Source organism: Kogia breviceps, chromosome 1, assembly GCF_026419965.1.
Source record: "Kogia breviceps isolate mKogBre1 chromosome 1, mKogBre1 haplotype 1, whole genome shotgun sequence".
Taxonomy (NCBI): Eukaryota; Metazoa; Chordata; class Mammalia; order Artiodactyla; family Physeteridae; genus Kogia; species Kogia breviceps.
In genome coordinates this window covers 89328068-89449757 of record NC_081310.1, presented here as the reverse complement: position 1 = coordinate 89449757, position 121690 = coordinate 89328068, and the positions used below count along the sequence as shown (strand labels likewise).

Genomic DNA, 121690 nt, shown 5'->3' with positions numbered 1-121690 from the left:
TTAAGCCACTAATTTTGGGATGGTTTATTATGCAGCAATAGATGGCCAGTACAGGTGTCTGTTACTAAGCATCCAGTTATATCTAGTAAATTGTAGAAAGGGAGGATGACATTGTGTTACATGGATTTCTGAAAGTCATTGATGCTCTCTCGACAGCTTTGTGTACAAGTTGAAGAACTGATGATGGAATGAAGATAATGTGTTATAGGTATGTAACACATTATCTTCTCACCTATAGGTAAAGATGCTGAATAATGGATGAAGTCCTTGATGAACATGTGGTAGAAAAGAGGAATGAGAATGGGTTCTGAAACAGGGAGATTTGGTGCAATTGCCGTTCTAAAACTGAACCTTGGGCAAGTTACCTAACTTCTCAGAGTCTTTGTTTCTGTACCTGTGAAATAGGATTATATTGTCTATTTTATGCTATTACTATCAGGATTAACTGACATAATATGTACAAAAATATGCTATGCAATGCCTGGCACATGGTAGGTGTTCATTATATGTTGATCCCTTTCTACTTGAGTTCACTCTGCTCACCATGCAGCATTTCACTGAAGAATTCACTGGGACCTTGGCCTTGGGATCATGGAACAGCAACTCCAGGGTTAGGAAAACTGGGAAAATTGGGTCTATGATTGCAGGGTTAGGGATCTGTAAACCAACTCCAGCGATAGGACAGAATTTCTGAATTGATCTGTCTTCAGGGTTCTTTCATATGTGCTTTCATTGATTGTTGTAACACATTGTGCACTGGCTTAGTCTTTGGAATACTCTTCCTCTCTCACTTGTCAAAATAACCTGCTCTTACTCCCATTTCCTAGGATCCTGCTGAAGTACCTCTTTGTCTTACAAATTGCTCTTAAAATATGAATTCCATCCAGAAGTAGAGTCAGTAACCTGTCTCTGACATAACCCAAGACATACAAAGGAAGATATCCCTTTTGTGAGAAAATAATGATCTTGCTTTTGGGTCAAGGATGTTGTCAACCCAGGCAAAGGCAATGTTTCATCACTCAGATGGTATGGTCTCAAAAAATGAAGAAGAGAATCCAGTAGGGCACTACATTTAGGACATTTCTAAAACAAGGTACCAGAGGAACTCCTGGGCAATTCGAAGTGCACCACAACTACCAGTGAGTCGCCTACCTCAGTCTAGTACCCATTTGAACTCTGCTGGCCACCAGGATAGTTTGTGATAGCAAGAAATGATCACTATGGTACACTGGAAAAAAAGGTTAGTTAACCTCAAAACATAAAATGGTGGAAGAAGAAAAAAGGTAGAAGCTCTCTCAGGACAGGGAATGAGAATAGTCCTTAGGTGACTATTCCCTACAGTCCCTTTGAGAAGGGAATTCATCCATTACAAAGGTCCTCAAAATATTCATGATACACGGGAGACTGGGGAATACATTATCAACAACCTATTTCTTCCCATTTTTATTTTATTTTTTTCCTGATCCACTTGCTGATTTTCAGGCTGATCTTGGATTATAAGTCTTTGGTTTCCTTTTGTTGGTTTTGTTTTTGAATTTCCATTTGTTGAGCAACTTTAATGCATCAGACGCTGTGCTAGGTACCTATTCTTCTATATGATCCTCCAAATTACCCTACAATGGAGATACTGTTTTCCCTACTTTATAAATGATTTGACTTGGAAAGATTTGAAAGCAGTTCTGCCTGACTGTGAGGATTTTGTTCATTCACTGCACCATGGTGGTGGTGGGCAGGACAGCTGCAAGGCCTTTAACTCAAGAATGATTTCACTAATCTTTGGGAGAACAAGTCTCTTCACCAATTAGATTCTGGTTATACTTCCTCATGTAGTACTTTAATTACAAAGTGGTTTCTTTTCATTACCAGAACTGCTCAAATTCTGCTCTGATTGGGAGCTAATTTGTTTACTCTCATTAATTTTATCTGGTTGAAGTCTTCCTTCCCCTGTTTTTTAAAAAAAGACAGTATTTCTCTATCAAATCATAGAGCAATTATTTTGGTGGGCTTTTCATATAAATGTTGTGCTCATTTTGTCTTTCATAAATTATAGTTCTGGATTTTTTTCTGACTAATATTTTCTATGAAGAACAGGTTGGGCTTAGGTAAAATATTCCATCATTAACCATGCTATCATGTGTTGGAAAAATCTGTCAAGAATAGATTTAAGATAGCTTATAAATGTAATTGATCTTGTTTTGGTCTTTGTCCATAAAAACTAGTAATGGACTGGTGTATCAGTCAGGGCTTGCAAGGAAAGAGAGGTCCATACAAACTGAATAACTAAAGAGAAATTAAGAAAGGAACTATATACAAAGGTATGGGCAAGGTTGAGGAAAACCAACAAGGGTTGGTATAGTACCTTGGAAACATTGCAACTCACAAGCCTGAATGATCAAAGGAAGTGAGGGCTTACTGGAATTCGAAGAGTACAGCTATATGGAGAGGGGTGCCTGACATTAGATATAGCCTTTGTTTAGGGAATGAAACCAACCCATGGTGGCCAGGCTGGGAAGAAACTAGGGGGACAGATAGTCTAACCTTTCTATCTTCTCATCCTCTCATCTCCTGCTAGTGCCTCCCATTGGCTGAACTCCTCTAGAAGTGAGAGGGAAAGGGAGCTTGTTGATGCAGCCCATACAGTTCAGCCTTCTGGCAGCACAGAGCAGTGGGCAGAAGTGTGGAGAGGGGATGGAGAAGGCCAAACAGAAGACATTCAACACAGCTGGGATGCAAGATCTGATAACTAATGTTCATGTTCAACCTGAACTTTCGACCACAGCAAATAGTCATGAGAACAGTCTCCTAACAGATGAGATAATAATTTCAGTCTTTAAAAAATGAGACTGTGTTCTGCTTCTGCTTCCTCCAACCTTTCTTCTTAATTTGTTTCTTAACGATTTGAAACAATTTGTGCATGTTCTAGCTGCATATACCCCTATTATGAAAAGTATAAAAATAACTATTTCTATGCTGGTGATATAATTTTATTGTCACTAACCAGAAATGGCCTCTCTATCTTACTGGAAAACAGAGTGGCTTGAATTCAGCTTTTCTAAATCCCAAATCATCACTTTTGGCAGATAGTATATTCAATCTCAATGCCTTATATCTAATGTTTGTATATCGCTAGCCAACTTTCTCAGCTACTTAAGGGTCATTTTGCAACCGTTTTTCTCCGGTGGTTTCACTAGAAAATTATGCTACTTAGAAGTAGATATTTCTTGGCTGCATTACTGATATTTGTTTCTGGGGCCCAGGAGATTGGCAAAATCTATTTTTGGGGGGTGGGGGGGGGTACACAGGCCTCTCACTGCTGTGGCCTCTCCTGTGGTGGAGCACAGGCTCCGGACGCGCAGGCTCAGCGGCCATGGCTCAGGGGCCCTGCCGCTCCACGGCCTGTGGGATCTTCCTGGACCGGGGCACAAACCCGTGTCCCCTGCATCGGCAGGTGGATTCTCAACCACTGCGCCACCAGGGAACCCCAGGAAAATCTATTTTGAAAATGCTTTCAGATACAAGGTGTAGCATCCATGCCTGTTCAGTAAATTCTGGTTGAATGAAAGAGTGAGGTAATTAACTTTGTAACTTTGATTTTCTTCTTTCTTTCCCTCAACTGTTTTTAGGAAACAGTTTTTAGAAACCATTTTGAGGGAAATTTTAGTCTTGCTGGTAGATCCTTCACTGAAAATCCCCACATGGAGGTTGGGGTAGCCAGCTATTTGGGTCTTGGTTAGGTGTCTTCATTTACTTTAAAGGAAGTGAAATATTTCCTGCCCTGTTGATTGTTAAGGTGTATGGGACTCTCCTTCATTAGCATTACAGATTTCATGCAGCTCATACTCTTGTCAAATGTTAAAATTTGGACATTTCTGTTGCCCAGTGCCTAACAAGAGCTTAATTAGATGGGTAAGCAGTTCTGATCGACAGCTAAAGAATATACAGTTCTTTCATTATTCTAGATCAACACTGTCCAGTAGAACTTTCTGCAGTGATGGAAATGTTCTATCATTGTGCTGTACAATGTAGTAGTGACTAACCATGTGTGGCTATTAAAATTTAAAATAACGGCTGTCAAGACTGAAGAATGGCATTTAAAATTTTTAATTTAATTTCAATTAATTTAAATTTAAAATCAACTATACTTCGGGAATTCCTTGGCAGTCCACTGGTTAGGACTCTGCGTGCTTTCACTGCTGAGGGTGTGGGTTCAATCCCTGGTTGGGGAACTAAGTTCCTGCAAACCGCGCGGTGTGGTCAAAATAAATAAATAAATAAATAAATAAAAGAAAATAAACTATACTTCGATTTAAAAAAATACCTTAAGGGGAACAACATAAAATTAAAACTGAAAAAAAAAGAATTTACAATGTGCCAGGCTCTGCTTTATCTCAATTAATCCTCATAATAATCCTCTGAAAGAAGTACTACAATCAGCATTTACAAATAATTTGTTTTTCACTAATCATGGCTAAAATTGACAAGAGTAAAATTACACCAAATGTTTTGAGTAACTGATTTCAGAAATGATTTTAGCACTTCTTAAATGCTTTGCTGCTCAGTTTTTGCTTTCTTTCTATTTCAACTTCCAGATATATTTTTTGAGAAAATCAAAAAATTCAAAATAAACTTAATGACCCACTAAAATAAATAAATAAACAAACAAATAATTCAATCTATTTATTTATTTATTTAAATAGCCATTTAGGCCAGGGGCTACCATCTTGGGCAGCACCACTCTACATATTCTAGATTTTATCCCCGGGTCAAGTCTGACTATGCTTTGGCTTTCAAAAGAATAGCATTTATCGAATTACAAATTTATATTTTGTCATTTATGGTGGTTTTAAAACATGTTTTCATATTCTTGGACATTCCTCCAAGAACATGGATACGAATTACCCTTCCCTTGAATGTGGGCCAGCTTTGGTGACTTGCTTCTGGCAAATAGAATGTGGAAGAACTGATACTACATGACTTTTGAGGCTGGTTTATGATAGGTGATACACCCTGCCTGGCTCTCTCCTTCTCAGCCTGAGCTCCCACATAAGGATTCTGGCTGCTCTCATGCTACCATCCTGAAGTCACATGGAGAGACCACCTACAGGTATCTGAAGAGGACCAGCTATTCCAGCCCCCAGCTTAGAGAACTGCTTAGCCGACTCTAGTCAGTCCCCAGTGAGATAGGAATAAATGATCACTATCGTTTTAAGTCACTATTTTGAGGTTGTTGTGCAGCAAGAGATAACTAGAACAGTCTTGGTAGGAAATAGTGCAACAGAAAACAGTTCTGTTAAGCTCCTTACACAATTCATTGTTGGGTTGTTTTGAGGACAAAGTCTACGACATCAATTTCTCACGGATTTTTTTTTTCTCGTGGATCTTAATAGTAGGAAGAGCTGCACCTTCTTGAACAGCTAAAATCTTTTATTTTAATACCTTTTTGCCTTGGTTGCTAGGAAACTCAAAGCTGAATTCATGCTCCACCTTTGTAACTAAATAGGACTGTACTTTTCCATTGGCCTCATCCTAATATTCCCTTACCTTTTTTTCTTTTTAAAACCCCAATGCAGTATATACATTATCAAACCACTTCAAAAAAATGAGTGTTAGTAATGTTGGGCCTTTGCTGAATCAATGTGAGCTACAAGATCATCCAGTAGATTGATAATGATGGCTGGGAGAGTGCTGGAATTGTGTGACTCTTAATTGGCCTTATTTTCAGGAAAGAAATAAGGTCCTGAGAAGTAAAGTAACTTCTAGCTCTGAGGGATACAGAGCTAGTGAGTAGCAAAATTTCAGCCCAGGTGAAGGTGCATCTTACTGTCCATTCTCCCACATGGCACCCAGTGGTCAGACGTTGGTTCTTTACTCTGGGGATGGGATAGTGGTACAAAGATAAGTAAGACCTTGCTCAGGGGTTGACTCTCAAGATTTGCCTGGTGGGGATAGTACATGTGTTTAAACATAAAGTGATACACAGTTGGGGACTTCCCTGGTGGTCCAGTGGTTAGGACTGCACTTCCACTGTAGGTGGCACAGGTTCGATCTCTGACTGAGGAATTAAGATCATGCAAGCCAGTGGTGCAGCCAAAATAAATAACTAAATAAAATAAAGTAAAAAACAGTTGATCCTTGAACAACTGGGGATTAGGGTTGCAGGCTCTCTGCACAGCAAAAAAATCCACTTATAATTTACAGTCAGCCCTCCACATACACAGTCCCTTATATCCACAGTTCCACATTCATGTATTCAACCAACTGTGGATCGTGTAGTACTGTAGTATTTACCGTTGAAAAAAATTCACATACAAGTGGACCCATGCAGTTCAAACCCATGTTGTTCAAGGGTCAGCTATACATCATAAAAGAGGTACAAATTAAACTTTGTAAATGTTCAGAGGAATGAGACATCACTTCCAAGTGGAGGTTCATAGAAGGTGTCACAAAAGAGTGATACTAAGCTAGGCCTGGAGAGACGGATGTGATTCATATGTGCAGATATTGGAGCGAGGATGGTGTGGAAGATGGAGCAGTCTAGCAGCAGTGAGTTCAATGCTGGGAATTCTAGTCTCTGTGGCATTTGGTGGGGAAGATATTTTTGGAAGGGGGCTGTGACACATCTCAAATTATACTATGTGAGTACTTGCTTTCTCTTCTATTTGTGGTACCAGCCCTGTCCAGGGGCATGTGACCTGTACATGTGGATGGGATCAACTCAGGAAGGGAGACTAATGCTGATGTAAGTTTCCACATAGCTGATTGCTTAGAAAACTCAACACTTGGGACTATGTTCTGAGGTAACTGCTTAAATAAAAGCTTTTAACAACAAATTGCTTTTAGACTTCAGTATGGAAGAGAAAATACTGGAAGAGATTCTACAGCACTGCTCAGCCCTGCAGGCAGGGGCATTTCAGGACACTTGGGAGGAACCCAGAAATATGCTCAGCTTCTTCTTAGACTGCCTTACATTTCTTGCAGCCTTGTACGATCATAGGAGCCTGGTATTCTGTGGACAGTAAGCCCGGCAAAGCTACAGAGTGGATCTCTGTAGGGACAGAGCTGCAGTTCTTTCCAGAGTTTGGTTGATTTGTTACAATTAGTAACAGGCGGCTCTCCTGAAATTCCACAATTGCCTCTTGAAATAGGAAAATCCCAGGTGACATGGGTAGGAAATTGCTAATGGGGTGAAAACTTTTCCAGAACATTAAAACAAGATCCTGCTACTTGCCTGTAAGTGAAAGTTTAAACAAACCTCTTTTCTTTTTTTTTTTTTAAATTTATTTATTTATTTTTGGCTGTGTTGGGTCTTCATTGCTGTGCGCGGGCTTTCTTTAGTTGTGGCGAGCGAGGGCTACTCTTTGTTGTTTCGGTGGCTTCTCTTGTTGTGGAGCATGGGCACTAGGTGCATGGGCTTCAGTAGTTGTGGCTCACGGGCTTCAGTAGTTGTGTCTCACGGGCTCTAGAGTGCAGGCTCAGTAGTTGTGGCTCATGGGGCTAGTTGCTCCGCAGCTTGTGGGATCTTCCCAGGCCAGGGCTCGAACCCGCATCCCCTGCATTGGCAGGCAGATTCTTAACCATTGTGCCACCAGGGAAGCCCCAAACCTCTTTTTTGATTAGGAAAACCAAAGTCAATATCTGATTACAGCAAAATTCAATGCCATTCTGCTGGATTCTTCTGGGTCTATAAAACCCCAAAAGGACAGCAGCCCAGGTGGATGACTCACAAGTGTTCTGACTCAGATTCCAGGTTCTTGGGGTGCTTTCCATAAAATGCTTCCAAAGTGTTAATCCACCAATAATCATAGTTGCTGTATTGACTTTGCACAAAACTGTACAGCCTATAAATCATTTTCATATATGGTATCTCATCTAATCCTCCCCAAAACTCGATGAGGTGTATAACACTCTTCTACTTTTGCAGAAGAGAAAACTGAGGCCCAGGTAACTTAAGCAAATTATCCTAAATCTCAGGGTGAACATGTATCAGTGGAAAGGTTTACATCCGGTCTTAGGAATCTAAGACTATTTGTGCGTTTGAGCAAAAAGGTCCGAGGATGAGAGACAAGGTTGGGAACTGTAGTTGGAAGAGTGGATACAGAGGTCCCTTGGGCCAACATCTGATCATCTAGGGATATGCTGTCCCCAGACAGGGACAAACTTTTGCCAGCCTTCTCTCTGCCTGGGAAGGTAATCAGTTAGTGTTAGAGACCCCCTAGATCTGGAAGTGACCAAAGTTATGATGTAGTTCAGATCCCTCGCCCAGAGAAGTTCAGTGTCTCGCAAAGACTTACACAGATAACTGGTGACAAAGCTGGGATTGCTACCCAGTTTTCTGGATCTTACAGGAATTTCTCCTGCTACAACTGAATGCTTTTCCTCCTACATGCTCTCTCCTTTTCACTAGGTAGAAATGTGTTTACAATGAAAGATGATTGGGCACTCCTTAGATAACTGAGCTAATATTAACAATTGTTACTATTCATTCAACACCAGCGATGTGCCAGGTTCTGTGCTAGACCTTTCACATACATTATTTTGAGCCTTCACGAGAATGCTGCAAAGCATATATTATTATCTCTGTGAAGAGACGGAGACCAAGGTTGAGGATGGATTTGCCAAGGCAATACTGAGTTGACGTTCTTCCCATTGTGCAATGCACGGAGTAAGAGTTTCTCTCTTGTCCTAAGAAACAGAAATGTCTGAACGTTTTAATACGGTCAAGTATTGTTTTTGGAAAATCATTAAAATTCAAATTGTGTTTATTCCTAGAACGATATCTGATTAAAAAGTTAGATAAGGGAGATGAATCAGTTATCACTTTTAAACAGAGTTCTTAGAAGTCTTGATTAATAAGGTTTTTTTTATTGTGAAGGAAAACCAACATTTTAAAAAAGCTGTAATTCAAGTCATATGCTTAAGTAATTTTTTAAGAAGAGAGGCAGGGTCTTTTTAAACCCCTATTCATCTAGAGTGCTAGGGACAGAGCTGTAGAGGTTCTTTTGTATTAATTAGTTCCTCCCTCAAATTATCATACCTTTAGGAGTGCTAAGCATATTCATCATTTGTACCTCAGTTAGAGTTACTTTGATACAACTGCATTCCTCTTAGCATCTGTGATATGCCTTCCAAATTTTGTTTTAAAAAAGCATTTTTTAAAAAACTTGGAACACTTTGAGGAAATGGAGAAATCTGAGTGCCATACCTCCAAGGAAGGATTTGGACCACAGATGGGCAGTGTGGAATTGCTTGGTACTTGAAAACCAGCAGGGGAGGTCGCCAGAAAATGGGAAAACAGAACTGACGGGGAGTTGGGAAAGTGTCAGTGTGAAATTTCTCAATTTCCACTTTTTCCCTGACCCCTAATGGCTATTCCTGGCCAGTATGCTGCCAAATACTGATACAACATAGGTGGCTAATTACTGCCTTAAAGTTCTGATCTTCATCAGGCAGTGCACAGAGGTGTCATGATGTGTCTTTCAGTGTGATTCCAAACACTATATTTCTGTCATTTGACTCTGTTCCTTTTCACATGGGTCCTCTGCTTCCACCTATACAATCCAGAATGGTCACATCTTGGATTGCTCTCACAGAACTGGTGTAAGAGCCTTCTTCCCTGAAATAGCAGGTGCCGCAGCTTCAGGGCCATTGTGATGATGCCCCTTAATCTGCTGTCACAACTTTTTACTTGGTTTCTGGTCCTTTGACTTGTATTGCCTGACCCTAGTGCCTGTGGGTTTCCAGATTCCTAACTGCTCGCTTGGTTTTTAACCTACATACTTAATCTTGACTCCTGATATGCATCTGATTCCTGACTGTTCATTTGGCTTGAGTCCTATTGGCTTTTCCCATCCCAAGCCCCTAGCTGTGATTCTGAGATTTGTTTTCTGCCTGGCTTCCCACCCTGGCTCTGGGATCTGATAATCCTCATCAGCACTAGTTCTGACTCAGTAGGGAGATTCAATCTCATTGAGCAGCCAGGTAAACAAGAGGACGGTGGAAGGAGTTGATAATCTCGCACCATCATCCAGCATCTGGCACGAATCTCATGGTCTTTCTGATCATGGGGTTGCTTTTACATGTTATAAGAGTTCAAAGAATGCTTGAACAGAAGAAATCTGTTGTAATCAAGGGGCAATAATTGTTATTCTTTCCAGTTGTTGAGTTAGCTATGCTTCTATAAATTGTAACATACTGTTGCAAGTTTTATTGAGTTCCTACGGTGTCCTGAAATTAGGGTCAGTCCACATCTCCAAGGAAGACCAGATCCATTCCTGTGTTGCAGGGTATTTGATAGAGTTCATGGGTGATCATTTCTACTGCTCCTCCCTCATTCTAAAAGTGAACAAAAGTCAGTTTCCCCACAGAGCCTAGTTTTTTTTTTTTTTTTTTTTTTTTTTTTTTTTTTTGAGGTACGCGGGCCTCTCACTGTTGCGGCCTCTCCCGCTGCGGAGCACAGGCTCTGGACGCGCAGGCCCAGCGGCCATGGCTCAAGGGCCCAGCCGCTCGGCGGCATGTGGGATCTTCCCGGACCAGGGCACGAACCCATGTCCCCTGCATTGGCAGGCGGACTCTCAACCACTGCGCCACCAGGAAAGCCCAGAGCCTAGATTTTTGAGATAACTTTACCTGTGTAAAATCCCAACTTATCTCAATAGGATGTTATTAAAGGAAGGAGAATTTCCCATCCAAGATAACTAACCCAAATCAAGGTCCTTGGGTGGGAAACAAAACTTAATATCTGATCCCAACAAAGCTCTGGTATTTTGTCTTGCAGGTTTATTGAGAGTATATAACCATGGGTAATTTCTTGGGCAAATGAACTCAAGATTAATTTCTCACCGTTTTCTGGAAATACATTGAAACATTTGCAAATGAAGGTATGATGGGCTCTCAAATAGGAATTCTTTTAGATTACTGTTCTTAAGAATTCACGTTAAGCTTATTTCTAAATTTATAACTGATTATGACAGATAAGTTGATGAGTCAATGTCATCTCTTAGAGTTCATGATAATTTTAAGGGCATGTTATCAACCATATTTCTAACCAAAGTCAAGCAATTTTGGGTATGGCTCTTAAACTAGTTTTCCACAATGTCATACTTTACCCTGTACTTGTAGCTGCTTTTTGAGCTGTAGGGTTTGGTGGGGCTGGGAATGCTGACCTCAGGAAGGATTTGGTACAGTGCTTGGCAATCCCATGACACATCAGTTGTCCTTTCCCGTCATCTATCTGGCATTGAGTGAATCAAAAACAGAGCATTATTCCTGGTTTATGTTGAAATTCTCTGTTGTCCTTTGAAATCCCAAGTAAAGATTTCCTCCTATTGTGTAACTCAAGAGGTTTGATAAAGTATTATGTTTGGCATTCTGTTTCTGGAAATCTTTCTTTACAGAGGCCACCTATAGGTGTTCTAGAGTTGCTTGAATGACAATTAGTGCCAGATGATGCAGTAGAGGCCACAAGCCAAGTCCATGTAGCAATAAAACACATCCTATAGGAACAGAGACAGAGATAAGCAGGGGCCATTCTAAGAGGGATGCAGCAAGAACTCAAAGGATCTATCACTCAGACAAGCAAGGTAGTGGAGAGCAGAATAGGAACACCAAGAAAACAGTCTCTGATAAACCAGTGCAGTAATTGGAAGTGTTTCTGGTGATGTGAAGGAGGACTCTGGAGGCCTCCAGGGTGAGATAAGTCAAGCAATCAGCATGTCAAGGTAATTTGTTAGCAGTTCAGGCTTTGGGCCAAGGTGTGTAAACCTGCCCGCTATGACGTATGAAGCCTGCTAACCTGAGGAGACTTGGCTGTAGAAAGACAATAGAAAAGTGGAGCCTGCTTGGAACTGACAAGAGGGGCCACTTGTACCTGTTAATGTAACATCTGTCCCAGTGAAGGCAGATCCTGATTACAAACCACTGATATAGTTAGAGGGGTAGGCATGGCCTCCATAAGGACAGAAGGGTTCCCACATTTCCCTGATTGCTGAGTAGTTTTTATGGACTGATGCTCTCAAAAAGCTGCAAAATGGGAATAAAGACTTTAGTGATGGTTCCTCAATATACGCCAAACAGACATTAGCTGTAACTGTTGGAACTCACACCAACTGTACACAGCCCTCACCATCTCGCTAAGCCCACACAGATTATATACTGCTGACCCCATTGTTAATATCACACCTGACTCTACGTTTCTCACTGACCTACTAAGCTCACACCAGCCACACACACCCTTCACCATCTCAGTGATTTGACATCCACCCTACACTGCGCTCAGATGAGATCACACAAACAGCTCGCTGACTTCACACAGATTATACACTGCTGTGAAAGGTCTTCCTTTTTGCCCACTCAATACCTATTTTCCCATTTTTTTCCAAGAAATAAACCCGGGTTTTATTCAAGGTGGTGCTGTGTGCAGCTAGGAGACCACATTTCTCAGCCTCCCTTGCAGTTACATTTGATTACATAACTGAGTCTGACCAGGGAGACTTAAACAAAACTTGTTGGGTAGGACTCCTGGCAAGGCTTCTTGAAAGGAGATAGAATGCTGGGGTATAATCTTTTGCCCTTAGTCTTTATACTTTTTCCCCCAGTTTTGAAAACAGATATGATGGTCAGATCTCATCAGTTGTCTTGTGACTTTGAGAATAGAAACCACCTAATGAGAAAGTTTGTTTGTAAGTTAGAGGATACCTGGGTCCTTGATAACTTTGGGAAACTACAGTATCATCTCTGGCCTTCTATCTTTTTTTTTTTTTTTTTTTTGTGGTATGCGGGCCTCTCACTGTTGTGGCCTCTCCCGTTGCGGAGCACAGGCTCCGGACGCAGGCTCAGCGGCCATGGCTCACGGGCCCAGCCGCTCCGCGGCATGTGGGATCTTCCCGGACCGGGGCACGAACCCGTATCCCCTGCATCGGCAGGCGGATTCTCAACCACTGCGCCACCAGGGAAGCCCTGGCCTTCTATCTTTTAATTTCTTTTATGTGAGAACGTGAACCCTTAGTTTCGCATAAGCCACTGTATCTGGGTCTCTGTTACTTCGGATGAAGGCGGTTCTTACTGACACAACCCCTCACCATTCTTCTGGGCTCAAGCTGACTATGCATATACTTACCGTCCCCCTTGGTCAATGTGTACTGTGTATATTATCATTTGACTATGATGCATACATGGAACAGCTGTCTTTTTTTTTAATGCCTAGATGACTCTCTGCATTTTCCTTTTGACTTGTCCAGTAGCATAAAGCAGAATGGACCAGAATCTCTGAGGTACATATATCTCATTCTATAAATCTTAATGGAGAGAGGCTAAACCAGTACAACACAGTTGTACTAACACCAATAGTTAGGTGGTGCAGAGAGATTTGAGATCAATGGCTCTTCCTGCTCTGAGTCAGCACCAAATCATGTCATAGCGTTACTTCTGCATCACAGAGGGTAGGGTGGTGTCCTCAAGGGCAAACTTTATGATTTCCTAGCGTAAAGCTGAGTCACACCCACTACACTTATCAAAGGGCAATATTGGGGAAAAAAAGCACATTAATTTCTTTACCTTGCCTTGTCCCTTTCCCCCTAAAAAACCCGAAGAAGCAAAACTCAAGATAGGGAGATCACAAGTGGAAAGCAGGAAGGAGAAAGATGGGCCTGTACCAGTGCAGCCCAATAAAGGGATACCATGTGAATGGTGCCCCCTGCAGGGGTGCAAAACAGTGGCCCTGGCTCATTCCCAACTCTGCCGTCTCAGCGGCTATCAGAGTCCTTGGGGATTGGCTGTGGTGAAACTCTTGCTGTGGTTCCGTTCCTCCTTTTTCTTTGGCAAAAGCCCCTTTCCCCAGGCTTTTGCATGGTGGAGCAGGGGGAGGGGTCCTCTGAGAGGACAAGTATTCAGGTGAATGAATTTTCCACCAAGGACTCTTCAGGCTGTAAAGAGTAAGATTGAGGAGGGTGGGATTAAAATCTCTAGACAGGAAGTGGTTACCTTGGTGTAACAATGTTACACCTTTGCCTGTTCCATCAGAACTAGGAATAATGACTTAAAACTTTAAAGCAGTATGCGTAGTATAAAAGTGAAAAGAGATTATTTTAAACAAGTAGTTATTGAGGGTCTGGAGTCTACACTTCTAGGCCTCTGTTCTTAACTAGTCAGGTACCCAGAAGGACTAGAGGATGTACCTACAAGACCGCTTTCATGAGACTCTTGACAACTGGCTGTGACTGGCAGGTGGGAGGGAGCCTAGGACTGTTTGGAAGCCTCAAGGTCATCCCTCAGATTTAGGGGTCGGGGTAGTCGCATTTCTGAATCATGGTGACCCCCTCATTTTGCTCTTTATAGATTCCACTGGGGCTGGCATTCACACAGTCATTTCTTAGAAAAGTAACCCTTTTTTTTTTTTTGCGGCACGGGGGCCTCTCACTGTTGTGGCCTCTCCCGTTGCGGAGCACAGGCTCCGGACGCGCAGGCTCAGCGGCCATGGCTCACGGGCCCAGCCGCTCCGCGGCATGTGGGATCTTCCCGGACCGGGGCACGAACCCGTGTCCCCTGCAGACTCTCAACCACTGCGCCACCAGGAAAACCCCATGTTAATTTTTTGATGATGATTTCCTATCTCCTCAGCCTCAGGAGTCCTACTTTCTGCCCACCCTGACCATCTCAACCTCTGGATATTATTTTCATGTTAATGACACATAACAAAGAAGGTGTTGCTTCAGGCTTTCATTCTTTCCAATCTGTCCCTGTTGTTACTTGTTGGTAGGGACAAGTACTTATCCCATCAGAGCTTCTGTTTCCTCACCCGTAAAATGAAGATAAAAACATGCCCCAAGGACAAGTAACTCACTTGGGATTACTTGGGATTGACATATACACACTGCTATATTTAGACTAGATAACCAACAAGAACCTACTGTATAGCACATGGAACTCGCTCAATATTCTGTAATAACCTAAATAGGAAAAGAACTTGAAAAATAATAGATACATGTATAACTGGATCACTTTGCTTTACACCTGAAATGAACACAACCTTGTTAATCAACTATACTCCAATATAAAATAAAAATTAAAAAAAGAAAAAGAAGACACAATCTAATCAGTGGCAGAGTCCAGGCCTGCACCCAGGCCTCCTGATCCTCCTCCTCTTGTCTTTTCCCATGACAACAGTAACTCCCAGCTTGTTGTGAAAATCAGATTAGGTGATGTGCTGAAAGGCATTTTATGCTCCGAGAAGTGACATGAAGAGCTCTGTGATTATTATTAGGGATTTGATCTCCCTAACAATCCTAGTGACAGAGTGAGGCCCTTGCTCTTAGAGAAAATTACTTTCCTTCACTGTTTTGTTTCTCCCACAAACTCAGGGGAATGGGTTTTAAGCTTTTTTAAAGAGTCAGCTAATACTTATGAGGTTTTAAACTACAGTTGATGAAGCTTCCATTGGCTCTTCCCAGTGTCCGAGTCCTCTCTGCTCTCACTCTAAGCTAGATTAGCTCTCCCCTCTGCCTCTAGAGACCATGATCATAATGTCATCCCTTTAAGGTATACTATCTAAAAGGGGTATGTGTGTGTGTGTCTCCCTGCCAAGAGTCACAAGGATCCCTCCTGTGTCCCTATTTTACATCTATGTGACTCAGAGCCAAGCTCAGATTTTGTACAGCTCAGAGTTCTGTACAAATAAACCCCCCCCAGTGAGAAAGATCCTGAAGAAAGAACATTATTTGTTTCAGAATTTTTTTAAAAAATGTATTTATTTATTTTTGGCTGCATTGGGTCTTCGCTGCTGTGCACAGGCTTTCTCTAGTTATGGCCAGTGAGAGTTACTCTTTGTTGCAGTGCACGGGCTTCTCGTCGCCGTGGCTTCTCTTGTTGCAGAGCACGGGGCTCAAGGCACGCAGGCTTCAATAGTGGCAGCACGTGGGCTCAGTAGTTGTGGCCCGCGGGCTCTAGAGCACAGGCTCAGTAGCTGTGGTGCACAGGCTTAGTTGCTCAGCAGCACGTGGGATCTTCCTGGACCAGGGCTTGAACCCATGTCCCCTGCATTGGCAGGTGGATTCTTAACCACTGAGCCACCAGGGAAGTCCCAGAAAGAACATTTTGAGGAGACAGAGGCAAAGATGATCTTAGAGCAGGAGCAGGGTTCCTTTGGTGGGACTTTGTTAAGAACCAGTCTTTGGAGGGAGATAAAGGAGATACAAAGATGGAATCATTTTTGTCCCTGAAGGGATTAACACTGGCCATGGTGGTGGGGACTTTAGTCCTAACATCCCAGACTGACCGACGCTGATGTAGGAGACACATGGCAGTGTTTCCAGCTGTGGTCCTGGGCCCTGGTCCTCCCAGAGGACCGGGTCCTTCTGGTGCTGCTGGAAACGCCTCCTCCCACTTCTGTCTCAGGGTCTGGTGCCATCCCACTGGCATCCACACTGAGGGGCTGGCTCTTCCTTTTCTGTATCTGACCCAAGAATACTTCAGAGGGTCTTAGTGAGTTCTTGAGAGGAATCAGCTTCTTTAAGAGGGTTTGGTCACCAGAAATAATAGAAATGTAGGATTTTGAAAACCAAAGAGGGTCTCAGAAAGCTTACAATTCAAGGCTCTTGTTTTATAGGTGAGGATACTGAGACCCAGAGAGGTTAAGTGATTTGTTTAAGCTTTTATAGCACAATAGTCTCTGTGTTAGGATGATAATGCAGGTTTCTTGATTTCTAATTAAATGCTCTTTTCTACTGAATCTTTTGTAATCAGGAAGAAGACACTCTTTTGATAAATAACAATAGGAGGGTTAGGGCAGATTCAAGAATTACTTGATTTATTATCTGGCAGTTTTAGCCATTCTAAGAGAAAATGGCTCTGAATTAAATTTAAGAAACTATCAGGGTCACAAAAATGCATAAATAAGCAATAATGTCCCTGTCCACACTTCCAAGTGCTCTTTGTTTCTCTTTGTTTATTGGCCCAACTTCTAGTGTCTTCTATCCTAATAAACTAAAGGGTGCAGGAGGTACTGAGAGGAACCCACATAGCATGTTTATCTTTTTAAAAATGTGTTATGTTTTTGTTCACTAACATGGGATTTATGAAAGCCCAGAAAGGAAGACAATAGGAAGGGCACGTTTCCTTCATCTTGATCTCCCTTGCGACCCAGGAATGTGGGCCTGGGCTTATTTCCAAGGTTATGTTGTAACCAAGAACTGGAAATGGAAAACTTAGCAATGAAGTTCAGCAGTTTTCTTCTTCTGTTTTTAAATAAAATATACTTCAAAATGTGATTTAAATAAATTCACCTAGCATGTAAAGTTATAAAATAGTGTATGTTCTCACCCAGTGATGTGTTAGAGCTGACCCCTACTAGCTCATGAGAATGGATTGTTATTCAGGAATTATTGTAAGCCTGTTGTGAAGTCATTGGCAACTTGAAATCCGTCACGATGGGAATATTTACACCAAGGAGATCAGCAAATTCTATAAATCAGGGCGTTTTTTTTTTTTTTTAAATCAGAGAGCCACTTTGCTAGCACAACAATAGCACATGAGAAGTTCCACTATTCAGAAGTAATCATTGTTAGTTTTCTTATATAAAACATCCAAAAAATGATTATTCATATGCTAGCACATATGCATGTATTATTTGAATTCATTTATAGAATGAAAATAATATTTTATGAAATTTTCTTGAGATTTTTCATATCAACACATAGATCTAACAACTCACTATTTTAAATTATAATATGTTATTATATGGCTGTACCATAGTTTATTTAACCAATCTCCTTTTTTTTGTTTTGTAAGTTATTTTTATTGAAGTATAGTTGTTTTATAATGTTGTGTTAATTTCTGCTGTACAGCAAAGTGATTCAGTTATACATATATATACATTCTTTTTTATATTCTTTAACCAGTCTCATAATGATGGGTGTCCTTGTTTTGTTTTCTCCAAAAGTAGACCCTGAGACACGAGGTTAGGTGCAGATGATTTATTTGTCAGGTGACTGAGGAAGCGCATGTGAGACAGTAGGCAAAGTGGGACAGGGAAAAACACATTCTATCAAGAGTACAAACTATGGACATGATCTGTGGCTGTGATGTTGACTTTCACCACCTCGCAGAGGTAGTGGTTGTCAGGTTTCTCCACCATAAAGTTACTCTCCCCACCCTGCCTCCACACTTGCACACTTTTTGCAGCCCACACTTAAGTTGTGGGGGTTACCCTCCCCCTCCTTGCTTACTCCCCCCTCCTTGAGGGTGGAGTATGTATATAAAATGATTTGGAATTCTTCGGCATGAGATCTTGGTTTCTTCCTGCATATTTAATTACTCAATCATTTACTTATCTCAATATGGGACTCATAGATATTTATTTTATACTTTGGACTATAATCCAATGTTAGTTTATTTTGTTGGCCAAATCGTTACAGCTTTCAGTTGGCTCCTGTGTCCCTTTGATATACCCCTATCATTGTGGGTTATTGTTTATTGATTTTGAGCACTTCCTTAGTTTCTGGTTTCCATTGGTTTTCTTTCTTTTTTTTTATTGCCTGCGTTGGGCTTCGTTGCTGTGCGCGGGCTTTCTCTAGTTGCGGCAAGAGGGGGCTACTCTTCGTTGCGCTGAGCGGGCTTCTCATTGTGGTGGCTTCTCTTGTTGCAGAGCACGGGCTCTAGGCACGCAGGCTTCAGTAGTTGTGGCATGAGGGCTCAGTAGTTGTGGCTCACGGGATCTAGAGTACAGGCTCAGTAGTTGTGGAGCACGGGCGTAGTTGCTCCGCGGCATGTGGGATCTTCCCGGACCAGGGCTCAAACCCATGTCCCCTGCATTGGCAGGCGGATTCTTAACCACTGCACCATCAGGGAACTCCTTTCCTTGGTTTTTAAGGAATAGAAGCTTCCTCCATTTACCTCAAGTTTTGAGTGGGGAGATTACATTTTATGGCAGGAAGTACATAAAGATTTACTCTCCTTTTCCTAATCTAATGAAATGTGATAGTTAGTTTTGCCTGACTTCTGAAACCACTGGGGTCAACACCCTACCCTGCCATGTCCCCCTTTAAAAGATTCTTCATTAGTAATTGTTAATTGAGGCTTCCAGTCTTTGCCTTTGGTCTTTTTTTTCTAACCAAGGCTAAATTTTTTAAAAACGTATGGCTTATGCTTTTCTGTTTCTGTAACTATTTCAGTGAGGATGTAGACCTAAGTTGATCTTGGCGTTATGTGTACTTGTGTGTACGGTGTGTAGGTGGAGGGTGAGGGGGTGGTCTCAGTTCCTGTTCCACAGCTGTGTACAAATAGTGTTGTATCCTGTCCCTGAAGCCAAGATTTGGGCAACTAAGATAACCACAAACCCTTATTATCTTGTACTCTGACTTTTCTTCTTCTTTTTATCTTGTCCCTTCAGACTTCCTTTGCTTTTTTTTGTCGTTCAACTGTGCATTTTAAAGTATGTTTGTTATATTTTACCCAGAATTTCTAAAGCTTTTATATTTAAAGCTTTTTAAGTCTGTTATGTTGCCAGAAATGGAAGTCCTACTCTTTACTTCCTCTTTTTTTAATCTTTTTTTTTATTTTGAGAAATTAAAACCATTTAAAACTACAAGGTATTATTTCAAATATATCTTAATTTTCTCCCAGAAATGGAAATTCTTTCATTTATTCCATGAATATTTATGTGCAAGACACTGTCCTAAGAATTTGGGATAAATCAGTGAAGAAAACAAAAATCTCTCTCCCCATGGAGCTTACATTCTAGTGGGAGATGAAGGCAATGAATAATAAACATAATATACAATGATATTGCCTGATATTTAGAAGGGGATAGTGCTCTGAAAAAAACAAAACAAAGCAAAACAAAACAAAAAACCTAAAACAACTAGAGCAGGGCTTGGAAATTAAGAGTGTAGGAAGTTAGACTTTTTTTTTTGTCCTTTATCGTAAGGTGGTTCTAGCAAGCCCCACTGAAAAGATGACATTTGAAGGAGTCTTGAAGGAGATGAGGAGCTGGCCCGGTAGAATTCTGTGGGAAGAGCATTTCAGGCAGAGGGAACAGCCAAGGCAAAGGTCTTAAGGTGGGAGTGTGACTGATGGGTTTGAGGAAAAGCAAGAAAGCCTGTGTGGCTGGAGCCAAGTGCATAAGGGGGACCGTGTGTGAGATGAGGTTCAAGTAGAGGAGAGGGGTAGGTTGTGGATGGACTTACTGGTCATTTGAAGAACTTTGTTTTTTCTCTGAGTTAACATGGGGTCCATTGAAGGTGGTTCTTCCCCCACTCCCCAAATTAATACAAAGAACTTTTTGTTTTCCAACCATTTGAGAGTAAGTTGCCAACGTAAAGCCCTATTACCTGCTCCCCCCATTCTTTAATGTATAATTCCTACAAACAAGGACATTCTCCTCTATAACTATACAGCCATCAAAACCAAGAAACTAGCATTGATACTGTACAGCCATTCTATCCTCAGGCCTTCTTCAAATTTCACCAATTGTTCCAAATATGTCCTTTTTATAGCAAAAGGATCCAGTCTAGATCTCACATCACTTTTAACTGTCAGGTCACTTTAGTCTGCTTTAGTCTGAAAGAGTTCTTTGCACTTACTTGACTTTCATGTGGTTGGCACCTTTGCAGATTACAAGCTAATTACTTCATAGAATGTCCTCCTACTGGGTTTTGTTACTTGTTTCCTCATGATTAGAATTAGATTTTTTTTTTTGGCAATAATATCACCGAATAGGCGTTTTTTTCCCCTCACTTCATGTAGTCACAAGTACACAATTTGAATTTGTCCATTACTAGTGCTGAAGACTTTGATCACTTAACTAATATGATGTCAACCAGGTATCTCCCCTATAAAGTTACTGACAGTCTTTGTAATTATTATAGTAAGTATTTTGGGGAGAGGTCACTTAAGACTATGTGAATATCTTTTTCCTAATCAAATGTTCACTGACTAGTTTTATTCTTTTTTTTCCCCAAATAGTTTATATATCTGAATATAAATATTACTTACAGCAAAGATGAGCTGGTTTCAACATCAGTTCTACCCACCCACCCCCACCTTCTAAAATGTACTCTTTGAGAAATCTTGTTCACATAAATAGATGAGCTCAGAACAAGTTTTATACTTGCATGTTGGCTTAATCCTTTGAACTCCTTCCAAGCTATATGCTAATCACAAATTCTCTATCATAAAAATTACACACAATGCTCTATCAGCTGATTATATTATCCTTAAGTTTGTTGAAAACAAAAAAAAATTTTAAACCTACCTTGCAAAGGGATTTGTTTCTTCATTTTCAATTTCTCTGAATTACACAGGAAAGACTTATTAAGACTTATCAATGACACTTCATTTTGTCTATTGCCTTTTAGAAGTATCTTTTTTACTTGATATACTTAGAAAGGTTTAGAATATTTTTAATATTAATTTTAATTTTATAATATTTTGATAACATACATTTATGATGCACTTTTGGGGGGGTAAAAGATATTGGCTCTGGAAATTTAACTCAGTCAATTTATGGAAATGATCCACCATCAAACCTAATGATGGTGGGCTACTAATTATCAAGCCAGAACAACAGGCGTAAATAACCGCCTGAGCAAACTGAGACATATGTTTATATTATCTCATGAACAGAGCCATGATCCATTGTCAAACTATTCAGCCGAATCAACTTCTTTTCTGTCAGAAAAAGTATGACTTCATATTCAATCCAAATAAACATGCTATTATGTATCCCCATGACAACCAGCTCACTTCTAAATGCAGCGACTAGCTGGGGATAAGATGATCCCATTTCCTCACACATCAATTTAAAAAGATAAAGTCTTAACTCCCTTGATTTTACAATATTTACAATTTAAATAGCAACATCCAATACTCCCTGCAAGTCAGAAGTCCATATTTTGCAACCAAAACTTGTTTATTAATAAAATCATGTTCTCAAGCTAAAGCAAATTTTAAAGCATGGATAAAAAAATACATAAAACAATTTCTGTGTAGTCATTGTAACAATCAGGACCAGTTACATAATTTGCAGGGCCCAGTGCAAAGTGAAAATGTGGGGCCCTTTGTTCAAAAAATTAAATATTTCAAGATGGGACCATCAGAGCCTTAAAGCCAGCACTGGCTCTCATAAAATAGGGCCCTTCTAAGGGCAGGTTACAGACCCAGCAAGCTGGCTGGGACAATAGTTTTGTTCATAGAGACCCTTATGTCCCTAGTATAAGCTGAATCAATGTGAATAAAAGTTTCTAAATTTAAAAAATAATATCACTGTTCACCCTGTGCATGCATTTTCTTCTCCATAAAAGTGGACACAATTTATTAACTGAAAACACCTATGGATTTTCCTATCTGAAAGGCATGGGAAATCTGTCTATCACAATCTTTACCATAATCTGGTGAACAATTTCTCAGTGCCTTAGTTTCCTCATCTGTAAAATGAGGATAATGTACCTACCCTGAATTGTGAAGACTAATTGTGTTAATATGGGAATGCACTTAGAACAGTGTATGGCATATAGTAGAACTGTAGCTATAGTAGAACAGAGTTGCAGAACTGTTTTCTATTAGCACTATTATTATTATTACTATTATTATTTAGTAATTTCATTCACTATACAAATTACAATAATGTCAGAATAGGAATTGATTTAATGACAGTGACAGACTTGGTACGTAAAATCTTTCTACCTATCAAAGGTGAACCAGGTATTATAACCTTTTCCACATTTATGTAAGCTTTTCTATTTTTCAGTAGAAAGATAGTGACCTAATGAGCAATGCTAATTCTTATGATGCTCTCCAATTAGCAATGCTAATTCTTAGGATGCTCTCCAAGCCAAGCATGTTTAAATGTTAAGCTTAGTGATAATTTTACCAGTGCCCTTAGCTTCCTTCACAAAAAATTAACTGATTTAATTTTAAAGTCTGAACGTTCTGTAAATTATTATTGCACATTGCATTAGAGATATTTTTCATACTATTGTTTAACAATTTTTTTATGATGATCACAACGCAGAATTGTTTTTAGAAAGAAATTCATGGTATATGTAAGATTTATTATGTTTAGTTTTGGTGTTTTGCTTTTAGTTCATCTTTGGTAGTTCTTGGAATGTTCATTGAAAAACTTCTGTTGTGTTTTGTCAGAGCTTTGGTCTCTTATAGAAACCCCCAAACTGTTGGTTTAATATGTCCAAGGAAATCTTCAGTCTACTTTCTTCAACACTCTGATTCTTCCTTAGCCACAGACTGGCAAATTTTAAAAAAATTAAATGATACAGATTTCTTTTACTAGAAAGCAACAGTACAATTCAAAATGGAAATCACATTTGTATAAAACACATCTGTATTATTTTCCTAGGGGTGCTGTAACAAAGTACCATGACCTGGAGGGCTTAAAACAACAGAAATTTATTGTCTAACAGTTCTGGAGGCTAGAAATCTGAAGTCAAGGTGTCAGCAGGGCTATGCTTCCTCTGAAACCTGCAAGGGAATCCTTTGCCTCTTCCCAGGTTTGGTGATTTGCCAGCAGTCCTTGGTGTTCCTTAGTTTGCAGCTGCATCCCTCCAATCTCTGTGTTTTGTCACAAGGCGTCCTCCCCATGTGTCTCTGTCTTCACATTGCCATCTTCCTATAAGGACACCAGTCGTATTGAATGGGGGCTCCTTCTACTTCAGTATGATCCCATCCTAATGTAATGAATTATATCTGCAACAACCCTATTTCCCAATGAAATCACATTCTGAGATACTGAGGTGTTAGGACTTCAATATTTGTCTTTTAGAGGGACACAATTCAACCCATCACAACATCCAATTAAAATTTTTTTATATCAAAGGGTGAAATTTTACTTCAGAGTTTAAATAATATTAATTTATTCAGATATTGGAAAATTTGCATCACAAGATTTTCCATTAGAACATACAAGTAAATAAATATACAACCAAATTCTAATTGTATATGTCAATACAATGTACCTTTTGTTTATGAGTAATTATATATTTTCATGGAATACATCTAACTACTACTTAGATTTATATTTCCTAAGACTATTATAAAAACCACTAAGAAATAAATTATGGAAAGAATCTTGTGATGTAGATTACTCAAATCAGTAAGGTTCAGATTAAAATGATGTAGAGTGAATATGATTATCCATTTTAATAAAAATTATATATAATAAATTATAAAAATCAAATAACATATCAGTTGTGCTCATTCTTGTTACTTAATTTGTAATAATCTAATGTAGTGTGAAGGTAAAATTTTATGAGACAATGCAGTAAAAGGCATGGTATTTCTTCTGCAAATATGTGTGAACACATGTATCAGATTCTGGGGTTTGGCTTTTGGAGGTAAGTTTATTAATATCAGAAATCATTCCATTAACTTTATTAGACATCATGACTAAACTTTGTGCATACATGTGAAGAAGGAGAAAGACATATACCTTAAAAGTCAATCAGTCTGTGCTTTTCATTTGTAAATGTGAAACAGCAGGTAGGAAAAGACAGCCTATGAGATGCTTCAAGAACAAATGTGTGCTCAGAGGGCTCAGTTCCAGGAAAGACTCACATGGAAGTTGAGGATTTGCAAGTCGATTCCCTTGGAAAGTCTTTGTGCATCCAAATATCTGTGAGTGTAACTGCTTGGCGAAGCTTATGTCACATGGGGAGCCTTAGCAGCAAAAGATCTGGGAAATGTAGCTTTTAGCTTTCCAAGTAGGATAGGTTAGGAAGGTAAGCTAGGATGTGGGTCTTGAGTGAACCGAACTAGTTTACAAAATGTGCCACTGTGGCCTTCAGTAGAAATTACCAACAGTGTTGCCCTGAACTTCATGCTGAACAGACTTAACACTAAATCTGTGTGTGCGTGTGTGTGTGTGTGTGTGTGTTATATTTAACATTGTGGTCTGAGACTCTCCTGGAAACTGTAGTAGCTGGCCCACAGGTATGTAGTCCTGTCCCTGTGAAGAGAGGTAAGATGATTCTTGAGTCCTGTAGCCAGAGATGAAGTGACTTTATTGGTGAGTGCAGACTAACTCATAAAACTATAAAGAACAATGCCTGCAAAGGAAGAACCTGGAAAGAACCTAGATAACTTTTTCTATGAGTGCTTTATCAGATTTCATCCAACGTCTCATGTTAGTTATTTTTATTCCCTTACATCTGTTTCATTACTGTTTATGGTAGCAAACAAAAACAAAACATAAAGCAAAAAGTCTGTAAATTTACATGAAGGGGGAATAGCAAATAAATGGAGCAGAACTGTTGAGAGACATTGATTCTGTACCAAATCAGGTGAGAAGCCCAAGAGACTGAGTAGGTCTTTGAAGATGTGAAAATAAAATAATCCCCTAAGGAAAAGTAGAAATAAGAGGAATCCCCTGTGGAAGGAACATAGAAAATGGACCCAGTGTGGCTAACAGGGACCCAAAGTAAAATGGAGCCAGGCAGTCATGACAGATCTGGGGTTCAATCACATACTTTGTGTTCTTAGAAAAACCACAGACAAATGACTATAAGGACTTCTGATTCCGCTAAGGGTCCTACCTGGAAAAGCCCCCAGCGAGAAGCTCCAGTGACAGCCTATCACAGAAGACTTGCAGCACTTGCAGTCAGGCTGCAAGGGCCATCCAGTCCCCTTTGCAAGTCCCCCAACTGTGACTTCTGCAGGTTTTGCTTCTAAAAATCCCTCACCTCTTTCACCCTCCAGGGATGTATGTTGGGTACATATCCCCAGTTTGCAAACCTTGCAAACAATAAACCTTGTCTTTTACTTTACGACAACCCTGACTCTTTTCTGGGTTTTATTTATGATTTAGGACAACAAAGAACAGATGAAACAAGCTGAATCCATAGAGCTCATGAGAGGGATGTAAGAGCTGTTGGGACCTTAGGGTCCTCAATTATAAAGGAAGAGCTTTGGGCAAGGTGGTTGCACAACAAGGGTACTTTCAAGTCTGCTATTCATCAGTGAACATTCCCAAGGAGGTCCCAGCATCACCGTTCCTGGCTCCTGGCCTGAATATGGACAGGGTTTCTGCCCTTCCAGGTCCTCCCAGTAGGACAGGGGAAGGGCAATAGCACTGGACCAGTGAGGAACACCAGGCTGTGTGGTTTCAGACAAGTCACCCAATATCTCTGAGGTGTCGGGGCTGGATAACCTCTAAAGTTCTTTCTAGCTCTGTTGTTCAATTGTGTTTCCCCCCGAAGCATGGGTTCTCTGTTCAGGTTGTTCCCTGGAGACCTAGGAGTGGAGAAATGGAGAGCAGGATGGGAACTCAGGCCATAATATGGAGACAGAGACATCTTTTCATCCCATCCCAATACATTTCGCCTCCCTTGACTTAGAATCTGTACCTCTTGGAACAGGAACTTGGCAGTCACAGGAATCTCTAATATGTAACCCACGTAGGCTTCCCTGTTGGGGATGATTTTCCTTCCTTTTCTGATAAAGCTTTGAATCTTGGCCCTATAATCCAGTTTTGAAACATTCTTTGCACTAGTACTCATTCCCTTCCACCCCTCTGCAGGGTCTGTATCCAGGTTGCCCCTGTCATGGCCTTGGTGAAGGGAGGCATGTCTATTCCATAAAATGGAAGTGAAGACTTTATTCCTTTTGGCTCAATTTTTCCCTCCCTGGGCTTCCAAGAGAGGCCACGTGGGCAGAGTGTAGCTGAGCCTGGGAAGACACAACTGGCTTCCCCTAATTACCCAGGTTTCCAATCATTTTCTCAGAGTTGGAACTCCAGCACAATGTAACCCTAATCGATGTCCCTTTTTTGGAATGATTCTGCTACCTTTAGCCCTGGAGCCCTTACTCCTGGCCCCGAGGGGGCGAGTCTGGGAAATCATTCACACACCAGCATTGATGACCCCCGATGCTGTGGATATAAGCCCAGAAAGGAGTAGGTCTTGAGAGGTGGCATCTGAGTCATCGAGGCACTGGACATCAGCCTCCCACATCCTCTTCATGGATGTGTCCTCAAGACCCGATTGTACTCAGCCGGCACAGTGAGCAGACATGTTGAAGCTGTTGCCGTGTTTCCTGGTGCTCATCAACCCTCAGTGTTCTTTGCTCAGGAAGGTAGAGTTTGGTGAAGGCTGTGCCTGTGGTCTGGCCTGAGGGAACGGAGGTTGTGCAAAGCAGGTCCAGGGAACTCAGCATGGAGGAGGGTTAAGGGAGAGAGTGAGATATGTGGTCTCCTAATTTTATAGAGAAGTGAGAGAAGAGATCTTTGTGTTCCAGGTTGTCTAACTTCTTTCCTCTATCTCCTTTTCTCTCCAACAGACAGGGGAAGGGTAGCCTTTGTGTTCCCCATCGAGTCACATGATTCCTTTGCTGCACTGGAGGTGGAGCTCATCAAGGCCTGGCACACAGTATGTGATAGATTCTATGCTAACCTCACCCATGATATAATCTCTAGGCATATAACAACCTGGAGCAAGAAAATGAGGTCCTCCTCTTTAAAGAAAAGATTGAAGTGTGTAGTGGGTTTGTGGGTGGTTCTGATACATTTTTCAAGATCCCGTAGAGCTCTCCTGGTCCAAAGCACCTCTATGTGGGCCGGGAGTCTGCCCCAGGGATTGCAGAGCTCTGGGAGGATGGGAATCCCACAGTGAGGAGGAGACTGGAGAAGGAAGGGATTCTCTATGGGGACAAAGGCAAGCATTTCCAGGGGCAGGAGCAGGATTCCTTTGGCGGTAACTTTGATAAGAATCCGTCCTTGGTGGGAGACGTTGGAGATGTGAACTTGTGGGACTGTGCTGTCACCAGTTGAGATTAACAGTGTCTATCATGGTGAGACTTTCTGTCCTAATGTCCTGACCTTGGAGGCCACCAATGGCTGAGGTGCATGGCGAAGTGTTCACCAAGCTCCGGGTGTGGCCCCAAAGTTCTTTCTGATCCTTTCAGTGTTCAGGTCCTGAAGGGCAAACCTCAGAGATTAAACCGCTCTCTCCCCATGTGTCAGGCTCTTCAGTATTTGTTTGCTGCACGTTTTGGAACCTTGCCTAAGCTCTGTTGGGACTTCTCTCCCTCCCCCCATGGCCCCACGGCTTGTGGGATCTTAATTCCCCGACCAGGGGTTGAACCCACTCCCTTAGCAGTGAAAGCGCAGAGTTCTAACCGCTGGACCGCCGGGGAATTCCCCCATCCCTCTTCAATGCACCATCACCTGATGGGAGTGTTTGTTAGTAGGCAGCCTATTGAAGCAGTAATCACTGGGGATCAGAACTGAGGAAGATTTTGAGCTTAGAGGTACCTTAGAGACCACATGGAATCATGGTTTTTAAACATTTTTTGGGAAAACTTGAGACCAAATAAAACTTTATGGCAACACACCCCCCTCAAAACAAAACAAAACAAAACAAAACAAAACAACAAACAAAAACTGGTAGAAGCAATGGATATCTTTCTAAGCTGTTTAAATCTTCACTATTTTTTGGAAGGTGTTAGCTGTGAGTGAAATCCCTAATTCTTTCCCAGAGACCTTCTTTCCAAGTAACACAATTTGAAAAGTGATGCTTTACACCAAAGCCCTTATGGCACAGAGATTGAGGACCTAGAGAGGAAAGGAATGGCTGCAAAAGTAATAGTCTAGCTCAGAGTGGAAATGAAATGCAGGTCTTCTGATTCCCTACATAGTGGATGTATTCTGGCTTTGGACCCAACCCTTTTCTTCCCAAAACTAATCCTCCACTCCACATCCAAGGGTGGGTTTTGGCAACTGTGTTTCCATTATGTGCTCTTAAATCACTGACTACACTTGATTTGGACCAATGGTGATCTCCTGACCCAAACTGGACTAGGTGGATTATTCCTCTATTCATACTTTTGAATTAAGAGTGAGAGATTCTCCTTCACTTTGAGCAGAGTTAAAAGGTGGAGAGAGAGAATTTCCTGGATTCCTGGTTCTTGTTCCTGATAAACGTGCTTTCAGTAAATCCTTTCAGATTCATGCTACCTGCTACTGGAAAAGTCTTTACTGAAGACCCCTACACAGTTTCTTCATAATTTTCTATCATCAAGAGACTTAAATTAGCAGGTTTCAGGTGAACAGCTGTTTGTTGTTGATTTCCAGGAGCCCAAACTTTTTTTTTTACCTGTATAGAGTTTCTACATTGTCAGAATTTGGTTTAAGTATTTGGCCCAATCTTAAAAATAGAAAATGCCATATAAATGATCTCATATGATATTCAATCTCTCTATGATTATTTCTCAATGTTGACATTTATGCTGTAATACAATATATCATGGAGAAAATTTGTTCTTTAGAATTATATCCTAAAAAGTAAGGATTATGGGGGGAAATATGGTTTAGGGCATAACATCAAAAACTTATGCAATGATGTAATTGGCTCAATGTCAAAAACAGTGACTATTCCAATAAAACTATTATCATTCATATATCAAGTTACAATAACCAAATAGTGGACTTTACCTTAAAAAAACCCAGATAAATCTAACTTGATAGAAAGGTGTATAAGTAAAGGTTGAGTAGTGGAGATATAGGCAAAATGCACCAAGATGAGAGACAGCACAAAAGGTACTTCTAAGACAGAGCACATGCCCAGGTGGACCGAGGAAGAATATTTGGTTCTGTATTCCTCCAGTTTGTTGTATTCCCTTGTTTTGGTGTACTTTGTGATAGCTGCTGCTACTTGGTGGTGGAAAATAGTAACTGGCTGAGTAAAAACAATGATGCAACATCTATATTACACTGATATCATTCCCTCACTTATCAGTCACACCTGAATTAGTTCTTGTCCCAAAGCAACATCTGTAGCTGAACAGAGTGTACTAAAGACCAGAGGTGGTGGTGCTGGAATTTCTGTATTCAAGGGGCTTAGGAGTGGCAGTCTGGTTGAAAAGGGGTACTAGGAGGTACTATATTGAAGCTACATTTGAATAGCAAGCATATTTTATTATTTATTTTTTACCTAAGTCGCATCATCCCCTCCAAAGTTGGCTCTGGCTTTGTTAGTTACATAAGCAAATGATGTGGCAGAAAGAATGCTGTTCAGAGATGGCCTGGAGCATCGAAAGCTGATGAAGTGATTTTTTAAAAAGATTTATTTAGTTTTGGCTGTGTTGAGTCTTTGCTGCTGCTCACGGGCTTTCTCTAGTTGCGGCGAGTGGGGGCTACTCTGTTGTGGTGCGCGGGCTTCTCATTGCCGTGGCTTCTCTTGTTGCAGAGCACAGGCTCTAGGCACGTGGGCTTCAGTAGTTGTGGCATGTGGGCCCAGTAGTTGTGGCTCGCTGGCTCAGTAGTCGTGGCTCACTGGCTGTAGAGCACAGGCTCAGTAATTGTGGCACATGACCTTAGTTGCTCCGTGGCATGTGGGATCTTCCTGGACCAGGGATCGAACCCATGTCCCCTGCATTGGCAGGCCAATTCTTAACCACTGCACCACCAGGGAAGTCCCGAAGTGATTTCTTAAGTAGTGTATTTGGCCCCACGGGCTGAGATTCAGAAGCATCAACAACCATTTCAGTTCAGAGATCTGCTTAGGGTGATAACCAAGATGAAACAAAAGGGAGGACAGGAGAGAGAACTTTCCCAAGTGTACTTTACCAGCCTGAACAGTTCTTCAGGAAGAGGCCATGGCAGCAGCTTCTGGGGCTCAGAACCAAACATTCCTGCCCTGAATGTACTTCTGAGGCTGTGCCATTAGGTGGGAGCTCCCAGGGGGTGGCAGAAACAGGAGATGTCAAAAACATAAGGCTCAAAGGGATGGATGGGAATCAAGAGTATTTGATTACACAGAAAGAAAAAGGAAGATGTGTCAAAAGAGACATGGTGATGGGCATTGCCAACATCCTAGATTACAAAACTGTTCAGAAGGTTTCCAGTGTCCCCAGTGCTGCTCTCAGAGTGAGTAGCAGTAGAATTCTCTCCCAGCAGGGGTAAATCCAGGGACTTCAGATTAATCACTCGAGGGACTGCTCCCAAATGAGTTTATATATTGACTCAGGACAATCGACATCAGTTCACTGGTGTCTTGTGAAACCAAACCAAAATTTTCTTCAACTATTTCCATTCTCTCAACCATTACAGAGTTTCTGTTATTGCCTTTGGCAACATTGAGCCCTGGGTTTGGAGAAAATAATTTTGTCTGGGATATCTGATTTAGTAGCTGTGGTAGTAGCTTGTTTTCTACATTTTGTAGGTGGGAGTCAATGCTGTGGTAACCTTGTGTGCTCTGTCGAACTCTTTGAACTGTGTAAAGAAAGAGCTTATTCAAATTTGCAGGGCTTGTAGGAGCCATGCTCCTCTTGGTGGAAGAAGCCCAGGCTGCAGATGCTGAGGGAATGTGACTCTGCAGTGTGACGCTGGCTGAGACAAAGCAGAATTAGAAGTTGGGGAGAATGAATTGAAAGTCTAATTTCTTTGGATTTTTAACCCACAAGGTGAGAAAATTTGACTTTGGACTTTACTTATGAGGGAATATAATTTTTGGACTTTAATCTCTCCCTGGAAATTTAATGAGGAAGAGTTTTGTATTTAGATTTGGGGCATTATATGCTGTGGGCAATTATTACTGAAACACATTAATACTGTCATTGAATTTCATTGCAGAACTTTTGACAGAACCATATTTGTATGATATGACTAGAAATAATTTGAACTGGGAACAGTAAGGAGTTAATTTTAGACTTGGTTGTAGCATGGCCTCAGAGTTAATTTAATTATTCTATTATTCTGACTATTATTCTGCCAGCAGTCATAGGATAATTTATAAAGGAGCACTGGGGATAGTTACATCTCTGGTTGGTCACAGGGATATTAGTTGAGCAATTTTAGATTAAAAGAACAAAAGATAGAGGTATTTTTGAATGAAATATTTGCTCCCCATTCCTGATGTTTCCTTCCACAGGATGGAAGCAGCATTAGAGGAATGTCCCTGACCTCACTTCCCTTATCCTCATTCATCTCCAAAGGAGAAGTCAGTCATGTCCTGCAGCTGGCTAACACAGGCTTGGTACACTTCTTCCCAACTCTGCATTCAGTGACATCACATTGGTAGTTTGAAATCAGCCCTAGTGGGAGTATTTAAAGCATAGAACCAGCAAACACCACAAATCAGGGCTTTTTGTTCCAGATAACCAGTTTACCAGCAGTATATCTGTCATTTACTCTGAAAGGAATGACTTGTCCTATTAATGACTTCGGGATAAGGAACTGAGCATATATACGTCAATCCTTTTCTCTCCCCTCTGCGTGTGTGTGTGTGTGTGTGTGTGTGTGTGTGTGTGTGTGTGTGTGTTGGGACCTACCTGTCTGCACATAGCACTTGTTTGGGTCTACTCTCAGCTATTTGGTGACTTTGACAGTAAATACTCTTCACCTATGAGGAGTAATCTGTCTGGTCTAGCACGACCTGGGACTGGGTGAGTAAACCTCTTTATATCTGGGGATTGGTATTAAGTCATCTTCAGCAATCAAGTCCCCCAGCCCCTTAAGTTTTAAAGTCAATGTTTTGAACTCTGCCTTCTTAATTTCTCTCAATTGTCTCAAAACTCAGTTGGAAAGGAGAGTAGAATTTATAAGCATCCTTACACCTCAACACTTGCATTTTCTCTCTTGAGTTTTTTGGAAGTTGTATGTATATACATTCTTCTACTGGTTATTTTTAATTTAAAAATATTCCTTTTTTTTTCTAAATTATATTTTTTATTTTGAGAAATGATCCTACCAAGAACTGGAAATTTGCATCAGAATTTTTAAAACTAAAACTCAAATAATTTAAAGAAAACTTTACTCTCTGTCCCAGATGCAAGCACAGTAATGAAATTATTCTGTCTTTCATACATATTTTTTCAATAAGTCGAAATTTTTAAAATAAACTTTTAATTTTGAAATAATTTTATATTTATAGATAAGTTGCAAAAATAAGGCAGAGAGTTCCTTTATGCCCTTTACCCAATTTCCTCTAATTGTTTGTTTGTTTGTTTGTTTTTGTTTTGTTTTATTTCGTACTCGGGCCTCTCACTGTTGTGGCCTCTCCCGTTGTGGAGCACAGGCTCCGCCCGCGCAGGATCAGTGGCCATGGCTCACGGGCCCAGCCGCTCCATGGCATGTGGGATCTTCCCAGACCAGGGTTCGAAGCCATGTCCCCTGCATCGGCAGGCAGACTCTCAATCACTGCACCACCAGGGAAGCCCATCCTCTAATTTTAACATCTTGCATTACAGTGGTACATTTGTCAAAACTAAGAAAATCAGCATTGGTCCATTACTATAAATTGAACTCCAGTTTTCATTCAGATTTCCCTGGTTTTTATACTTACATCCTTTTTCTGTTCAAGGATTCCATCTAGGACACGACGTTACCTTTAGTCATCATGTGTTCTGAGCCTCACTGGTCTGTGACAATTTCTGGGTCTTTCCTTGTGTTTCACAACCTTGACAGTTCTGAAGAGTACTGGTTGGGTATTTCGTAGGAAGTCCCTCAATTTGAGGTTATCTGATGTTTCCCTCCTTATTAGACTGGAGTTGTGGGTTTTTAGCATAAATAATTTATTTTAAAAATACTTTATAAACACAATAGATATGTAGATATTTATATACATTAGATAATATTATCTTGAATTCTAAAAGCTGAGTAATAGATAACATTTAAGTAGCTTTTATAACTTACCTTTTTTATTCAACTTTGCCTTAAGAGTCAGCCCTTTTGAAATACAGGCTTTTTTTTTTCTATAATGTGATATGTGCATTTCTGAAAATCCTCATGTTCAGCATAATTATGCACTAAAAATAGCAGTGCTTGTGGGATAACTAGACCATAGATAATTAGGGACAGAGCACTCAAAACCTATGCATGGGAGACCTTCAAGATGGCAGAGGAGTAAGACGTGGAGATCACCTTCCTCCCCACAAATACATCAGAAATACATCTACATGTGGAACAACTCCTACAGAACACCTACCAAATGCTGGCAGAAGACCTCAGACTTCCCAAAAGCCAAGAACCTCCCCAAGTGCCTGGATAAGGCAAAAGAAAAAACAGAGACAAAAGAATAGGGATAGGACCTGCACCTCTGGGAGGGAGCTGTGAAGGAGGAAAGATTTCCACACACTAGGAAGCCCCTTCGTGGGTGGAGATGGGGGGGGGGGTGGCAGAGGGGAAGCTTTGGAGCCACAGAGGAGAGCACAGCAACAGGTGCAGAGGGCAAAGCAGAGAGATTCCCGCACATAGGATCGGTGCCAACCAGCACTCACCAGCCTGAGAGGCTTGTCTGCTGCCCTCCGGGACAGGGTTCAGCTGAGGCTTCGGCTTTGGAGGTCAGACCCCAGGGAGAGGACTGGGGTTGACTGTGTGAACAAAGCCTGAGGGGGCTAGTGCACCACAGCTAACTGGGAGGGAGTCCAGGAAAAAGTCTGGAACTGCCTAAGAGGCAAGAGACAATTGTTTCGGGGTGCACGAGGAGAGGGGATTCAGAGCACTGCCTAAACGAGCTCCAGAGACAGGCGCGAGCTGCAGCTATCAGCGCAGACACCAGAGACGGGCATGAAATGCTAAGGCTGCTGCTGCAGCCACCAAGAAGGCTGTGTGGTGATCCAGGGACAACTTCCCCAGGAGAACACATGGTGTGCCTCAGGCTATTGCAACATCACACCGGCCTCTGCCACTGCAGGCTCACCCCACATTCCGCACCACTCCCTCCTCCTGCCCTGAGTGAGCCAGAGCCCCCCAGTCAGCTGCTACTTTAACTCTGTCCTGTCTGAGCAAAGAACAGATGCCCTCAGGCGACCTACAGGCAGAGACGGGTCCAAATCCAAAGCTGAGCCCCAGGAGCTGTGCGAACAAAGAAGAGAAAGGGAAATTTCTCCCAGCAACCTCAGGAGCAGTGGATTAAATCTCCAGAGTCAACTTGATGTACCCTGTATCTGTGGAATACCTGAATAGAAAACGAATCATATCAAAATTGAGGCAGTGGGCTTTAGGAGCAACTGTAAACCTGGGTTTTTTTTTTCTGCATCTAATTTATTTCTGGTCTTATGCTTATCTTAGTTTAGTATTTAGAGTTTATTTTCATTGGTAGATTTGTTTATTGATTCGGTTGCTCTCTTCCTTTTTTTAAAAAAATAATATATATATATTTCATTTTTCTCTTTTTGTGAATGTGTATGTGTATGCTTCTTTGTATGATTTTGTCTGTATAGCTTTGCTTTTACCATTTGTCCTAGGGTTCTGTCTGCCCTTTTTTTTTTTTTTTTTTAGTATATTTTTTAGCGCTTGTTATCATTGGTGGATTTCTTTTTTGGTTTGGTTACTCTCTTATTTCTTTCTTTTCTTTTTTCATTTTTTTCTCTTTTTTATTACTTTAATATTTTTATTTTTAATAATTTTTTTATTTTAATAACTTTATTTTTTCTTCTTCTTCTTATTTTTTCCTTCCTTACTTCTTCTGTCTCCCTTTTCTTCTGAGCTGTGTGGCTGACAGTGTCTTCGTCCTCCAGCTGGGTGTCAGGCCTGTGCCTCTGAGGTGAGAGAGCCGAGTTCAGGACACTGGTCCACGAGAGACCTCCCGGCTCCATGTAATATATAATGGTGAAAGCTCTCCCAGAGATGTCTATCTCAATTCTAAGGCCCAGCGGCACTCAATGACCAACAAGCTACAGTGCTGGACACACTATGCCAAACAACTAACAAGATAGAAATACAACCCCACTCATCCCTAAAATCATAAGGTCACAGACACCCCAAAACACACGACCAGATGCAGTCATGCCCACCAGAAAGACAAGATCCAGCCTCATCCACCAGAACACAGGCACCAGCCAGCTCCACCAGGAAGCCTACACAACCCACTGAACCAACCTTAGCCACAGGGGGAAGACACCAAAAACAATGGGAACAACGAACTTGCAGCCTGTGAAAGGAAACCCTAAACACAGTAAGTTAAGCAAAATGAGAAGACAGAGAGACACACAGCTAATGAAGGAGCAAGGTAAAAACCCACCAGACCAATAAATGAAGAGGAAATAGGCAGTCTACCTGAAAAATAATTCAGAGTAATGATAGTAAAGATGATCAAAAATTTTGGAAATAAAATGGAAAAAATACAAGAAATGTGTAACTAGGACTTAGAAGAACTAAAGAACAACAAACAATGATGAACAACACAATAAATGAAATAAAAATTCTTTAGAAGGAATCAACAGCAGAATAACTGAGGCAGAAGAGCAGATAATAGACCTGGAAGATAAAATAGTGGAAATAACTACCACAGAGCAGAATAAAGAAAAAGGAATGAAAAGATTTGAGGACAGTCTCAGAGACCTCTGGGCCAACATTAAATGCAACAACATTCGAATTATAGGGGTCCCAGAAGAAGAAGAGAAAAAGAAAGAGACTGAGAAAATATTTGAAGAAATTATAGTTGAAAACTTCCCTAATATGGGAAAGGAAATAGTCAACCAAGTCCAGGCAGTGCAGAGAGTCCCATACCCAGTAAATCAAAGGAGAAACAGGCCAAGACACATATTAATCAAACTGTCAAAAATTAAATACAAAGAAAAAATATTAGAAGCAGCAAGGGAAAAACAACAAATAACATACAAGGGAATCCCAATAAGGTTAACAGCTGATCTTTCAGCAGAAACTCTGCAAACCAGAAGGGAGTGGCAGGACATATTTAAAGTGATGACAGGGAAAAACCTACAACCAAGATTACTCTACCCAGCAAGGATCTCATTCAGATTTGACGGAGAAATTATAACCTTTACAGACAAACAAAAGCTAAGAGAATTCAGGACCACCAAGCCAGCTTTACAACAAATGCTAAAGGAACTTGTCTAGGCAGGAAACACAAGAGAAGGAAAAGACCTACAATAACAAACCCAAAATAATTAAGAAAATGGTAATAAAAACATACATATTGATAACTACCTGAATGTAAATGGCTTAAGTGATCCAAGCAAAAGACATAGACTGGCTGAAGGGATACAAAAAAAAGACCCATATATATGCTGCCTACAAGAGACCCACTTCAGACCTAGGGACACAAACAGACTGAAAGTGAGAGGATGGAAAACGATATTCCATGCATATGGAAATCAAAAGAAAGCTGGAGTAGCAATTCTCATATCAGATAAAATAGACTTTAAAATAAAGACTATTACAAGAGACAAAGAAGGACACTACATAATGATCAAGGGATCAATCCAAGAAGAAGATATAAAAATTGTAAATATTTATGCACCCAATAGAGGAGTACCTCAATACATAAGGCAAATGTTAACAGCCATAAAAGGGGAAATCGACAGTAACACAATCATAGTAGGGGACTTTAACACCCCACTTTCACCAATTGACAGATGATCCAAAATGAAAATGAATAAGGAAACACAAGCTTTAAATGATACATTAAACAAGGGGAACTTAATTGATATTTATAGGACATTCCATCCAAAAACAATAGAATACACTATCTTCTCAAGTGCTCATGGAACATTCCCCAGGATAGATCATATCATGGGTCACAAATCAAGACTTGGTAAATTTAAGAAAATTGAAATCATATGAAGTATCTTTTTTGACCACAACCCTAAGAGACTAGGTATCAATTACAGGGAAAAAAATCTGTAAAAAATATTAAGAAATGGAGGTTAAACTACACACTATTAAATAACCCAGAGATCATGGGAGAAATCAAAGAAAAAATTTTAAAATATCTATAAACAAAAGACAATGAAAACATGATGACCCAAAACCTATGGGATGCAGCAAAAGCACTTCTAAGAGGGAAGTTTATAGCAATAAAATCTTACCTCAAGAAACAAGAAACAGCTCAATTAAACAACCTAACCTTACACCTAAAGCAATTAGAGAACAAAGAACAACAACAAAAAACCTCAAAGTTAGCGGAAGGAAGGAAATCATAAAGATCATATCAGAAATAAATGAAAAAGAAATGAAGGAAACAATAGCAAAGGTCAATAAAACTAAAAGCTGGATCTTTGAGAAGATAAACAAAATTGAAAAACCACTAGCCAGACTCATCAAGAAAAAAAAGGGAGAAGATGCAAATCAACAGAATTAGAAATGAAAAAGGAGAAGTAACAACAGACACTGCAGAAATACAAAGGATCGTGAGAGATTCCTACAAGCAACTATATACCAATAAAATGGACAACCTGGATGATATGGACCAATTCTTAGAAAAGCAAAATCTTCTGAGACTAAACCAGGAAGAAATAGAATATAAACAGCCCAATCACAAGCACTGAAATTGAGACTGTGATTAAAAATCTTCCAACAAGCAAAAGCCCAGGACCAGATGGCTTCACAGGCGAATTCTATCAAACATTGACAGAAGAGCTAACACCTATCCTTCTGAAATTCTTCCAAAGTATAGCAGGGGGAGGAACACTCCCAAACTCATTCTACAAGGCCACCATCACCCTGATACAAAAACCAGACAAAGATGTCACAAAGAAAGAAAACTACAGGTCCATATCACTGATGAACATAGATACAAAAATCCTCAACAGAATACTAGTAAACAGAATCCAATAGCACATTAAAAGGATCATACACCATGATCAAATGGGGTTTATCCCAGGAATGCAAGGATTCTTCAATATACGCAAATCAAGCAATGTGATAAACCATATTAACAAATTGAAGGAGAAAAACCGTATGATCATTTCAATAGATGCAGAAAAAGCTTTTGACAAAATTCAACACCCATTTATGATAAAAACCCTCCAGAAGTAGGGATAGAGGGAACTTACCTCAACATAATAAAGGCCATATATGACAAACCCACAGCCAACATCATCCTCAATGGTGAAAAACTGAAAACATTTCCTCTAAGATCAGGAACAAGAAAAGGTTGCCCACTCTCACCACTGTTATTCAACATAGTGTTGGAAGTTTTAGCCACAGCAGTCAGGGAAGAAAAAGAAATAAAAAGAATCCAAAAAGGAAAAGAAGAAGTAAAGCTGTCACTGTTTGCAGATGATATGATACTATACATAGAGAATACTAAAGATGCTACCAGAAAACTACTAGAGTGAATCAATGAATTTGGTAACGTAGCAGGATACAAAAATAATGCATAGAAATCTCTTGCATGCCTATACACTAATGACGAAAAATCTGAAAGAGAAATTAAAGAAACACTCCCATTTACCACTGCAAAACAAAGAATAAAATACCTAGGAATAAACCTACCTAAAGAGACAAAAGACCTGTATGCAGAAAAATATAAGACACTGATGAAAGAAATCAAAGATGATACAAACAGATGGAGAGATATACCATATTCTTGGATTGGAAGAATCAACATTGTGAAAATGACTATGCTACCCAAAGCAATCTACAGATTCAGTGCAATCCCTATGAAACTATCAATGACATTTTCCATGGAACTAGAAGAAAAAAATTCACAATTTGTATGGAAACACAAAAGACCCCGAATAGCCAAAGCAATCTTGAGAAATAAAAATGGAGCTGGAGGAGTCAGGCTCCCTGACTTCAGACTATAGTACAAAGCAACAGTAATCAAGACAGTATGATACTGTCACAAAAACAGAAATATAGATCAATGAAATAGGATAGAATGCCCAGAGATAAATTCACACACCTCTGGTCACCTAATCTAAGACAAAGGAGGCAAGAATATACAATGGAGAAAAGACAGCCTCTTCAATAAGTGGTGCTGGGAAAACTAGACAGCTACATGGAAAAGAATGAAATTAGAACACTCCCTAACACCATACACAAAAATAAACTCAAAATGGATTAAAGACCTAAATATAAGGCCAGACACTATCAAACTCTTAGAGGAAAACATAGACAGAACACTCTATGACATAAATCACAGCAAGATCCTTTTTGACTCATGCACTAGAGAAATGGAAATAAAAACAAAAATAAACAAATGGAACCTAATGAAAATTAAAAGCTTTTGCGAAGCAAAGGATACCATAAACAAGACCAAAAGACAACCCTCAGAATGGAGAAAATATTTGTAAATGAAACAACTGACAAAGGATTAATCTCCAAAATTTACAAGCTGCTCACACAGCTCAATATCAAAAAAACAAACAACACAATCCAAAAATGGCAGAAGACCTAAATAGACATTTCTCCAAAGAAGACATTCAGATTGCCAACAAATGCATGAAAGGATACTCAACATCACTAATCATTAGAGAAATGCAAATCAAAACTACAATGAGGTATCACCTCACACTGGTCAGAATGGGCATCATCAAAAAATCTACAAACAATAAATGCTGGAGAGGGTGTGGAGAAAAGGGAACACTCTTGCACTGTTGGTGGGAATGTAAGTTGATACAGCCACTATGGAGAACAGTATGGAGGTTCCTTAAAAAACTAACAATAGAAGTACCATACGACCCAGTAATCCACTACTGGGCATATACCCTGAGAAAACCATAATTCAAAAAGTGTCATGTACTACAATGTTCATTGCAGCTCTATTTACAATAGTCAGGACATGGAAGCAACCTAAGTGTCCATTGACAGATGAATGTTTAAAGAAGATGTGGCACATATATACAATGGAATATTAGTCAGCCATAAAAAGAAAAGAAATTGAGTTATTTGTAGTGAGGTGGGTTGACCTAGAATCTGTCATACAGAGTGAAATAAGTCAGAAGGAGAAAAACAAATACCGTATGCTAACATATGTACATGGAATCTAAAACAAAAAAGAGAAAAATGGTTCTGAAAAACCTAGGGGCAGGACAGGAATAAAGACACAGACGTAGAGAATGGACTTGAAGACACAGGGAGGGGGAAGGGTTAGCTGGGATGAAGTGAGAGAGTGGCATGGACATATATACACTACCAAATGTAAAATAGATAGCTAGTGGTAAGCAGCTGCCTAGCACAGGATATCAGCTCGGTGCTTTGTGACCAAATAGAGGGGTGGGATAGGGAGGGTGGGAGGGAGACACAAGAGGGAGGAGATATGGATATATATGTATATGTATAGCTTGTACACTTTGTTATACAGCAGCAACTAACACAGCATTGTAAAGAAATTATACTCCAACAAAGATGTTAAAAAAAAAAAAAGAAGAGAAAAACCTATATACTATGCACCAGAGCACGAAGATGAACAGTAACAATCCCAACCAATTATTAGCATGGTGAAGGCTTTTCATACACTTTCACCAGTCTCAGAATTAGTCACGCTTTTGCAGCCTTCAGCCCAGTACTCACACGACCTCCTTTTAGATGCATGCTTTTGAGGGCAATCACCTCCAATAGATGTTGGCTTCATCAAAATTTAAAATCTGATCCCTAGTGTAGCTTTAATCATCAAAAAATGTTTTTTTTTTAAAGGCTGAAGAGAAATATCTTGGCAGATTCTTCATCAGCACAAGCAGCACCACAATATGGCTTAATGCTATGAAATGCACAGCAATTTTTGAAGCCACTGAACCATCTACTGCATGCACTAATGGCACTTAGAAAGAAATTGCAGCCTTTTCATTAAGATCTCCATATCTTACTAAGTATTTTCTTTAATGGTGAGAAAGTGTGGTCTTTATTGCTTCACAACATTAACCTGTTAAGGAAGATGGCATACGAACGGATATAACTTCTGTATTATTCTGACACTGTTCTTTCAGTTACCAATCGTATATGTCCTAATTTGCAGCCAGACACTTCTATTTTTTGCAGAGCAGAGTGTATACTTATCTATTTCATTCTTTTTAACTGAGGTATACCACTTCTTCATATGAATATGCATTTCCCAACTGGTGGACATTTGGATTCCTTCTATTTTTTGCCCCAATTACAAGCAATGCTGCAAAAAACTTCCTTGCACATGTCTCTGAGAAAGTTTTTATAGGTTATGTTCCTAGAAGTATTATGGGTCATAGTACATGAACATATTTAATGGAACATATACAATAATTTGGGGAGCATTAGCACCATGATGATATTGGGTCAATTGATGGGTATAATTTAACTATCGATTTATTCATTTTTATGTCCTTTAATAATATTTTATAATTTTTTAAATAAAAGAGTTGCACATGTCCATTGCGCTTACTTCCAGGTATTGTATGGGTTTTATTGCTATTGTGACTGGGATCTTTTATAAGTCATATTTTCTAATTGATTTCTGCTGTGGGAACCATTTTTAAGTTGTTTAATGGTTATCCTATATCAGCATAAATGTTGAACTCCTATTGATTCTAATAGTTTATGTGCAGGTTTTGCAGGATTTTAAATATAAACAATCATATGTGTAAATCACTGTACATCTTTTTTTTCTGATCATCAGATCACTTTTTTTTTTTTGGCTTGCTGCTTTGGATTGGACAGTGCAGTAAGTTGATAGTAGGCAACTTGCCATGTTGCTGACCCTAAAGGCAAGCTTCTAAAATTTCATTTTTAAGAGTGATATTTGCTCTAGGTTTTTAGTATCTACTTATTTTACTCTTACTTACAATGGATAAATGATAATTTTTCTAAATTTTCTGGTATCTATTGAAATAATCTTATGATGTCATCATTTAAGTCTGTCAGAGTGGTGTAAATTATATTGATTGGTTGTCCTAATTTCAAACTATCCCTGAATTTCTGAAGAAAACCTCTGATAGGTAAGTGTTAATTATTTTACCATGTTCAAGATGACCCTCTGCAGCTGGCTACCCAGAAAAGGTGCTGGCCAATGTAAATCCCCATGGAAACAACTCAGGCACCAATCCCGGTCAGCTGCAAGGCTTGAACACCTACCTTTCAGTCATACCAGCATGGCCTCACCGTGAATGTATATATGGCTCATCCTTTCTAAGTTTGAGTTAGAGTTGTTTAGCTGTGACTACAAGGCTTGGACCTCAACCCCCAACCATGCCAGGGGAAAAGCGAGGCCCACCCCAGCCATGAATGATCAGTTGTCATGCCATATTGCCATTGTGTCACTGACCCTTATTGCACAGGGGAGAAGCCAGTACTTCTCTAATCATGCAGCCTCACAACCCAAGGGTAGGGGGTCCCTCTTTAGAGTCTGATGTTTTGCCCTATTAGGTCTCTGAGCGTTGCTCTAGAGTGTGATTGTTTATGAGCGCACAGCCGTGACGGTGAGTGTCCCCAGTAAATGGTGCTTTAGCAGGCGGGAATATTTGCCATTTGCTCTTGTTTGCTTACCAACTGTACTTAGTCATGATGTTTAAAACTTTCTGTTAAATTAAAAAAATTATTTATTTATTTATTTATTTTTGGCTGTGTTGGGTCTTCGTTGCTGCGTGGGCTTTTTAAGTTGTGGTGAGTGGGTCTACCTTTCATTGTGGTGTGTGGCCTTCTCATTGTGGTGGCTTCTTGTTGCAGAGCACAGGCCCTAGGTGCACAGATTTCAGTAGTTGTGGCACACAGGTTTCAGTAGTTGTGGCTCGCAGGCTCTAGAGCACAGGCTCAGTAGCTGTGGCACATGGGCTTAGTTGCTCTGCGGCATGTGGTATCTTCCCAGACCAGGGCTTGAACCCACGTCCCCTGTATTGGCAGGTGGATTCTTAACCACTGTGCCACCAAGGAAACCCTAAAACATTTTTTATGTAGTTTAATTTGACTTGCATAAATTTTATGTAAGATTTTTACATCTATGTTCATAGATGAGATTAACTTTGCATTTTCTTTTCTTGAACTATTTTTATTTGGGTTGTCATGTTAAATTGTTAAAATAAGTCAGGTAGCTTTCTCTTTTTCAAAATTCTCTTTTTCTTCATAATTTTCTCCCTTCCTCCCTCTCTCCCTTCCTCCCTCCCACTCTCCTGTCCATTTTCTTTCTTTTTCTTTCTTTCTTTCTCTTTCTTTCTTTCTTTCTTTCTTTCTTTCTTTCTTTCTTTCTTTCTTTCTTTCTTTCTTTCTTTCTTTCTTTCTTTCATCTATGCTTTATATGTTTTTTTTAGATTGTACTTTTATTTATTTTTAAATTTATCTTAGTTATTTATTTTTGGCTGTGTTGGGTCTTCATTGCTGCATGCAGGCTTTCTCCAGTTGTGGTGAGAGGGTGCTACTCTTTGTTGTGATGTGCAGGCTTCTCATTGCGGTGGCTTCTCTCGTTGTGGAGCACGGGCTCTAGGTGTGTGGACTTCAGTAGTTGTGGCTCGCGGGCTCTAGAGTGCAGGCTCAGTAGTTGTAGCACATGGGCTTAGTTGCTCCACAGCATGTGGGATCTTCCCAGACCAGGGCTCAAATCCGTGTCCCTTGCATTGGTAGGTGGATTCTTAACCACTGCACCACCAGGGAAGCCCTGCTCTGAGTGTCTTAATTATATTTCTCAACAAATAAGTTCTCAACTGCTCTTAAATTCTGTTTCCTAAGGTGAGTGTTCCTATGCTTGTGGAATGGGGTGCTCCCTTTTCATGGCATTAATTCTTCCAGCTTGTCTGTAGATGCTGTTACTGTTTTCTGTAGCTTGTCTCCAGGGATTTTGAGGAATGAGCAAGAAGTGCTGGCAAGGTGTACCAGTAATTTCTCTTTTGGATGTGGGAGTTTAGAGTTTCCTTGTAGGTGTCTCCAGCCTCGTGGATGCCTTACTTCCCAGACAAAAGTATTCTCACTGCCCAGGTTGAGGTCAATGACCTCTGATACTTAATGCTTGACTAAGAAGGCAAGGGATGGTGACAGTGACTCAATCAATCTCTCCACTACTTTGTTCTACTACTTGCTTCCATTGTCCTTTACTTTGGAGTATTCTCAGAAACACCTCAAATTTTCAGAACAGCCCTCCACAGCATATATTTTGGGTTATACTTTTCTTCTATCTATGTGATTTACCTGTTTTTTGTCTTTCAGACATCTCCCACATTTCTTTCTGCCCATGGAACTCTTTCTTTTATTCTTTTAAAAATGTTCTCTATCATTTGTAGGAACTGAGATGGGAAGAAGATATTTGTACTTGATTTCTGTCCACCACTGATTACATTTAGCATCTAGGCTTTTTTCCCTGCAGTTCCTTCCTACATTCCCTCATTATTTCTTCATCTATTACCTCACAACACTACTGAGCTCCAACTCTGTGTCAGGTTCTACAATAGGCTGCCTTTCAAAAAGGTGATGCCATTGCCCATAAATAATAGAGTATGGACTTTCTCTCATTTTCCTAACAGAGATGCTGTGGCTGTACCAATCTATGTGCACATTTTTTCTTGACCTTGGGATCATCTTTCTTAGATGCCTAACCAAGGTTAAAATTGTAGTGTTTGACCACTGAGTAAGTGAAACCAATTGGTCCATGTACTAACAATCAAGCCACCTTGACCTCATTCACAGAGTGTTTGCCATAAGAGAATTAGCTAAATATCTTTGAACACTGCTCTCTATAGCTTCATATTTGATCAATTTTTCATTCCTGTCAATTTTCCTGCTGACCTGCTTCTCAAATCTCTCCCCTTCTCTGCAGTCTTAATGCTTCCCCCCTAGTTTTGACCCCTATTATCTTTAGCATAACTGTGATACTATGATTTGTAGTAAGAAGTATGTATTTGGTCTTTGTCCTTATTTCTGCCATAGAGCTCCTAAAACCCCTGGAGAGTGACAAAAGTCTTTTGTTATGTGAATGAAGTGACTTTTGGACTACACCTAAGGATGGAGGCTGGTTACCAGGAGAAACAGCCATATGATTAGCGGGTTGGAACTGTCAGTCCCACCCTCCACCTCCAGGAAGGAGAGAGGGACTGGAGATTGAGTTCAATCACTAATGGCCAATGATTTAATCAATCATATCTATGTAATGAAACCTCCATAAATACCCCAAAGGACAGTGTTCAGAGCTTCCAGGTTGGTGAACATGTGGAGATGTGGAGAGAGTGGTGTTCTCAGAGAGGGCATAGAAGCTCTGTACCATTTCCCCATATGCTGACCTATGCATTTCCTCCATCTGGATGTTCCTGAGTTATATCCTTTCATAACTAAGGGGTAATCTAGTAAGTAAAATGTTTCCCTGAGTTCTGTGAGCCACTCTAGCAAATTAATCGAACCCAAGGAGGAGGAGGTCGTTGGAACCTCCAATCTATAGCCAATAGGTCAGTAGCACAGGTGACAACCTGGGCTTGCAATTGACATCTGAAAGGGAGGTTGGGGAGGCAGTCTTGTAAGATTAAACCCTTAACCTGTGGAATCTAACACTGTCTCCAGGGAGATAGTGTCAGAATTGAATTGTAAGACACCCAGCTGATGCTGGAGCATTGTTTGGTGGTGTGAACTCTCTCTCTCTCTCTCTCTCTCTCTCTCTCTCTCACACACACACACACACACACACACACACACACCCTGCCCTGTCACATTGGAATTGGGTCCAGAACCATTTTAACAACTTTCTAGTTAACTGGCTTAGTGCCTGATACCTGGTAAATGCTCCTAGCATGTGTCTTGGTGAACTAATGAACTAAGACCCACTAAGTGGTCTCCCTATTTATAGTCTTTCTAACTCCAATACATCCTTCATCTTGCTGCCAAGGAAAATTTCAAAACACAGGTCTGACTATTATTTCCTTGTTCAAGAAGCCTCCAAAGCCTCTCACTTACTTTGATAGAGCTTAGGCCCAAATTTTCTATAGATTGTTTCATTAAGAAGTTTTTATAAATAGTGGCAACAGAGAGGGACAATAATACTTTACAAATACAACTGGAATTATTTTGCTGGTAAAGCAGAACAGCAATACTAATAGTGATTAGGAAGTAGGAAACACCAGGTACAGAAGCTACACTTATGAAGCACTTTAAAGAGTAAACAAAAGAGTGAATTGGTACAATCTGTGGAATAAGGATATCTCAGAATTTTGTCTTGCAAACCAATAAAATTTGGGGGCTGAAAAGACATTGACTCACTAAAATGGACTGTCATGAATAGAGAGGTTCAAGCAAGCTTTCTGGAGTTTGTGAATGAAACAGTAGAAAATGAAGTTTGTGGTGACCACTGCTTGCATTATTCTTAGTATAAAACTCTCACTTCCCTTTTTGTGGCTTAGCTTAAAAGCTGCCCCTTCTGTACAAAACATGCTTCCCTGGAGTGTGTGTGGGGGTGTGGGATTCTGGTGGCAGGTATGCCAGTGGATGTTTCATTTCAGGGCAAGTAACAACCAGTTTGGACACACAGTACCTTGGATTCAGGGTATTATCAGGGAGGTATTTCTATTTGTCAAAATTCATTCAAATGTAAGTATCAAAAAACAAACTAAAAAGAGTGTTCATTGGCTAATAGACTTTAGAAAACCTGAGGTGGTACTAGTGTCAGGTGAGACTTGATTCAATGACTCAAATAATGTCCTTGGAGGCTCTGCCATCTCTCAGCTTCACTTGAGAATCAAGGATGGACAGAGGTGGAAGGGAGAACCACTTCTTTTGGGTATAGGGCTTTAATACTATTTCACTTTTTAAAAAATGATGTGCAAGTATTCAAGAGGAAGTTACAAACTGTATTGAATGCTGTTGCCAAGAAGTTGAACCAAAAATCAATTATTAAATTTGACCAGAGAGAGGTTTTTATGTTCGTTTCACTGGAGTGGTGGAGGCCAAAGTCTTGTTTGCACAGACTGAGGAGAGAACAGGAGATGGGAAAATAGAGATTGTCAGTACACATAACCCTTTCCAGGAGTTTTGCAGTAAGTGAGAGCAGAAAAAAATGGACAGTAGCTGAAGAGAATGTGGAATCTTGGGATTCTTGGGATGTGTAAATCTCTTCCTTCCTTCCTTTTTTTTTTTCTGTAAAAGATTAAATATATTACAACGTGTTTGTTTGGTTTGGGGAATGATTGAGTAAAGATGAAGAAATTAATGATGTAGCAGATAGAGAGAATATCTATAGAAGCAAAATTCCTTGAGTGATTGAGAAGGTATGGGATCCTTTGCAGAAGTGCAAGAGTTGGCCTTGGATATATACAGGGACAGTTCATCCTTTGTCATAGGAGGGAGGCAGAATATGTAAGTAAAGATGCAGAAAGACTGTAGCAGAAAGACTGTGGGAGGATGTATAAGGGTATCAGTTAGGCTTTTATAACAAGAAGACTACATTAATAGTGATTTAACAAAAGATAGTATATCTCTTTTAAGTAAACGTTTGGGTAGGTGGTCCAGAGCTGATAAAGTGGTTTCATAGTCAATTATCCAGGCTCCATCTATCTGGCAACCTCAAACGTACATCTTACCCATGGTGGTCTAAAAGTGATACTCTAGTTCCTGCTATCACATCTGAATACTAGGCAAAGGGAAGGGGGGAAGTGGAAGGGAAGAGTGCATGTCTTATCTTTAAAGGGGGAAACCTGGAAATTGTCCCTATTACTTCTGTTCATATCTCACTGGCCAGAATGTAATCACATTCTCACCCCTAACTGCAGCGGAGGCTGGGTAGTTTAATATTTGGCTGGGTGACCATGTGCCCAATCAACAATGCTATTCTTACTGTATGAGAACTGGAGAATGAACATTGTGGAGCTGCCAAAAGCCCCTGCTACAAGAGATATGGTAGTTTTTTTTAGGGACTTCCCTGGCAGTCCAGTGGTTAAGAATCCACCTTCCAATGCAGGGTGCGCAGGTTTGATCCCTCGTTGGGGAACTAAGATCCCACATGCCACGGGGCAACTAAGCCCGTGTGCTGCAACTACAGATCCCATGTGCTCTGGAGCCTGCAGGCCACAGCTAGAGAGAAGCCCACATGCCACAATTAGAGGCCTGTGTGCCGCAACGAGGAGCCCACACACCGCAGCAGAGGATCCCGCATGCCACAATGAAGATCCCGTGTACCACAACCAAGACCAAATGCAGCCAAAAAAAAAGAGAGAGATGGTAGTTTTATATGCTTGCTTCTGCTTCCTCAATAAAGGGCTGTGAATACTGAGTATTAGAATGGATAGGATTTTGTAGATTTGAGGAGAGAGGAGGAGCCATCTTGAAGAATGAGCTAAGTGGAGAACTATAGTAAGATTGCCAGGCATCATGGAGATGGAGAGACTACCTGAATTTGGGGAATAAAGGAAATAGTAGGGTCAGATCATCCTGACTCTTCCCTAAACCTTGACATTTTCAGAAAATATGAAGAAACTCTGGCATACGGTATGTTTGTGATCAGGCACATGTTTCACTGGGCCAGAGATTTCTTCATAATTAAACTCAATTGGCTAAGAAATATTTGTCTTTGGCTCAGTGAATGGTATGTTTGTTTTCCTCATTTCCCAATTTGTAAACTAGAGGCATCTGACAAGAGTTGGCAATGGTGTTCATCTCTAGAAGCTATCAGCTTTCCTGCATGAAACCCCATGACTTGGGCTGAGGTAGGTGCTGGAGATGCAGCTATCATGTGTACTCAGATGGCTACTTCTCTATTAAGTTAAGATTTTCCCATTATTTTCTCAAGATAGATAGCCAAAGTGGAACTCTTGGGGAGCTTCTTCATTTTTCCTGTCACAAAGAGTTGGTAATTCAGTAGTCACAGGAGCTTGTAATATTGGTAAATAACCCACATTAATTTCTTGGTTCTTATTTACTTCCCTTCTTCCCAGAACCCTGGCATTTGCTGCAAGAGGCAGTGTTAGAAAATCATTCACAGAGTGGCACAGACTCCTCCACTGCCTTGGATATAAATCCAGGCAGGATGGGGCAGGTCTTGAGCAAAGAATCTAGGACTTCTTGTCCCTGAGCTTTCAACCAAAGACATCTCCAAGAGGGTGAATCCAGATTCTAGTAACACTGACAGCAGAGAGAATGACCATGGAGAAACTGTTGTGGTGTTTCCTGATCTTGATGAAGTAGGGGGTACTCCAGGCTATGCCAAGGATTTGATCTAAACAATGCAGGTGGGGCCTAAGATTATACAAACTGAAGTCAGAGGAACATCCAGCATGGATGAGTGTGCGTGTGTATGTGAGTGTGTGTAACTGAGGAACAATCAGTTTCTTCATCCCAAACTCTATATGTGAGGGAATAACATCTTTGTGATCTGAGAAACTTCTCATCTCTATAAGAAGGCCTTTGTGTTTCCCAAAGAGTCAGATAATTCCTACGTATCCCTGAAAGCACAGTTAAGGAAACCACTCAAAGCCTTCACCGTGTGTCTCTATATCTACTCAGAGCTGGCCGTGTCCCGTGGTTATAGTGTTTTCTCTTATGCCACCAAGAAAGAACCTAATGAGATCCTCATATTTTGCTCTAAGTGTAGAGGCTATACTCTTGCAGTGCATGAGACTGAAGTATTATTCAAGAGTCCTGTAAACACCCAAGCTCCAACACACAACTGTGCCAGCTGGGAGTCCGTCTCTGGGATTGCAGAGTTCTGGGTGGATGGGAAGCCCATGGTGAGGAAGAGTCTGGAGAAGGGAGCCTCTCTGGGGACAGAGGCAAGCATCATCCTGGGTCAGGAGCAGGATGCATTGCTGGGGACTATTATAAAAACCAGTGTTCAGTGTGAGACATTGGAGATGTGAACATGTGAGACTTTGTGCTGTCTCCAGATGAGATTAGCACTGTTTATGTTGGTGAGACCTTCACTCCTAACGTCCTGGACTGGCAGCCGCTGAAGTATGAAGCACATGGTGAGGTGTTCATCAAGCCTCAGCTGTGGCCCTGAGGCCATGCCGTGGCCCTGGAGGTGCTTTCTGGCAATTACACCTTGTGGTTCTGGACCTTCCCCACCCCCATACACATACTGCAGGCTTGCCCTGTGAACACAGGCTTTTGCTTCCCTGCTCTACCTTCCTCAACACCAGAGATGGAATTGAAGTGTCTGGCTAGGCAGATTGTGAGTTACATTGGGAAACTTTGTCTAGCAGGATCAGGATTGCAGGTGCTTTGTGTTTTGCTATTTTTTTTTAAGTTGAAAAGATCTTAGAGATAATCCCTTACCCTCACTCAGATGAGAACATCAGGACCCAGAAAGGAGAAGTGATTTTTTTTAAAAAGTCACAAGGCGAGTCTTCCTCTGAGCTGAGAAGGGAGTGCTGGTCTCCTATCTAATTTCCTACTCAGGACCCCCCAGAAAGTAGGAAGGACTTGCCCATAATCACAGGGCTCTTCAGTCTCAGAGTTATGACATTGGCCCAGGTTTTCTGAAATGGGAAACCTAGTGGTGCAGTTCCTCCACTTTCTCAAAGTACCCTGGAAGGAAAATCAGAATGGCCCTAGTAAAGAAGACCTATCTTTTTTCATAGACAAAATGGGGCATCTAGATAGAGTTACTTTAATTATTATTGCCAAGGGCTTATATAACCAGTTTTTTGCAATGATTTCTTAATTTTGTAGTTCTTTTGGGAAAATCTCAAACTCCACATGAACCACATGGGACTGTGAATCCCCACCTGTTTCCACAACATACCCAGGCCACAGAGTGGGTGTGACCAAGGCTATCCTATCAGAGTAGCTCAACCCTGTTTGGAGATTGTGGGGAATGGTTACATGTTCCTAGCAAGACCAATTATAATCTTCCCAAAGACTGATTTATGAACTTTGGGAGTGAAACATCTCCTTTCTGCTGGAATTCCAAGCTGAGAGTATATTAACCTGAGACTGCCAGCAGCCATCTTGTTTACCACATGGAGAAATACTATGAGGAAAGAAGCGAAACTGGGACCAGCAGAGCTGAGGGATTGGCAGAGCAATGGACCCTTGACTGCACTGTTTGAATTTCTGAATCAGCCTTGACTGGAACCAGATCTATACCTGGACTTCCCAAGTTCACGAACCAATAAAGCCTCTATTTATATTAGCGAGTCTGAGCTGTTGTCTGATGTTTGCATTTGAAGTGGAGACTAACTTTTCTAAAGATCCTCTGAAACCAAGTTCCTGTGAGTTCAGAATGACCATTACCTCTTCTGCAATAACATACCTATGATCCTCTAACCTCCTATAGAGATTCTCTCTGACGAGTACAGCCCCTCTTTTGTGATAGCTGGTAATTCATGTGTGGTCAGTTACGGGGTTTTAAAAGTCTCACTCGGGGGCTTCCCTGGTGGCGCAGTGGTTGAGAGTCCGCCTGCCGATGCAGGGGACGCGGGTTCGTGCCCCGGTCTGGGAAGATCCCACATGCCGCGGAGCGGCTGGGCCCGTGAGCCATGGCCACTGAGCCTGCGCGTCCGGAGCCTGTGCTCCGCAACGGGAGAGGCCACAACAGTGAGAGGCCCGCGTACCGCAAAAAACAAAAAAAACAAAAAAAAAACCTCTCACTCAATAGAGTAAGAGATACAAACTATTATATACAAAATAAGCTACAAAGATATACTGTACAACACGGGGAATATAGCCAATATTTTATAATAACTATAAATGGAGTATAACCTTTAAACATTGTGAGTCACTATATCATACACCTGTAACATATAATATTGTACTGCAACTACACTTCAATTAAAAATATTCTCACTCTATCATTACTCCAATTTGAGGAACAGAAACTAAAAATCATTGAGATCCAAGAATCTGCTTTTAGGTTCAATGTCTGGAATGCACTTTTCCTGGCTGCTTGGGTCCCTGGTAGAAAAGGACCTCTCAAGGATGATGGCTGCTGGTTCCTTCCAGAGGTGTCCTTCATCTTTGCCTTTCAGTACTAAGTGAGCTGTTGAAGTTATTCCACAGAGGTCACATCCAACTATGAAGAATGGGGCTCCCTGTGATTATATATCAAGCAGTTACTTTAGGGAAGGCATATAGTAGACTAGTTAAGCATAGAGGTTCTGGAATCAGCCTGCCTAGGTTTAAGTCCTGGCTTTACAACCTACTGGCTATGGGACTTTAGGTAACATAACCCTCTATATGTCTCAGTTATCTCATCTATAAAGTGGGGAGAAATAATAGTAATTAGTTCAAAGAGTTGTTGAACGGATCAAGTAAGAGCATGCATATAGAGCACTTAAGGTAGTGCCGGCACATAGTAAGCTCTCAAAACGGTTATTTGCTATTATTATTATTAGGCTGTTTTGTATGATATCCCCAAATATAGGTTCATTATATACCACCGAAATACAATTTGGTGGAAGTGGTCTGGGTTGACAGCAAGTGAAGAGTCTGATTTGCCAAAAATTAAGTTCAGAATATTAGGAGGATAAGTTTATGAATATTGTATTATGAATATTGATTCCCCAATTGACTTTTCATAACCATTTAGAAGCATAGAAGTTAAGGATACATTCTTGGGCAAATATGTGAATGCAGATGTTCTCTGTTGTCTAATTAGGGCAGATCCACACACCCTGACATTCAGCTAAGCAGAAGGAAGGGTTGACACATTTTTTCTAGTTAAAGAATCCAGTCAGGAGATATGTCTTAATTATAGAAGGCCATCCCAACTCCCCAGGGGTGTGGGCTGAGCTAATATTTTTCTCAGAATTCAATTACTGGTACCTTACCAGTAATTGTGGACAACCTCCAGCCCTGATAGTTTTAGCCAGAAAAATTTTTAAAGCTGGTATTTGCATTTGGTGAACATTAAAAATATCTCAATAAAGCATTCCTAGAATGTTTAAGAAATTTAGCTTACTGGTAAATACTTCATTGTAATATTGTTAGAGAATAAATCTCAAGGTAACTGGTGTATTGTTGTACTATACAGAGTCGTTTGACATAATCCAATTAAATATTAGATGACATCTACTGAAGAGGATGATTTTGGTTTAGTTGAGTTAGTTCTAAGCAATTCTTTGTCACAGTAAATGGAGAGTAAGATCAATTATCCAGGAAGGCCACTTCTAGCTGATGTTAATGAAGCCATGTCATTAGCACTGGTTTTCCTTTATAGCAGGGATCATGCATCCAGTTTGTCCAGAAGTAAAATCAGGTATTAAGTCTCAAGTTAAAAAGACAGAGGAACTTCCCTGGTGGTGCAGTGGTTAAGAATCCACCTACCAGTGCAGGGGACATGGATTCGAGCCCTGGTCCGGGAAGATCCCCCATGCCGCAGAGCCTGTGCACCACAACTACTGAGCCTGTGCTCTAGAGCCCGTCAGCCACAACTACTGAAGCCCATGCACCACAACAACTGAAGCCTGTGCACCTAGAGCCTGCGCACTGCAACGAAGAGTAGCCCCCACTCTCTGCAACTAGAGAAAGCCTGTGCACAGCAACAAAGACCCAACGTGGCCAAAAAATGAATTAAAAAAAAAAAGCTATAAAGCCTAAATTCAACTTGACATTAAAAAAAAGAGGACCAAATGATATATAAAACCTACAATAAAAACTACTGTATAGGCCTTCCTTGAGAAAAATAAACTATATGGAGGCCACATGCACAGTAGACAATAAACATTTCTTTCCTTTAAAGGGGGTAGGAGAATGGATTTATACACTTCTATCAATGAAATGAAGCTTAGGTGTGACAAGGGCAGTAGCATGAAGAGATATTTTAGTACATTTACAGCCAAACATTGTGGGTAGACCAATTGCATATGTCAGAGATTATAAATGTAAAACCATAGGCAGATGCTGGAGGCTGCTACCTGATAGGACACTTTCCTCTGAAGACTGAAAATAGCCATGCTGGTATAAGAATATGAGCCAGGCCTTCAGGTCCAGGCCTGAAGTGACCCAAGTGTGAGCACCTTAGCAAAGGATGCAACATGGTGATGTGCAGATCAGGCACCTAAAATCTCCCTGTGTTGGGGAGAAATATTGGATCATTGGGCATAATGATAAGCCTTGCATGGTCTCCAGCCAGATGAGGGTTGAGGACCCTTCCTTGTGGTCCATCCAGAGCCTGGAGGAACGACTACAAGCCTCCTTAGAAATGGGACTGAACCTGATGGAAATGGATTTGGAGTACCAGTTGACAAATTAGGTAGGATGGTAAGTCTGTGATTTTTTTTTCCCTATGTTTTTCACTATCACTAAGTTTGATCTCCACGGAAGCAAGGATTGACCAAGAAAAAAAAAAAAAAAAAAAAAAAGCAAAGTACTCCAGATCATTAAAACGACAACACCAACAATAAAAATACCCAGGGAGGACTTCCCTGTGGCGCAGTGGTTGTGAGTCCGCCTGTCGATGCAGGGGACACGGGTTCGTGCCCCGGTCCGGGAAGATCCCACATGCCGCGGAGCGACTGGGCCCGTGAGCCATGGCCGCTGAGCCTGCGCGTCCCGAGCCTGTGCTCCACAACGGGAGAGGCCACAACAGTGAGAGGCCCGCATACCCACAAAAAAAAAAAAAAAAAAAAAACCCAGGGAATTTCCTGGTGGTTGACCTGTGTTCAATTCCTGGTTGGGGAACTAAGATCCTGCGAGCCATGTGGCCAAAAAGAAAAAAAAAGAAAACGCAAATGAGGTTTCAAAAGCATAGATTTCTGATCCTTAGACTCCCAGGGAAAGAAGAGAAGTGCTGTGTTGATTTCTAAATAACTTTATCCTAAGATAACCAACCTCTAGTCTCAGGTGGATTGGCAAAACTTGCCTGTATGCCTTCCTTGCTGTTCTCTGCCTCCATCTTATCTATGCATCTTTTCATTTCTCCTGTAACACAAAGTGGATTAAGTGACCTTGCTAGCCTTCTTCTTCAGAAAATGCAGATTCCTAGCTCAAATTTCCTAGATTGCATGGTCCAGTGATTCTTAAATTGTGGGCTGCTTAATACAAGCATCATCATCACCTAAGGTGTTTATTGTAGATTCATTGACCTCAGACCTACCAGATTAGAGTCTCTGGATATAGAGCCCAGGAATCTGCAATTCACAAGCTCTTTTGCCCAATATGTTTTTAGAACCATCACTTTAGTGTCTTCCTGGCAGCTCAGATGTCTTATCTGGAAGACATGCCTGGCTCCCAAAAAGCTTGAAGGCAGGTGGTGATCTATAAAGAAGGATCTAGCACATCTTGAGTCAGGTTATCTATCCCCTTGCATTATCTGAAGACTCATTCAGATTCATCCCTCTACCCGTGTCCTTTAATACACACAGATAAGTAATCTTGTAAGTTTCCACCACCACTCCCAGGATGGTAATTGCTTAAGCACACAGGGCAGATCACAGACAGTCTTAAAAACACCTTACACATACTGAGCTCTTACAGCATTCCATGCACTGCTCTAAAGTCCTTTAGGTATATTTATTTGTTTAATGACAACCTATGAAGCAAGTACTATTTTATAGTCCTCATTTTACAGATGAGGAAACTGAGGTCCAGAGAGGTTAATTAACTTGCCCAGAGTTGGGATTGAACCTAGGCAGTCTGACTACAGAGCCCCATGCTTCTAACCACTGTTTTCTACTGCTGCAGGCAGTAAAAGCTCATACGCTCTACTTACACCCCTAGTGGAGTAGGGAGGGGATGGGGATGCATGCATGTTTTCTCATGGAGAAACCATTTCAGGATGTCATATATCCAGCATGTAAACTACGTTTTTTGGGGCACTGGAAATTTCCCAACTTTTCATTTTGTTATTTTATGTTTGGGAGAATGGATTGCACATAAAAATCCTGTTCAGCTTTGGCATCAACATAACATTAGGCAAACTATGCCCTTGACACACTATCGAAGTTCTTTGACTTGGAAACCCCTACCTTTTCCACTGTTAGGTGTGCCCTTAGACATCATTTCATATTCTAGGAAGCATTCATCAAGGGTACAGAATCATATGAGAAATTCTTTAGGACAATGATTCTCAAATTTAGATGCTAGTATTACAATCACTTGGGGAGCTTTTAAAAATCCAGTTTTCCAGGTCACACCCCAGATTATTACAGCAGATTCTCTGCTGGTGAGATCCAGGCATCAGTATTTATTTTATTTTATTTTATTTTTTTAAAATTGCAGTGTAGTTGATTTACAATGTTGTGCAAATCTCTCCTGTACAGCGAAGTGACTCAGTTACACACATAGAGACATTCTTTTTTTAAATTATTATTTTCCATTATGGTTTATCATAGAATATTGAATATAGTTCCCTGTGCTATACAGAAGGACCTTGTTCTTTATTCATCCTATATATAATAGTTTACATCTGCTAATCCCAAACCTCCAGTCCTTCCCTCTCCTTTGGCAACCACAAGTGTGTTCTCTGTGTCTGAGTCTGTTTCTGTTTTGTAGATAGGTTCATTTGTGGCATATTTTAGATTCCACATATAAGTGATATCATATGGTATTTTTCTTTCTCTTTCTGACTTACTTCACTTAGAATGATAATCTCTAGTTGCATCCATGTTGCTGCAAATGGCATTATTTCATTCTTTTTTATGGCTGGGTAATATTCCATTGTATATACGTACCACATCTTCTTCATCCATTCATCTGTTGATGGACATTTTGGTTGTTTCCATGTTTTGGCTTCTGTGAATAGTGCTGCTATGAATATAGGGGTGCACATATCTTTTTGAATTATTGCTTTGTCTGGGTATATGGGCATCAGTATTTTTAAAGCTCCTTAGTTGATTACAATGTGCAGCCGAGTCTCCAACAGTGGGGGCTGGAGAACCACTGTCCTAGGCTGAGTAATAGCTTTGAAAAGACTACTGTTGTCTCTGACTGGTTGTGTTGTTTCTGACAGACATGTCCGTTGCTTCCTCTTTTCCCCATGTTATAATGGTTCCAGATTGAACTGTGAGAGCATACCGAACTTGCTCTTTAGGCACTGGAGTCTAGAGTTGTAGGTACTCGAGGATTAAATAAAATGATAGCTCTATATGTACCATGCTCTTATTTATTCATTAAAGCTGCACTGTGATAACAAGATAACAAACATTGTCTTGCAATGTTTTTCTTTATTCCCAGTAGAGATTTGGGGTCTCTACAATTGAAATGTTTTTCTGACCTACTGGGGCTTTAAATCAGGGAGAAACCAAAGTGCCAAGATGTCTAGTAAAAGCTGAAATATTTAAGTATTTTTACAGGGACATCATGAACTGTAAAAGGAAGAGAGGAGAAGCCTCCCAAACAAACATATGTGAGCAGGGAAGACATCACATGGCAAACTGATCTATTACACCTCTCTTCTGGTAAAGTTCACCCAAGGCTCTGTCATATGGCATGAGTGGTTACAGTGCTGTCTTGGCAGATTACTGGAACCAGGGGTGGCTTGTGAAACGGTTCATCTGGAAGGTTTTTCAAATTCTCTCTTCCTTTTTCTCTCTCTTCTCTTTCATTGCTTTAGCTCTCACTCTCCCTATTTCTATGTCTCTCTGCCTCTCTCTCTTTTTCAATTTTAAGCCATGTTCAGAATATCCATTATGGACATAGATCTGATAATGTGATGGGCTCCTTGAAATCAATAACATTTCCAAAGAGTCCACCCATCATACTTGTAGGTGCCTTCTTTTGACTTACCTGGGGAGCCCAATGCTAATGAGAAGGCAGTTTGGGTACTGGGAAAACACCTTCCTTCTTTGTCCCAATTTTTACCTATTATATATGTTTTGTTCTCTTCAAATTATGCATATATCTTTAAGTGGGCAAATGGTTACAGTAAGAAGAGAAAAATTTTTGCAGCAATTACTTTAAGTCAGTCTTATCTTTGAAAAAATAAGACGCAAAGAGTTTGGGAAAGGGTAATTTAAAAGAAAATTTAACTATACACCATTAGAAAACAAACCTTTCCAGAAATTTATCAAGACTATCATTTGCAATAGTTCTTTTCTCTTGTGTGTTTAGAATGTGCTATCCACATGTCAGTTAGTTCTCCCAGTCAAATAACAAATAATGTCTATTATCAATTTCTCATTGAATGTCAATGGGAAAACTCATGATGAATAAGCTCAACATTCTTTTTACATGAAATTATAATGTTTTGGGATTAAAGCCAAGTAGCCACAGACTGGGTGTCCTATTCATAAAACGAAACAGTAGCTTTTGGAGCTTCAAGGACTACTTATCTTTATTCTATTCTCTCTTTCCTTGCATCTTAATCACACACACACACACACACACACACACACACACACTTTATTTTATAAGCAATATAACTACATTATGGAAATGTTGTTAATAAGAGAAAAATATCCTTCATACAATAATTTCATTACTGTGATAAGGACACTTACTTTTTTGGGGTTATCCCTAATAGATTTTTTTCTAAACGAGTTACTTCATTTAAAAAATAGTGTATAAACAAATTTATGCTATTTTTTCCCATATTATACTATTATAAGCATTTTTACATGTTGTAGCATAAAATTCACAACCAACCAATACTTAAAAGGACTATCCATTCTATTTAGTGATGTAGATGTATCCAGTTTCCTTAAACATGCCCCAGTTTTCTAATTTTTCACTATCCTAAGTGGTGTTATGGTTGCCTTTGTGAGTAAAATGTCTCCTCCACCCCCAAACTTTTAACAGCATTTCTCCGGAATGGATTCACAAGGTGTGACTGTTTTAATTCACAAAGCACTGCCACACAGAGCTGTTGGAGCACCAGTAGGCACCATGGAGTCTCTAATAAATAATCCATATTGATCTCTTGTTTTGTGATTTGTCTTGGTTTGTTTGCTCTTAGAGCTTTGATTTATGGCTCCAAGGAGCGATTTTGGAAAAGCATTTAACCATCAGCTGAGACAATCTGACTATTGCACTTATAAGGTCAAAGTAGAGCAGACCTGAGTCAGAGGGATTTCAGGCGTCCAAGCTCCGGATAGCCCAGCCGTTGCTACTCTTTCCAGGAGAATATCCTAGGTTCTGGGCACAGTGACTGCAAGGAGGGAACATGGAGAAGCTGTCACTGTGTTTCCTGGTCATCATTAGCCTCCCTAGTGCTTTTTCCCAGACAGGTAGGCACTGCTTCAGGTGGGCGCTGGGCTCTTGTATCAGGGTTACCTATGCAAAGCCAAGTTAGGGAAAATAGTCAGAGTGGGGGAGGGGTTGTGATCTGGGAAAGAGGGCAGTCTGTGGCTTCTAAATCCAATCTCTCTATACATAGTGAGAGAATACATGTTTGTGGCCTAACAAGGTTAGAAAAAGAGACAACAGGCCCCAAACGGAGTCACTTGGGTTAAGCCCCACGTCAGCAAACCAAGACCTAATAACTAACCAAATTGCAGCTTCAGCCTCTCCCCAAAATGTGACCTTTCACCAGTCAATCTGAAATTACTTGGTTAGGACTAGAGGTAACCCACCCGATAACACCCTTTCCTTCCCCCATAGAAAGGTGACCTTGCCTGAAATAATCTACTCTTCATTAGAAACTTCCTCTGCCTACCCCTTTCATTTGGTGCAGCTCTTCGAAATTCCTTTCTGTCTGCTAGATGGCTGGCTGCCTGCTTCATGAATCATTGAATTAAAGCCAGTTAGATCTTTAAATGTACTCAGTTGAATCTGACTTAATTTAGCAGATTTGGTGTCAGCGATGGAATCCACAGAGCCCTTCCAAGATCTTCTGAAACAAGAAACACGGGCATTGTACCCTCAGACCTTTTGGAGTTGTCCTTTTCAGAAGGGCCCTGGGTAAGTTGCTCTATGTTCTGAGCTCTGCTCTCTTTGCATCAAGCTCCTGATCTAATTGGCTTGCCAGTCAGTTCCCTATTTGATTGGAAACCTCAGCCCTTGGTTCTGTCCCCAGATTCCATGTTGGGAATGACCAATGGCTCAGTCTGGAATTCTCTGTTGTGTGGAACCCCAGTCTGTAGTCCCTATTCTTGGGGGTCTGCTGATTCAGTCCTTTCCCCAACCCCCAAATTCCACATTGGGAGCTGCTGGTTTTTACCAGCTGAAAAACTGGACCGGGTTTCAGATCATACTGGGTCCGACTTAAGCTAAACTGGGTCTAGTAAATAAAGGCTATTGCTAATGGGATTCATAGAAGTAAAAAAGAAAAAAAAAAAAAAAAAACAACCCACAAAATTGGTGAGCATGGCTAAGGCACTTAAAAGATGTTAGAGTGCTCACCACATAACTAAACTTCCGTGTTAGGATAAGCTGGTCATGGGACAGTTTATATTGACACTAGATTACCTGCCAACCTCAAGAAAATTTCTATGCTAGAAGATACACTGTAAAGCACCACACAATCCCCAACCCAGTGGCACATCCCTCTTAGATATTAATTTGCCTCTGAGAGACCTAAAGTCTTAACTAAAAAAAAAAAAAAAAAAGAATCCTTGAATTCAAAAGAGTTGAGCATGCTGCCTTCCAGCACACCTGCTTACTTTATGTCTATGAACTATACTGCTAGAAGATATAAATACCTACAAAAATGGCAAAACCTTACTAAAAATAATCCAGAATTACAGTGGCCATTATGGGGAATGTTCCAATTAGATATGATTGTTTAAGAAGTGCACTTGAAAGTAAGGTTCCCAAATCAAACAAATAGAATAAGATACCAATTTTAATCAGCATGCAGAAGTCTCCAAAGGGCTTCAAAATTCCAAACTAGCTTCACTGAAAAATGCATTGCAAAAGGCTAATGAAAGAGATACAAGAAGTACCTAATATAAAAGTCTAAGATTGATGTGATTCCTACTATTCCTCTTTAGCTCCTTTAATTGAGTACTCAGAGTCTACTGATCCTCTGTCTGAATTGTCTTTACATTACTGTAAACCAAAGTGGCCTTACAGACCCCATGTCTACCTTCAGTGGAGGGCCCCATGTGGGTCCCTCCCAGAGTTGATGAGACTCTGAGGGACTTTTCTGGTAAACTCCTATGTTATTCCCTTAAACATCCAAAGGGAAACTAAATTAAAATTAATTAAAAACTTTGCCAAATTCTGATAGATACTGGAGCTTGCAGAGGGGATCTTGGGAAAACCGGCAGAAGGCAGCAAAAGGTAAAAATTCTTATCGGAGCCAGCTCTCCTGGATCTCTGTGGAGAGGGGAATAAAATATCTTTTGCAGCCTCTTTGGGGGACACCTCTTGGACACATCCAAGAGGTGTTCAATACTGCCAGGAATAAAACTATGTACCTGTGATGGGAGGGGAGCAACTGAAGATAATATGGCTAGATGGGAGGATTAGCCACTTGGTATTTTTTAGGCTGCAACCCAATTCTTCGAGGAATTAAGAGCAACTGCCCTTATCTTCTCTAGAAACAGTTCAAAGCCCACCTGTTCTTTTTACCAATCCTGAAACTTCCCATATTTATCTCAAATAAATATTGTAAAAATTCTGGCTTTAAGAAGCAAAGTTCTTCTCACAGGAACTTGCATTCCTTCCCTGTACCTTTGAGGTGTAAATGTCCTACCTGGTCTTCTCCAGGAATTATTTCTAAGTCAATCTCTTTAAACTACAAACTTCAGGGAGGTAATTCTTATTAGGGGGAAAACAAAAGAGGAAGAGGTCATTTAAAACTTAGGTGAATGAAAAATCTTTTCAGTGTCTTCTCCACAAATATTATTAAAAAGTTTTAGCCATCTAAGCAGGTAACCTTAACTTATTCTATCTACCATAACAACTTAAATCCAGCTTTTTTATAATTAGTGAACTGTGTATTATTGTACCTGAATAGTGGCAGTAATATTAAAATGAAAGCTATAAAGTCTCTGTTTGCCTCTGTCACTTACGTGTGTCTCTCTATATATTTGTGTTGTAGATGTATGGTATTTTTCTACCTATGGATAATATTGCCAAAAATTATTCTGTAAAAGAGCACTATTTAATTGGCTTAAAGAAAATTAGGCACTTAAATAAAGTGTTTCTAAAATTTTCAGTATTATAATAGAAACTGACCCAAAGGCTTTTCAAGTTCACACAATCTGGGAAAATATTGAATATTAATGATAATTCGAGCTTGTTGGTTTAATTAAAATGTCTACAGAGTTATATCTTCAGAGTTCCAACATTAAAAATAATGCAGGGCTTCCCTGGTGGCACAGTGGTTGAGAGTCCGCCTGCTAATGCAGGGGACACAAGTTCGTGCCCCGGCCCGGGAAGATCCCACATGCCGCGGAGCGGCTGGGCCCGTGAGCCATGGCCGCTGAGCCTGCGCATCCGGAGCCTGTGCTCCGCAACTGAAGGGGCCATAGCAGTGAGAGGCCCCCGTACCAAAATTTGTCAGCAGGAGAAATAACTTGGTATGCTGAAATTTTCATTAGTAAACAAATTGTTGAGAACAAGTGAATTAAATAGATGTAAGTGGGAAAAATGGTTTTAGGGGAACTTTTAAAATAGTTTCCGCCAAAAAATTTTTTTAAAAATAAAAAACAAAAACATTTAAAAATACCAAAAAAAAATTTTTTTTAAGAAAAATATAAAATCATTTCCCCAAATCTTTTTGGTAAACTAACACCTTAAAGTTTTGCTTGGTTAAACTAAATTATGGACAGTCATTAAATATTTAGATCATTTCCAAATAAGATAAAATACTGAAACATTAATTACTGAACATAGTTTTATCCACTTTTGGCTTCCTTTTACAGAGGAGCTGAAGATGTTTGGTTCTATTAATAAACATGTTTTGTGCCACACTGAGGAATTCACTATGAAAAAGAAGATATTTAAAAAAAACAATAAAAAGTATTTATACATTTGCCAAGCCACACAATGCTAAAGTAAAAGACAGTTCACAACTATTTACTTCTTTATTTCACCAAATCTTAAATTTTCTAAGGGTTAAAAACAGAAATAATGAGATGAATATCTCCATATGTAAAGAAAATAAGATGTGTGTTTTCAGTAGAAGAAGGTATGAGGAATGAAAAAGCATTTTGTTGAATGAAAATAATGTAATTTTGTCCTAAAGAGAGACTGCTTATTTCAGAATGGGAGATAGAAAAAAACACAGGACAAAATATGAATGTAAAGAAGAAAGTTGTAGAAGGTTTGTGAAAAAGGAATTTTTGGTAAAGGATTTTATTCATGGTCAAGACTGGCTAAGATGGAAATGAATTTAATTGTGTGAATAAATTTTAATATTAAAAGGAAGCAGGTACAAAATTAGAATCTGCTTTTCTCTCTGTGAAAACAATAAAGTTTTATTAAACTATTGTTGTGCTCTTGATAAGAGATTGTAAAAGTTTTTTTTTCTTACCTCTTAAGTAATTTGACTAGAAAACAAAGATTTTTGTGTCCTGTCAAAATAATTTCCTGTGCTATCTTTATCTTGTCTTTTGATTAGTTAAGAAAGCTGAGTCTTCTCTATTAAAAGAGCTACATTTTTCCTTTACAACTATTTAACTCTCTGTATTTGCCTTTGAAGTCTTTAATTGTCATTATGGTTAAATGGATAACTAAGTATTGTTTTGCAGTGACCTATGATCCTATTTGACCAAGGGCTTTACAATCTTTTAATATTTTTGACAAACTTCCCGCAAATCAAATTCTAAATGAAGTCATTTTGACCTCAAAGTAACTTTGAGATATTCCAGAGGACCCCTGGAAAATCTCAAAACACTTGTTCTCTCTCCTTGTGAAAGGGAGATGTTAAACAAATTAGGCTTATTTGATATATTAAATTATATTGGAAGCATTGTCAAAGAAGAAGTAATACTAAGCCTTCTTTATGTTGTATTTGCATATGCTATAAATTTTATAACATTTTGTGAATTCCTATAAATCTGACATATCCTGGTGTAATGATTATCAGTCATAATTCCAGTCTTATCTTAAAACATTGTATGTCACAGAAATAACCAAATTTCCTTGTCAATTCCATTATAATGAGCTCTCAACAGATCTTTAAGATGGGCATTTTAAAGTTTTTTGTCATTTACAGACAGTTTTTTTTTACTCAGGTGCTTTTGCAAAAGTGTTTCTGCAAATGTGCTTCATCTTCAAAAAGATTATTGGAAAGGACTTTGACAAGTGCAGGTTTCTTATAGCTTTAACATCATAAAACTAAATTGAGTAAAAATTTACAGAACTAATGGAAAAACTGGATTCAAGCAAACAAATATTAATTACACGGGACTGAAGGAATTAAGGAAGATGATTGTAATTGTGTTGTTTGAAATATTGCTATTTTCTTAATATTTTTTTCTCCAGATTTCAGGAAACCTTTTTTTCTTAAGCTATCTATGACTTAAAGCAATTTGGCAAAGTATACCTTTGTAAACAAAGATGAAACATTTACTTTTTCTCTCTACCTGATTTCTCCCAAATTTGAAAATTCTTAAATATTCTTTTCATGGCATTATAGTTAGTCATTTACATAAATTCAGTAAGAATCTGTTCTCCTTGTAACAGTATACAATTGGAAACACTGGTTATATTACTGAGGCTTTGACAGAAATGGTATATTTGAGGGAGATGTGCATAGACTCGGATATGACCAGACACTTTTAAGGAACTAAGGTTGACTTTCTGGAGTCAGTAAAGCCCCTTGGAAAAATTGGCTTGGTACTTTACTTACGAGGTTCCAACGGAGCAGTCTTCCAAAGGGCTTATATGGTCAATCACTATTCTTGCTGCATTTATGTAAATAATCAGGCCAAGTTTAATGCAAATAAATTAGTTTCACTGTGGTTATCTTTGATTTTTAAAAATGGGGGGCTTCCCTGGTGGCGCAGTGGTTGGGGGTCCGCCTGCCGATGCAGGGGACGCGGGTTTCTGTCCCGGTCTGGGAGGATCCCGCATGCCTCGGAGTGGCTGGGCCCGTGAGCCATGGCCGCTGGGCCTGCACGTCTGGAGCCTGTGCTCCACAGCGCGAGAGGCCGCAGCGGTGGGAGGCCCGTGTACCGCAAAAAAAAAAAAAAAAAAAAAAAAAAAAGGGGTGATTTTAGAGAGAAAAGTTATGTGTGCACCTTTGTAGATATTAAATTTTAATAATGTTGATCGTCTTTGAGGTTTTGTTATGTATCTGCAAATTGGACTGGGTGCTGAATTCTTCTATTTTCCTTAAGAATTTGCCTATGAATCTCCAAATGAATGTTCCAATTTTCTCCCATTCTGATTTGGAATCACTAAGAACAAAGACTGCCCTTGAATCTCTTTGGAAGGGACTCATAGTCCTCCTCACTACCCAAATGGCAGCCAAAATCCAGGGACTTGAACCTTAGGTACACATCTCACAGTCAAAGAAGACTCCATTTGACTTCTGGTCCTGCACACCAGCTGGAGATATCTCAGGTTGATCAAAAGGGGGGAATCGTTTAAAAACAGAGACAACTGACCTAAAATGGAGTCACTTGTGTTAAGTCCCATGTTAGCAAACCAAGATACCTAACCTAATTGCAGTTTCACCTCTCCCAGGAATGTGACTTTTAACCTGTCAGTATGGAATTACCTGGCCTCTCTAATGAGGTAATCCACCCCATTAGACCCCTTTCTTTCTCTATAGGAAGGTGACCTTGCCTGATATAATCCACTCTTTGCTAGGAACTTCCTCTTCCCACCCTCTTCTGTCTATAAAAGGCTTTCATTTTGTACAGTTCTTCAAAGTTCCTTTCTATCTGCTAGACAGGATGCTGCCCATTTCATGAATCATTGAATAACGACAATTAGATCTTTAAATTTACTCAGTTGAGTTTTGTTTTTTGAAAAAACTCTGCTGCTGACATTTCCCCTCTGTTTTTTTACCTTACAGATATGCACACAAAGTTCTTTGTGTTCCCCAAAGAGTCGGATAATTCCTTTGAGATGCTGACTGCACAGCTAACAAACCCACTTGAGGCCTTGACCATGTGCCTGCATGTCTATACCGATCTGACCTGAGACTATAGCCTCTTCTCTTATGCCACAAAGCAACAATATAATGAGATCCTCCTCTTCAAGGGAAAGACTGGCGTATACAGTGTATCCGTGAGTGGAGCTGATTTCTTTTTCAAGCCTCCTCAGAGTTCTCCTGCACCAATGCACTTCTGTGTGACCTGGGAGTCTACCTCAGGGATTACAGAGCTCTGGGTGGATGGGAAGCCCATGGTGAGGAGGAATATGAAGAGGGGATACTCTTTGGGGACAGAGGCAAGCATCGTCCTGGGGCAGGAGCAGGATGCATTTGCTGGGGGCTTTGATAAAAACCAGTCTTTGGTGGGAGACATTGGAGATGTGAACATGTGGGACTATGTGTTATCACCAGAAGAGATTAGCACTGTCTATGCTGGTGGGACCTTCAGTCCTAATGTCCAGGACTGGCAGGCACTGACGTATAAAACACATGGTGAGGGACTTCCCTGGTGGCGCAGTGGTTAAGTATCCACCTGCCAGTGCAGGGGACATGGGTTTGAGCCCTGGTCTGGGAAGATCCCACATGCCATGGAGCAACTCAGCCCATGCGCCACAGCCACTAAGCCTGTGCTCTAGAGCCCGTGAGCCACAACTACTGAGCCCGTGTGCCACAACTACTGAAGCCCACGTGCCTAAAGCCCATGCTCCTCAACAAGACAAGCCACTGCAATGAGAAGCCCACGCACCACAATGAAGAGTAGTCCTCGCTTGCCACTAGAGAAAGCCCGCGTACAGCAACAAAGACCCAATACAGCCAAAAGCAAACCAACAAATAAATAAATAATTTTATTTAAAAAAATAATAATAAAAAAAATAAAACACATGGTGAGGTGTTCGTCAAACAACAACTATGGCCCTGAGGCCCTTTTGTGAAACCTGAAGTTGCCTTTTGGGGATTATAGCTTACATTTCCCTTGTCTCTGGCTCTGATGTTTTACTGCCCTACACACTGGGCTCTTGTGCCCTGGGAGGAGTGTATTTCCCTCTCCTTTCACCACTCTTTTTCCATTAGCACATGGGACAGTGCCAAGCAGAGGGTCTTATACATTTCTCCACATTAGAATTACCAGGCCACACCCCAAGCCAATTAAATCTGATTTGGGGGGCATGGGACCCAAGCATAAATGTTTTTTAAAGCTCTCCAAGTAATTCCAGTGTTCAGCTGAGGTTGAGAGCCATGGCATTTTAATGAGTGTTTAAGAAAAAGTGAGCCGACTTCTTCACCTAAAAGACTGCATGTGTCTAACTGTAGTGCTGCCAATATTTTCATTCCCTTTATAGGAACACCCACCCCATTTATTGTGTTTTATTGAATTATCTAAAGAATACAGGAATAGGGCTTCCCTGGTGGTGCAGTGGTTAAGAACCCGCCTGCCAATGCAGAGGACATGGGTTCAAACCCTGGTCCGGGAAGATCTCACATGCCGTGGAGAAACTAAGCCCATGTGCCACAACTACTGAGCCTGCGCTCTAGAGACTGCGAGCCACAGCTACTGAGCCCACGTGCCACAACTACTGAAGCCTGTGTGCCTAGAGCCCGTGCTCCACAACAAGAGAAGCCACCACAGTGAGAAGCCCGCTCACTGCAAAGAAGAGTAGCCCCCGCTCATCACAACTAGAGAAAGCCCACACACAGAAACCTACCCAATGCAACCAAAAATAAATAATAAATTAATTAATTAATAAAAAGAAAAAGAATATGGGAATAGAATTTTTCCAGCATTCTGCCCCCACATCAGGATGAGGTCATTACATATTAGAATTATCTTTAATTCTTTAATCCTTTCAATTTGAATATTCAAAAATTGAAAAAAGAAATGTTTTGTTGTTGTTTCTGTTTAATTTGTTCTATTTTTTCTTCAGAATCACCAATTTTCATTGTGTGAAATTTCCATTATTTTTTCTTCTCATTTATCATCATCCAGATCACTTTAATCTGTGACTTTTATCCTTATATTTTGCGCTTTTATTTTTTCAAATCTATCCTTCATATTAGTGTTAGGGAGGAAGAATTTTTCCTCTACCCTTCTAAGTTCTTCTGGCTGATCTGAGAATTAAATTGACATGGGACAGATTAACAGGAGAAAATCAAACAAAATTTAATAACATGTATACATGAGAGGAACTCAGAAAAATTGAGTAACTTGCCAAAATGGCGAAAATCCTCACTTTATCATCTTCAGCTAAAGACAAAAGAGGATGATGGGGGTAGTGGTTTGGGACTTCAGAAGGGAGGAAGGCAATTCACACGGAGATGGAAAAGCAAACGTTTGGTAAATAAATGTTTGCTGGACCACCAGAGACAATGGGATACAGAGTGGACTCTGACCTCTAGGACCTGCAGAGTTTCCCCCACCTCCCCTAGCCCATATTCTTTGCAAGTATCTCTGGTGATAGCTATATTCTGGAAACAGTCCTTGTATCTAAATTATTTTAGGCATTTAGGAGGAAGGTCAAAGTTTCTTCCTGAGTCTTTTGGGCCTGGATTATTTTCAGCGTGAAATAATCCACATGTCAAAGAAACATTTTGGGGTGGCAGATTTTGCTCCCCTACAAGTGATTTGTTTTTCTCTTTAGCGTATTGAGATCCTTACTATTTCTAATGTCATTTAAAATTCTACAATGCTTTGAGTTGTCTTAAATTCTTTCTTGGATTTAGTGTGTGTTTTTTCTTCAACTTTCATCAAGTCTCTGTTTTTCTTCAATTCGCTTGAGAGTTTAATGCAGTTGCTGCCTAAAATTTTCTAAATTTCCTGTGATTAATCTTTTATGAAGTAAATCTTTTACATGCTTTAAATAATTTTCTTTTATATTTTAGTAATTTTCAGTCCTCCTATTTGTTCTAATATAGTGTGAGAAGTGAGTTCTATGAGTCCCCTTCCTGCTTACCTGGACACAATTAGATTCCCTAATAATTTAAACTAGCTAGCTGGTGGACTGATGCTTATATTAGTAGTTTCTAGTCATGCATTCCCAGCCCTGACATCCTGCAACTCCCATTTTAAATGATCCTCACCTCTACCAATTTCTTCCAACTGTCCCAGACTCACATAGGTGCACTTTTTAAGATATTTGTGTCTTCATTTCTCTCTCAGTGGAATGACCTGGAGTGCTGAAGAGGACACCTTTGATAATAGCATCATAATAGGCAAGATGAGGTCTTTGGTTCTTTTGGAGAGGGTCATAGGCTAGGGAAAATTTAACATCCTTCTGACTGGCTCCTCCCCTTGGAATGAAGAAAGACTCATCATGCTGGTACCATTTTCCAAGTCTAACATCCATGGGTCCACAGCTCAGGGGTCAAATTTCATATGCACATGATAACCTCTGGGGCTCTGGGATCCTTTGCTCTCCACCATGTGTGGAGATTTTTGTTGCTGCTTGTGAAATAAAATTCATATTTTATGACAAGGCAAGAAAAATTTAAATATAAAAAGTTCTTCTCTGTCTGTTGGCCTTCTCCCTTCCCCCACTCTGCATGGTGTATCTGCATCATGCATTGACCAAACCTCCCCCATCAGCAGGAATACCTGCTCAACCATAAAGAGCGCCATTCTCCTAGCATCAACAAGACAACTCCTTAAAAGATAACATTCCTTCTTGATCTTGTAAGGGATCATGTGACCTACCACAATGACACTTAGATTTGGATTATGTAAACTGTCAATAATAATATGTCATTTGATGTTCAGCCCTCTGTCTCAAAAAACTTATATAACTGTGCCTTGACTTCTAATGAGTGGAACAGTCCTCAGAGCTTTCTGAAATGCTCTTCCTTGATTATAATCCTAAAATTTGGCTTGAATAAAATTTTCCATTTCTTTCTTAGATTGACTGATTAATTTTCATTGACACGTTCTGTCCTAAAACTTAGATCTGGAGAAGGAAAGTTTCAGGAAGACCTTTCTTACTTTAGGTCTAAGCTGGATTCTCTAGTGGATCAAACTTTGCCTCCCCAAAGTTTATATCTTTGGCAGGAGGATTATTTTAGGCTGATTATTTTTAAGAAACAGAAGACTCAGAAAGTGTTTCTTTTTACCTCCCCCTTAACTGCCTAAAAGAGTTTAGATAAAGGACCTGGTCCAGGAAGAGCACTCTCACCAGAGATACCTGCAAAGAATATGAGCTAGGTGTGGTAGGGAGAACTTGGCAGGGCCTGGAGACCAAAGCTCTCTCTGTGTCCCCTTGTCTCTGTATGGCATAGCAAACATTTGTTTACCAAACATTTGTTTTTCCATCTCTATGTGAATTGCCTTTCTCCCCTTTGAAGGCTCAACCCCCTACCCTATTCTCCTTTTTCAGTGGCATATAATAAGTCTCAATTCCCTAACTTATCCTTGTGTCTCACATTGATCTTGGAGAGGCAGCAGTGAGTGGTGGCATGAAGCAAGATATTAATTCCCTACCCAGGAATTGAACCTGGGTAGCCTGGGTGAAAACCAGAAATCCTAGCCACCAGACAAGCAAGGGCTGGAGGCTAGAAGCTACTTTTCCCTGGATCTTGCCCCCAGTGAAAAATGCATTTCTCATGGAGGTATATAAAATATAAAAACAGGTACAACATTTATTATGAGAGACATAGCACAAAAACAAGTGGGAGAGCACACAGAGAAACAGTTTGTTCAGCAAGGCAGAGAGGCACACCCAGAGAGAAAGAGTGTGGGCATCCTCCCTAATGAGGAGGAGAGCAGAAAAGAGGTGGTTAAATAATTTATAAAGGGCAGTTCTTCCAGGTCTTTGTTTACCTTTGGCCAATTATCTGGTTTCTTTTTCCACACCTGCCCTGCCCTAGGACCCTCCCCAACATGCCTCCTTTTTTGAAGATGGATTCCAGCCCAGAGCCCTGTGGGGTGGCCTTAGCATCACATTTTATGGGGTGGTTCCCCCTCTTTCTTGACCCCCCAGGAGCCTTTCTGCACATGTGCAATTTCTCCCTTGCCCCAAGGAGGGGAAATATGTGACCTCTTGAGCCTTTACTCAAACAAGGATTAGCCCCTCTCTGATCTTGCCATGACTGTTATCTTAAGGTGTCCACAGGAGACAAAGCCTGGCTATTTATCCTGTCTCTGTCATTGCTTCCATTTCAGAGAGCCAACAGGAGGCTGGTTATAAATATCAAACCTGGAGCCCACATATCTCCTGTCCCAGGAAATGCAAACAGGAGGCTAGTTGTAAGTGTCCGGCCTGAACCCATATTTTTTTCACCCCAAGAAGTGCAAACAAGAGGCCAGTTTTAAATGCCTAGCCTGGAGCCCATCTATCTCCTGCCTCAATTTTTCTTATGGGGCCTCCATTCGTATGTAATTAAATTTGGTTTTCTCCTGTTAATCTGTCTCATGTCAATTTAATTCTTAGACCAGCCAGAAGAACCTAAAAAGAGTAGAGGGAAATTCTTTTCCTTCCCCAGCAGCAGGCACAAGGCTGATGTTGTGATCTTTCCTGAGTCCTATGTCTATTGCTCAGTTCCTTTAGAACCCACAGGGTGAGCTTGTCCCTTCAGAGCTCTAACTGGAGCATGAAGACACAGAAGCTTCTGTATTGAGAGATCTATATTTTGTGGTTCCCCACCTACAAGCAGCAGGAAGGAGGGCTGAGCAGACTTCAGGCATGTTATTGCCACAACAGAGTGGTGGACAACCTCTCACAGACAGCACAGAGGGTCTGCTATCATTAGGGACAGGGCTGAAGCTGAATCTGGCCTGTACCCCAACACCGAATTAAATCTCAGAGACAGAGTTTTGGGTGAAGTAGAAAAGAATAGCTTTATTGTTCTGCCAGGCAAAGTGGGACATGGTGGGCTTGTGTCCCTTAAGATTGTGTGTCCAACTCAGGAGGATTTGGTGAGGAGTTTTACAGCAATGGTTCAAGGGCAGAGCTGCTGATAAGAATTAGGGTGTGTGAAGGGCTCTCACTCTTTTAATCTGGCCTCAGGTGGTCTTTTGATGAGCTTCTCAAAGTTATCAAATTGTGATATCCTCTGGAATGAAGAATGGTAACATCTCCCATTTGTTGGTGGTTTTAGTTCTGTAAAGGGCTCAAAGATATTGTTATATGTATCCCTTGAGGCAGAACCAGGACCCTGCCCCAAGGCTGCACTATTGTTTCTGGGCTGCTCCTCCCTTGTCTCTGCATCCCCTCCCTTCCCTGATTAGCAACTGTTTGAAACACTTCTGTGCCCAGGAGCCACACAGGGTCCTGCTCACTTTCAAGCTGGATCACAGCTGTGAATTTCAAAGACCCAGGCTCTGGATCAGAGACCCAATAGGTTGAAGGGATTCATCATCAAATGAAGACTCTGACTCTGTGAACAGTGTGTTAGCTTGTGGGAGAGAAAAAAAAAAAATATGGAAATTATCACAAACTTAAGGAACAAGGGGAACATTTGAAAGGTCTGTGCCTGGGACGCTTGTGGCTACAGGGAACAGGTTTGCTCTGCCTTAGAATGAGGATGACTGTGAAGGGTGAGGAGGCTTCAGAATTTGGCACGTGGTCAGAAATGTTGGATTTTTAGGAGAATATCAGAAACTCAGAGAGAATGAAATCAACTTAAAGGGCAGGCTTTATTCTACAGTCAAAACAACAGGAAGTGGGAAGGGAACAGGAGATACTGTGATCTGGTCCGTGTTGGTCCTAAGGGGAGTAAAAGGAGCAGGATCAGTGTGGGCAGTTGGCTGTAGCTCTCACAGCTCAGCAGCGGGCTGGCTTCAAAAGAACAGAGAGAAAGGAAGTGGGATGTTAGAGGAAGAAGCATCAGATCAAACTTCTGAGGAAAAGAAGGTAGAAAGAAAGGTTTTTGTACCACTGAATAGCCCAAGTCACTTGGAGCCTGGACACTCTAAATCTGAAGGAAGGTGGTGTCTGGGGCGGAGCCGGGCTGGAGGACAAGGGGGTCACCGCTGAACTTCTGTGAGAGCAAGGCTTTGCAAGCACTAACTACACAGCACAAATTCAGAGTCCTCCAACCTCTTGCTGGGAGGTCAGGCTCAAAGAGGAAGCATTGCCACACAGGCGGAATCTGCAAGAATGATCTTTTCAAATGTAAATAAGACCAAGTCCCCTTCTGAGGAAAAACCTGCAAAGGTTTCCCATTGTGCTTAGAATAATTTCCAACCCTTTACCTGGTGCTCAGGGCTCTGTGATTTCTGACTTCCGCTCCCCTCAGTCACAGCCTTACACATCTCTCCCTCACTCTGGGATCCCAGCTCTTCTGCCATGCTGTCTGTTCATTTCTTCCACAAATATACATCGAATGCCTGTGATGTGACAGACACGGGCTTGGGATAAGCAGTAAAACCACTGAAATGACCACAACCACACACGCCATAGACAAAATCACAGTCACCTGGGACTTACATTATAGTGAGTTTAAATATGCTTGATTTGTTTCCACAAAGCTTCTGCATTTGCCCTTTTTCCAGTTCCTCACGTGGCTGGTTCCACATCGTTTTGTCTCTGATCAGAAGTCCTCTCCTTAGAAAGGACCTTTCCCAGTCATTTTTAGCATCTGTTATTGTTTTCTAAGCAGATATCATTATCTGAAAAAAAAAAAAAGAGGGGGGGGTTCTTTTCTATTGTTTCCTCCCCTAGTAGATTGCAATTTCCATGAGATCTGAGACATTATTCCCTATTGTATTCCCAGGTTCTAGAATGGTATGGCTCATAGTATTTTCTCAATAAATATTTGATGAATTAATTAATTTAGAGGAGGCAGCAGCAGCTAAGAAATGCTTCGGATGCTGCTGAGGATGAAGAAATACTTAAAGAGTGAGAAATAGTAAAACTGTAATTTTGCTCACAGAATGGCCTGTTATAAATGTATGATAGCTTGCTTCTTAGAGGAGGGAGGGAATGGCCACAGAGTATGCATTTGATTCAGCAATACGCTTCTGGGAATAAAGCAGGAAAGGAAATGGAAATTTAAAAATTACTAACAATAAATGGAGTAGACACAGGGATCAAGTAACTTCAGGAGAAATCTGCCAATTGCAAACCATCTCAAATCTCTAAAGTTTTCAGAGACAGAAGTATTCCAAATGCTAGTCTCCATAACAAGAGGCAGGATACATACTGGTGAATTTTTCTCAAGGATATGGAAACTATTGTAGTACAATGAACTTCTTGATAGGAGGGAGATTTCTCCCAAGTGTGTGTGTGTGTGTGTGTGTGTGGGGGGGGGGTATTTAAGGCTTGTGCTGACCTATTGATGTTTAACTGCCTTTTGAAGCCAGAGGTAGTTGGGCCCCCCCAGGGTAAACAACTGGAGATTCATTCCCTGTGGAATGATACTCCAAGATTAGAACAGAAGGACAACTGAGAGAGGAGGCTGGGCCCTGCCCAAATAGAAGATAAGAGACCACATATTTCTCATTCTCTAAGTCAAGGAAACCTTACCGACTAGAAAGCTCTTTGGAGGTCAAAAAAAGGAGAGGGCGCCATCCCCATAGTAGGTGATGTCAACTAACCCATAGGCCTCTTTGGTGGAATCCATCTTGGCTGAGAGATGTGTGCACACATGGGAGGATACTGAGGTGTACCAAATATAGACTCTGAACCAGGCAAATCAAAATGATTGGCCAAAGGAAACCCAGAAGAAATGCCCCATATAAGTGATTTAAACTACCATGGGGGCGTGACTTTCTCTCTCTCTGAGTCCGCCTGTGTGTCTATCCAGAAGTACTGTACTCTTTTTTTTCTCCTAATAAACACTTGTTTCACTACTTTTTGTCTTTGTGGGAATTCTCTTCTGCAAAGCCGAAGAGCCAGGGCCTTGTCTCTGACCACTGGTCTAGCATCTAGGATTTGGCGCTTTCACTGCCGTGACGCAACCTCAATCTCTGGCTGGGAACCAAAACCCTGCTTTAAGCCACGGCAGACCAAGGGCACCTGAGATCACTTTGGGGAGGGGAACAGAATACGCCACCCCAAAATATGCCTCTTTGGCAACTTAATTATTTTCATTTAGCTACTTTTAAGAAATAGCAGAGGAGCTCTGAAAACTGAGCAGAAGTTACCCTTTCGTAAGAGACATTTACCTGTATAAGGGAAATCTCCATGTGTAAGGGTGTCTCCTCTGTACCAGGAAGAGAAAGATGACTCTAAATCTCTAGAAACTTCTTATCAATGGAGAAGGGAATGACTTAAATCTGCATCACAGATTGACTCTCGTTTACTGTGCTTTTCCTGGCAACTTCCCACAACTCTCTCCTGCTCCCAACATCTTTCTTTTGTCCTTAGCTGAAGATGGTATTCAAGGCGGTGGCTTGGACCATTTTGGTGAGTTACTCAGTTTTCATGGGTTTCTCCCATGTATCCGTGTTATTTATACTTTTGTTTGATTTTCTCCTGTTAATCTGTCTCATGTCAATTTAATTCTTAGACCAGCCAGAAGAACCTAGAAAGGTAGAGGAAGGTGTCTTCCTCCCTGACAACATGATGCCCTGTCACTCTGTAATACTTCAAAGTAAAATTCATGCAAACAAAGACCTCTTACATAACCACAATGCAACGATCAAAATCAGGAAATACCGATGTATTACTATTATCTAATTTACAGATCCCATTCAAGTTTCACCAATTGTCCCAGTCATGTCCTGTATAGGATTGACTGAAGGAAAAACACACATGAAAGTTGTGAATTAAGTTTTATTCATGGACCTTACTGGGGACTATAGCCTGGGAGACAGCCTCTCACTAGCTCTGAGAAACTGCTCTGAAGAGGTAGGGGAGGAGCCACCTTAGGTATGATCTATTTATTTTTGGCTAGGGAATAGTGCAGTCAAGCATACATCTTGGTAAAAGATTACTGCTCATCACAAAGAACAGACATCTCAAGTTCATGGTTTAGTGCTTTTCTATGTATGGGAAGACGCAAGAATCTGGGGTCATTGAAATTCTTCCTGCAATGTGCATCTAACTATCTAAGGGCCTGTTTATCCAAAGCACAGGGGGCCTCATCCTGTTTTTTTCCATCCTGAATTCCCCTTAGGGCTGACTGTCAGTGGGCATTGGCAGAGGGTTGCAACTTAACCCTTTGAATAACTGGATGATGAGTGACAGTCTTTGTTTGTTTGTTTCTTTGTTTTTGTTAACAATAGCAAACCGTTACAGTCCAGTATCAGTGTTGCATTTGTTGTCTTGTCTCTTTAGTCTCCTTCAATATCTGGAGCATTTCCTATTCTTTTCAGTCTTTTTTAAACTTTCATAACCTTAACACTTGAAGGTTACAGGTCAGAATATTTCTCAATTGGGGTTTACCTGGTATTTTCTAATGATTAGATTCAGGTTATAAATTTTTGGCAGAAGTATCTCAGAATTGAGGCTGTATACTTCTCACTGCATTCCAACAAGAGGAACACATTTTGATTTGTCCCATTACTTGATCATTTGATTAAAGTGGTTTCATTTGGTTTTCTCCATTTAAAGTTACTCTTTTTCTCTTTGCATTTCATAAATACGTTGTGAGGAAATACTTCAAGACTATGTAAATATACCTTTCCCCATCAAACTTTCACTCACTAGTTTTAGCATCCATCAATGTTTCTTAGTTGAATTAATTATTACTGTGATAATTTATCAAATGGTGATTTTCTAATTCCATCATTCCTTCTAGTTTATTAATGACATTCTACTGTAAAGGAAAAAGTGTCTCTTCTCTTCATTAATTCATTCCTTTATTTATATCAATATAGACTCATATATTATTTTTGGTTTCATTCCACTGTGTAGCACTTTCACTTGAATGAAAATGGTAATTGTCACCATCCATTTTTTTCCTAACCTCAAGGGGAATGTTTTCAATAATTTGTGATTAAGTATGATGTTTGCTCTCTCTGTGTGTGTTTAAATATCCTTGAATCTTCTTATGGCTAAAGAGAAAGTCCAGCCTTGCAAGCAGACCGTTCTAAGTATAACAGTCTCAGACCTTTTATGCTAACATTTTTCTGTGCAAGCTCATATTCTTTTGGAGCTATCAACTATCTTGACAGGTAAGATGTACTTTGATGGAAGGATAAGATCCTCTGCCCTGGCTTATTGTCCTATTGGTGAGTTTGAGAGGGGGGATGGGGTATATCCTAGAGTAGATAGCTTCTAGTTCTGTAATATGGTCTCAACCATTTCCTGTTTACTTCATTCCACTCACCAGACGACCTTGTCTTTCATGAACCCCACCTACTTAATATCTCTGCCTCAAGTACTTCTGTTTTCCAGAGGCTGTCTTCTTCTATTGTGACTGATGCCATCATAGAGTGAGATAGAGGGGGAGGATGTGGAAGGGAATGCTTAGTGACTGACCAGACTATGTGCACTTCTGGTTATCAACTCTGCACTCAGAGTCACCCTACTGTGAGTCTGCCACTTAGGGCTGGTGCTATTACTGGGCTGGTGATGTGCTTTCTCACCAAGCCATTGTGAAGGGATGAGCAATAGTCCTCTCAGGGCAATGTGGGTCAGAGAATAAAAGGCCCAATTAGACAACTGCTTCCCATCACTCCTGCAGTCATGAGGCATGGCTTCCTTTTGCCTGAACCTTCTTCCCTTTCACATTGGGGCTCAGTCAACTCATCTTCCCAACCATTTCTTCCATTATTTTTTGTACTGGGATCCAGAAACCTCCCTCTCATTTCAGTGGCTTCTCCAGAGTTTGGTTCAAGGGAAGGAAGCATGAATTCATGCTAGTTTGTTATATTCTGTAAGAACTGTCAATCTCTTAAGGAAGAAACTTAATAGAAGCCACAAGGTCTATATGAAGGAAAAGAAGTGTTATTGAAGGACAAGACATGAATAAATTGGAAAGACATGTTGTGGCGAGCATTGCCCTCTGAGGAATATGCCATTAAGACCCTCATAAGCCTCAGGGCCCGATTGTACTCTCCTTGGTATGCATCCTGGACTTTATGGTATGAACGTAAAAAAGGAGATGGCCTTTGGCCAGATCGCTCCAGAGACCTGCTCAGTTACTGGGAGTCCCTGGTTGTTCCCTAAAACTAGGAAAAGCAACCCTGGAGGGGAAGTTGGTGCCTTTGTGGAACAGGCAATAAACCCACTGTTGCAGATATTGTGGTGACTAGCCGAGACAGAAGCCCAGTTCTATAGAAAAATGTCTATGCAAAGTCCCTGTTTTATAATGACTATGCAGAGTCCCTGCTTTAGGGGTATATATATGGCTATGCTTTGCTATTAAATCTGCCTTGCAACCATCAGTTGTTTGTGCCCTTCTGATCCCATACCTTTGTGCTTTCATTTCCCTACCCCCTCTCGTCGATTGTTGCTGCACTTTGAGGACCCGCCGTGGCTGGTGGCAACATGTCATATATATATTCCATATATATTATAAACTCTCAATCATTCCAAGGATGTCAATCATTAAATTAATTACTAAAGTAATATGTAAATTTAATTTAATTTGAATAAAATTTCCAGCTTATTTTAATAAAAGGAAATAAATCTGAAATTGACCTTGAAGAATAAATATGTTACAAATGGCAAGAAATGTTTCAAAATGAAAAAAATAGTAAGGGGAACTGCTTTTTTAGTAAATTCCAGAGCTTACTATCTATAAAGCAGCATAATCAAATCAATATGGCATTTGAATAGGAATTGGACAATAGACCAGTGAAATACAAATAAAAACTCAGAGATGGATCCAGGTATATGCAGAGTAAAACAATTAATTTCAGTGGAGGAAAGGATGGCTTAGACAATGGTTAGTATTGGGACAATTATCTATACATTAGAACTAAAATAAAGTTAAATGTTAATTTTATACAATACAATCAATTAAAAATTTGGTGGGTTAATCCTTTAATTATAAACAACAAAACCTAAAAATTATTTAAAAATTTAGAAAAATATCTGTAAAATATCAAGGTCACAGAGCCTTTTCTGAGCAACACAGTAAACCAATGGTTACATGAAAAACTTGCTACAGCAAAAGTCAATATAAATAACAACAAATAGCAAACAACAAACTGGGATAATAGTCTCTTTCCTCTCTTTCTATGTGTGTGTGAGAGAGACACAGAGAGACAGACAGACAAAGGGATAATATCTTTAATATACTAAAAATACTTACAAATAGATATGAAAATTAATTCAATGGGCAAAGGGTACATGTGAAATGACAATCATAGCAGTCGGCCAGTAAAAATCTGAAATGACACTCAATTTTACTTGTAATCCAAGAAATGCAATTTAAAGATAATAGTATGCTACTTTTAAAATGTTATTAGATTGGCCAGAAAAAGTCATTAATATCTAGTTATAACCAGATATAACTGCTTATGGAGATGTAAGCAGTTTCATGCATTTGTACTGGGAGTGTAAATTTGTAGAAGCTTATTGGAATTTAATTTGTCAGTGTCTATTAAAATTTTGAAATGCTTATATTCTTTGACCCAGTAATTCCACTTATAGAAATCTATCCTACATCAGTAAAATCAAAGCTCCCAAGGAAATATATAAAAAGATATTCATTACAGCGTTCTCACAGCAAACATTTGGAAAAACACACGTGTTCATCAGTGGGGAAATTTTTGGATTTGTTGAATATGCTACAACCATACTATAGAACATTGTGTAGCTATTAAAAACTAATGAGATATATCCTCATGTACCATTCAGGAAAACGGTTCAGGGGGAAAAAAACAAGTTGCAGACCAGCACGTGCAGCATATTTCCATTGGCAACACAAAACATTTTTATGTGTATGGATATACAGATGATAGGTACATAAGAAGATAGATAGATAGATCAAAGGTAGGCAGATATATTGCTAAAGATTATGTTCATGTTACAATAAATAAGCAGAGGTGGGAATTCTCTACTATTACTTTATTATAAAATTTTTAGTGTGTTGGGATTGTATCGGTCAGAGTTCCATGTAGTAAAGAGAAAGTATTCTAAATATTTTAAGGGGGAATGATTTAATACAGGGAATTAAGTGTTTGCAAAATCATTGGAAGAACTGAAAAAGTAGGTTCTTAGATGGCTTTCGGGAATGGAATGACTCCTAGATCAATCAAAAAGTTACATACCAGGATCTCCTTTGAGGCCACCACTGGAACTTCAAGTTCAAGAACACAATCCCTCCCAACACCTGTTAGAATGGCTATCATCAAAAAGACAAGAGATAACAAATGTTGGCAAGGACATGCACAAGAACCCTTGTACACTGTTGGTGGGAACGTAAATTGGTGCAGGCAATTGGAAAACAATAGGCAGGTTCCTCAAAAGCTAAAAATAGAACCACCATATGATCCAGCAATTCCACTTCTGGTTATATATCCAAAGGAGATAAATTATAAATATAAATATAAATAAATAAATAAATAGTGAAATATTATGCAGCCGTAAAAAGAAGGGAATCCTGCCATTTGTAACAACATGGATGGACCTCTATACTAAGTGAAATAAATCAGACAGAGAAAGGTATAATTTCACTTATATGTGGAGTCTAAAAAACCCCCAAACTCATAGAACCAGATGGGTGATTGCCAGAAGTGAGGATTTGAGGGAAATAGATGAAGGTAGTTAAAGGGTATAAGCTTCTAGTTATAAGATAATTAAGCTCTGGGGATGTAATGTATAGCATGGTAACTATACTCAAGAATACTGCATTGTATATTTGAAAGTTGCCCGGAGAGTAGACCTTAAAAGTTCTCATCATAAGAAAATAAAATTATAACTATGTGAGGTGATAGATATTAATGAAACATTGTGAAATCATTTCTCCATATATACATATATCAAATCATTATGTTGAGCACCTTAGACTAATACAATGTTATACGTCAAATATAACTCAATAAAATTGGCAAACCAACTATGAAGCAAAAACCAAACAACCCCCCCACAATCCCATAGTAACCATCCCAGGGTCAGAGAGTTAGAATCAAGACATAGTAGCAGCTGTTTCTCAATGCCCAGATTGCTGAATAATGGGCACTGGAACACGGTCCCCAAGGAAATCTCATGTCTCCATGATTTTGTTAGACAGCAAAAACTACCTGAAAGAGGGGAGCAAAATGGCTTCCTTCTGAGTCCCATCTTCAAATTTCATGTAAGTTCACTGAACTGGCAGAACCTTATTCACATCCAGAATCGGAGCTTCAAGGGAGTCTGGGAAATGTAGTGTGTACCTTATCATCATTCCAAAGAGAGACTGACTGGAGAAATGCACAGGATCCACCAAGGGGATTATGGATAAAGCTTACTTTATTGTGTTTTAAAATATTTTGATATGAACATATGCCCACAATGCATCTTAATTTAAAAGAATGAATATTGATACCCATATTTTCCCATTTTTTAATAAGGAAAGCACACACATCCACAAATATGTGTGTGTAGGCTTAGAAAAATACAACAGGGCTCCAAACTAAGGTGTTCAAAGTGGTTTTCTTGGAGAGGAAGAGATTACAGGTAGTTGAAAAAATCATTGGCATTTTCTAGAATAAATATATCCCGCTTTCTAGAAATTAATAATCTTTATTTTTTTTTTATTTTTTTTTTTTTTTTCGGTATGCGGGCCTCTCACTGTTGTGGCCTCTCCCGTTGCGGAGCACAGGCTCCAGACACACAGGCCCAGCGGCCATGGCTCACGGGCTTAGTTGCTCCGCGGCATGTGGGATCTTCCCGGACCAGGGCACGAACCCGTGTCTCCTGCATCGGCAGGCGGATTCTCAACCACTGCGCCACCAGGGAAGCCCAATAATCTTTATTTTTTAAAACAGCTTTAGACTCATAGCAGAACTGAGCCAAAAGTACAGAGTTTCCATTTATTCCATGCCCCATACATGAGCAACCTCCTCCACTATTAATATCCTGAATCAGAGTGGTACATTTGTTATAAGTGATGAACCTACATTGACACATCATTATCACTCAAAGTCTGTAGTTTACATTAAAGTTCACTCTTGGTGGTGTACATTCTATGGCTTTAGATAAATGTATAATTATATGTATCCATCATTATAGTATCATACAGAATAGTTTCACTGCCTTAAAAATCCTCTGTGCTCTGCTTACTCATCTGTCCCTCCAAACTCCAGTCCCTGGCAACCACTGATCTTTTTACTGTCTTCATAGTTTTCCCTTTTCCAGAATGTCATACAGTTGGAATCATCCAATATGTAACCTTTTCATACTGGCATCTTTTTCTTCATAATATGCATTTAAGTTTTATCTTGCTTTTAAAAAAGTGAAATAAACATTAAATATGAACTAAACAGAGAAGATGACAGAACTACTCCTTGTCATAATGAATGAACTGTCACTAACAGCAGCAACCAAATTAAAAGCTTTAGGATGTTCTTGGAAACCTATTCAAATACAGATTTTATTATGTTTAAATGTGAATGAAAGAAACAAAGAAAAAAAATGTGAATGAGCATAAAATGTTTTTTTCTTATATGATAAAATTTGTACCCTCTTAACTTTTGGAGGTTCCATTCAAAATCTTAGGAAGAATAATCACATGTATTCACCTCCCCAAATATAATTTTTTCCTGTAAAAATTTGAAATAATTTGTATAGTCTTGCTTTCAAAATTATTTAACTAAAAGTAACTTATTTAATTTAGGTTTGGCTATATTTTTTACACAGTCATTTGTGGTACTTGGGAAATTTTTGGAAGGGAAAAATTATCCCTCCAAATAATTAACTTAAATTTTAAAAATATAGTTAAATTTTCAGTTTTTAATAAAAGTTATTCTAAGGAAAATTTATTATGAAGAGGGAAATAGTTTTGAAAGTATATTTTTTCCTACCAGCCATATAGATTCATACTAAATTCTTTTTTTCTCCAAGATTTTATTTATTTTTTTATATAGCAGGTTCTTATTAGTTATCCATTTAAAACACATTAGTGTATATATGTCAATCCCAATCTCCCAATTCAATTTGGAAAAGATGTTGGTGAGAGTTTACAAATTGAAGATTGATTTATTACTTAACTGTACAGAAAAAAGATGTCCTCAGAATGGAAAAATTACAAATTGAAGATTGATTTATTACTTAACTGTACAGAAAAAAGATGTCCTCAGAATGGATAAGTATCTAGACACGGTGAACTGATTAAATTCTTATCTTAATCATTGATAGAGGGGCCACAAATTTGACTTATTTAGCAATTTGTAAGAGCCTGAATACTCAATAAATAAGTGTAAGGCAAAACTGTTAAGGTTTTTATGGCATATAACAAACATGCTGAAATGAAGATGATCTTTGAGATTGATTGAAGAAAGTTGACTGTGGAGTCTGAATCATTTGAAATTCTTTATTCATGTGTATGTGATGAAAATTACAACTTTGGTGGTAAAATAAGGAGCAGCATCATTACCGTCTTTCTTTGTTGGAGACAAATTCCTTTGGCAAGTATTTTCCCAAAACGGTAAAATAAACTGTCCAGTGGACCAGCAGGTGTTTTAACTGAACAAATGACAAAAGCTACTTGATTTCTCAGTAAGAAAATATGCTGATCAAAATTTCCACCAATTACAAGTTGTACATGTTGGCACATTATTGGCAGTTTTCTGGTATCTCATCTAGGTGATCACTCTGACATAATAATCAAACATTGAAACAAACAAACAGCCTCTCTACTCACAAAACCACCACCACCAAAAGCTGATTCTATTTGTATCTATATGAGTGAGCCCAGACTCTTGAAATATTACGATACCCAGACGGATGAGAGCAATCGTCTGGTTGCTGAATTTGATTTATCAAGTGCCAGTTCAGTTCAATTCAGTCCAGATATTAAAAGTGACATGCTTAGTACATCAACTTCTTACCTGCAGGGCAGTAAGACAGGTGGGACATGGTTGGATTGTTTAATGTGATTTTGAGTAATTTTAAACCTAAAATGAATATGAAAAAAAATAATAGAAATTAGAGTTCAAAATATGCACTCATTTTACGAGAAAACAAAACTGGTATGGCATTTCATGTTTGCAGCAGGCTTGCTTCATGATGCAATCAAGGGTCTCCTGAGGGATGTTTACTTTTATCTATTTTAAGGTTTGTGTGCATGTGTGTGCATGTACTAGCAAAGTACTCTGGGTTAGGTATTCTGAAGTCAAAGCTGAGAAAACTAGTCTGAGGCAAGTCCACAGTCAAGGGGAAAGGGACATATAAGAAGTAAGATTAATGGCCAAAAGAAGGGAGATAGAATAACACGCTGGGATGGAGAAGCGGCCCACAGGAGCTGGCAGTGTAAGGAAAATATCCTCCCCTATTGCCCTCACCATATGCTTATTTCTTGTCCTAAGTTTGGGCTATTATTATATTGGGAGTTTGGGCCCATAGATAAGGATCACACAAAAGTAGGATCTTGATTCTCTCACAAGATGTCTAGATATTTCCAGTGTTGATTATTATGGGAAGAGGATATCTTAATTCACAGGAAGATGAAGGTGGAGCTTAGCAGGAAGGAGAGGGAACTAATTCCTGTGTTAGGCCCTTGCTCATAGGGCCTAGACTTGGGGGAGGATGGAAAAGTGTCAGGGTATTCCTCGGCTCTTGCCTCAGGGCATCCCTTGAGTTGGGAGATCTTTCTGGGTTCCTAGACCCCATTCCAGTGTGTGTGTGTGTGGGGGGGGGAGTGGGGGGGTGGCGGAGGTGGTTCCCACACCAACAAGCAATGCTCTGGACTCCAGCTGGGTGTCCCACAATTCAATCCAATTCTGCTCAAGTCTGAACTTTATCTACCTGGAGATAATAAAAGATCCTACAGGTTAGGGGAACAGTCCTACAAGACTTCCCCCACTTCCTTCAGATGCCAAACACAGGCTATTACCTGTGTTTCTGACCAATTGGCTATAAATCAGAGGTTCCCATGTCCATCTCCTTGAATTTGATTAATTTGTTAGAGTGGCTGACAGAACTCAAAGAAACATTTTAATTACCAGTTCATTGGTAAAAGGATATAACTCAGGAACAGCCAATTGGAAGAAATGCACAGGGCAGGGTATGCGGAAGGGGCATGGGACACCAGGTATGACACTGTCCCCAATCTCCATGTGCTCACCAGCCCAGAAGCTCTCTAAATCCAGTCCTTTGGGGTTTTTATGGAGGCTTCATTACATAGGCATGATTGACTAAATCATTGGCCACTGGTGACTGAACTGAAGCCCAAACCCCTTTCCCCTCCCCTGCTCAGGGTGTGGGACTGGATGTTACAACCCTCCAATGACACCCTTGGCTCCACTGGCAACCAGCCCTCATCACTGGGTGGGGTCCAAAAGTCACCTCATTAACATAACAAAAGAACATTTACTGCTCTTGTCAGGAAATTCCAATGGTCTTAGGAGCTCTGTTCCAGAAACAGGATGAAACCAAATATATACTTATTATAAATCACAGTATCACAGGAGAGAAGTAGGCTGAGGCCATCCAAGGAGCATTAGCCAGAGTCTTAGGGTCTGAGAATTGTCATATCACGAAACATATCTAAGAAATATAACAGTATGGGCTTAGTTGTGCTATGGAGAATTGGGGGAAGGATTTATGTCCATTTTGAGGGGTTTGCTCAAAAGGGGGAGAGAGGAACCTTTGAGACCATTAGGCAGTGATGACAGAGAGCCTCTCGGAAATGTGAATTTCAGGGAGCCAGAGTTGGAGGTCCCAAATATAGTGTTCTTTTGTATAAATCTTTTTTGTTTGTTTGTTTTTGTTTTTGTAGTCTTTTACTCTAGGGCTTTGAAGAGATGAGAAGCATAATAGACTGGCAGAACAACCTAAAGTGTCACAGCAGAAGTACTAGAAAGAAGCAACCAGAGAATGGAAAGTCGTTTTTTGGAGGTTTTGGGAAATTATTTATTTCTTATTTGAACATTTCTTCCTCTTTTCTCAGGCAAAAACTAGTCATTTAATATCTCTTGAGCTAGAGGGCTAATACAGTGAATAGCACATAGTGACACAAGATATATGTTGAATACATGAATGATTGAATAAATGAATGAATGAAGATGATGTAGCCTCAGTTTTTGTAGCTCACAGATGACGAAAACATACACAAACAACTATATTCCGATGAGATATGTATTGTAACAGATTAATAAAGAATGAACTACAGGAGTTAAGAACTAATAGAGTGATTTATTTTTCCTTTGAAATGACGGAGGGGAAGATTGTGGATGGAGTGAGGGTCAAGAAAGTATTCAAGGGTGGTGAGATTTTGAATGGAATTTGAGGACAAACACATTTTTTCCTGGAGGGGAATATTTGAGAAAAAGTTATAATGAGCAGGACATGACTTCTTAAAATAAATGAGTCAATATTTTGTGATCAATTTACAGTGAAAGTTTTGAGGCTCTGTGATGTAATTTTTAGATCACTTCACTTTGCCTGGTTGTGTATAGAGGACAAGAGAAAGGCCCATTTGACAGCTTTAGAATTTTCCACAGGAAGGTTAGAAGATAGAAAACCACACACACTCGGCAAATCTTAACTAAAGCTTTATGTAAATCTTAGGGGATCCTGGTTGTCAGAGAAGACATCTTGCTTTTGTGTCTATGGTTTAGAAATAGGCAGGGATAGATGGTTGGGACTAGGGAAATAAAAACAAGTGGTCTACTATAAAATTAGAGCGAGTTATAGCTTTCTTATATAGCAGAGATTGTAAAATGGGATTAGGACATGTCTAATGAAATAGAGGCAGAACCAGGAGGAATTAATTTGCCTGAGAACTTTTGGTCCTACAGGGAAGAGATGGTATTTGTTTGGGACATTTGGGGAAAAACTGGAGATGGGAGGATAGCTTAAGGTGTGTATCTTAGATTCTTTTCCTTGTTGGGCCCCATTGAACCATTCTTGAGCATTTTGGAGATTTGGGGTGATAGGTAGAAACCAAGTAAGCTGTAGTTTTGAAAGACTCATAGAGAGGACAATGAAAGCAGATTTGGCTCTGTTGAGCTGGAGAGATATCCATTTCCCCTACTTCATGGGGAAAGGTAGCAAAACTTTGCTGCCTTGAGGACTGAAGAGAGAGCACCCAGCCTTGGCACCTGGTGAGGGCAGCTATGGAAGCCCTAGCATCCCTGGAATAAATATAGGGCTTCTTACAGAGGACAGTGTTTGCAGCAAGAGGGAGAGAGGTTTTGTGAGCTTCAGAAAAGTGAAAGACAGTAAAAGTCCAAGAGGGGACTAAACTCCTATGACACCACTAGGACCCTCAGAAATAACTGAGTGTATCTAGGGTTAGGGAAAGGGTCATGAAGGGCTTTCAGCTAATGTGATTCAATTCTCTTTCCCAGATTGATGAGGTCTGGGAAAGGTCAGATGTTTCAGAAAAATCAATAGAGAACAAGCACTCCCAGGCTTTATTTTGAGCAGGTGCATAAGCACATACTGAGACTTGATAATCAAGTCATCAGAACAAAGAAGTAGATCAAATTGTATGGGGTTTTGGAATATCAGGGGACTCAAGAAAGAGCATCTAGATGTGACCAGAACAGACACTAGCTCATTATCTTTCAGGGATTAAGGGTTCTTTTATTCTTCAGTGAGGTGAAACAGAAGAGGCAAATCATTACACATGGTCTAACCTGAAAGGCCAAGTAGTTATAACCAATAAACTTATTGCTCTCATTACAGAATGAAAGTTCAGTCACTCTCAATGGATCCATCTACTATTTTTCTGAAGATTTTTGATGAAGATCTTTCAGGTATTCTTGTATTGAGAGAGCTTGACAGAATGGATTCAGATTTTTAGGTTAAAATAACGGTGTCCAGAGAGAATAAAACCAGGTAATAAACACCATGTATAGAACTTTGTCACTGTGAGGCTGATTTCTCTCTGGGTATGCCACTGTTAGTTTGAATGACTGCTTATTATTTCATCCATCACATGTATGTAGTATAAATCATCAAGCCATTCATTTAGGTAGGGAATATTTATCGTATTCAATAAACTCAGATGAGTAAGAAATGCCACATCTCTATTTGCTTTAAATAAAGTTAAAGGGGGCTTCCCTGGTGGCAGTGGTTAAGAATCCACCTGCCAATGCAGGGGACATGGGTTCAAGCCCTGGGCTGGGAAGATCCCACATGTCACGGAGCAACTAAGCCCGTGCGCCACAACTACTTAGCCTGCGCTCTAAAGCCCGTGAGCCACAACTACTGAAGTCTGTGCGCCTAGACCCCGTGCTCTGCAACAAGAGAAGCCACCGCAATGAGAAGCCTGTGCACCATAATGAAGAGTAGCCCCCGCGTGCAGCAACAAAGGCCCAACTCAGGCAAAAAAAAAAAAAAAAAGTCTCTGGGCTTATGTTCCATAGAGTTATTGAACACTGTAACTTAGTCATTATTGGGGCTCCCTTTCCAATGACCCAAGGTCAGTTAAAGTTTCCAAGAGTCTAACATTAACACTCAAATGTCAGGAAGGTCCACTGAGTACTGCAGAGATGCCTATTGTTCAAGCTTGCCTGGATCCTCGAAGTCTGCAGCTCTGCTACTTCTGCCAAATAGATCACAGGCACCTTGGTCTAGGTTGGGAGTCCTAAGGATCTAGATGTACACTTTGCATCCATCCTCTCAAAGACTCTGCTCCCTCCCCAGAGGGCTTGCAGATAGTGGAACCAGGATCCCTGATACACACAAGACCTGCCAGTTTCTACCCTTCTCCTAGCCTGGGGCTCTCTTCATTCTCCTTAGATGCCTCCATGTGTCTACCTCTCTCAGCTCCCAGTACAAGCTCTGCAACAGCTCAGGGTTTTGATGAACACATGTTCAATAGGAGACTATCTCCAGCAGTGTTGGTTGGTTGCTTGCCGCTACGAACCTTCCCCTGACATGAGGAAGCTTTATGCTACTTGCTTAGAATAGGATATATTCAGCAACAGCAATAGCAAATTACTACCTCAGAGGGTATCTCTGCATTATTTATTCAATAGTGATCTACCCCTAACTATGTGACAGACTCTGGACTAGGCACTGAGAACATAATAATGCTCATGACAGAGCCTTATCACCATCTTCAAGGATGTTGTCATAGTGGATAACATGAACAAGTCAACAGCCAAAGACAACACAGCTGATAAATTTGGGAGAGTCACCTTATGGAGAGTTGGGAGGTGCAGAAATCCTTCTTGGAGGATGTTTCATTTAAGATGAAAATGGAAAAGAGCGAGCATTAGCTGGTCAAATGACGTTATGAGTCAGAATGAACAACATGTGCAAACATCGGGGTTAAGAGAGACACCAGTGGACTTCCCTGGTGGCTCAGTGTTTAAGAATCCACCTGCCAATGCAGGGGACAAGGGTTTGATCCCTGGCCCAGGAAGATCCCACATGCCGCAGAGCAGCTAAGCCCGTGCTCCACAACTACAGAGTCTGCGCTTTAGAGCTCACAAACCACAATTACTGACCCCATGTGCCACAACTACTGAAGCCTGCGGGCCTAGAGCCCGTGCTCCGCAACAAGAGAATCCACCACAATAAGCGCGCACCGCAAAGAAGAGTAGCCCCCGCTCACCGCAACTAGAGAAAGCCCGCGTGCAGCAACGAAGAGCCAACGCAGCCTAAATAAATAAATGTTCCTTTAAAAAAAAAAAGAGAGAGAGATACCAGAAGGTTTTAAGAACTGAAAGACCAACCAGCCTTGGATGCTGGGGTTCAAGGTGTGGTGTGGAGAGAAATGAAGCTAGAGGATTAAAGAGAGCTCTGATTGGTGAGGAGCTTGTAATGCATGCTAAACTTCTTAGAGTTAAGGGGGTTGGCTCACTTAACACCCATCCCAAGCTCATTTTTTCTTGCCTTATTTTTCTTTTATGACTGGAAAATTAAAATACAGGGAGCTAATAATATGTTTTAATTGTGAGAGTTGATATTTTGTTTTAGAATGATTGTTCCAGCTCCTTTGTGAAGACTGCTTTGGAAGGGGATGAGAATAGCTGTGAGGACAAGAGGGTTGTTGAAAATCCAGGTGGGAGGTGATGGCAGCTGGCGCAGGTCTAAGGCAGTCATGTTGGAGAGACCCAGGTAGATCTGAGTAGTGCTTAAGGGGGAATGTTAACTGGAGGTTAGAAACACAAAGTAATTGAGAGGTTTCTGGCTTGAACCAGTGAGCAGAATGAAACTTTGGTCTCTTTCTAAGTGTTTACCTCTCTAAATAATACTGGTGTTAAGAAAAACGTTTTCATATTTTGAATAATTTCCTCAAACTGGTAGAAAGAATGAATTTTTCTCAAGTTTTCAAGCATGACTATAGAGATTTGAAGCTGCAGGAATGCCTGAAATCTCTAATAAATTGTTCATCATTTTCCCAACTTGGGAATGACCCTGTTCCCTTTGCCTCAGAACAAAGCTTTCAGAGGTAGTTTTGGAAAATGTTTCACACCTTAGCTAATATCTGGAGTTGAGGTTGTTTAAGACACCTAGGTCCTCAGAACTCAGCCACTAACATCCTCACCGTCCAGAACAACAACAGGAAGAGTGAAGCTGGCAAAGCTCTCAGTTTCCTAGTCCTCATCAGCCCCCTGGGCTGCTGCCCAGCAGTCTGTTTGCAGCCCCAGCCTATGCCTGAGCTCTGGTCTACTGGGCTGTGACTTTGAAAAGCTTTGTGTGGGCTCAGGAGAGGGTGAATGGAGCTGAGAATACACAGAATTGTGGAGAAGAGGCAGAGTAAATCTCTAGTTTCCAATATTTTCCTTGATAACTATAATAATATATATATATATAATATAATTCAACTTTTCTTTTTGATAACTCAATTTCTTATTTCTTCCTTTTTTTAACTTCCACAGACATAGGCACAAAAGGCTTTTGTGTTTTCCAGAGAGAGAGAGAGAGAGAGAGAGAGTGAGAGAGAGAGAGAGTGAGAGAGAGAGAGAAATCCTATGTAACCAGATAAGCACAGATAAAGAAACCAATGGTCTTCATCAGTTAATCCAGGTCTACACTGCCTGCCTGGGGGTGCAGCCTCCTTTTGTGATGCCTGGGCCCAAGCTAATAAGACTCCCTCATAAGGGAAAGACTGATGTCTATGGCACTCATTGAGTGAGATGGCAGCCCTCTTCTGGGTCTCCAGGCCATTCCTGCTTTGCTGCACATCTGGGAGTTGAGAGTAGCTTCAGGAATTGTTGAGCTCTAGGTGGATGGGAAGCCCATGGTGAGGAGGAGTCTGGAGAAGGGGCACTTTATGGGGACAGAGGTAAGCATCATGCTGGGGCAGAAATAGATCTCTTTTTTGGGGGAAGAGTGGTCTTTGATAAGAATCAGTCCTTGGTGGGAGACACTGGAGATGTGAACATGTGGGAATTTGTGTTGTCACCACAAGAGATTAACAGTGTCTATCATGGTGGACCTTCAGTCCTGATGTCCTGGGTTGGGGGGGCGTGGCAATGTATGGGGTTCATGGCTGAGTGTTCACCAAGCCCCAGCTTCTGTCCTGGGGCTGTGACCCTGTCTGACAGCAGCAGTCCTGAGCATGCCCACTGGAGATGACACCTCACCAGCATCATGTCTCAGACTCAGGAATTTTTGCCTTTATACCCTGGAGTGCTGCAGAGTGGACACTGGAATTCCCCTCTCTGCTCTTCATTAACATCAGTGAATGAACATTTCTTCTTAAGTGAAAGGCAATCTATATGTTGTGCTTTTCTCAGAAGGAATCAAAATTATGGAATTTATGTTTTACATTGAAAAGAACTTTAGACATAATCCAGCATCCTTATTGTATTGGTTTTCTATCACTGCTGTAACAAATTATCACAAATCTATTTGCTTAACACAGCACCAACACAAATTTAATATGTTACAGCTCTGGAGGTCAGAAGTCTAAAATGGGTGTGTCCACAGGGCTGTGCTCTTTCTAGAGATTCTAGGGGTGAGTTGATTTCCTTGCCTTTTCTAGCACCTAGAGGCTGCCTACAGTCCTTGGCTTGTGGCTCCTCCTTCCATCTCCAAAGGCAATGGCATAGCATTTTCTCTTCTCTCTGACCTCCTGCCTTCCTCTTAGAAGGACCCGTGTCATTATATCGAGCCCAGCATAATCTATCCATCTCAACATCCTTATCTGTAAAGGTAACATATTCAGAGGTTTCAGGGATTAGGACTTACATAGACAGGCTATTCAGCCTATCACATTCATTTACAGAAGATACAATGTAGACCCTAAAGAAGAGGAATTAAAGAAAACTCACAGGGCTCGTCTGGACTGCTGCTAGTCCATGTTTTTTTTTTTTTTTTTTTTTTTTTTTGCAGTACACGGGCCTCTCACTGTTGTGGTTTCTCCCATTGCGAAGCATAGGCTCTGGACACTCAGGCTCAGCGGCCATGGCTCACGGGCCCAGCCACTCCGTGGCATGTGGGATCTTCCCGGACCGGGGCACGAACCCACATCCCCTGCATCGGCAGGTGGACTCTCAACCACTGCGCCACCAGGGAAGCCCCCGAAGCCCCCATGTGGTATTTTTGTGTGAATGGGGAATTAACTCTATGCTGGGTGAACGGCTTGGTGAGTGGAGTGTGGGGAGATAACAGCCCCCACTCACTCCCTCAGCTAGACACCCATGTGCAGTGAACAGCCTGCACACCATACACAGTGGCCCTGGGGCTGGTGAGTTTCTATAGTGGAAACAGAACGCTGGTCTTAACAATATCCTACTCCAATTCCCCTCTGCTCTTCACCCTTTCATAGCTGTCACTCTCTGAGTCCAGGGCTGATCTCAAAAAAACTGGCTTGGGGAATTTAGTACTGTACGATGTACTGTATTCCTACAGTGGTCAGTCCATACTGCCTTTCAACCCTGCCTCTGAGTGAGACAGGCTGGGACCTGGGACGTGGGACCCTTTGCTGCAGTGCTTGTACCTGGACAAACATCTCCTCGGGCAACGAAATACAAAGAAACTATAAGGGACTAAAAATAACTGCATGCATGTGCAGTTGGGGCAAATTATGACCAACAAGATAGAAAAACGCAACTGCCACTTCTGAGGAGCCAGGAGCAAAAGCAGGGTACTGTGCATGCACGTAGGCCCCTGCACACAGCACCACCAAGGGGGTGGGCAGATCTCCTAAGTCACGCCTCTGACCCAACCCCTAGACCTACCCCTACCCTCACCCTGTATAAGGAACCAGCTCACCCCCTACTCAGGGAGCAAGCAAGGGAACCTGTTACTTGTTTTCGCTCCCTCGTGCTACAGCACAAGTCCCAATAAAGCCTTGCCAGAATTCCCTGTCTGTCCTCTGATCAATTTCTATTGAGTAAGCAGGCCAAGAACCCTGATCGGTAACATGAGTACTGTCCATTCAGCTTATATATGCCAGACTTATTATTTATCAATAATATTTCTTTTTTTTTTTTTTTTTTTTTTTTTTTTTGCGGTAAGCAGGCCTCTCACTGTTGTGGCATCTCCCGTTGCGGAGCACAGGCTCCGGATGCGCAGGCTCAGCGGCCATGGCTCACGGGCCCAGCCTCTCCACGGCATGTGGGATCTTCCCGGACCGGGACACGAACCCGTGTCCCCCACATCGGCAGGCGGACTCTCAACCACTGCGCCACCAGGGAAGCCCTATCAATAATATTTCAATAATCCTCTTCCTGTTCCATCTCACAGTGTCCATAAACACGTACATCCAAGTCAGCGCTCCTATCTTTCATATGTGGACTGCTTGCATCTTGCTTTATAGCACTGAGAGTTTTAACCTCATCTAAAAGGTAAAGCCATTTTGGCTCCGAGTTTTTTAAATCCTCTGTGGCAATGTTACCTTTCTAAATCATTATTACAAACAGGTTTTAATCAGCCTTGACTGAAACGAGAATTCCCCTAAACCAGCACTGTCCAGTAGAACTTTCTGCAATGATGGGAATATTCTAATTTGTGCTGTCCAATAAGGGAGCGACTAGACCTATGTAGTTACTGAGTCCCTGAAATGTGGCTAGTGTGACTGAGGAATTGCATTCTACATTTTATTTAATTTTAATTGATTTAAATTTAAATAGCCACATGTGGCTTGTGGCTACTGTATTGGACAGCACTGATCTAGACTCTTTCCTTGAGTTAAAGGGGAAAAAAGGGTAGGGTGTAGGAAAGGATATTATTAATCACAAAAGTTTATAATTAGGACAACAAAGGAAGTTGAGGTCTCCACTTGAATAAAAAGAGAAGAAAACCTGGGAAGGTTTAAAGATTGTCTTCCATCAAGCTAGGGACCTAATTTTCTCTTGTTTCTACCAGAGGGCAAATAAGCTGTTATCAAATAGTTTAATGTATTCTGGGGCAAATGTTTAGAAGTATCTGTTTATGTTTTTATTCCTTCTTTTGTGTTCAATATTTTTCTTAGAACTTATTTTCTCCTTTATCTTTTTCTCTTTCTTCTGAATAGAGGTGAGTTTATCCATACTTGCTATTTAGTTAAAAGAAAAAAAGTAAGCCCAGAACATCTTTTATTTTTTTTTCAGAACATCTTTTGATTCTGTTCCTGTGCATCAATAGAAAGGCTTCAGTAGTGTTCTTTCTCTTGGGATGTTGAGTTCAGTGGACTAAAGGCACTTCAGGAGCACCAGCTTATAGTGGCATTTTATGTATTGTCAGTTCAAAATTGTGCCCAGGATGGTATAGAGGCCTTATGCTTGAAGAAAGAGAAAATATAGCATTAGGAGAATGTTTGGGATTAGGATTCAGGTCTAGGGTGTTCATCAATAATAAGCCTGTAGGGCTTCCCTGGTGGCACAGTTGTTAAGAATCCGCCTGCCATTGCAGGGGACATGGGTTTGAGTCTTGGTCTGGGAAGACCCCACATGACACGGAGAAACTAAGCTCATGCACCACAACTACTGAGCCTGCGCTCTGGAGCCTGCGAGCCACAACTACTGAGCCCACATGCTTCAACTACTGAAACCCGCGCCCCTAGAGCCCATGCTCCACAACAAGAGAAGACACTGCAATGAGAAGCCTGCACACCAAAATGAAGAGTAGCCCCCGCTTGCCCCAAGTGGAGAAAGCCCGTGCGCAGCAATGAAGACCAAATGCAGCCAAAAATAAATAAATAAAAATAAATTTATTAAAACAAAATAATAAGCCTGTATTTTCTCTGACAGAGAAAATACAGTGTGTGCTGTGGCCTCACTTGAAAGGATGAGGGAGGTCAATGTCTGGAGGAGATCCTAGGACTGAGGAAGGGGACCCAGGATGAGTCAACCAAAGAGAGACCTTGTAGGAGATAGAAAAACACTAGAAGCAGTCACTCTCCTAGTTTTTGCAGGAAGGAGTATAGAATTATACACACTTGCTGTCAAGGGCAGAATGACCTTCCGTCAGTAGCACCCAGTAGGAGCTGAACTAGGGTCAAGCTGTAGGAAGCAACAGAAGAGTGAGAGAAAGAAAAGAGAATGGCAATAAAGAACAAAAAAGGAAGAATGATGATGGTGAATATTAGTGTGGAAGATGCCTAGTGCCATTTCAGCTCTATGCACTATGAAAAACACAGGGGTACATAAAGGAGGGCGAGAGAAAGGAAGCAGTTCCTAGAGGAATCAGTACAAGACATGAGGGGATACTGAAAATGGGTTGCTTTCTCTGACATTTGTAGTACAGAGGAGATAAGCAGCTGCCTACAGGAGATGATTGTGGTGAGAATCCCCACTGTAAATGTGTCCTGCACACCCAATACAAAAAAAGGCTCTGTAAGTTACAGATGAGTAAAAGGATATGATGTGTCTACAAGGAAATACTAAGAATGAGAGCAAGGCAAACTGGAATGCGTTTTGAATTTTTCAGGAAATCCTTCACTCTTTTATCCACTTACCCACAGTATAGCACCTCCTTTGAGATCCAGTAATCTAGAGCGACCTTCTCACTTTGCAGAGGATCTTACCAAGGTTAAGGCAGGAGGATGGCTTTTCCAAAAGTCATATGGTGAGTCAGATTCAGAAGTGGGGTCTAAATCGAGGTCTCATATATTATTCAGTGGTTTTTTTTTTTTTTTTCCTATCTTAACCCACTAACATTTTGGGAATTGAAGGAACAGCTTTATTTGTGAGTTGCTAGGAAATTCAGTACAGTTTTCAAACGCTCCATTCTTTTTACTGAGATCCTTGGAGAAAATGGTTGTTTGAAAGATTATTAGTTCGGTTTAAATGATCTCATAAGATATTTACTGGTCCTGTTCACATTTCCCCCATCTATATGAAACCCTAATGTCCAAAACCTCACAAATATGTGAAGTAACACTACCTTCAAAATTTAAAGGATATATATGCATTTTATCCAACTAATATATGCTCACAATTAAAACATGAAATAGTTTTAAAGAAAATAGCTTTAAAGATGAAGAGTTTCAAAAAAAAACAACAGTCTCTTGCCTCACCATTCTACCCACAGTCCCACTCCACATAGGCAATCATTTTGAACTTTTCCAATTATTTATGTTTTTATGGAGGTAGCCTCCATTTCTCTAAAAGTTTTATGTTGCTATTTCTTATTTTGTCAATTTTAGACATTATCTATAGACCTTTAAAAAATTTTTTTATTATCAATTTATTTTTTTAAACATCTTTATTGGAGTATAATACTTTACAATGGTGTGTTAGTTTCTGCTTTACAACAAAGTGAATCAGTTATACATATACATATATCCCCATATCTCTTCTCTCTTGCGTCTCCCTCCCTCGCACCCACCCTATCCCACCCCTCTAGGTGGTCACAAAGCATTGAGCTGATCTCCCCCTGCTTTGCGGCTGCTTCCCACTAGCTATCTATTTTACGTTTGGTAGAGTATATATGTCCTTGCCACTCTCTCACTTTGTCCCAGCTTACCCTTCCCTCTCCCCGTGTCCTCAAGTCCATCCTCTAGTAGGTCTCTGTCTTTATTCCTGTCTTGCCCCTAGGTTCTTCATGACCATGTTTTTTTCTTAGATTCAATATATATGTGTTAGCATACGGTATTTGTTTTTCTCTTACTTCACTCTGTATGACAGACTCTAGGTCCATCCACCTCACTACAAATAACTCAATTTCATTTCTTTTAATGGCTGAGTAATATTCCATTGTATATATGTGCCACATGTTCTTTATCCATTCATCTGTTGATGGACACTTAGGTTGCTTCCATGTCCTGGCTATTGTAAATAGAGCTGCAATGAACATTGTTGTACATGACTCTCTTTGAATTATGGTTTTCTCAGGGTATATGCCCAGTAGTGGGATTGCTGGGTCATATGGTAGTTCTATTTTTAGTTTTTTAAGGAACCTCCATACTGTACTCCATAGTGGCTGTATTAATTTAAATTCCCACCAACAGTGCAGGAAGATTCCCTTTTCTCCACACCCTCTCCAGCATTTACTGTTTGTAGATTTTTGGATGATGGCCATTCTGACTGGTGTGAGATGATATCTCATTGTAGTTTTGATTTGCATTTCTCTAATGATTAATGATGTCGAGCATTCTTTCAAGTGTTTGTTGGCAATCTGTATATCTTCTTTGGAGAAATGTCTATTTAGGTCTTCTGCTCATTTTTGTAATGGGTTGTTTGCTGTTTTGATATTGAGCTGCATGAGCTGCTTGTAAATTCGGGAGATTAATTGTTTGTCAGTTTCTTCATTTGCAAATATTTTCTCCCATTCTGAGGGTTGCCTTTTTTTCTTGTTTATGGTTTCCTTTGCTGTGCAAAACGTTTTAAAATTTCATTAGGTCCCATTGGTTTATTTTTGTTTTTACTTCCATTGCTCTAGGAGGTGGGTCAAAAAGGATCTTGCTGTGATTTATGTCATAGGGTGTTCTGCCTATGTTTTTCTCTAAGAGTTTGACAGTGTCTGGCCTTACATGTAGGTCTTTAATGCATTTTGAGTTTATTTTTGTGAATGGTGTTAGGGAGTGTTCTAATTTCATTCTTTTCCATGTAGCTGTCCAGTTTTCCCAGCACCACTTTTGAAGAGGCTGTCTTTATTCCATTGTATATTCTTGCCTCCTTTATCAAAGATAAGGTGACCATATATGCATGGGTTTATCTCTGGGCTTTCTATCCTGTTCCACTGATCTACATTTCTGTTTTTGTGCCAGTACCGTACTGTCTAGATTACTGTAGCTTTGTAGTATAGTCTGAAGTCCGGGAGCCTGATTCCGCCAACTCTGTTTTTCTTTCTCAAGATTGTTTGGCTATTCGGTGTCTTTTGTGTTTCCATACAAATTATGAAATGTTTTGTTCTAGTTCTGTGAAAAATGCCAGTGGTAGTTTGATAGGGATTGCGTTGAATCTGTAGATTGCTCTGGGTAGTATAGTCATTTTCACAATGTTGATTCTTCCAGTACAAGAACATGGTAAATCTCTCCATCTGTTTGTATCATATTTAATTTCTTTCATCAGTGTCTTATAGTTTTCTGCATACAGGTCTTTAGTCTCCTTAGGTAGGTTTGTTCCTAGGTATTTTATTCCTTTTGTTGCAATGGTAAATGGGAGTGTTTCCTTTATTTCACTTTCAGATTTTTCAACCTTAGTGTATAGGGATGCAAGAGATTTCTGTGCATTAATTTTGTATCCTGCTACTTTAACAAATTCATTGATTAGCTCTAGTAGTTTTCTGGTACCATCTTTAGGATCCTCTATGTATAGTATCATGTCATCTGCAAACAGTGACAGCTTTACTTCTTCTTTTCCAGTTTGGATTCCTTTTACTTCTTTTTCTTCTCTGATTTCTGTGGCTAAAACTTCCAAAACTATGTTGAATAATAGTGGTGAGAGTGGGCAACCTTGTCTTGTTCCTGATCTTAGTGGAAATGGTTTCAGTTATTCACCATTGAGGACGATGTTGGCTGTGGGTTTGTCATATATGGCCTTTATTATGTTGAGGAAAGTTCCCTCTATGCCTACTTTCTGGAGGGTTTTTACCATAAATGGGTGTTGAATTTTGTCAAAAGCTTTTTCTGCATCTATTGAGATGATCATATGGTTTTTCTCCTTCAGTTTGTATATATGGTGTATCACGTTGATTGATTTGCGTATATTGAAGAATCCTTGCATCCCTGGGATAAATCCCACTTGATCATGGTGTATGATCCTTTTAATGTGCTGTTGGATTCTGTTTGCTAGTATTTTGTTGAGAATTTTTGCATCTATGTTCATCAGTGATATTGCCCTGTAGTTTTCTTCCTTTGTTACATCTTTGTCTGGTTTTAGTATCAGGGTGATGGTGGCCTTGTAGAATGAGTTTGGGAGTGTTTCTTCCTTTGCTATATTTTGGAAGAGTTTGAGAAGGATAGGTGCTAGCTCTTCTGTAAATGTTTGATAGAAGTCGCCTGTGAAGCCATCTGATCCTGGGCTTTTGTTTGTGGGAAGATTTTAAATCACAGTTTCAATTTCAGTGCTTGTGATTTGTCTGTTCATATTTTCTTTATCTTCCTGATTCTGTCTTGGAAAGTTGTGCATTTCTAAGAATTGGTCCATTTCTTCCAGGTTGTCCATTTTATTGGCACATAGTTGCTTGTAGTAATCTCTCATGATCCTTTGTATTTCTGCAGTGTCAGTTGTTACTTCTCCTTTTTCATTTCTAATTCTGTTCATTTGAGTCTCCCCCCTCTTTTTCTTGATGAGTCTAGCTAATGGTTTATCAATTTTGTTTATCTTCTCAAAGAACCAGCTTTTAGTTTTATTGATCTTCGGTATTGTTTCCTTCATTTCTTTTTCATTTATTTCTGATCTGACCTTTATGATTTGTTTCCTGCTGCTAACTTTGGGCTTGCTTTGTTCTTCTTTCTCTAATTGCTTTAGGTGTAAGGTTGGGTTGTTTATTTGAGATGTTTTTTGTTTCTTAAGGTAGGATTGTATTGCTATAAACTTCCCTCTTAGAACTGCTTTTGCTGCATCCCATAGGTTTTGGCTTGTCGTGTTTTCATTGTCATTTGTTTCTAGGTATTTTTTTATTTCCTCTTTGATTTCTTCAGTGATCACTTCGTTATTAAGTGGTGTATTGTTTACTCTCCATGTGTTTGTATTTTTTACAAATTTTTTCCTGTAATTGATATCTGGTCTCATAGCATTGTGGTCAGAAAAGATACTTGATATGATTTCAATTTTCTTAAATTTACCAAGGCTTGATTTTTGACCCAAGACATGATCTATCCTGGATAATGTTTCATGAGCACTTGAGAAGAAAGTGTATTCTGTTGTTTTTGGATGGAATGTCCTATAAATATCAATTAAGTCCATCTTGTTTAATGTATCATTTAAAGCTTGTGTTTCCTTATTTATTTTCATTTTGGATGATCTGTCCATTGGTGAAAGTGGGGTGTTAAAGTCCCCTACTATGATTGTGTTACTGTGGATTTCCCCTTTTATGGCTGTTAGTATTTGCCTTATGTATTGAGGTGCTCCTATGTTGGGTGCATAAATATTTACAATTGTTATGTCTTCTTCTTGGATTGATCCCTTGATCATTATGTAGTGTCCTTCTTTGTCTCTTGTAATAGTGTTTGTTTTAAAGTCTATTTTGTCTGACATGAGAATTGCTACTCCAGCTTTCTTTTGATTTCCATTGGCATGGAATATCTTCTTCCATCCTCTCACTTTCAGTCTGTATGTGACCCTAGGTCTGATGTGGGTCTCTTGTAGACAGCATATTTACAGGTCTTTTTTTGTCTCCATTCAGCCAGTCTATATCTTTTGGTTGGAGCATTTAATCCATTTACATTTAAGGTAATTATTGATATGTATGTTCTTATTACCATTTTTGTAATTGTTTTGGGTTTGTTATTGTAGGTCTTTTCCTTCTCTTTTGTTTCCTGCCTAGACAAATTCCTTTAGCATCTGTTGTAAAGCTGGTTTAGTGGTGCTGAATTCTCTTAGCTTTTGCTTGTCTGTAAAGGTTTTAATTTCTCTGTCAAATCTGAATGAGATCCTTGCTGGGTAGAGTAATCTTGGTTGTAGGTTTTTCCTTTTCATCACTTTAAATGTCCTGCCACTCCCTTCTGGCTTGCAGAGATTCTGCTGAAAGATCAGCTGTTAACCTTATGGGGATGCCCTTGGATATTATTTGTTGTTTTTCCCTTGCTGCTTTTAATATTTGTTCTTTGTATTTAATTTCTGATAGTTTGATTAATATGTGTCTTGGCATGTTTCTCCTTGGATTTATCCTGTATGGGACTCTCTGTGCTTCCTGGTCTTGATTACCTATTTCCTTTCCCATGTTAGGGAAGTTTTCAACTATAATCTCTTCAAGTATTTTCTCAGTCCCTTTCTTTTCCTCTTCTTCTTCTGGGACCCCTAAAATCGAATGTTGGTGTATTTAATGTTGTCCCAGAGGTATAGACGTCCTTTTATGATAGAAGTGGTGTCAGCACAAATTCACCACTTCCCCCAAGTGAAGGTACATCCCCATTTTAGTTAGTCTGTTGGCTACTCTGTAACATTTACTCTAGAAATTCTAGTCAGCATAGACACTTTTATACCTAGTTATCTCTTTACTCCTCACCTTACATTTTGCTGGATGAGAAAATTAATATCCCTACACTTTCTTTTACTTTTCTCCTCCCACTTTCACTTCCATCTATCTTCTGCATTTTTAGATTAGTAAATTTTAATAGTACTTCTAATCTATTAACATAATAAAAGTTATGAGTTTTATCTACAGATTGATTCCAAAAGCTGAAAGTCAGGAGTGTTTATATGATTATGATTTTGTGAATATTGTTAATTGCAGAGCCAAATTAAATGCTATGATTATATTTCCCTTCTAGCTTTTTAAAAAAAATTTCTAATTGGCTTTTTTCTTATATTGTCTGTCTTTGCAGCACTAATGATACTGTCAAACCAAAGGTATCTTTTTATCATTACCACCCCACCCCACGCCAATCTATTGATACCTCTTTTTTTGGAGCCAACTACCCTTTTTTTCTAATCTGGGCTGATTACTCTCTAGGTTGGCTGAGGAGATGTCATTTTTGCGTCTTCCTACTCTTGTTACTCTCCTAGGCTGGAGTCCCAGTTTTTTGATTGCATATCTTTTTTTTTTTGGTTTACGTCTTAAAGTTGTTGGAACATGTCTTAAGGTAATTTCCCAAGAAAGAGTATGATTCAAGGGAGATAAATGCTCTGGGTCTCTACATGTCTGAAAAAAAAAAGTCATTATTGTTTTCTCATACTGAATTGATAGATTGACTATCAAATTCTAAATTGAAAATATTTTTTGCTTTATTACTTTGGAGGGTTTAAGTTTTAAAATACATGTTGATTTGCCAAGTTTGATGTCAATTTGCTTCTCATTATTGAGCAAACTGTTTTTACTTTCAGGAAATTTTAGGATAGTCTCTTGACACTTGGTTTTCTAAAATTTCAAGAATGTGGGACTGGATGTGGGTATTTTTCTATTCATTTATTGTATTGCACAATTAGTGCACCATTTTAGTCTGGAAAGTTGTTTACCTAATTCTGGGAATTTCTTACATTATTTCTTTAATAATTACCCACTCTGCATTTTCCCTTTCTAGAATTCACATTGGCTGGATATTGGAACTTCTGGGTTGATGTTTTTATGACTTTGTTTTCTGTCTCCTTGTGTTAGATTCTATTTTCAGAGAGTTTCTTTATGTTATATTCAAATTTTTTGTTAATATTTTAAAATTTGGCAATTATGTATTTTTATTTCTAAGTGCTTTTTTTCAGGGTTCTCTGATTGCTCCTTTTCCATAACACCCCTGTTGGAGGAGGTCATCGAGAGGATGTGACCACTATTTGATCCAGTAGCTGGCCCCAGGCAATTGAAGGCTTCTTACCCCTCCCTTGTCCTTGGAATGTAAATACCTTCAGCCCTCCATTCCTATACTCCAGTCATTTTTCAGGGATGCCGCCTGGAGAGAGCAATGTTTTGCTGAGAGAGAGCATTTGGACTACATATGCAAATGAACCCTGTAAAGGCCTCTATATAAACTTTCAAGATTGTGGTGGGCAGGTGTGGAGATGTACTCATCTTGTGGACACCCAAGACAAGCCTCTATGTATGTTCTCTTGCTTATTAAATCTGCAACCTACCATCCTGGAGTGGTCTGCCTCTTTCTTCAGTCTCTCCTTGCCCTCTGCATTCAGGGGTCAGATTTGGATTTCATCTGGGGAACTCTGGGGGTTGGGAACCAATGCCCCCCTTCTCATTCTATGAGATTATAATGTCTGAGAATATTTGAGTTTCCTTTTTAAGTTCTCTTCTACTCCCTAAATAATCTGTGCTGCCTCCAGTGTTACTTTTCTCCTTCGTTATCTCAATCTTTACTTTCATGCTGCATTCTTTTCCAAGTACATAATAATACTTTTTATGCATCATAGTTAAAATTAAGACTACAGAAAAAGTCGTGTGTGTGTGTGTGTGTGTGTGTGTGTGTGTGTGTGTGTTCACTGGTGGACTTTCTTTTTTCGGGTGAGTGAGTGGGGAGCCAGACATTAGCCTGGGGATCCTTAAGTAGGATCCTAAAGGGCTTCCAGACCTTTGGGACCCCAGGGCCATGACTAGCTCCCTTTGTTCTATTTTGGTCAGTTTCTTTTAGAAAAGTGCCCATTGTTTATGTATTGATTTTTGGCCAAATACTTATCTGCCAACTATTCTGGTCAAACCATATGGAAGGAATAGTTGGGGGTGATGTTGTTAACAGTTTTCAGGCTTTAGTTCCCACTGCCTGTGGTTCTCAGAGTCTCGAAGTCAGGCTGGCGTTTTTCTAGACTCTCCTGGGTAGACTCTCCTATGCTCTGTAGCTCCCTTCTCCTTCCTCATATATTCCAGGTTTCTTTTGCCCAGATTCAGAACCTCTCATTTGCTTTTTCCTTTTCCAGAACTGTTTAGAAATATTTCACTTGCTAATAGCTTCCCTCCTGTTCTCTTCGTTGTTGTGAATTTATGTCATTTTTGTTCTTTTAACATATTTTTAATGTGGCCTTGGGAGAGAGAGAGTAAACATTTTTGCACAGTTTGCAATTTTGAACCATAAAATCCTCTGTATTTCTCCCCCCCATTTGATAGTCTAATGACTTTTTTGCATTACCTTTTTCTTTAGTATAGGTAATACATGTATATATTATAAAATTTAGGAGGTGCAAAATGGTATAGAGCAAATTTAAGTGTCTCTCTCATCCCTCTTCCTTAGGTATCCAGTTTCTTGTGTGTCTTTCCAGAGGTATTCTACACAATCATGTATACTTTTTAACTTAAAAAATGCAAGCAGAAGCATAAAAACACACTGTTTCACACTTTTCTTTTTGCACTTAACATTATCTTGGAGATCATTCCATATTGGTACAGCAAAGAGCTTTTTAAATTTTATTTTAAATTCTCTCTTGTGCTAGAAACCATCCAGATTCCAGCTAGCCTGGCCTGGGATTCATATCAAGGGCCTGCAAGTGATATCAAGGCAAACATTTGACAATATATTTCTCGCCTGAAATGTGAACTCATTATTTCCAGTGAGCTACTGAAAACACATTTTTAAAGAGAAAGTACTGATTATGTCCAAAACAAGAGGTTATTAACTGGAAATCTCCCTAGAATACTTTCATCTCACCTTGGCAAGAAAGATAGGCTCCTTTGTGCTTTGTTACCTTTATATCACACAATCCTTGATCAGTTAGGTATCCTGAGTTGTGCAGGTGAGTGACAGAGGAAGGGAAAAAAAAGTGTATTCGGCTGCCAACATTTACTTTAAATCTTTATCACTGTATCTAAATGGTATAAAAAACATAAATTCCAGATATAAGCTGTTGTTAGGAAGGCATCAACAAAGAACCTCCTCTGTGCTAACCAGAACAATTGAAAGAAAAATGACTGTTGAGTATGTATCATATCAGTTTCAGAATCAATTATGTTGATACTGTCAAACTGGAACAAAGAAATAAACTGGAAATATGTAAAGTAAAAAAATTTTTAAAAACATTTCTACAAAGTGTTTCACTAACGAATACATTGTAATTTATTTAACATTCCCTTATTGATCAACTTTTAGCTTCCCCTCCAATCTTTTGCTTTTATGAACAAAGCTACAATAAACTTCCTTTAATACACAGTATTCACAAACAAATGAGTAAATTTGTGATAAATTTCTAGACGTGAAATTAATGGTAATTGCCAGCTTCCTGTGTGTGTGTGTATGTGTGTGTGTGTATGTGTGTATGCATCAGTTAACACCAATAACGTATGAGACTGCCTATGTCTCCACAACTTTGGCTACTGTACCAGTTAAGATCCAATCATATGCCATACCAATTCCTGAAACAGAGTTTCATGTGAAGAACTGTTACCTCCGTACAAAATTGTTAAGAAGAGAATACTGAGGTACCAGGGAGGTAGCAATTGCAAAAAGCAGTCGCCATCTCTAAGGCTGGAGGAGTAAATGAAGAGGCTGAAATAAAACTTAGAAGCTTAGAGGAGGGAAACTTACAGTATTGAAATGCAGGCCTCTTTGGAGCAGGATTTTATTCCGTTGGTGCTGTGAGCTTGGAGGAGGATCCGGACCAGACTTCGAGGAGGGAGCACTAATTGGTTAGTGATTGTTCACCGAAAGGGGAAAAGGTCAGGCTGACTCTTCAAGTAATGGAAAAACTGGATTCAGCTGCTGCAATGGTTAAGCACTGACTCCACAGGTGAAAAGAGTTGCTAGGGTAATGTGGGCCAGAGCAGGAAGTTAAGAGGGAGAAGCACATCCTTTCTTCCTTTTCAGCCTCCTTCCTCACCTCCAGTAGAGGTAGAACCTATGCGGGCGCCAGATGGCAAAGCGGTGACGCGGTGAGCAGCCACAGCTCCAGCATGCCAGAGTTTGGAACGATGGGCCTGGAGTCGGATTACAGCTACTCAACGACCAGCAGAGCACTCCGGTGAGTTTTCAAACTTTTTGCCCATTGCCAATGTGACGGGCGAAAACTCAGAGCTTGTAGTTTTTATTAGCGTTCTCCTTACTGAGACTGAGGTCGAATACCTCTTAATTTTTAGAATTGTTTGATTTTTTTCCTTTCTGTGAATTGTCTTTTGATATCCTTTGTTCACGCTTGTTTTCTTTGGTTGTTGTTTTTGTTTCTTATACAAGAAAGAAATTAGGCTTTTGAATGTAATGTGAGTTGGAAATACTTCTCCAGGTTTGTCATTTATCTTTTGGTATAATAGTGACTTTTCCATGTATGTATTATTTTTACAGAGTTGAGTTTATCAGTATTTTCTTTTGTGACTTCAGGGGTTTTCTTCACCTGTAGAAAGACCTTTCCGACTTTGAGATGATAAAAATGTTCTTCCATGGGGCTTCCCTGGTGGTACAGTGGTTGAGAGTCCACCTGCCGATGCAGGGGACACGGGTTCGTGCCCTGGTCTGGGAATATCCCACATGCCACGGAGCGGCTGGGCCCGAAAGCCATGGCCGCTGAGCCTGCGCGTCCGGAGCCTGTGCTCCACAACGGGAGAGGCCACAACAGTGAGAGGCCTGCGTACCGGAAAAAAAAAAAAAAAAAAAAAAAAAAAATGTTCTTCCATTTTTTTTCTAGTGTTTTTATGGTTTTGGTTTTAAAATTTAAATATTTGCTCAATTTGGAATCTTTCCTATTATATAATATAAAGTATTAAGCCAAATGTTTCTTCTTTTCTGCTTTACTGCCCAGATGTCCCAACACCATTCATTGAATAATCTGTATTTTCTCCACCAATTTGAAAATTAGCCTTTATTATAATTACTGTATGGTTAAAAAAATTTTTTTTTGGTTTGCTTCTGGACTTTCTAATCTGTTTCACTGATATGTCTATATGATATGTCTACTAGCACCACACTGTTTTAATTACTCTAGCTTTTATAATATGGTTAAATGTCTCCTAGAGTATTTCTTCCTCATTCCCTTTTTATAATCTTGATTATTCTTGATTCTGTGTTCTCCTATAGGAACATTATGGTCAGCTTGCCTAATTTTAAACCCTATTGGTAGTTTCATTGGGATTGTATAAAAACATAGATTATGAAAGTGCTGAAATTAACATGTTGAGTTTTGCTATTTAAGAATATGGTATACCTTTCAATGTTTTTCTTCTTTTGCATATTTCTTAAGTATATTCCAAGATGCTTTCTTTACCTATTTTCTTCTTATTTGCAGACACATGCACCTTGCCTTGTTATCTTCCTACACCCCAATTTTATCTTCATTGCATATGGCAGCCACACATATTGTGTTCAGAGTTACAGATACCTTGTGGTTCATATAATATGTTAAGAGTAATGGATATCTTGAGGTTTTATCGACGATAGTTTGCCATTTTGTTTTTCTTCTCCATGTTGCTTTTGGGTAATTGAGAGAATAAGGGGAACAGCTTTTTCCTGTTATTTAAAAATCAGATGCTATTTTCAATTACATGCTCGAACACTCTGGGATCCTGTCACATTGACTGAAAGAAATCCATTTTTTATTGCCAAATATTTCTGGGAATCTCTGGAATGATAAATAGTTCCACAAATATCCTTTGAATGTCGTTGCCACCTCAGCTAGGCATCTGTGCCTCAACATTCTGCAGTTAGCATTTATTTATCTCAAGACCAGGGTGTCTTGAGATAAATAAGACCCCTTTCACCTATCCCACCTGTTTTCAACCTGGGGCAATATTTTCCTGGCCTTCCAAGGAGTAACAGGAACAATGATTCTGGATTCTCAATTTCCATATGTTTGCTTTCCTAAAATTGATCTGCCTGAGAATATGCCAGTGGTCTGCAGGTTCTCTTTTCCTACTTCCCCTTCTACTCTTTCACTTTCACACTTTGTTAAGGAAAGGCCTCAGTCTCACCCATTCTAGATATTACTATGTGCATTGTCCTGGGGTGGAGAGTAAACACCCCAGGTTGCTTGGTTGCTTCTAGGGAGCAACCAAGGGAACACTTGAGAATACTGGTGCTGGTATTGAGAAAGCGAAGGGCTGCAGCGATTGGTAACAAAGACTTTTGCAACTCAGGTGGTTCCAATTCTTTCCTTCCCTTAAAGCTGAAGGAAGACTTAAAGGGGTTGTCAGTGGATAGGTGATTTAAATTAATTTTTGTTGATTATTGTTTTTGTTTTGTATGTAGCTTGTAAAAAATGAAAGGAAATGAAGGTCGTGACTATAATAAAGCTCCTTGTGTTTGCACCTAGTTATATATATGAACAGTTTTCTCAAATGCTTACATAAAATGGAATAAAATTGATAAATTGTCTCTAGTAATGAAAAATGTTCATCTATGTATATATGAACTAATTTTAAAAAGCCACATCTATCTCATTAAGAAATTCACTTCCTACGAAAACATATGTTTTAAATTACATATCAAAATCACCTACATATAAAAATTAGAATAATAACCTAATTAGAAGAAACTCTTTAGAATTTAGATCCTTATAGCCAACTGGAAATTAAATAAAATGTGTTTTCATTAATTTACTTATTTTTGTGGCAGAGAATTATGATAGGGTGATCAATAAAATACTTTCAAGCATAAAATTTACATTGTGATAAAATTCTATGGGGGAGTGGATTGGAACTATAAGTTCTAGGAGGAAAAGGAACGATGTAAAGTTTTGACTGTTAAAATAGACCTTGTTAATGTTTTTTTTAAATGGATGAAGTATATGAGTCTCAATATTCTGTGGGATGTATTTAACAAATGATGTAACAGTTTGATTTAAAAATGGCAATATTTATAATATGCCAGAAGTTATGTTCTTTGCAGTTATTTAAACTTGTGATGAAAAAATTTAATTGCCAATGTATGAGAAGGTACATAGACTTTTCTAAATTCTTTTAGAGGATTTTCAAGGCAAAAACCCAAACAAACCCCAAACCCCAGAAAAACAAAAACCAAACTCTTGGCTATTGCCTTAAACCTTCACTGCAAGGAAATACCCTGTTTTAACCTGAAACTTTGAGAATAAGAAAATAGATTAATGAATGTACAGGGAAAGTAAATAAATATAGTTTGGGAGTTTGGGGGCACAAACTGCTCTATATGGGTGCCCTATTGGACTAGTCTTTGCCTGGCTCTGGGTTCTTTAACTATACAGATACCCCTGAGCCCATATTAAAGGGGTACCCTCCCCTCCCCACCGCAATGAGAGTACCTTTGAACCTAAACCTTTAAAATCTAGAACCCAGCTTCTAGAAGCATAAAGATATGGAATAGTTTCCCACTCTCTTCAGGTGAAGCCCCAAGATTTACCTGTGAAAGCTTGCCCGTCTACTAGGATAAGTATTACGGCTCATTTCCTTTGGGAAACTGAAATACACACCGATACTGAGGTGTGGTTTTATCCTTAGGCTTCCCGTGGTAGACAGACATCACTCCCTTTGACAATATCCTGATTATTTTGATTATTTTGTCTTAAATAACATCACTTATGGGACATTAAGTCCAGTTGGGGCAACAGTCTGGCTAAAATTTTTTTTTTTTTGCGTTACGCGGGCCTCTCACTGTTGTGGCCTCTCCCATTGCGGAGCACAGGCTCCGGATGCGCAGGCTCAGCGGCCATGGCTCATGGGCCCAGCCGCTCCAAGGCATGTGGGATCTTCCCGGACCGGGGCACGAACCCGTGTCCCCTGCATTGGCAGGCAGACTCTCAACCACTGCGCCACCACGGAAGCCCTGGCTAAATTCTTTTTCTTACTCTTCTCCAGTGATGAAACATTAAATGTGAATATCTTTTCTAGTCTCCTCTTTTGGTAAGGACTTGAAAAATAACACACAGACCTCCCAAGAATCAGTAAGAAACTCTCACACAGGGAAGATAAATTTACCTATTGAGAATACAATCTGCATTGATAAAGATATGTTAAACGGCACATGAAAGTTACATCACTTAACAGAGCACAGCCTACTCAGCTGAAACATTTTACATTTGACTATTTCAACATCTTTTCCAAGTTCAATGGGAGGGCTTAAAATACATCAGAAAGTTAAGAGGACCTTCAAACAATTTTCCTTTTCCTCCAGAAACAAAGGTGGCCTTTCCCAAGAAGTCAGCTCCTGTCTGAAATTCTTAAGGGACTACATTGTAGACTAACCAAAGATGATCTCATTTCATAGTTTAAAATTTTCTGGCTGATCCCACTTTCACATCCTCCCAATTTGCCAAACTAGAGAACACAAGGAGTAGCCCATTAGTCTCTCCCAGGGTCACTGCAGATTTTTATCCTACAAATATAGATTCTTGTAAGAACTCACAAGAACGAGAGGCACATCTGCAGTCTCTTAGCTATGTTGCTTGCTTGCTTTGCTGCTGGGCCATGTGGGGCTGGGTGTATATCTTTTAGACATTTTCTTAATAAGATTGTACAAAATAATACATAAAAACAAAACACAAGAAATAAAGAAAACATTTTTAATCTTATAGTACAGTACCTTAAACTACACTAGTACAGTACAACAGCTGGCATGCAGGGGCTGGCATCAGGTGAACAGCGAAGAAGAGTTATTGACTGGAGGAGGGGGAGGAGGTGGGAGATGGTAGATCAGTGTACAGTTTTCTTATTCTCTTCTTGTCTGGAATTTGTATTGTTATATTAGCATTATAAAATGAGTTGTTTAGCTTTTGTCTTTTTCTATATTCTGAGACAGTTGGTATATTTTGGGAAGGATCTATTTCTTAGCAATAATCTGGAACTTATCCATAAACCATCTGGGACCAGTACATAGACTTTTCAATTTCTTCTACAGTGTTGGTCTTTTAATATTTTATTCCTCTTCTTTCCCCAGTTTTGGAAGTTCATATTTTCCTAGAAATTGTCCAGTTCATTTAGATTTTCATTTTGTTGGTACAGTATACATCTGCGTCTTTATTCCTGTCCTGCCCCTAGGTTCTTCAGAACCATTTTTTTTGATTCCATATATATGTGTTAACATACGGTATTTGTTTTTCTCTTTCTGACTTACTTCACTCTGTATGACAGACTCTATAGGTCCATCCACCTCACTACAAATAACTCAATTTCATTTCTTTTTATGGCTGAGTAATATTCCATTGTATATATGTGCCACATCTTCTTTAACCATTCATCTGTTGATGGACACTTAGGTTGCTTCCATGTCCTGGTTATTGTAAACAGAGCTGCAATGAACATTGTGGTACATGACTCTTTTTGAATTTCTCATGGTATATGCCCAGTAGTGGGATTGCTGGGTCATTTGGTAGTTCTAGTTTTAGTTTTTTAAGGAACCTCCATACTGTTCTCCATAGTAGCTGTATCAATTTAAACTCCCACCAGCAATGCAAGAGGGTTCCCTTTTCTCCACATGCTCTCCAGCATTTATTGTTTGTAAACTTTTTGATGATGACCATTCTGACTGGTGTGAGGTGATACCTCATTGTAGTTTTGATTTGCGTCTCTCTAATGATTAGTGACATTGAGCATCCTTTCATGTGTTTGTTGGCAATCTGTATATCTTCTTTGAAGAAATGTCTATTTAGGTCTTCTGCCCATTTTTGGATTGGGTTGTTTGTTTTTTTGATATTGAGCTGCATGAGCTGCTTGTAAATTTTGGAGATTAATCCTTTGTCAGTTTCTTCATTTGCAAATATTTTCTCCCATTCTGAGGGTTGTCTTTTTGTCTTGTTTATGTTTTCCTTTGCTGTGCAAAAGCTTGTAAGTTTCATTAGGTCCCATTGGTTTATTTTTGTTTTTACTTCCATTGCTCTAGGAGGTGGGTCAAAAAGGATATTGCTGTGATTTATGTCATAGAGTGTCCTGCCTATGTTTTCCTCTAAGAGTTTGACAGTGTCTGGCCTTACATGTAGGTCTTTAATTCATTTTGAGTTTATTTTTGTGAATGGTGTTAGGGAGTGTTCTAATTTCATTTTTTTCCATGTAGCTGTCCAGTTTTCCCAGCACCACTTATTGAAGAGGCTGTCCTTTCTCCATTGTATATTCTTGCCTCCTTTATCAAAGATAAGGTGACGATATGTGCATGGGTTTATCTCTCGGCTTTCTATCCTGTTCCATTGATCTATATTTCTGTTTTTGTGCCAGTACCATACTGTCTAGATTACTGTAGCTTTGTAGTATAGTCTGAAGTCTGGGAGCCTGATTCCTCCAGCTCTGTTTTTCTTTCTCAAGATTGCTTTGGCTATTCGGTGTCTTTTGTGTTTCCATACAAATTATGAAATGTTTTGTTCTAGTTCTGTGAAAAATGCCAGTGGTAGTTTGATAGGGATTGCGTTAAATCTGTAGATTGCTCTGGGTAGTATAGTCATTTTCACAATGTTGATTCTTCCAATCCAAGAATATGGTATATCTCTCCATCTGTTTGTATCATATTTAATTTCTTTCATCAGTGTCTTATAGTTTTCTGCATACCGGTCTTTAGTCTCCTTAGGTAGGTTTATTCCTAGATATTTTATTCCTTTTGTAGCAATGGTAAATGGGAGTGTTTCCTTTATTTCACTTTCAGATTTTTCAACATTAGTGTGTAGGGATGCAAGAGATTTCTTTGCATTAATTTTGCATCCTGCTACTTTAACAAATTCATTGATTAGCCCTAGTAGTTTTCTGCTAGCATCTTTAGGATTCTCTATGTATAGTTATCATGTCATCTGCAAACAGTGACAGCTTTACTTCTTCTTTTCCAATTTGGATTCTTTTTATTTCTCTTTCTTCTCTGATTGCTGTGGCTAAAACTTCCAAAACTATATTGAATAATAGTGGTGAGAGTGGGCAACCTTGTCTTGTTCCTGATCTTAGTGGAAATGGTTTCAGTTCTTCACCATTGAGAATGATGTTGGCTGTGGGTTTTTCATATATGGCCTTGAATATTTTGAGGTAAGTTCCATCTATGCATACCTTATGGAGGGTTTTTATTGTAAATGGGTGTTGAAATTTGTCGAAAACATTTTCTGCCTCTATTGAGATGATCATATGGTTTTTCTCCTTCAGTTTGTATATATGGTTTATCACATTGACTGATTTGCGTATATGGAAGAATCCTTGCATTTCTGGGATAAAACCCACTTGATCGTGGTGTGTGATCCTTTTAATATGCTGTTGGATTCTGTTTACTGGTATTTTGTTGAGGATTTTTGCATCTATGTTCATCAGTGATATTGCCCTGTAGTTTTCTTTGACATCTTTGTCTGGTTTTTGTATCAGGGTGATAGTGGCCTCATAGAATGAATTTGGGAGTGTTCCTCCCTCTGCAATAATTTGGAGGAATTTGAGAAGGATAGGTGTTAGCTCTTCTGTAAATGTTTGATAGAATTTGCTTGTGAAGCCATTTGGTCCTGGGCTTTTGTTTGTTGGAAGATTTTTAATCACAGTCTCAATTTCGGTGCCTGTGATTGGTCTGTTTAGATTTTCTATTTCTTCCTGGTTCAGTCTTGGAAGTTTGTACTTTTCTAAGAATTTGTCCATCTCTTCCAGGTTGTCCATTTGATTGGCATATAGTTGCTTGTAGTAATTTCTCATGATCCTTTGTATTTCTGCAGTGTCAGTTGTTACTTCTCCTTTTTCATTTCTAATTGTATTGAGTTGAGTCTTCTCCCTTTCTTTCTTGATTAGTTTGGCTAATGGTTTATCAATTTTATCTTCTCAGAACCAGATTTTAGTTTTATTGATCTTTGGTATTGTTTCCTTCATTTCTTTTGCTTTTATTTCTAATCTGATCTTTATGAATTCTTTCTTTCTGCTAACTTTGTTTTTTTTTTTTTGTTTTTGGTTCTTCGTTCTCTAATTGCTTTAGGTGTAAGGTTGGGTTGTTTATTTGAGATGTTTCTTGTTTCTTGAGGTAGGATTGTAGTGCTATAAACTTCCCTCTTAGAACTGCTTTTGCTGCATCCCATAGGTTTTGGCTCCTCATGTTTTCATTGTCATTTGTTTCTTGGTATTTTTTGATTTCCTCTTTGATATCTTCAGTGATCACTTCGTTATTAAGTGGTGTATTGTTTAGCCTCCATGTGTTTGTATTTTTTACAGATTTTTTTCCTGTAATTGATATGTAGTCTCCTAGCATTGCTGTTGCAAAAGATACTTGATACAATTTCAGTTTTCTTAAATTTACCAAGTCTTGATTTGTGACCCCATATATGATCTATCCTGGAAAATGTTCCATGAGCACTTGAGAAGAAAGTGTATTCTGTTGTTTTTGGATGGAATGTCCTATAAATATCAATTAAGTCCATCTTGTTTAATGTATCATTTAAAGCTTGTTTTTCCTTATTCATTTTCATTTTGGATGATCTGTTCATTGGTGAATGTGGGGTGTTAAAGTCCCTTACTATGGTTGTGTTACTGTGGATTTCCCCTTTTAAGACTGTTAGCATTTACCTTATGTATAGAGGTGGTCCTGTGTTGGGTGCATAAATATTTACAATTGTTATATATTCTTGGATTGCTCCCTCGATCATTATGTAGTGTCCTTCTTTGTCTCTTGTAATAGTCTTTATTTTAAAGTCTATTTTGTCTGATGTGAGAATTGCTACTCCAGCTTTCTTTTGATTTCCATTTGCATGGAATATATTTTTCCATCCTCTCACTTTTCAGTCTGTATGTGTCCCTAGGTCTGAAGTGGGTCTTTTGTAGACAGCATATATATGGGTCTTGTTTTTGTATCCATTCAGCCAGTCTATGTCTTTTGGTTGGAGCATTTAATCCATTTACATTTAAGGTAGTTATCGATATATATTTTCTTATTACCATTTTCTTAATTGTTTTGGGTTTGTTATTGTAGGTCTTTTCCTTCTCTTTGTTTCCTGCCTAGACAAGTTCCTTTAGTGTTCGTTGTAAAGCTCGTTTGGTGGTCTTGAAATCTTTTACCTTTTGCTTGCCTAAAGGTTTTCATTTCTCTGTCAAATCTGAATGAGATCCTTGCTGGGTAGAGTAATCTTGGTTGTAGGTTTTTCCCTGTCATCACTTTAAATATGTCCTGCTACTCCCTTCTGGCTTGCAGAGTTTCTGCTGAAAGATCAGCTGTTAACCTTATGGGGTTGCCCTTGGATGTTATTTGTTGTTTTTCCCTTGCTGCTTTTAATATTTTTTCTTTGTATTTAATTTCTGATAGTTTGATTAATATGTGTCTTGGCAAGTTTCTCCTTGGATTTATCCTGTATGGGACTCTCTGTGCTTCCTGGACTTGATTACCTATTTCCTTTCCCATATTAGGGAAGTTTTCAACTGTAATCTTTTCAAGTATTTTCTCAGTCCCTTTCTTTTTCTCTTCTTCTTCTGGGACCCCTATACTTTGAATGTTGGTGTATTTAATGTTGTCCCAAAGGTCTCTGAGACTGTCCTCAATTCTTTTCATTCTTTTTTCTTTATTCTGTTCTGCAGTAGTTATTTCCACTATTTTATCTTCCAGGTCACTTATCCATTCTTCTGCCTCAGTTATTCTGCTATTGATTCCTTCTAGAGAATTTTAAATTTCATTTACTGTGTTGTTCATCATTGTTTGCTGTTTAGTTTTTCTAGGTCCTTGTTAAATGTTGTATTTTCTCCATTTTATTTCCATGATTTTGTAGCATTCTTACTATCATTACACTGAATTCATTTTCAGGTAGACTGCCTATTTCCTATTCATTTGTTTTGTCTGGTGGGTTTTTACCTTGCTCCTTCATCTGCTGTGTGTTTCTCTGTCTTCTCATTTTGCTTAACTCACTATGTATGTTTAGGCTCTCCTTTTCACAGGCTGCACATTCGTTGTTCCTTTTGCTTTTGGTGACTGCCCCCAGTTGCTAATGTTGGTTCAGTGGGTTGTGTAGGCTTCCTGGTGGAAGGGACTGGGGCCTGTGTTCTGGAGGATGAGGCTAGATCTTGTCTTTCTGGTGGGCAGGACCATGTCTGGTGGTGTGTTTGGGGTGTCTGTAACCTTATTATGATATTAGGCAGCCTCTCTGATAATGTGTGTGGTTGTGTTCCTGTTTTGCTAGTTGTTCGGCATAGGGCATCCAGCACTGTAGCTTGCCGGTCGTTGAGTGGATCTGGGTGTTAATGTTGAGATGGAGATCTCTAGGAGAGGTTTAGCTATTTGATATTATGTGGAGCCAGGAGGTCTCTGGTGGACCAATGTCCGGAACTTGGCTCTCCCACCTGAGAGGCACAAGCCTGATACCTGGCCAGAGAGCCAAGACCCTGTCAGCCACACAGCTCAGAAGAAAAGGGAGAAGAAAAGAAAGAAAGAAAAATATAATATAAAGTTATTAAAATAAAATATACAAAAAATTAAAAAGTAATAAAGGAAAAAAAAAGAGCAACCAAACCATAAAACAAATCCACCAATGATAACAAGTGCTAAAAACTATACTAAAAACAAACAAACAAACAAACAAAGCAGACAGACAGAACCCTAGCACAAATGGTAAAAGCAAAGCTATACAGACAAAATCACACAAAGAAGCATACACATACACACTGACAAAAAGAGAAAAAGGAAAAAAATATTTATATTGTTGTTCCCAAAGTTCGCCGCCTCAATTTTGGGATAATTCATTGTCTGTTCAGGTATTCCACAGATGCAGGGTACATCAAGTTGATTGTGGAGATTTAATCTGCTGCTCCTGAGGCTGCTGGGAGAGATTTCCCTTTCTCTTCTTTGTTCACACAGTTCCTGGGGTTCAGCTTTGGATTTCGCCCCATCTCTTTTTGTAGGTTGCCTGAGGGTGTCTGTTCTTTGCTCAGACAGGACGGGGTTAAAGGAGCAGCTGATTCGGGGGCCCTTGCTCACTAAGGTTGGTGGGAGGGCGGGGTACAGAACGTGGGGTGAGCCTGCGGCTGCAAAGGCCAGAGTGACATTGCAACAGCCTGAGGTGCTCCGTGTGTTCTCCTAGGGAAGTTGTCCCTGGATAACTGGACCCTGGCCATGGTGGGCTGCACAGGCTCCCGCGAGGGGAGGTGTGGGGAGTGACCTGTGCTCGCACACAGGCTTCTTGGTGGCTGCAGCAGCAGCCTTAGCGTCTCATGCCCGTCTCTGGGGTCCACGCTGTTAGCCGTGGCTCACGCCCATCTCTGGAGCTCATTTAGGTGATGCTCTGAATCCCCTCTCCTCGCGCACCAGGAAACAGTGGTCTCTTGCCTCTTAGACAGATCCAGACATTTTCCCAGACTCCCTCCCGGTTAGCTGTGGTGCACTAGCCCTTTTCAGGTTTTCTTCGTGCAGCCAACCCCAGTCCTCTCCCTGGGATTTGACCTCTGAAGCCATAGCCTCAGCTCCCAGCCCTACCCTGTCCCAGTGGTTAGCAGACAAGCCTCTCGGGCTGGTGAGTGCTGGTTGGCACCGATCCTCTGTGCAGGAATCTCTCCACTTTGCCCTCTGCATCCTTGTTGCTGCGCTCTCTTCCATGGCTCTGAAGCTTCTCAGTCGTCACCCTCCGTCTCCACCAGTGAAGGGGCTTCCTAGTGTGTGGAAACTTTTCCTCCTTCACAGCCTCCTCCCAGAGGTGCAGATCCTGTCCCTATTCTTTTATCACTGATTTTTCTTTTGCCCTACCCAGGTATGTGGGGAATTTCCTGCCTTTTCGGAAGTCTGAGGTCTTCTGCCTGTGTTCAGTAGGTGTTCTGTAGTTTTTCCACATGTAGATGTATTTCTGATGTGTTTGTGGGGAGGAAGGCAAACTCCACATCTCACTCCTCCACCACCTTGAAGCTGCCCCCTTATTCTTTTGTATTTTTTTTTTTTAATTAATCTACTGTTTTCAGAGAGAGCTATGTCATAGTCCATCCATAGACTTTGGATTTGTTTTTTCTTATTGTGGTTCTATGATTTCTTATTACTTTTACTTTATTTCAAAGCTATTTTGCTAGTTACATAAAATTTCATGACTGATATTATTTCTGAATACATATGAATATAAAACATTATGAATGTTATAAAATATGTCAGTTATTAACATTATTTCTATTATATAAAATATCCCCATTTCTTTCTTTTGAAAGTGTGAACTCTGTGTTGTGTGATATCAATAGTGTTGTACCAGTTTTCCTTTGTCTTATTATTTGCCTGGTATTTCCTTTCCTGTCCTGGTGTTGTTTTCTTTATTATGTCATTCTGTTTGTAGTTTGTTTCTGTGAACAGCATGTTTTAGTTTATTAACATAATCAGAGAATCTCTAAGTTTTAATATATTAGATTTACCTAATCATATTGCGTGTGATTACTGATATTGGGTTTGGTATTTAGAATTTTGTGTAATTTCCCTCTTCCCCCTCCTGCCTTTTATTGGATTGACAAGATTTTATTCTAGTATTTACCTTTCAATAATTTAGAAGTTAAGCATTCTGTTCCTCATGGTTATCCTTATATTTTAACATACATGTTTAAACAAATATTTATTTAATGACTCAGATTAGTCAGTCAAGCACATTAGCTAGTTTTTCATTTCCTAAACACTTCAACCACTTCTACTGATACTTGGATTTCGACTGCTTTATTAGTAATTAATAAATGTTTTACAATCAAAACATTTAGTTGAAAAATAAGTTTTAGATGAAATCCATCTCCAGCAGGATGTGGTTAAGAGGTTAAGAAATCTTTTCTCTAAAGAAGGAAGTACGGAGCTGGACAAAGTTGTCAAAAATAACCATTTCATTACTCTGAATTCACTAAAAGCATTCAACAGACTTAGAAACTGTTTTTCCTGAAAACTATTGAATTTGTGTAAGAAGCGCATAAGTCTGTGGCATACTTGCCCAGGGATTTCCTGTTTTGCCCTCTCAGATCTCTTGGCAGGCTGTGAACCTGGCTGTGAACCCAGGAGCCTGGCTTCCACTGCCAGAAGAGACTCATTTGATAGCAACAGTGATCTCAGTGGTCAGCAGACAGGGAGGGCCAATGTCTTGTCTAGCCTGAGGCTATGCTGCTACTTGGAGCAACCAGCAGGCTAGCCAGGAACAGGAGACTGCCAGAGAGGGTTTGATAAGGTATGCATATATCTCAGTTTAACGGGAGACTGGAGTAGGTCCAAACTACCTGCACATCTCTGCCCAGTGGAGCCTGCACGCTTATGCAGAGGAGATGTAAGAGAACCTAGTGGAAAGCAAAAGCCAGTGAAAACCGGAGCACAGCCTGGTGTTTGAATGTGTTCCCCAGCCCACGCGTAGATGCATCAGCAAGCCTAGTGGCTCAAGGTGTTTGAACACAACCCCTGAACAATATCTGTCTGAGTGGTAAGCTATTCAGACACAGGGTAACCCTTAAGAAGTCAGGCTTAAAAACAAAAAAAGGAAAAAAATTATAAAAGCAAAAAGTACAAGAATGAATATAAAAGTTACCACACATTGCTAGGTAGATAGACTACACATATTTAGTTCAGACAAGTTAGTAAACAAATAAGAAAAAACAACAGCAGCCTGTGGGGGGGGGGAGTCAGAATGCAGTGTCATTTTAATATATTACCTAAAATGTCAATTATTCAACAAAAATTATGAAGCAAGCAAAGAAACACAAAAGTGTACTTATGTTAGGAAAAGAGTTGATAGTAGATTCTCTGAGTGTCCTCAGAAGTTGAATTTAACAAAGATGCCAAAGTAGCTTTAATAAATATGATCAAAGAACTCAAAGTGTCTATAGAATTAAAGGAAAGTATGATGAAAATAGTGAGAGAAATTATTAAAAAAGAAACAAATTTATATTCTAGAGTTGAAAAGTACAATAATCAAAAGGAAAAATTCACTACAGGTTCTCTATAGCAGATTTGTGATGAAGAAAAATCAATGAACTCTAAGATAGATAAATAGAAATTACCTAATCAGAACAACAGAGAAAATGATTGAAGAAAAATGAACAGCAGTTCAGAGACTGGCGAGACAATATCAAGCATGCCAATGTACATTTGATGAGAGTCTGAAGGATAGAAGAGAGAAAAGAACAGGAAAATAATTTGAAGAAATGGGAAGAAACTATTTTAGGAAATAATGACTGAAAATGTCCCAACTTTGAAAATACTACTCTACAGATCGAAGACACTCAACAAACTTCAATAGGAAAAAACACAAGAATATCCACAACTAGAACACCATAGTTAAATTGTTGAAAGCCAAAGACAAGAAAATCTTGAAAGCAGTAAGAGAAAAATGGTTCATCACATACAAGGGAACAAAAGTACAATTAATGGCTAACTTCTCATAAAAAAATAACTGAGGACAGAGGCAGTGGGTTGAAATACAGTGCTGAAAGAAAAAAAAATGTCAACCCAAATTTTATTTGCAGTAAATATGAAGGTGATAGAAATACATCCCTAGATAAACATAAAACATAAACACTGGGAAATTTCTAAATTCACTTGTAAGTGCATTTGTTTCTGGACTTACTCTTTCATCTATTGGTCATTATCATACCAATAACATGTATTTAAATTACTGTGGCTTTATAGTATATTTTCATGTCTGACAGGCCAATTATTCCAATAATTTTTCCCTTTCCCACATTTCAGTAGTTGTTCTTGTGAATTTATTTTGCCAGGTGAATTTTAAAATTAGCTTTATCTAATAAAAAATCATGTTGAAAATTTGATTAGAATTTTACTGACTTTGTACTAGTTATATTTGTAAGAAGTAAAATTCACAGCTCTCACTTAAGCCCCTCTAAAGCATAAATGACATTAACAGCAAAGGAATTTAGTGAAAGGAAATTGGAATATCTCAGAAATTGAAGGCACTGTTGATTAAAGTGAGAAAGGACAGTGGCAGTGGACCATTCTTGCATTCCACAGCAGCAGAGTCTGTGGACCTGCTCCGTGGGTCTTTGCTGTTAATGCAACTCAGAAATCTCAGTCTCTGTGCTCTCCACTCCAAGCTTCAGATTCCTGGGAGAGAATTTTGCCATCTCAGCTTGGGTCCTATGTCTGCCCCTACATCATCAGCTGTGATCAGGTGGTGGATTTGATAGTATAGGTATCACTGCTGTTCCCACTTGTTGGAGACAACCCAAAGTCATATCTATTTACTGTATCTTGAGGAAATATCATCTGCCACTGTTTCCCTAAATTTGGGCTCCTTGGGTTGTGCCATTATTTCTCCAGTTTGTTGTGTTCTCATATCAAAATTCTTCAATCTATGTACAAAATGAGAATGTAAATGCCATAAACACCACCACATTCTATACACAATGGTCAATGGAAATAGGAGGAAAAAGAAGGAAAAAATAATTCCTCTTTATAAAGATAAGGAAAAGGGATGATAATTACATTCAAATAGTAAGCAATGAAAAATAGAAAGAAGCCACAACCCTCACTTTTGTTATTGGTCTTTCTTGAATTTGGATTTCTGACTGCCAATTCTATGTTTTGTTTGTCTTAGGACCTCATTTTATTGTGATTTTTTTCCCTTGTAGTGG

General features: G+C 39.8%; 1 protein-coding gene and 1 pseudogene across 1 annotated transcript; both read left to right on the top strand.

The window, feature by feature from the left end:
• Positions 1-6856: 6856 nt before the first annotated feature.
• LOC131764265 (C-reactive protein-like) lies at positions 6857-67688 on the top strand. Its single transcript, XM_067034975.1, is given in 6 exon segments — positions 6857-7230; positions 10775-10877; positions 24478-24615; positions 27274-27362; positions 31238-31395; positions 66342-67688. A coding segment is annotated over 1 exon segment (603 nt). The 5' UTR covers positions 6857-7230; positions 10775-10877; positions 24478-24615; positions 27274-27362; positions 31238-31395; positions 66342-66343; the 3' UTR covers positions 66947-67688.
• LOC131759353 (C-reactive protein-like) lies at positions 49691-50546 on the top strand (annotated as a pseudogene).
• Positions 67689-121690: the final 54002 nt, after the last annotated feature.